This window comes from Salvelinus namaycush, chromosome 9 (genome assembly GCF_016432855.1).
Source record: "Salvelinus namaycush isolate Seneca chromosome 9, SaNama_1.0, whole genome shotgun sequence".
In the NCBI taxonomy this organism is placed as follows: Eukaryota; Metazoa; Chordata; class Actinopteri; order Salmoniformes; family Salmonidae; genus Salvelinus; species Salvelinus namaycush.
In genome coordinates this window covers 49,167,194-49,311,372 of record NC_052315.1, presented here as the reverse complement: position 1 = coordinate 49,311,372, position 144,179 = coordinate 49,167,194, and the positions used below count along the sequence as shown (strand labels likewise).

General features: G+C 42.6%; 1 protein-coding gene across 1 annotated transcript; it reads left to right on the top strand.

Moving 5' to 3' along the window:
• Positions 1 to 40,209: 40,209 nt before the first annotated feature.
• LOC120053304 (protein O-mannosyl-transferase TMTC3-like) lies at positions 40,210 to 105,201 on the top strand. Its single transcript, XM_039000436.1, has 12 exons — positions 40,210 to 41,274; positions 41,995 to 42,219; positions 50,249 to 50,345; positions 57,256 to 57,374; positions 59,307 to 59,476; positions 62,326 to 62,578; positions 77,624 to 77,772; positions 78,909 to 79,029; positions 82,112 to 82,223; positions 92,898 to 93,019; positions 99,712 to 99,865; positions 104,248 to 105,201. The coding sequence occupies exons 1-12, from the start codon at positions 41,266 to 41,268 to the stop codon at positions 105,048 to 105,050; spliced, it is 2,334 nt and encodes a 777-aa protein (XP_038856364.1). The 5' UTR covers positions 40,210 to 41,265; the 3' UTR covers positions 105,051 to 105,201.
• The last annotated feature ends 38,978 nt before the right edge of the window (positions 105,202 to 144,179 follow it).

The window sequence follows — 144,179 nt, the reverse complement described above, 5'->3', positions numbered from 1 at the left end:
GTCTATATAAGGTCCCACAGTTGACAGTGCATGTCAGAGCAAAACCTAAGCCATGAGGTCGAAGGAGTTGTCTGAGAGCTCCGAGACAGGATTGTGTCGTGTCACAGATCTGGAGAAGGGTACCAAAAATGTCTGCAGCATTGAAGGTACCCAAGAACACATTGGCCTCCATCATTCTTAAATGGAAGAAGTTTTGAACCACCAAGACTCTTCCTAGAGCTGGCCGACTGTCCAAAATGAGCAATAGGAGGGCCTTGGTCAGGGAGGTGACCAAGAACCAAATCGTAACTCTGACAGAGCTCCAGAGTTCCTCTGTGGAGATGGGAGAACATTCCAGAAGGACAACCATCTCTGCAGCACTCCACCAATCAGGCCTTTGTGGTAGAGTGGCCAGACGGAAGCTACTCCTCAGTTAAAGGCACATGACTGCCTGCTTGGAGTTTGCTAAAAGGCACCTAAATGACTCAAAAGGCACCTAAATGTCCTGAATGCCAAGCGTCACGTCTGGAGGAAACCTGGCACCATCCCTACGGTGAAGCATGGTGGTGGCTGCTGTGGGGATGTTTTTCAGCGGCAGCGACAGGGAGACTAGTCAGGGTCGAGGGAAACATGAACGGAGCAAAGTACAGAGAGATCCTTGATGAAAATCTGCTCCAGAGCACTCAGGACCTCAGATTGGGGCGAAGGTTCACCTTCTAACAGGACAACGACCCTAAGCACACAGCCAAGACAACGCATGAGTGGCTTCGGGACGATGTCCTTGAGTGGCCCAGCTGGAGCCCGGACTTGAACTCGATCGAACATCTCTGGAGAGACCTGAAAATAGCTGTGCAGTGACGCTCCCCATCCAACCTGACAGAGCTAAAGAGGATCTGCTGAGAAGAATGGGAGAAACTCCCCAAATACAGGTGTGCCAAGCTTGTAGCAACATATCCAAGAAGATTCGAGGCTGTAATCGCTGCCAAAGGTGCTTCAACAAAGTACTGAGTAAAGGGTCTGAATACTTATAGAAATGTGATATTTCAGTTTTTTTTTTTTTGATACATTTGCAAACATTTTAAAACCCTGTTTTTGCTTTGTCATTATGGGGTATTGATTGTAGATTGATTAAGAAAAAAACGATTTAATCCATTTTAGAATAAGGCCGTAATGTAACAAAACGGGGAAAAAGTCAAGGGGTGTGAATACTTTCCTAATGCACTCTATATGTGAATCATGCTAGCCAGGTAGTTTTACATGTAAAAAAAAGACCTAAAACAAATGTTGTTATGAAACGTAAATCAAATCATATGTATTTCTATAGCCCTTCTTACATCAGCTGATATCTCAAAGTGCTGTACAGAAACCCAGCCTAAAACCCCAAACAGCAAGCAATGCAGGTGTAGAAGCACGGTGGCTAGGAAAAACTCCCTAGAAAGGCCAAAACCTAGGAAGAAACCTAGAGAGGAACCAGGCTATGAGGGGTGGCCAGTCCTCTTCTGGCTGTGCCGGGTGGAGATCATAACAGAACATGGCCAAGATGTTCAAATGTTCATAAATGACCAGCATGGTCAAATAATAATAATCACAGTAATTGTCGAGGGTGCAAAAAGTTAGCACCTCAGGAGTAAATGTCAGTTGGCTTTTCATAGCCGATCATTGAGAGTATCTCTACCGCTCCTGCTGTCTCTAGAGAGTTGAAAACAGCAGGTCTGGGACAGGTAGCACGTCCGGTGAACAGGTCTGGGTTCCATAGCCGCAGGCAGAACAGTTGAAACTGGAGCAGCAGCACGGCCAGGTGGACTGGGGACAGCAAGGAGTCATCATGCCAGGTAGTCCTGAGGCATGGTCCTAGGGCTCAGGTCCCCCGAGTGAGAGAAAGAAAGAGAGAAAGAGAGAGCATACTTAAATTCACATAGGACACCGGATAAGACAGGAGAAGTACTCCAGATATAACAGACTGACCCTAGCCCTCTGACACATAAACTACTGCAGCATAAATACTGGAGGCTGAGACAGGAGGGATCAGGAGACACTGTGGCCCCATCCGATGATACCCCCGGACAGGGCCAAACAAGCAGGATATAACCCAACCCACTTTGCCAAAGCACAGCCCCCACACCACTAGAGGGATATCTTCAACCACCAACTTACCATCCTGAGACAAAGCCGAGTATAGCCCACAAAGATCTCCGCCACGGCACAACCCAAGGGGGGGCGCCAACCCGGACAGGAAGATCACGTCAGTGACTCAACCCACTCAAGTGACGCACCCCTCCTAGGGACGGCATTGAAGAGCACCAGTAAGCCAGTGACTCAGCCCCTGTAATAGAGTTAGAGGCAGAGAATCCCAGTGGAGAGAGGGGATTAGATGGCAAACGTTAGCCAGAAATTATTCATGGGTAGCTAGCTAGCAAAAAAATCAATAAAAAATCAGTTAGCCTGCGGTCTATGCACACTTCTGTGAATATTCCAGGCAGTTAAACATGCCCAAATGAATACGATAAGTATGTATTAACGTATCAAGATCAAATATTGTGGTCAGGCAACATATGAAATGTGAGGGGCAACTTTTCATTCCGGTGTCAGAGTAAATGTTGTTAATATCACTTCAGCTCAAAACCAGCCGCCATTGTTTACAATAAATGTTTTGTCCTTTTTTTACATGGTTGCTTCATATATTACGTCAACAATCCTGGGTACATTTCAGTTGAAGATTCAGGGCTTGACTTGATCTTTTTTAGCCACTTGTCCTTCGGACGGATTTTTTACTTGTTCAAAGTCACCTGCCCAAAAAAATCAAAACTGGTCTGGAACACCATGGACCAAAAAGGTGAATGAAAATTGTGTTGTATGATGCAAGGAACCACTTCACAAAAAATAACATTCATTATTTTCGCTGGTATGGACAATGGAAAGCTGTCTCTGCTCCCATGTATTATTATTAGGCTACTGTATAAAACACCCTCCATCTGGAGAGCTACTGGGTGTGCAGGCTTTTTTACGTCGTCTGTTCGAGTAGGGCTGGAGCAAAAGCCTGCACACCCAGTAGCTCTCCTGGACGAGGGTTGGTCACCCTGCAACATTACAATTACAACCAAATACTATTTATGTCTTTATAAAATAATTCCCTCATTCAATGAACCAGGGATCCAATGGCTAAGGTGGGAGAGGTAACTAACTACGATGTTTTTCTATTTGTCAGGTTAAAATATTCAGTGTTCAGAGGAGATCTTGACAGCATCTGAGTTACTTGTCAATTAGGCTATTCTAAGAATATTTTTTAACTTTGTCAGAATTACATGGCCAGTATTGAATAGAGGAGAATCCATGTCAATTTTGAGAGTTTGAGAGACGGTTTTACAACCTAAGTATGCAGCATTGGTTTTATCAACTGTATGTTGGCTGGCCATACACTCGTGCCGGTGGAAAGTTATTTTAGGACATAGCTAAATAGTTAACTAGCGAGATAACCAGCCAAACTACACAATATGTTTTGAATTGGCCATCTAGTTAGTCTGTCTGTAACGCTTTGGGTGTAGTGGGTGCGAAGTCAGGCGCAGGAAGCAGAGTTCAGTAGTAGTGCTAATTTAATGCACTAAAAACGGCAAACATAAGCCACCCCACAAAACACAGGGCGCACACAAAACAAATGCCCCAAAACCAGGGACTGAAACGGTCCAGCAAAACCCACGAAACAAGAATACATCAAACGTGCACCCTAGTTACACAAAACAATCCTGCACAAATAGCAGGCGGGCCTGCTGGGTAATATAGCCCAACTAATAAACCAAACACAAAACAGGTGAAACCAATTAACAGAAAAGGGGAAAAAAGGATCAGTGGCAGCTAGTAGGCCGGTGACGACGACCGCCGAGCGCCACCCGAACAGGAAGGGGAGCCACCTTCATTAGGAATCGGGACACTGTCATTATTTGACCTGCTGTGCAAATGTCTCTCTCTCTCTCGCTCCTCTGGCATGGGCCACTGGCACACACCATGACTTTACCAGAATTTTCATTGCTGACCAAAAATGTACTATAACTAGACAAATAGCTCACTACCCATTATTATCGACAAATGTGCAAACTCGACTCGCTTTGAACTCCAAAACGCATCTTGCAACTGGATGATTGAAAGACCGCTGGTGGCTGTCAGTGCAGGCCTACAATAGTTATACTCTGATGCGCTCTGCAGAAATTGGGAGGACAGTGAGCATCACATTGCATCCGGAGGGCAATTTGATCCAATTATGATCCAATGATGATTGGAGTAACCAATTTTTAAAATGTAACTAGGCAAGTCAGTTAGGAACAAATTCTTATTTACAATGACAGCCTAGCAAAAGGCAAAAGGCCTCATGGGGACGGGGACGGGGGCCTGGGATTAAAATAATTAAATAAATACAATATAAATATAGGACAAAACACACATCACAACAAGAGAGACAACACAACACTACATAAAGAGAGACCTAAGAAAACAACATAGCATGGTAGCAACACAACATAACAACAACATGGTAGCAGCACAAAACATGGTACAAACATTATTGGGCACAGACAACAGCACAAAGGTCAAGAAGGTAGAGACAACAATACATCACACAAAGTCTTTCTTTGAATGAAGAGATTGAGATAAAACTGTCCGGTTTGAGTGTTTGTTGCAGCTCGTTCCAGTCGCTAGCTGCAGCGAACTGAAAAGAGGAGCAACCCAGGAATCTGTGTGCTTTGGTGACCTTTAACAGAATGTAACTGGCAGAACGGGTGTTGTATGTGGAGGATGAGGGCTGCAGTAGATATCTCAGATAGGGGGAAGTGAGGCCTAAGAGGGTTTTATAAATAAGCTAATTGTTTGATATTTTGATTTTTGCGCACATGCCTCCTTGCCTCCCAACAAGCCTATGTGTGTGTTAAACACAAATGCCTCTGAAGCAAGAGATCCAATTCTCCTGTAAAAAGTACATTTAATTTGATCAGACTGACTAACCCATGTCATCATGATTTTGTCTGTGTCACAAATGGCACCCTATTCCCATATAGGGCTCTGGTCAACAGCAGTGCACTTTATAGAGAATAGGGTGCCATTTGGGACATAACCGTTGTCCTAGCATGGCAGGATTTGGAGAACATGCATTGACTGAAGCAACCAGTACTAGTATTTAGTCCATCTGGAGCACTGTGTTTTTAGGGCTGGATAAAACTAAACCATCTGAGTATCAAATACATGAAGAGACAACAAGAATTGTATGTTCTCCTCTTGTTCCTATTATGACTGATTCTCTAAGTCAAGGGGCACTCCAAAGCGATCCCAAACCAGAACTGGAGAGAAATGAAATGTACGTATTTATTGCTGTGAGGTAGGCCATGTTTTAAGCCTGCAAGAGTAAACAGATTCATAAATTCACTGAAGACAAATGTAACCAAATGAAATTACTCCATTCACATTTCTAATGGCCAAAATGGGTCAATATGTGTGTATATGTTTATTCAATTTCTGTGTGTCTCTCTGTCGGTCTGTGCAAAGTGTCTGTCTATCTGTCTGAAGTGTGTGTTTTCTCATCTCACAATGTGTTGCTGTACGCTGTCCTCCTCAAGGGTACAGATAATTTTCTCTTGCTCGGCCACCAGGCTCCTCAGGTATCTGATTTCCTCTCTCTGGACCTCCAGCTCCTGGACTCGCCTCACTTCATGCAGATGAGCCTCCTCCATCTTCTTGTGCCACTCATTCACCTGAGAACATTCATAAAGAAAACATGAGGAAAAACATATTTTTCCATGGAAGACAATGGACTGGAGTTTGGTGAAGAGGAATTGTTCCAGTACTGAGCTAATGAAAACCAAGAGGACTATAGTGTTTGGAACAGTCCGTCCATGCCCACCCACCTTCTGAGCTCCCTTCACATCCTTCAGCATCGCTATGAGCTCCTCTAACCCTCTCAGCCTCAACACCAGCTCCTGTGCCTTCCCCTCTGCCCTCATCCTGCGCGGTCCCTCTATCCCCCTGCAGGCAGGCACACCATGGTCTGAGAGAACTTCTAATGCTGGGCTAAGGGCAGGGCGCTGGCAATCTGCCTGCGGAGAGACTGGATGGTCTGTCGGAGATGCCTGGCTCGGTTCCGGCCCTCCTGGCGAGCATGGTTCAGCGATTTCTTGCGGGCGTCCAGTTTCTGCTCTGTGCGAAGTTTGTAGGCCTCCAGCTTCTGTATCCGGGTGGCGGTTGCCTCTAGTTTCCCTACAGTGGCTGATTCGCTGAGCTGCAGAGCTACGATGTGCTGGTGGAGCTTGGTAATCAAGGCCCTCTCGTCTGACTGGGACTGGGTAAGCAAAGCAAAACAGAGCAGAAGGGAAATGTTAGCATTAGCAACAAGGCTAGTAGTAAGATATATTTGAGTGACACGGTAGCTAGCTATTTGAACTATGCACAATAAATACCCAGTCATAGCACTCTAATCTAGCCTCACTCACAACTGTTTCTTTTGAAAAGCCATGGTATAATTGTTCAACTTTGTCAACTACTGAAAATAAGAAAATGTATCATCTCTTGAGGTTGAGTTCTTTGAATAGATTGAGGATGAGTTAGATGACTGGGATTAAATAGGGTTGAATAGTGTCCGGGTTGGGCTGTCTTACCTGGTAGTCGAGGACTTGTCTCCTCAGAGCCTCCACCTCCTCTCTGGACTGTCGTTTTGCCTCCATGGTTGACACCTGCATCTTAGCCACGTCAGACAACTCCCTCAACCTTGATACAGCATGGGGTTAGCATCTTATCCCATTCACGGCTGACATTATAAAACGCAAGCTTACCGGGCAGTAGTAGTAAAGCTTACTAAATCAAGGATGCGATCAGGGCAACATATATTTTGGCTAGGGCATTAGGTCAGTTTCTCTAATCAGAATCACATTCTTGTAATTAGAACTAGATCACAGGAGGATATATCACAGATTACAAATGAGTGGATGTAGTACGTACTTTGAGGCCTCCACTCGAAGTTTGACCTCAGCCTTCTCCAGCTGGGTGACCCTGGAGCAGTCGGCATCGCTGGCGTCTTTACATGAACAACATACTGTAGATCAGGCAGTAGGAAGCTCTCTCATCCATTTATATGCAGATGATACAGTCTTATAATCAGCTGGTCCCTCCCTGGATATTGTGTTAAATGCTCTACAACAAAGCTTTCTTAGTGTCCAACAAGCTTTCTCAACTCTTAACCTTGTTCTGATCACCTCCAAAACAAAGGTCATGTGGTAAGAAGAATGCCCCTCCTTCCACAGACGTTATTACTACCTCTGAGGGTTTAGAGCTTGAGGTAGTCACCTCATACAAGTACTTGGGAGTATGGCTTGACGGTGCACTGTCCTTCTCTCAGCACATATCAAAGCTGCAGGCTAGACAGTCGCACGTCATTTAATTATCAGCCATTTTTTCTGTTACTGCAAGTTAGTGCTAGTTTGACCACCAGAGGGCATATTTGAGAAGAATTTGATAGTCTTCCATATTGGCATTACCAGAGACGGGGAGGGCACGTGGGAGACCGGGGTTCAATTCCCAGATGGGGACGAATGAGTAGGCTGTCCTTGAAAATAAGAATTTGTTCTTAACTGATTCCATATGTGTTATTTCATAGTTGTGACGTCTTCACTATTATTCTACAATGTAGAAAATAGTACAAATAAAGAAAAATCCTGAAATGAGTAGGTGTGTTCAAACTTTTGACTGGTACTTCCTTAATTAATTTGATTAATATTATGGTGTTTTTATTCCATAAAAAACAAAAACCCTCTGGGTTTCTGTTAGGATGAAACGGAAAATATGGCGCTGTACAACGTGACGCTCATACATTTAGAGCGTTGTCAGATTGTCAGTTTGTAAATTCAGACTGTTTCGCCCTTAAATTGTAAGGTTGATTTGAGCGTTCTGGCCTTACAATGGCAGTCAGGCACCCAAGCTAACGTTGGCTAGCTTGCTAGCTACTTCCAGACACAAATGAGACCACTCTGACCATTTTACTCACCCTAGCAGAGATGGTTAGGCCGTTTTCGTGTTAACCAGAGCGATGGTGACTAACTTTGCTGCTGGAAACAATTTAATTACGTTTTTTTGCAGACGTTTACTGACACCGGCCATATTCAACAGGTGTTATGCGCTCATAAATTCATTATTCTGCACTCTGGTACTAAGACGAGAGTGCTCTGAAATCGGTGTAGATAGCCAGAGCGAATTTACGAAAGCACCAAAATGTCCATTGAGGACGCACAATGACTATACCATTTAGCTAAGCTAAGATTGACAGGAATAATCAAGTCAATAAACGTTGGGTAGTTAGATAGCCTATTGTTAATATACTGGCAAGTTCGATGTATAACTACATACGTTAGGTAGATAGCTAACATACCGGTACATACTGCTGTAATGAAATGCTATGTGGTTCGTAAGGAGAGCATAGCTAACAAATTGTCAGCCAACATAACGTGTAAGATAACTTATTTGAAAGTCATTACTTTATTACATTGAGTAGCAAGCTACTGCGAGGACGCGCTCTATCGACTCTGCAGCTTGAGCATGGTTTTGCTGCACATTCGATAGTGCGCTGGAATTCGGGCAAGAGGTTTGAGGGTTCAAAACCTGCTCCCTGCTTGTTTCATTTGAAGTCGTGCACAATTATCAGTTTACTATTTGGTTTATATTGCCCATTCATTGTCAGTTAGAGACACAGTAGTGCATTGGGACCCAAAAGCATAACTCTTCCTTGGTCATAGGGAAAACCTGGTCTGTGATAGGACAGGGTTTTTTCACACCAAGCTCGGCTATTAGACTATTCTTTAGTAAAGGTTGAATAGTCTATTGTTCTGCTATTAGCCCCCTTCCCCAACCTGCAACAAATGGATGTATTTTTATCAAGAGCAAAAACGTTTTTATTTTCAATCAAAAATAATTGTTCTGAAAGCAAAAACGAGGCTTCAAAGTTTAAAAAAAAGTTTGCAATCAAATATTTTGTAATAGAGCGCAAAACGTTATGCGTTTTATTCCCCCAAAATATTTAGAGAACAAAAATGTATTTGAAAACAAAGCTATCAACCGCCCTCCATTTTGGCCATTTTTCGAGTGTCAGTTTGGCTACAACCAATACTGTTCAGCCTTTCTCTCCGACACAAAGGAAGTTATAGTGGACACCTACGCAGGACTGTGTGATGATGGCATCTCAGGTAAGCAGCACTGGGCGTTCTTCCGTCCAACTTCTACATAGCTAGTAGTTAGCTCCTACGTTTCAGTGTCGGTTCATAACCTTGTACTATATTACATACATACATACCATAGAATGATAAATCATGCAATTATTATTTTCAAGCTAACCAAAAGCATTTAGCTACGAATGCCTGTACACACCATTTTCAGTTGAATTATTCTAACTTTCTTTCATGACAACTCATAAGCAGGCCATGTCCTATTTGTTTCATAGTGGATATATAATCAATATTCATGACAATGTGATGGTCAGTTTTTTTTGCAGAAGGATGAAAGAACACAATATGTCTGTCAGGGAATGTTATTCTGATATGTCCGATGAAGAGTTAGACCAGCAAGTCAGCGCCGTTAAGGCAAGGATGCCCCATGCGGGCTTTAGAATGGTTAAAGGAAGTCAGAGCAATGGGCCATTGTGTACAATGCAAAGAGTTGGGGAGTCTTGTTTCTAGTCTATTGCATAGTTACAATGTGTAATCATTGATGTCCCAGGAGCAGGAGTGGTAAACACTGTTGAAGTGTATAATTGTAATACATACATGCAGACACAGCATCATTCAAAGAATGGAGTTTGATACACCTGGCATTGGATATGACTAAAAAATAATGTCTCACAGAGATTCATACCTGAACCATATCTTTATTCGCCAAGGAAGAGTACATGATCAGTGAATATATTCAATGTACAGGCTACAATGTGGGGATCTCATGAGTGGTAATAACTACAGTACATGTATATAGGACTTGCATCCTTGGCACAATAAAGTTATTATATTCTACTCAAGCCAAAGGCTTCATTAATGCCATTCAGACTTGAAGTTGATTCAACAACTATGATAGCTGAGGTTCATAGATCGGTATGAATATTAGTTCAGAACCTAACGTTTTAGGGTCCATACACAGATCGGCTACATACTGTAGCTAGCTACACATCCATAGGCATACAGTTATTTTTATCCTCCACTACACAATAAGCAAGTAAATAGTTAGCTAGCTATGTTACTTCAGCTGCATTGCACGGCAAGCTTACACAATTGAACATTCAATTTGCAATAAATGCTTTAGCTAGCTAGATTGTTTACATCCACTGTTTCCCAAGATGACAGCCTGGTTTGCTGGTTTTCTCAGGAGTCCCTAAAACATTAAACACGAATTACAATGTCATACTCATGTCATTACATAAGCTAGCTAGCTGGCTAATGTTAGCTAGTCTGCTAAATAGCGATTTTTAGCTTGACTCGTTATGACGTTATAACTACTTACATTTGCTTCCCCTGTACTGTTTTGTCAGCCATCTTTGCTGAAGAAAGTCACCAGGGACGGGTGGGTCGCGTCAAATTCGTCATTGGCACCACTCGATATGATTGGTCAAATAAAAACCTTGTGACCCAAATGCATAATGAGTGCTTTAACTCCCCCTTGTGGTGGTCTGGAGCAATGAAGCCGTGATGCTGGGTACCTCTAAGTCCCTCAGTGTAAGCTCGCAACTTTTAAAGGAGGAACCATAGCAAGTTAAACTTAAGTGTCGTGTTACCGCAGAATTGTGCTTTTTTCATTGGGAAAAAAATAGACAATGCATAAGAAATATCTTGCTGCGTTTTGTAGAAGCAGATCTGAAATGCTTATTCTGCTCGGCATCAGACAAATTTTGTGCTCAGTTGCAGTTCTAAACTCAGATGACAATTCATGAATGCACATTCTATCACCAGACAGCGCTCTGTCTGATGTCTAGATACTTTTCTTGGTGTAGCCAGCCTATTTTTCTCCAGTAAAATAAAATATTAACTTAAAGCAAAACATTAGCAAATGTAGCTGGTTACATTCTTTCCATGCTAGGCCAACACTAGAAATATGATGGCCATGCATAATTTTAGCAAAAAATACCTTGCTTTTTTATTGTAAGCTCATTTACTTGTGTGGCTGCCATCCAAATAGCGTTGCACTTCTGGTGTCATCTGATGAAAAGTAAGCTTTTCTTCGGAATGTGTTGCACTTGTAACAAAGAAGCAGGAAGTCAGGAAATAGGTGCTGTCGGTGAGTTTAATAACAACGAACATAGTGACTACACGAATGAGAGTAGCATCTGAACATAAACACAGAAACAATAATGGGTGATAACAACGCAGTGCTAGAGAAAGGGGGAGGTGCCTAATGATGAGGTGCAGGTGTGCGTAAGGGAGAGCGGGAGTAGATGTTACAGTACCCCCCCCCCCCCCCCCCCCCCCTCCGCTACACCACACCAGCACTGGGCCATACCCCTCTTAGTCCACCAGGTACTGTAGCCAACCCCCACGACATCAGGAGTTCTTGAGGGATCTGACGGCATAGTCTGGGCTTCCCTCAATGTCCAGGGGAGGCGGAGGGGTGGCGTGGGGGAAGGCATCAGCCAGGGGATCAGGAACCACTGGCCTGAGGTGGGAAACATGAAAAGAGTCCACGGGGCAAGGGCCGGCTGGTACCCCAGGACACACTGAAACAGAGACAGCCCACTGGTGGAGTGACGAAGTGAGTACTGGGCGTACTCCGCCCAGGGAAGGAACCGGGCCATCTCTACCCCTGCCGGTCCTGACAGTGACTCCTCAGGAACCTCCCCAGCTCCTGGTTGGTCCTCTCCACCTGCCCGTTGGACTGAGGCCGGTACCTGGATGTGAGGCTGACCGTGACCCCCAGCTTCTCCATGAAGGCTCTCCATACCTTCGACATTAATTGGGGACCATGGTCAGAGATGATGTCTTCCGGAAGGCCATAGTGCCGGAAGACTTGCTGGAACAGTGCCTCAGAGACCTGGAGAGCAGTAGGGAGACCAGAGAGGGGGATAAAACGGCAGGATTTGGAGAATCAGACAGGGGAAGATCAGTAAACAAAATCTATGGACAAATGGGACCAAGTCCGCAGAGACACTAGGAGGGGAAGGAGTTTCCCTGCTGGAGCAGTCTCCTTATTCTTAGACTCGAACCTGGCCTGTATCTCCGATATGGCTGGTCCGAACAGTCTGGGGGGATCGATCTGGCCATTCAGGATCTTTCCCTTCTCCCTCTCAGACACCCTTGCGTTGTTCAGCCTGAGGGCTCTCTGGCTGACAGTCGCATGCGCCATGACCCTCCCAGAAGCTTCAGGGGTACACTTGACATGCTGACCCCACCGCTTGCATTGCAAAATATAACATAAATGTTATTCAATCATTGCACACACACTGCTGACACACGTCAACGAGCGTCTGTGTAGCCAGGGGCAAAAATAGAACTTGGTTCTATTTGTGACCCTTGATGTGCAGCAAGTCCCGCCGCTCCCATCTCCTCATTGGTTTTGAGGAGCATATACCCACGTGGGTGATTGAAAGATGAACTGACAACCACACTCCAGTCCAGTTGGTAGTGATAATGCACCTTAAGGTTGGTTGCCAACCGCCATATAAATTCCAAAGAAGAAGAAGACTGAAGGAGGAAAGATTACTAGAAACGAACTCGGTTACCCTTTTATCTGTGGATTAATTGTCGGCGTAGAGGACCTTGTGCATTTCAGGTAAAATAACAACCCAATGTTTATATCCCAGGACAAATTAGCTAGCAACAGCAAGCTAAATTGCCATAAATGCTTAATGCTTTTCAATCTGTCCCCAAATTAATATAGTTGGTTCAGAGTTTTTTGATATTTTAACCTGCGTGTCCTGATCACATGTGGGTGGACAAAATCAACATGCGTGCGAGCGGTCTGGTCAGCATGTGAGGGTCCGGGTGGTATGGTCGGCAATGTGACTTAGCTCCATTAGCTGCTCCTGGTCGACGGTGCCCATCCTGAGCTGCAGATCAGTAGATCCTCTCATATACGGACGCAGTGAAGCGATCATTGGGATGAATGAGCTTGGGGGCAGAGTAACAGGAGCTCAAGTCTTCGTGTCGAGGTGCTCAGCCAGGGAAGGCTCCACGGGAAGCGGGATGAGTCATCCCGACGACTTCATTCCATGAATATCCAAGTGGGGGTAGCCAGTCACAGGAGAAGGTGACTTGAGTGGCTCCACCCAGGAAGACTCCAACAACTCAAGACAGTCTGGGAAGTAGAATTGTAGATTTACTATGAGAAGAGATTCCATCCATCCTAATCTTCTTGGAAGGTGGGGGAGGTGTGAGATGCTCAACATCAAGTTTGGTGGCAGAGCGTCTGATTGCCTCGAAAAAGGGGATGTCAGTTATTGATTCCTGCCCTACCTCTTCAGTCTGGCTGGGTAGCACAAACTGAGCAGAAGGGAGAAATTCTTCAGGGTGTAATCCATCTCCTGGTCAGAGAGTGCGCTGCCTGATGCGGCAAGAGACATGCTGTTGTCCTCACTTCCGTATTTATTGGAATGAATGTCCGCCCCCCAGGAAAGATGGGGGTTCTCCGAATCAGCCTGAAGCGCAGGCGAGGGGATGCCTGAGTAGCTTCTCCCTTCTCTGGATACTTCCAATGTACTTCCCTCTACATCAAGGGACACCAGAGCCCAGCTGAGCGCAATGCACATAACTAGCGGGGTCGACGAGAGCCTCCATAGTGTTCAATGCTGAGGCAAGTAGTACAGAGCAGATGGAAATCCATCCGGGACATGTAATGTCCGCAATTGCACAGGGCACGCTTTGCTAGGCTTGCTCTGCTTTTTCTCCCCCTTCCCTGATGACTTGGTCGGTAAGCCTGTCGACATTTCAGATGAAAGCAAATGGAATTATCGGGGGGCTAGCTAGCTAGGTACTCCACGCACTGCTACTATGACGTGAAGTCGGGAGAGACACGGGGTAACGTGAGCTTGAGCCAGATAAGCAGAAACAGAAAGCTTTATTTACCAGGGTGGTGTGAACTTCTTTTGGCTGCAATCCCATTAACGGGATCGATATGACAACAGCCAGTGAAAGTGCAGGGCGCCAAATTCAAACAACAGAAATCTCATAATTAAAATTCCTCAAACATACATGTATCTCATACAATTTTAAAGGTAATCTTGTTGTTAATCCCACCAAAGTGTCCGATTTCAAATAGGCTTTTCAGCGAATGCACCACAAACGATTATGTTAGGTCACCACCAACTCAAAGAAAAATTCAGCCATTTTTCCAGCCAAAGAGAGGAGTCACAAAAAGCACAAATAGAGATAAAATGAATCACTAACCTTTGATGATCTTCATCAGATGACACTCATAGGACTTCATATTACACAATACATATATGTCTTGTTCGATTAAGTTCATATTTATATCCAAAAACCTCCGTTTACATTGGCGCCATGTTCAGAAATGCCTCCAAAATATCCGGAGAAATTGCAGAGCCACATCAAATAACAGAAATACTCATCATAAACTTTGATGAAAGATACATGTTTTACATAGAATTAAAGATACACTTGTTCTTAATGCAACCGCTGTGTCAGATTTCAAAAAGCTTTACGGCAAAACACAATATTCAATAATCTGAAAACAGTGTTCAGCCACAAAAGCAAGCCATACAGTTACCCGCCCAAATTGTGCAGTCAACAAAACTCATAAAAAGCATTATAAATCTTCACTTACCTTTGCTGATCTTCGTCGGAATTTACTCCCAGGACTCCCACTTCCACAAGAAATGTTCGTTTTTTTCGGTAATGTCCATCATTTATGTCCAAATAGCTATTTTTGTCACGTGTTTGGTATACAAATCAAACGTCAGGGAAGCGCGTTCACTAAAACCTGACGAAATGTCCAAAAGTTCCGTAACAGTCCGTAGAAACATGTCAAACGATGTATTGAATCAATCTTTAGAATGTTTTTAACATAAATCTTGAATAACGTTCCAACTGGAGAATTACATTGACTTCAGATGAGCGATGGAACGGAGCTCCCTCTCATGTGAACGCGCATGGTCAAAGAATGGTCACCTCATGGCAGACCTGACTAATTCTCCTCTCATCCGGCCCCCCTTCACAGTAAAGTCATCAGACAAAGTTCTACAGACTGTTGACATCTAGTGGAAGCCGCAGGAAGTGCAAACTCATCCATATCTTGCTGTGATTTCAATAGGCTCTTGGTTGAAAATCTACCAGCCTCAGAATTTCCACTTCCTGTTTGGATTTTTCTCAGGTTTTTGCCTGCCAAATGAGTTCTGTTATACTCACAGACATAATTCAAACAGTTTTAGAAACGTCAGAGTGTTTTCTATCCAATACTAATAATACTATGCATATATTAGCAACTATGACTGAGGAGCAGGCCGTTTACTCTGGGCACCTCTGTGCACCTTTCATCCAAGCTACTCAATACTGCCCCTGCAGCCATAAGAAGTTATAAACAGATTTGGCCAAGGGGTCTGTGGAACAAGTTTAGAGGGTTCAATACTATACAATGTAATAGTATTAATCTCCAATATAGGCTACAACAGTGCCTGGGAAGCTCACAGGGATCCACAGTACTCCATCAATGATCCAATTTTCAACTCAATGTTTATTCTATTCCCTAAATATTTAGTTTCGAATGTAATTTAAAACTGCAACATTTTCTCTATGCCCAATGGGAAATGTGTATAATTGCAGGAAATTTGCTTTAAAACTCCAAAATGTTCTCTCTTTATTTAACACACTCTAAAGTCGGAGTTGTGTTCTGATTTTGAAGGCGTCCCTGATGAATTTGCTGTCACAAAAGGGGTCCCCGGCCCCCAAAATTTTGGGAACCCGTGTTTTAAGGGTTAGGGACCAGAATTCTGATGTCTCCTTCTGTCATCTAACCTTGCGTTTAATCTCCTCCTCATCTGCAGAACTGAAGGTTGGTGTTGATATCGGTTTGATGGATCTGGCGGGCTTGGCATCTTCCTCTAGCAATAAGCTGGTCATTGGGATCCCTATGATGGAGAAAAGTGGTGTTATCAGCACAAAAAAACAGGTATACTTAGTTAATTGGAGGATAAAACACTAATAACTACTAACAACTAGTACTTGTTATCAATACTTGCAAGGCATGCTGGCTAACCAACTCATATCTCCCTCCTATAGTTTTGTAGCAGGGAGCGGGTAGAGGGTATTTACCAGAGTTGTGGACTCGAGTCACATGACTTGGACTCGAGTCTGACTCCAGTCACAAATTTGATGAGTTGGGACTCGACTTGATATAAAATAATATAACGTGCGACTTAACTTGGACTTGGAGCCTCAAGACTCGGGACTCGACTTGAACTTATCTGGCCAGGTTTTGTAATGTTTTGTCAATCATTTTGTGGCACAGAGTCTTCGTGGATTACATTACAGGCAGTAGCCATTGCATCGCTCTTGCAAACCTGCAGCAGATTGGCTAGTGAAACGCATACTCAGCACTCTGACTGGACCAGCAATCAAAACAGGTCGGGTGGTAAACTGGCGAACAGATTGCTGATTTGCTGTACAGCTTCAGATAGGATCGCGCAAACGTCAAATTATAGGAAGAGGATTGCCATAGTAAATAAATATGTAGCTCCAAAATTGTTTGGTGATCATTAATTTTAACAGTTTACTTTGCAAGCTCATCACCAATGGGGCAACACTTACTAGCATAGGCCTACTGGTATTTGAATATATAACAACTGCTTCAAATGTATAATTTACTCATGAAGCTTGCATTTTGAATTTGTTTAAAATTAATTATTACTGTGGCGAAGACGCATCATACGCGGGGCTCTACAGTTGCGTTCGACAGTTTCAAGTTGGATATTCGATGGATATTCGCGCTTTCAAACCTCAATAGCTTTCAAACCACTTGAGCCACAGACTCCAAATAAGTGTCATGATGTTGGAAAAATTGCGCACAACATTGCACAGGTCTTATTTTCACGATTTGGACATTAATTCGCTTTCCAAAGCTAATAAACATGTGGAAATGTTGAATTAGTTAGGGAGCGTAAACAAAGTACAAACTTTTTTTACATTCAAATTTCAATAGCTCCTTGGTCATGTGACCTACTGACTTCAAACAAGGTTCAGAATGTCCACTGACTACCCTTCTATATTGCACACCCTTTAGTTTGTCCATTTTCATCTCACAAGATTTTACATGAATTTTTCCAAATGTAAAGTTTCAATAGCTCCTTGGTCGTGTGACCTAGTGACTTCAAACAAGGTTCAGAATGTCCACTCAGTGGGCCTACATATTGCACACCCTTTAGTTTGTCCATTTTTATCTCACATGGTTTTACATGAATTTTTCAAAATGTAGAATTTCAATAGCTCCTTGGTCATGTGACCTACTGACCTCAAAGAAGGTTCAGAATGTCCACTGACTATACCTTCATATTGCACACTCTGATGTTTGTCTACTTTCATCTCATGCTATTAGACTTAAATCTGTAAGCTTTGCAGGCCTTCATTTTACATGGGTGTTAAATATATTTTTTTAAGTCAACAAATGTTCCATCCTCGCAAGAAATAACTATCTTTCACATGGACACTGAAAAGATCCGCAAATGGCTGTACGTGGTATAGATCAAGGACAGGAGAGGTGTTCAAACAGAGGTGCTTAAAGGAAGGTGCACAGGTAGGCCTCATGAAAAACACTGTTTCATATGCTCTTTTTAACTTCTCAATAGGGGGTGCTGTTTGGACTTTGTAATAATTTCGTTCCCAAATTAAACTGCCTCGTACTCAATTCTTGCTCGTACAATATGCATATTATTATTACTATTGGATAGAAAACACTCTCTAGTTTCTAAAACCGTTTGAATTATATCTGTGAGCTAAACAGAACTCGAGTTAGAGCATTTTTCCTATGAGGATGTGAGAATGCAGAATTATGCAAGCTGTTCCCAGGTCAGTTTATTAATTTGCCTGTCTTCTATTGGTTGAGATGCACTGCATACGCCTTCCCCTGGATGTCAGCGAATAATGAGATTTGAAATGGAGTCTCTAGGCAGATCTGAGAGGTTATAAATAGCTTGGGAACGGAGGGTCCTGTCTTTGTTGACTTCGCTCTGACGCAGGAAGGACCTTGGCATGTCGTAGTAGAAAGCTCCGGTTATAGCTCTTAGATATATCCGGCTCTGTTTTTATTCGATATAGCTGTTAAAGACATCATAATGTTGTTATTTTAAACCGAGTTATATCAGTTTATGTCAGTATATTGCGATTTTCGGATATTTATTAGTGTTGCGTTCTAGGGAGTTGGTGATGTCTGGCCCACATGGCTAATGTTTACTGCTAATTGCAACGTTGAAGACTACATTCTACAACCGAGCAACGATTCTTTTGGACAAAGGACAACTTTCCCAAGATTCTGATGGAAGCGCGTCAAAAAGTAAGAACTATTTATGCTGTTAATTCGTTGTTCTGTTGAAAAATGTAAAATGCATAATCCGCCATTAATTTCCGTGCGGTCTCGCTTTAACGCACGCTGTATGTCGTAGTAACGTTAATTTTAAAAATGTGACACAGCGATTGCATTAAGAACTAATGTATCTTTCATTTGCTGTCCAACCTGTATTTTTTAGTCAAGTTTATGATTAGTTATCGATTAGAATAGGTGCCTCTCCCAAGATTTCTCCTGACATTTTCTTTGCAGCTTGGCTACTTTTCTCATTGTATAACCACGATTTGTGCCGCTAAATATGCACATTTTCGAACAAACTGTATATGTATTGTGTAATATGATGTTATAGGACTGTCATCTGAAGAATTCTGAGCAGGTCAGTGAAAAAAATTATATCTTTTGCTGGGTTATACGTTATCGCTATTTTTGGCTTGAATCAATGCTGTTGTGTGGTTTGCTATTGTGGTAAGTTAATATAATGCTATATTGTGTTTTCGCTGTAAAACACTTAAAAAATCTGAAATATTGGCTGGATTCACAAGATGTTTGTCTTTCATTTGCTGTACGCTGTGTATTTTTCAGAAATGTTTTATGATGAGTATTTAGGTAATTCACGTTGCTCTCTGTAGTTATTCTAGTCGCTTTGTTGAGAGTTGTGATGGTGGCTGCAATGGTAAACTATGATTTATACCTGAAATATGCACATTTTTCTAACAAAACATATGCTATACAATAAATATGTTATCAGACTGTCATCTGATGAAGTTGTTTCTTGGTTAGTGGCTATTTATATCTTTATTTGGTCGAATTTGTGATAGCTACCTATGCAGGGAAAAAATGGTGGAGTAAAAAAAGTGGTGTCTTTTGCTAATGTGGTTAGCTAATAGATTTACATATTGTGTCTTCCCTGTAAAACATTTTAAAAATCAGAAATGATGGCTGGATTCACAAGATGTGTATCTTTCATCTGGTGTCTTGGACTTGTGATTTAATGATATTTAGATGCTAGTATTTACTTGTGACGCTATGCGAGGCTATGCTTAGTCAGCTTTTTTACTGATGGGGGTGCTCCCGGATCCGGGATTGGGAGGAATTAGAGGTTAATCACAGTAATAGGCAGTGACTTGTCAGTCACAGTGAGCTTGATAACGTGAAAGAATCCTTTTCATAGCATCACTTTCATATACTGTACATTAAGACAAATCCTTCTACGTTGAGTATTAGAATGCAGTTTCCATAACCTGATAATGACTTGATATTTGAGTGCATTCACAACAAGCCACCTGCAGACAACTTACAAAATGCAATATTGCATTTGAGGGTTAGTTTTTCTGATGAAAATAGTTATTTGATGCATGGCCTACTATTTCTAACTGGGAAAATACATTCCTACGTCTTTTGTGAGTAAAATCCTTTTTCCAAAATTGATTTAGGTACATTTTTGTGAAGAGGTATGAGGGTTGTGATATGGGTCATTTAATAGCAAAATCATTTAAGGGATCAATACATTTCTATATTGCTTCCCCAGTATCTGCATGAACCATCAGGCCAAGTGTTTTTGGTTGACCTGCTGGACAGAAAGAGAAGGAGGAATCGGAACACGCTGCATTCAAATTCAGGTCTTAGTTCTTCCATTGTAATGGATCTAATGCATATTAGCATTTTACATACATTCATAAGTGTAATACCTTTTTATGACATACTGTGAAAAACTCTCTTGGCTGCTGGCTCTGTCACTTTCAGACATGCGCAGAGCAGACTTGAACCACAGGGGTTCTCTGTAAAGAGAGAGTAATCCAAAAGGCACAGACACACCCCTTGACTTTCAATTGGCACCGTTGACCTGTATGTATTCTCTCCTGATTGGCTCTGTGGTGCACAGTCTGGCAGTCTGACTAAAGTGGCAGAGGTATGAGGAGAGACATCCTACTTTGTATTTAAGGGAACAAATATTTCCTAACACTTTGGATCCTATTCTTGGACAGTTAGAAGACACAATGCATCAATGAATATTTATTACTAATTACTGTCCATGAGTAACCTCAACCTTGTGGGTCTATGAGTGTTTGGGCCAATAAAGTGCCAACTCAATTCTACCACTGACTAGTCTCTCACACCCCTATGAACGGGGAGCAATAGTTTTTAATCTAAACCAGCTCTTTTTTACTGTAGTACACTAACCCCTAATTGGAGCTCTTTTCTTGACACATAGTAGGAGTTTACCAGATAACAAGTCAAGAAGATCAAAAAGTAGATTATTCTGAGTGGTAAAATCATAGCTGAAAAATGCCTTTATGTATGTGTATACATTTTCCGCCAAGACAGAACTGCCAAAGGGGGTGGAGTTGCAATCTACTACTGAAGAGACAGCCTGCAGAGGTCTGTCATGCTATCCAGGTCTGTGCCCAAACAGATCGAGCTTCTACTTTTAAAAATCCACCTTTCCAGAAATAAGTCTCTCACTGTTGCCGCTTGTTACATACCCCCCTCTGCCCCCAGCTGCGCCCTGGACACCATATGTGAATGAATTGCCCCCCATTTATCTTCAGAGATTGTACTGTTAGGTGACCTAAACTGGGATATGCTTAACACCCCGGCTGTCCTACAATCTAAGCTAGATGCCCTCAATCTCGCCCAAATTATCATGGAACCTACCAGGTACAACCCCAAATCCGTAAACTCGGGCACCCTCATAGATATCATCTTGACCAACCTATCCTCTAAATACACCTCTGCTGTCTTCAACCAGGATCTCAGTGATCACTGCCTCACTGCCTGCGTCAGTGTTAGGAATTTTGTTAATAAATAATTAAAACAACTTCTAGCTTTAGATAAAACTATAACTAATTGAACTCTGCACGCCTGGTGAAAAGAGATTTGTGTTGTGGGTTATAAAATAAGCAGAAAGGGTCGTTAAACTATGGTTGAACTGACCCAACTTAGCCCTGAGATGTTTAGATAAGGCTGTGGGTAACTTTTTAGGTCTTCCAATATCTTGAGTTGTCTGCTAAAGTGGTAATAAATTATAGTGAGCCTTCAGGAGAATAGATTATATTGTGTGTCATGTGTGTGCGCTGGGAAGTTGGAATGAACTTTTGAACCTGTTTTCTATTTGTCAGGACAAGGAGATTTATTCTGTAACCTATGACGTCATATCTTGTATATAAACCTGTTGTTTATGGTCAAATGGTAGCGTGCTCCGAGAATAAATACTATTATCTAATTATAATAAGACTGTATCCTGTCTATTTTATGTTAATAAGTATCTTACAAATTCTTATAAATAGACAGATTGATTTTAATTAATGAGTACATTAGAGGAATTATTTAATTCCCTCAAAAGTCAGTAATGGGTCCGCGGTCAAACGACCACCCCTCATCACAGTCAAACGCTCCCTAAAACACTTCAGTGAGCAGGCCTTTCTAATCGACCTGGCCCGGGTGTCCTGTAAAGATATTGACCTCATTCCGTCAATAGAGGATGTCAGGATTTGGCCAGGATTGTTCAGGTTTTGGTCACTAGATGCCCCCATTGTGCTTTTTTGACCCTTTTGTTTTTCCCTTGTTCTAGTTATTATTTGCACCTGTGCCTCATTTCCCTTGAATGTATTTAAACCCTTAGTGTTCCTCAGTTCTTTGCTCTGTGTTTGAATGTTAGCACCCTGCCCCAGCCATGCTGTGAACATTTGTTTCTCCAGTTGGATTTTCTTGAGGTACTCTGGTTTTGTTCTTGTTTTCTTTTGAGGTTTGTTTTTTTCCCTGCTGTTCCTACCACTTTGTGGATTTTCCTTGTGTCTTGGAGGATATACATTTTTTCTCTTGGATTTACTTTTGACGTTGTGGATTTATATTTTTGCCTGAAGATCTTTTCCTTTTTACTTTATTAAATCACCGTCTCAAGTACTGCTGTGTCTGCCTCATCTTCTGGGTTCTGCCGACTATTAGTGGCTCAGTTTACTAAGTGACTGTTTCTCACACCGGAGACCCGAGTTCGTAACCGGGTCCTGACAGAGGATGCCTGGTTATTCTTAAAAGTGCTTTCCTCACCATCTTAAATAAGCATGCCCCATTCAAAAAAATTTGAACCAGGAACAGATATAACCCTTGGTTCACTCCAGACCTGACTGCCCTTGACCAGCACAAAAACATCCTGTGGCGTACTGCATTAGCATCGAATAGCCCCCGCGATATGCAACTTTTGAGGGAAGTTAGGAACCAATATACACAGGCAGTTAGGAAAGCAGCAAAGGCTAGCTTTTTCAAAAATAAATTTACATCCTGTAGCACAAACTCCAAAAAGTTCTGGGACACTGTAAAGTCCATGGAGAATAAGAGCACCTCCTCCCAGCTGCCCACTGCACTGAGGCTAGGAAACACTGTCACCACCGATAAATCTATGATTATCGAGAATTTCAAGAAGCATTTTTCTCCGGCTGGCCTTGCTTTCCACCTGGCTACCCCTACCCCGGTCAACAGCTCTGCACCCCCCACAGCAACTTGCCCAAGCCTCCCCCATTTCTCCTTCACCCAAATCCAGATAGCTGATGTTCTGAAAGAGCTGCAGAATCTGTACCCCTACAAATCAGCTGGGCTAGACAATCTGGACCCTCTCTTTCTAAAATTATCCGCCGCAATTGTTGCAACCCCTATTACTAGCCTGTTCAACCTCTCTTTCGTATCATCTGAGATCCCCAAAGATTGGAACGCTGCCGCGGTCATCCCCCTCTTCAAAGGGGGAGACACTCTTGACTCAAACTGTTACAGACCTATATCTATCCTACCCTGCCTTTCTAAGGTCTCCGAAAGCCAAGTTAACAAACAGATCACCGACCATTTCGAATCCCACCGTACCTTCTCCGCTATGCAATCTGGTTTCCGAGCTGGTCATGGGTGCACCTCAGCCACGCTCAAGGTCCTAAACAATATCATAATCGCCATCGACAAAAGACAATACTGTGCAGCCGTATCCATCGACCTGGCCAAGGCTTTCGAACTCTGTCAATCACCGCATTCTTATCGGCAGACTCAACAGCCTAGGTTTCTCAAATGACTGCCTCACCTGGTTCACCAACTACTTCTCAGATAGAGTTCAGTGTGTCAAATGGGAGGGCCTGTTGTCCGGACCTCTGGCAGTCTCTATGGAGGTGCCACAGGGTTCAATCCTCGGGCCGACTCTTTTTTCTGTATACATCAATGATGTCGCTCTTGCGGCTGGTGATTCTCTGATCCACCTCTACGCAAACGACACCATTCTGTATACTTCTGGCCCTTCTTTGGACACTGTGTTAACTAACCTCCAGACGAGCTTCAATGCCATACAACTCTCCTTCCGTGGCCTCCAACTGCTCTTAAATGCAAGTAAAACTAAATGCATGCTCTTCAACCGATCGCTGCCCGCATCTGCCCACCCGCCTAGCATCACTACTCTGGACGGTTCTGACTTAGAATATATGTACAACTACAAATACCTAGGTGTCTGGTTAGACTGTAAACTCTCCTTCCAGGCTCACATTAAGCATCTCCAATCCAAAATTAAATCTAGAATTGGCTTCCTATTTCGCAACAAAGCCTCCTTCACCCATGCTGCCAAACATACCCTCGTAAAACTGACTATCCTACTGATCCTTGACTTGGCGATGTCATTTACAAAATAGCCTCCAACACTCTACTCAGCAAATTGGATGCAGTTTATCACAGTGCCATCCATTTCGTCACCAAAGCCCCATACACTACTCACCACTGCGACCTGTATGCTCTCGTTGGCTGGCCCTCGCTTCATATTCGTCACCAAAACCACTGGCTTCAGGCCATCTATAAGTCCTTGCTAGGTAAAGCCCCACCTTATCTCAGCTCACTGGTCACCATAGCAGCACCCACCCGTAGCACGCGCTCCAGCAGGTATATTTCACTGGTCACCCCTATTCCTCTTTTGGCCGCCTATCCTTCCAGTTCTCTGCTGCCGATGACTGCAACGAATTTCAAAAATCACTGAAGCTGGAGACTCATATCTCCCTCACTATCTTTAAGCATCAGCTATCAGAGCAGCTTACAGATCATTGCACCTGTACGTAGCCCATCTGTAAATAGCCAAACCAACTACCTCATCCCCATATTGTTATTTATTTTATTTATATATTTTGCTCCTTTGCACCACAGTATCTCTTCTCTACTAGTATCTTCTGCACATCTCACTCCAGTGTTTATTTGCGAAATTGTAATTATTTCGCCACTACGGCCTATTTATTGCCTTACCTCCCTAATCTTACTTAATTTGCACACACTGTATATAGACTTTTGTATTGTGTTATTGATTGTACATTTGTTTATTCCATGTGTAACTCTGTGTTGTTGTTTGTATGACATTGCTTTGCTTTATCTTGGCCAGGTCGCAGTTATAAATGAGAACTTGTTCTCAACTGGCTTACCTGGTTGAATAAAGGTGAAATAAAAAATACTGTATGTGGGAATGTCTTATGGCCGTCCTACATGTAGTGTTGGTACATGGAGTACTCCTCAACTGCATATATCATAAATTGCAATTGCAAATAGAAGTATTATGTTCAACAACTGACATTTTCAGATATTATTTTGACACACACACTTTGGTGCTTACAATTCATTCTCTATTGTCATAGATTTGGTGTGCACTGTCATCTGTGATCTTTGTGATATGACTTTCTTTAAGCACGTACTGATGAAACTCTCACTTAATATTTTTTTCTTAAAGTCTACAAACGCTCTACAGTCGTGGCCAAAAGTTTTGAGAATGACACAAATATTAATTTCCACAAAATTTGCTGCTTCAGTGTCTTTATATCTTTTTGTCAGATGTAACAATGGAATACTGAAGTATAATTACAAGCATTTCATAAGTGTCAAAGGCATTTATTGACAATTACATGAAGTTGATGCAAAGAGTCAATATTTGCAGTGTTGACCCTTCTTTTTCAAGACCTCTGCAATCCGCCCTGGCATGCTGTCAATTAACTTCTGGGCCACATCCTGACTGATGGCAGCCCATTCTTGCATAATCAATGCTTGGAGTTTGTCAGAATTTGTGGGGTTTTGTTTGTCCACCCGCCTCTTGAGGATTGACCACAAGTTCTCGATGGGATTAAGGTCTGGGGAGTTTCCTGGCCATGGACCCAAAATATTGATGTTTTGTTCCCCGAGCCACTTAGTTATCACTTTTGCCTAATGGCAAGGTGCTCCATCATGCCTGAAAAGGCATTGTTCGTCACCAAACTGTTCCTGGATGGTTGGGAGAAGTTGCTCTCGGAGGATGTGTTGGTACCATTCTTTATTCATGGCTGTGTTCTTAGGCAAAATTGTGAGTGAGCCCACTCCCTTGGCTGAGAAGCAACCCCACACATGAATGGTCTCAGGATGCTTTACTGTTGGCATGACACAGGACTGATGGTAGCACTCACCTTGTCTTCTCCGGAAAAGCTTTTTTCTGGATGCCCCAAACAATCGGAAAGGGGATTCATCAGAGAAAATGACTTCACGCCAGTCCTCAGCAGTACAATCCCTGTACCTTTTGCAGAATATCAGTCTGTCCCTGATGTTTTTCCTGGAGAGAAGTGGCTTCTTTGCTGCCCTTCTTGACACCAGGCCATCCTCCAAAAGTCTTTGCCTCACTGTGCGTGCAAATGCACTCACACCTGCCTGCTGCCATTCCTGAGCAAGCTCTGTACTGGTGGTGCCTCGATCCCACAGCTGAATCAACTTTAGGAAACGGTCTTGGCGCTTGCTGGACTTTCTTGGGCGCCCTGAAGTCTTCTTCACAACAATTAAACTGCTCTCCTTGAAGTTCTTGATGAGCCGATAAATGGTTGATTTAGGTGTAATCTTACTGGCAGCAATATCCTTGCCTGTGAAGCCCTTTTTGTGCAAAGCAATGATGACGGCACGTGTTTCCTTGCAGGTAACCATGATTGACAGAGGAAGAACAATGATTCCAACCACCACCCTCCTTTTGAAGCTTCCAGTCGTTTTTTCGAACTCAATCAGCATGACAGAGTGATCTCCAGCCTTGTCCTCGTCAACACTCACACCTGGGTAAACGAGAGAATCACTGACATGATGTCAGGCTGGTCCTTTTGTGGCAGGGCTGAAATGCAGTGGAAATGTTTTTGGGGGATTCAGTTCATTTGCATGACAAAAGGGACTTTGCAATAATTTGATCACTCTTCATAACATTCTGGAGTATATGCAAATTGCTATCATACAAACTGAGGCAGCAGACTTTGTGAAAATTAATATTTGTATCATTCTCAAAACTTTTGGCCATGACTGTACATTTATTCACTCTGTGATAGGGTTGGATCCTATATGCTACTTTTATTGTCCTGTAAATGGTTCAGTGCCTATAATTTAGGCTGTGTGTAGAATGGGACATAAAGGAAATTACCTCTACTAATAAATTACTACTAGATTATAGTGATAAGGAAAACAGCTTACACATTTGGCTTGTGTATTCATTTGCCTATAACTAATCATAAATCCATTATTTTGACAAAAAAAGAGAATAATTCAAAATGAGAAGATCCTGCCATGGAAAAGACTGGGCGGACATAAAGTGTAAAGGAGGGGAAATAACTCACACCATGCAGAAGGACACCTTCAGCTGTGAGGTCTTTGTAATGCAGGTTTGATAGTTATATTTTCAATAATGAATGGTTAGCTGTTATGTGACAATTAGGTCAAAAACTCTATTTTATTTTTTGGTGTAAATGGCCAAGTAAGTTGCACAGAACTTCCCCAACATCCCCTCCCAAATTGATATGGAACCTTCAAAATCACATGGAGCAACTGCGAAAAGAAATGGCTGAGGATATACTAAAAATGTCTGGTATGTAATGACATTTATTTCAAAGTAAATGTAAATTCTTTATTTTTATGTAGTTGTGTGGGACAGCCATAGGAACGTGCCTAGGAATGAAGACAAAAGAGACACAAACTGGAAGTGCAGTCTGTTGTTGAAAATGTATGCTAAACCCCATCCACACTGAAGAGGCTCTGAAATGTACATCAACCAGGATAAAGAGAAAGTTAACACTGTGAAATGTTTCATACTTAATTGAAGTTAATGTCTGAAAAGATTAAAGGTCTACAATTTGTTTAATTTGTCAATATTACATTTTTATTCATTGATTTACTGGCCACCATTACTGTGGTTACATGTTCAGCATATATATTGGCCAGCAAACCCACTGCAGCCTACCTCACTAGCTTACTCTCCATCCCTGCTTTGGACAATTAATAGCATGACTCTCGTACTTTGCCCTTTTCCTTTATGGTTGACATTAACGAAGAAAGGAGATATTATCTGTCTCTCTCCTATTGTTAAATACTGTGGAAAAATAAAAAAACTGGGAAAATAAGTACTTAGAACTACCAATTATTGTAGATAAATATTAAAGAAAAGGGTAAACAACACTGGACTGAACCCCCTAATTGCCAAACTAATAATAATGTACAACAATATAGAAGATACCTGACTAGAGGTTGTGAAATATGTGTGTATATCCACTGTATGCTTCTTAGGTGTGTAATTGACATGACCAAGGAGCTATTGCAAATTTGAAACTATGAAAAATGTACGTTACACCGCATGATTTTACAGTACACAAACAAGAGTGTGCAATATAGAAGGGTAGTCAGCGGACATTAGATCACATGACCAAGGAGCTATTGAAATTTTACATTTGGAAAAAGGACAAACTAAAGGGTGTGCAATATGTAGGCCCACTGAGTGGACATTCTGAACCTTGTTTGAAGTCTCTAGGTCACATGACCAAGGAGCTATTGAAATTTTACATTTAGAAAAATTCATGTAAAATCATGTGAGATGAAAATGGACAAACTAAAGGGTGTGCAAATGCCATCGGGTTAGCTACAAACAGTTTTGAAAGTGTTAGGAGTAATGGTTAAAGAGCTATTGAAATTTGAAAAAAATTGATTTGTCACTATTGATTTGTCACTTTGATGATCCCTAACTGTTGTTGGTGGACGTAAGGAAAACTACAGGTGAATATCCGTTGAATATCCAACCTGAAACTGTCTTTACCTCGGTCCAGTGGAGAGTGCTATTTTTATCTTGCTGAAATGTTTGCTCTTGCGTTCACACGTTTAAATGCATAGGTCCTATGTGGTAAATCAATATTCCATCTAATACCACAACAATTGCTAGCGTTTCATCATTCCATACCCGTACCGTTTATTGCAACATGTAAACATTTGTTTCATAGCCCTACGATACATGTTCATTTAGCCAACCATTTCTTACCCTCTGCTTGTGACTGGTGAATCTTCTTCTGTGACTCAAAACTAAATTTGCCATGTTGAATCTGTGCGCTCAGGGTTTTAACCTTTACAAGCTGATGATAGCTAGCCTCTTTTTTATTGACATTACATGGCTGATTAGCTAGATAGCATTATGGGCTTCTGGCTAGCCTGTATCTAGTGGTTATTACATTTTGTAACAGAGCAATAGGTCTAGCTATGTACTTGGTTGAGACGAACATTAGTTTAGAAAATCATTGTTTGCTCCATGTATGTTTGGTGTGTAGTTAGTTGGTCTGCTCAAGTTGGCTAACTTTAGCTAGCTTCCTAATAATGTTTTGAGTAGAACAGTCTAGCTCTCTGTAGAATCAAGACAAGAGGGGATGAAGATTAGATGTGCTGTTGCTTCATCTGGCTGATGCAGTGCCCAGATGAGATGAGACTGCTACAGAGATAGAATCTGAGAGATCTCACCTTTAAAAAAAAAATCTTGATTGGCTAGCAAGACGTTAATTTTGAACCAATGCAACAATATTCATGTTATTGTCTTGTTCATGAGCTGCTTTTCCTGAAAACGTCTATCTGATATAGCTAGCTAGTTGTTGTTGTTCTAGTGTCCGTTAAATGTTACAGTCACAACATCATCATCGTGTAGTCATGCATCTGTAGACCAGCGAGGAGGAGAAAAGACTGCTCTGGGTGAGCTAGCTAGAACAACATCAAATAGCTAGCTAAAGTATCAGATAAATATTTCAAGGAAAAGCATGTGTAACAGTATAACTTTAAACCGTCCCCTCGCCCCGACCTCGGGCGCGAACCAGGGACCCTCTGCACACATCAACAACAGTCACCCACGAAGCGTCGTTACCCATCGCTCCACAAAAGCCACGGCCCTTGCAGAGCAAGGTGCAACACTACTTCTAGGTTTCAAAGCAAGTGACGTAACTGATTGAAACGCTAGTAGCGCGTACCCGCTAACTAGCTAGCCATTTCACATCCGTTACACTCACCCCCCTTTCAACCTCCTCCTTTTCCGCAGCAACCAGTGATCCGGGTCACGGCACCAATGTAACAGTATAACTTTAAACCGTCCCCTCGCCCCGACAAGGGAGCGAACCAGGGACCCTCTGCATACATCAACAACTGACACCCACGAAGCGTCGTTACCCATCGCTCCACAAAAGCCGCGGCCCTTGCAGAGCAAGGGGCAACACTACATCTAGGTTTCAGAGCAAGTGACGTAACTGATTGAAACGCTACTAGCGCGTACCCGCTAACTAGCTAGCCATTTCACATCCGTTACACATGGATAGATACTACCTGTAGTAATTGTATTATTTTAAACCATCTCATGCACATCTGTATCTTTGTTACATTCCATATTATATTTTAATATATTTGTACTGTATTGCTATCTGTCTCAAGTTATACAAATCAACAGCGTGAAGAATACTGAATTCTGTTTGAATTGTCAAGTGGACTGAATTCTCATTAAAATAATGTTGTACCTCTCTTTCAGATATGCTAAGCACACCTCTGCTAGCCACACAACCACTGCCTCAGAGTGGTTGGTTACGCTCCTTCCTGGCTGTGGTGGTCATAAAATTGTCAGACGGTTATTGTCATGCAAAAGACTACCGGTCCCACGGTAATTGACCGTTAATTAACATAAACTCCAGTCCTCCCTCCACTCATACAAGCCGCTGATGCACGCCTTTGGAACATCTACATTTAAAAAAGTATAATAAATCAATTTAATATACACCAGCACAATAAATCCATAATTTATTTTAATCAGGTCTAACGAAACATTATAATATGAAGAAAATGCATTTCAGAAGAACAGAATATGAGTTGGCCTACTGTATGTTATCCAGCTATGCTCCATGCCATAGGCTGTAGGCTTGTTCATTTAGCTGGCACGATACGCTTATAAGTGCCGTTCCATTATTTTATATTGTATGATTTTATAGTAAGGAGAATATAATTGATATTTTTCCTATTCCAAAGCAAGTGGCTATGTTGAGCGTAAAAGTGATAATTTGAAACACGATTTTGAATTATTTGTTAACGATACAAACCTTAGAATGTCTTAGAAATCACAACATATATGGCCTGCATGATGTGACTATAGGCTATTGATGATTTGAGAAAGTTGCAAAAAAAGCTTGCACTCTGTTCCTTGCCTCAGGCTGCACAGCTGTTCTCTCATCCTCAGTAGTGTGTATTCATGGCTGCCAAGGGATTTTCCTTCAATTCAGAAGAGGCTGAAAGGATCTCACCGGAGAAAGCATCTGAGTGAGTGAAACTGCACCCCTCTGTCTCTGTATGTGTAGGCCATCTATCTGATGCTGTCAGGTCAAAAAGAGTATGACATTGTTGCCGCCCATAGCATTGAATGCTAGGGAAGCCAGTGAGCATTTGGTCTCCCTAGATTTAAAAAAGTATACAATAATAGCCAGTCAACATTGAGCTAAACTGAGTGATCTCAACTGTGAATGGACCTGGTGCACCAAAGTGTTTAGGGAAGCCAGTTTGAATTTGGCTTCCCTCCAATCACATCATATCGAGAGCAATACGTCATTGAAAGAAACAACTTAAATTTTTGCATCTCGTTGTCCTGCGGTGGCTAGCTAGCTAAAATTGTCCCTTTACTAAATTAGCCGTGGATGGAGATTGGGATTTGGACTTGTGGTTTTACTTAATTCTCCGTACTGGCCAATGACTATAATGGCGATTCTGATCCAACCATAAATTCATACATTGTGTTCCTGGCCTGAGAGGATGGAGGTTCAATATGTAGCTAGGTGTAGAAGGCTAATATTGAAGAAGGCTAGCTAACGTTGGAAGTTAGGCTAGTGAGCAAGCATTTTAGCCAGGTAGCCTAGGACAACAAAAAATAAGTGTGTACTGTATACATCATTTCCGCAACATGAAAGAGAGGAGGATGGCATTGGCGGTTCTCTACAAGTAGGGTGAGTCAACATGTTTTTCCTACTTGCACAAACAGACACACACAGAAATCAGAACCATGGACAGCCACATCATATTTAGCTTACATTGAATGGACTAAATAGTTTTAGGTATCTTTTCGTTGTCACTGTATTAGACTAAGCATAGGTGATTTGATGATGGCGAAATGGTGCTGGAATAGTGGAGGCAGCCCCTGTTTTCTTTGTGACATGTGGTAACTCCGTGGTTCTAAATCAATAGTTGTTTAGTAGTCTGAAAATGTCAGAAACATTAACTTGCTTGACCATGCTGTAGGTCATGTAACGGTTTGTTGCTTTTGAACTTCACTGGACAGAGGTTGTTCTCTGGTTTTGTGATGAGACAAAAGGTGTGGTTGAATCTATTCTGCCACTGTGTCTTCTTATTGTCTCGGCCTTAGACCTATATATCACGGTCGCAAGGCAACTGAACTAACAGGTTGTAGAGCAAACAACACAAGTATTACAACACAGGGGTTGTAATATGGCTTTTTCCCCTGGCTTGGCTTCCCCAGTGATTTTACCTAAGCACCGCTACTGCTCATCAAGTGATCATATTTGTACAAATATATAAAGCCATATTACAACCCCTGTGTTGTAATAATTGTGTTGTTTGCTCTATAACCTGTTAGTTCAGTTGCCTTGCGACCGTGATATATAGGTCTAAGGCCGAGACAATAAGAAGACACAGTGGCAGAATAGATTCAACCACACCTTTGTCTCATCACAAAACCAGAGAACAACCTCTGTCCAGTGACTATTCTCAATTTAATCCTGTCTTTACTAATATGTAAAATGAGTTTCAAATGGCCTGTTATGAAATGGGCAGGAACAGGGCAGGGGGAAAAAGACATGTCATCCGTATGCACTCAAATAGCGATTGGAGGAATTTTTTATATTTTCAGAATTAATTGGGTGACAGATTACCTTTAGCTATTGTAAAGGGTTGCGTCAATCGAATCTGGTATCAGGATAAATGTGATGCAGAGTCACCGAATATACTATAAGTACTTTTATTAAACTCAAGCGATAAATGCAATTTTCGTATATACGGGTTCACTGTATCACCACGCAGGGTAAAGCAGAGAACTGACTTATTCATACAGAGTTCTTCTTATATACTTCTGACAGAGTTAGTTCCCGCTTCTGAGCTGGCCTGTCAGAGTAGAGGCTGAGCGAGGTCTAGACTCACTCAACCCATCGTTGGCGCACAGGCTGGTCCCAGCCCCCAGGCGCTCCTGTTGGCAGGTGTAGTTGTTGCTGGGCAGATTACCTTCTGGGCCCACACCCTGGATACAGTTATCACACATCTGGCTCCTGTTATTGTCTAACAAAAGACAGTTTGTTCTCACAACACTATGCTCTGTATGTCTCCCACAACTCATGATAACTGCCTACACCCAAGGTTAGCCACAGCCTTCCCACTAGTCACACCATATGTTGCAAAATGTTACTTCCAGCACACACACACACACACACCCATGATAGGCCAAGCATATTTTCAATCCTCACACTATACAAAATATCTCACCACCATGAGTTTCCATCTCCTCCTCTCTCCCGTTTATTCATTTTTCGAGCATGCAGAGGGGCTGTCAACAGTTTAGTGAAATATGTTTTGTTGCGAAAACATGTTACTATCGATGTTCCCGAACAGATTTCACTTGGTTTCCCAAATGAAACACTGGGTAGCTGCAGGAACAGGGTTGGAGAGCCCATGGCACACAGAGTTTGGGTGGATTATCACCTGTCGCTGGAACGTATGCACTTGGTGTCAGGAAGCAGGTGCAGAAGGTAAGTTTAATGATCAGAGAAGCAGATAAACAAAACAGGAGAAATGTACTGAACGTGAACAAAACCAATACTGCCTAATGACAGAGGCTACTGAGGGCTAAATAAAGGGAGAGTAATCAAGGTGATGATGAGGTCCAGGTGTGCGTAATGATGGAGCCAGGACCGGTGGTTAGTAGACCTGCAGTAGGCATGACAGTCGTGCAGTGAGAGCATGCTCCTTAAAAAGCTATGGTTGATGCATGGAGTGAAATAAGTGTTGTTATATTTATTTCTCAGCTGCTCATATGAAGCACAGCTCAGCTATAAAGCCGAAGTAGCCTATCCAGCATCTTTCCTGAGTGGGCGCGATGTTTATTGTGCACATGAATGTTCACAAGACTCATGAGGTAGAAGTTCTGTTTATTTAATTAAATGTATAGTTTCCTTTGTTCATATTTCCCGGGTTATGTCGGAGTTCTGTGTCCTATGTCTCTTTCATTCCGTTTCCATGTATGCATGGTGTTGAAATATCATTAAGATTCATTAAGTCTGATTAAGACGAATGTAACAAAGGATGTGGAAATCGGCTTTTACATTGTAGAACCAGTTTATTGATTGTATTTGCCAATTGGGTAATTGTATGGTTCTGGGGGCCAAGTGCTTATATTATGTAGGTCTACCTGTTTGAGCTGTTAAACAGATTTGATTTGGTTTCTCAAGGGGACGCTTTAGAGTCTTGCCCTCTCACCTGTGTCCGTTCAGATAGGACAGGTTAAGCCTGATACAGAGGCTATTCCTTTTGGGCTATTGCCCATATATCTTTGGTAAATCTACTTGTATATTTTGTATGATATGGCACATTCACCATTGGATCAACTAAACCTGTAAATAAATCTACACTCTTGAGCACTTCAACCTGCCTTGCCTTCTGCTGATTTCATGCCCTTACGACTGCTACAAGGTCCCTATTTTACAATTACATAGGCTAATCAAAATGTGTTGTAGACAAACTCATGAAAAGGGCTGTCTGGTAGACTCGATAAATAGACACAGATTTAGCACTTTGTGACATTGGCTGATGTAAAAAGGGCTCTATAAATACATTTGATTGATTTGTAGTTGAACAAGTCATTGCATGTTTGTTTTTTTACTTGACTTGCGACTCGACTCTACTTGCTCTTAGAATGCACAACTTGGACTTGACTCGAGTCTTGACAAGTTCTACTTGGGACTTGACTTGAAACTCGGACCTTGTGACTTGAGACTTGCTTGTGACTCGAATGATAGGTGACTTGGTCCCACCTCTGGTATTTACCTTTGTCCTTTACCATTCCTCTGATTTGTTTCTTCAGTTCAAGTATCTCCTCTTCCAGTTGTTCGATCTGTGGGGTCAAAAGGGGTCATGAAGGAAACAGGGCCACTGGCAGAGCTAAAGGTTTTGTACCAAATGTCACCCTATTCCCTATATAGTGCACTACTTTTGAACATTGCCCATAGTATAGTGCACTACTTTTGACCAGTGTCCATAGGGCTCGGGTCAAAAGTAGTGCACTATGTAGGGAATAGGGTGCCAATTGGGACACAAACTTGACATCCCTCCCATCTGAATTTACCTCTTTGGTGAGAACCTGGTTCTCTGCTTTGAACTGCCGCTGTTTCAGGGATTCGGTTTTTCTGAATTCCGTCAGATCCACTTCCTCTTGGGGCTCCAGACCTTATGAAAGAGGATGATGGATGAAAAACAGAAACTGAATGAAAGGATATCCACTCCAACAACAAAACTGTCTAGCTAATAAGGTCATTCACTAACTTTATGAAATATCTGCTCTCTCTGTTTTTGATTTCTTTGTTGTTTCTTGTTTCTTGTTCTTATTTTACATAACAAAATTCTGTCTGTAAAGTGGGTTGAGAACGTGAAAATAACTGTAAATGTGACTTAACGTTTGTTAATTTAAACGAGACTTTCCTTAAGATCTGCGTTGATTCTCATTTCCAGCTGGTTGATATCTGTGGTCATGGCCTCCGTCTCACGGTCTCACACTCTCATCTGATTCTTACATTCTTTGATCTCAGCGATGGCCACCTGCAGACCATCAGTGCTCTGCAGGACAGTAAAGAGAGCCTAGAAAGATCAGCCATGGCTTTCGAACTTTGTTCAATCTAGGATACAAGCTTTGACAGACCAGACATCTCGAAACGAAATCTGTTGCATGAGTCATGAGAATAACCACAGGGGTCGGGAGAATTGTTTTTTGATTCGTTTATAGGAACTTGGGTTTGTTGGAGAACCCTTAAGCGACTGGACGTGTGTGAAACTGGGCAGGCTGGGCAGACTTACAGACTGGTAGATTCTCATGTGGTTTAGGGTGTCCCTGGCGTCTGTCTCGGCTAGCTCGGCCACACGTTCTGCCTCCCGTGCTCTTGTCTCTGTGGCCTGCAGCTTAGCATTTAGCTTGTCCAGTTTCCTCTGCTGGATGGCTGATGGCAAGCCTGGGGATCATTATTTTTTGTTGACCTATGAGCTATTGCTAACAATGCTACATCAGAGTCTATGGCTACACTTATGCTAAAGAGCTCATGCTAATGTGCTAAATGGTTGTGCTTTTACAACAAGAGAATTTGACAAGCACCTCTGTCTTTCTTCAGGGGATTCTTGAGTTCCTCTGAGCAGAGCATTTCTCTCCATCTCCCCCGTATACTACTCCACTTGCTCTGTCAGCATCTTGATTTGATTGTCCCGCTCTTGCACAGCCTTGAAGACATTCAAAAACATTTTATTAGTTTGGATCGAGTAGGATGAACAGGCAGAGCAGAGCCAACGTTAATAGAAGGACAACCACAGAAGATCACAGCAGGTTGTGATTTGTGAACAATATTGTGTAATAAAATAGATGAGATATTGTGAAAGGAGATTAAAAAAAAAGCAGAGAGAGGTACGCAAAATAGGCAAGAAATATGGAGGACTGAGTAACTTACAACACACAGCTCATATATGACCTGGTCACGAGTCGGTGATGGAAGAGAAGTTCAAGTAAGGACAGGAGAAAAGAACAGATTGAACAGTAACGAAAGAAGAAGAGAATCTGCAGTGGAAATCACAGATGGAGATGGTGTAAATACAGTAATTCAACACACATTTCAAAGATTATCTTCCTTTAAACAAAAACCACATTGTTTGAAAAAAAGTGTGAAATAGTTGAAGACGGAAGTTTACATACACCTTAGCCAAATACATTTAAACCCAGTTTTTCACAATTCCTGACATTTAATCCCAGTAAATATTCCGTGTTTTAGGTCAGTTAGGATCACCACCTTATTTTAAGAATTGAAATGTCAGAATAATAGTAGAGAGAATGACTTATTTCAGCTTTTATTTCTTTCATCACATTCCCAGTGGGTCAGAAGCTTACATACACTCAATTAGTATTTGGTAGCATTGCCTTTAAATTGTTTAACTTGGATCAAACGTTTCAGCTAGCCTTCCACAAGCTTCCCACAATAAGTTGGGTGAATTTTGGCCCATTCCTCCTGACAGAGCTGGTGTAACGGAGTCAGGTTTGTAGGCCTCCTTGCTCGCACACGCTTTTTCAGTTCTGCACACAAATGTTCTATAAGATTGAGGTCAGGATTTTGTGATGGCCACTCCAATGCCTTGACTTTGTTGTCCTTAAGCCATTTTGCCACAACATGGGAAGTATGCTTGGGGTCATTGTCCAGTTGGAAGACTCATTTGTGACCAAGCTTTAACTTCCTGACTGATGTCTTGAGATGTTGCTTCAATATATCCACATCATTTTCCTTTGTCATGAGGCCATCTATTTTGTGATGTGCACCAGTCCCTTCTGCAGTAAAGCAACCCCACAACATGATGCTGCCACCCCCGTGCTTCACGGTTGGGATGGTGTTCTTTGGCTTGCAAGCCTCCCCTTTTTCCTCCATAACGATGGTCATTATGGCCAAACAGTTCTATTTCAGTTTCACCAGACCAGAGGACATTTCTCCAAAAAGTACAATCTTTGTCCCCATGTGCAGTTGCAAACCGTAGTCTGGCTTTTTTTATGGCGGTTTTGGAGCGGTCGCTTCTTCCTTGTTGAGCAGCCTTTCAGATTATGTCGATATAGGACTCGTTTTACTGTGGATATAGATACTTTTGTTGATTTTCTTCTCATTGCTCGTCTCTTCAACTGTTGGATGTCCTTCTCTCTGCGGTCCAGTCGAGCCTCCAGTGTGCGCATCTCGTCCCGCATGAAGCGCATGTCCTGCCCCCTGCCACTGCCTGACTTCTTAGCCATCTAGCCAGGAAACCAGGCGGACAACAAACTCTTAAGACTCCATCTGTTTACAACACTTCTAAATCTACACACTTTAACTACCAGGATCCTAACACAATATTATGTCTCCATTTGCTTATGTGAAAGTGCTTAAGAAATCACAGACCGGGGCAAATTTCTTGATCAGAAAACACAGAGATAAAACCACAACATACAGCAGCGTAGCAGAGAAGAATTAGCTAGCTCGCTCTAATCTCGTTAAGTACTATGAGTGACTTGACTATTGGCTGAGAGGTATACAAAGCCAGTTGAAGGAAACTGAGCAGCATGAGGTAAAATAACGTGTGGTCCAATTCAAACAAAACTGCTACCCAAAACCGGCAGTTTCGATTGAATATGGACTCTAATGCTTCACCATTTCATTTAATGACCACATTCACACCAAGCCTTACCTCAAACTCTTGTTCCCACTTTAACTCCTTGGCCTTCCACTTATTTTCTGTAAGATACAAAAGAGATACTGTTAAAGTATCTACTGTGGGCAATTCATTTCTAACAATACACTTAACGCTTAATTAACAACAATGCTTCTGTGCCAACATTATCAATGAGTTCAAATGCCATGGTAACCTCCACTTTCTTCCACTACAGAAAAATATACACCCCCCCTTTTGTACACTGTTGCTACTCGCTGTTTATTATCTATGCTGCCACTCGATTTGAACACATGTATGTTGTAAATCCACACACAAGCAGGTCATGTACACTATGTGATGCAAATATAATCAAACTATACTACATTACTTAAACCACACTGTGTCGAGCTTATTCTTCAAAGCAACTATGTAATGTATTCTACTGATATTAACACTGGATCTAATAATATTAGGAATGTAATTCAGCACAGCAATGTGAATAGATCAAAGAGATGTAGTGAGTTTGAATAATGCAGCTCTGGATCTGAATGGGTAATAATAGCATGGGACACCTTCAGAAGGCCCCGAGCGACTCGCAAGAGCTGAACTATTTTCTCTGGGCTTCCATCTTTCAGCTCCCGCTCCCATTGTTTGACCTGCAGAGAAATAGGGCACCACAGCTGTTCAGTGAAACACACGGTGAATTTGACATCAGGCAGAAACACATCAACAGTAATGCTTGGTGCAAAATGAAGTAAAACCCTGTGACCAGCAGTGTCTAGAGATCCAGTAACAAGCACTGCTTGGTCTTTTATATATGTTCCTGTCTCACTGGTAGTAGCAGAGAACAAAATTGCTTACACGTTTGTTTAGTCTACAAGCCAGGTGCTTGATCTTGGCCAGGGGAAATGGTAGGGGGGTGAAAATGAGGTGCGCAGAAGAGGATTAGTCTGTTTATGCATTTTGCAGACACAGGCAGTATGTGCTTTGGCGGAAGGCAGGGTAGTCCTTTGTTTGTTTACAGACAAATCAGTAGCAGAACCACTCATTTCAATGGTCATACATCCATATCAACACGGAAAACTAGATTGGACTATTTGATTGATACAGTATCAGATTAGAAGAGGATTTGGGGTGCAGGTATGTGCATTTTGGAACAGTACTGTAACTTTACCTGTAGAAACATTTGGTTAATTATATCTGCATCTCCACTCTCCTGCATTTGTTCTAGGTCAGAATCAATTACCCTACTCCAGTCAAGACGAGGAGGCATCTTGACAATTGTGTAGTTACAGCTAGCTAACAGGAACTGGGGAGCAAATAGATGGACAGACACATATTGTAAGCTTGGGTAATGCTGTAAAGGGACAACATAGAGCTGTGGCTATTATCCTTGCAATATGCATTTTAGTTGTAACTAGCTAGTTAACTAGGTTAGCTGACTACTGCACCTAACAACATGTTTGGCTTGTTTGCTGCTGATAGCAACTTGCTTCCAGACTTGCTAAACATTGCATTCTACATGTATATAAATTACTTATGCATACAACTGGGTTATTTTCATTTAAATCAATCTTCGTGTGAATCTTACCTTTTTTCATATACCTGCCACAACGTATTTGGCGAGCTTACTTGGTATTTTAGCTAAGCATACCACAGATTGGTCAAATGTGTTCTCATTGTTCTAACAGCTGCTCTAGTTGCTAAGTTACCACTGACAACAATCGTAAATTGATTTGCGCAACATGCTACTATGGCTGATAAAGTCGTTTCACCGTCGCAAAAGGCCAGCCAGTCATTTAGCCAGCTAGATAGCTTAGAGAGATTTTCAACACAAAACTGTTCATGATTTATACCAAGCAAAGTGTGTTCTCCTCTTTTTGATAGTGTCAGTACATATGGGACAACACGTTACAGCCACCGCTGTTTCTGAAATCAGTGCCCCTTTTTAGCTTAAACTTTGCCCCGGAAGTTTGGGGTTTTATTGGCTTGCTAGCGTTCAAATTGGAATGTCAATCGCCGAATACGTTAACGTTTGTTTCTAAATGTTTCTTGTAACAATGTTATATGTTAGGACATGTTACTGTAAACTATTTTCATCAGCAGTGGATAAACTAGACCATGAATCGTGAACAATCAAGTGGAAATGCAAGAGGCGATTAGGTTATCTTCAACAACAGTTAACGTTAGTTAGCTAAGTTAACGTTCGTGTGTTTGTAAAAGGCATACTTCGGGATTTTATCTACTTCCCCAGAGTTGGGTGAACTCTTGGATACCATTTGTATGCATCTGTGTCAAGTAAGGACGTTATAGGCAGTGTCGCTAACACAATGTCTAGAAGTAAGAGTGTGGGTATTTGTTAGCTAGCAGATACCCATAGACTTCCAGTCATTGCGCTAACGCTAGTTAACTTCCTTATTACTGCACGCAGAGATTTACAAAAGGTATCCACAAGTTCATCTGACTCTGTGGAAGTAGATAAAGTAAAAAGCCTAATTGCAAAAATCCTGACGTAACCCCAATGCTGCCTAGCTGGATGACAATGTTTTTAAAGTTACCAGCTAGCGTGACTGCAACTACAGGATCTTGTTCTCGGTTGATATAGTTGCCTAGCTAGCTAACTACATTGTTGCCTCTCAAGTTTTAATACGACATCCTCAATGCAATTGTCATAGTTTTTTTGCTAATATAATATTTCTGCATTGTATGGGTATTGATCATAGACCTACTCAGTGTAGCTGAAGGCATACATTGTTATGATGCCAGTCTTGTCACCTGACCTGGCAGCACCAAGCTGTGTCAGTGGCATCCTAGCAAATCTGGGCTGGGCACATTGTATTGTGTGAACCATGATATGATAATGAATAAAGATAACCTCTCTAGTCTAATTTCTTTCTTTTGACTGGACTGGTGTTGGGATGCTACTGGAACAGCCTATCCTGTGGCTTTGTGTTCGACGATGTCTCAGCCATTCTGGACAACAAGGACCTGTGGCCTGCCACCCCACTCTGCAACCTGTTCTTCAATGACTTCTGGGGCACACCCATGTCTGAGGTGATGAATCTATCATGAAATATCCTCGAGCTTGGGGAGGGAAGTGTTTGGTGCACAAGATTACACATGACATGTCATGCACCACGTCTTACTTTGTTTATGCTCCCCTTTCAAAACATGCAGATGATCAAGTGAAAAGGGATTATTTGAATCTCAGCTGTGAATAGTTCAAAGGTATTTTACACTGAAAAACATGTAAAGTGTTGGTCCCATGTTTCATGAGCTGAAAAAGATCCCAGAAATGTTTCATATGCACAAAAAAAGCTTATTTCTTTAAAATATTGTGCACAAATGTGTTTACATCCCTGTTAGTTAGAATTTATCCTTTGCCAAGATAATCCATCCACCTGAAAGGTGTGGCATATCAAGAAGCTGATTAAACAGCAGGAACATTACACAGGTGCACCTTGTACTAGGGACAAAAGGCCACTATAATGTGCCGTTTTGTCACATAACACAATGCCAAAGATGTCTCAAATTTTGAGGGAGAGTACAATTGGCATGCTGATTGTAACTCAGTAAAATCAATAAAATTGTTGCATGTTGCGTTTATATTTTTGTTCAGTATATGTTCAATTAATCAATGGCTGTGGTGTATATTGGTGAACTTTGATTCTTGGCATAATGATAGTCAGAGGAGGTTGATTTTTAGTTCCAACAAAATCACCTATATTCACAACAGCACTATTCTCCCTTCCATATTTCTGTTTCTTACCACAGGAGAGGAGCCATAAGTCCTACCAGCCCCTGACCGTGCTCACGTTCCGGCTGAACTACCTCTTCAGTGAGCTGAGTTCTGAATCCTACCACCTGCTCAACGTGGAGCTACATGCAGTGGTGTGTGTGCTCTTCCTGCGCATCTGTCGTCTCTTCCTGGATAAGACCTCCAGCCTAGTGGCGGCGGCGGCCCTGCTTTTTGCTGTGCACCCCATCCACACAGAGGCCGTAAGTCTGCTCGTATTGTAGGCAAACACAGATCTAGGATCAGATAAAACACTGCTGTTCGCTGTGGCAGCGGCTGTGCACTCCATCCACATGGAGGCTCTAAGTCTGCTCATAGTGTAGGCACAGATCTAGGAACTAACAAGCTGAATTAACTATCCCTAAATCCTTACCCCATCCATGCTCCCGAGTGGCACAGTGGTCTAAGGCAGCTTTCTGACATGAACTTAGCTGCTTCTGTTTAAATCTGTGGATTCTGATTGGCTACAAGCACAGGAATAGCTTAAATATGCTTTGTTCTTACAAGGCACACCCCCCCCCCCCCCCCCCGCCTAATGTTAAAAAAAATATATTATTATTTATTTAACTAGGCAAGTCACTTAAGAACAAATTCTTATTTACAATGACTGCCTACACCGGCCAAACCCGGACGATGCTGGGCCAATTGTGCGCCGCCCTATGGGACTCCCAATCACGGCCGGTTGTGATACAGCCTGGATTCGAACCATGGTGTCTGTAGTGACTCCTCTAGCACTGAGATTCAGTGCACTGCTGCACCATTTTTATTTTACGTTTATTTAACAAGGCAAGTCAGTTAAGAACAAATTCTTATTTTCAATGACGGCCTAGTCATCAGGGCCGTGTAGGCAGTGGGTTAACTGCCTTGTTCAGGGGCAGAACGACAGATTTGTAACTTGTCAGCTCGGGGATTCGAACTTGCAACCTTTCGGTTACTAACCCAACGCTCTAACCACTAGGCTACCCTGCCACCCGGCGACTAGCCGACCATAGCGACAGGGGTTGGCTTTCATTTGAGGAATAGCTTGACTGTCAAATCCATGTATTTGTTTGTGGCCAGCGACTTTTATACAGAGAGCGCTCCAAATGATCTGTGCCATTTGAGTATGAAAATGAGTCCTTCGACGGATAGGCGCGTATGATAAAAGCAATTGTACCAAACCAAATATATGAATCTGTTTTAAAGCAATCTATTCAGTATCATCTTGATGACTATATATCACCAATCTGAGGTAAAAAGAATGTGTAAGCTAATTCCATTCAATTTATGTGGTTAAAATGGAAGCTTATAATGTAGTTACACAAACTGTCCACATTAGCGCAATGTACAATATTTTAATAAATTCAGCAAAAAAAGAAACGTCTCTTTTCAGGACACTATCTTTCAAAGATAATTCGTAAAACTCCAAATAACTTCAGTTATTCATTGTAAAGGGTTTAAACACTGTTTCCCATGCTTGTTCAATGAACCATAAACAATGAATGAACATGCACCTGTGGAACAGTCGTTAAGACACTAACAGCTTACAGACGGTAGGCAATTAAGGTCACAGTTGTGAAAACTTAGGACACTAAAGAGGCCTTTCTACTGACTCTGATAAACACCAAAGGAAAGATGCCCAGGGTCCCTGCTCATCTGCGTGAACGTGCCTTAGGCATGCTGCAAGGAGGCATGAGGACTGCAGATGTGGCCAGGGCAATCAATTGCAATATCTGTACTGTGAGACGCCTAAGACAGCGGTACAGGGAGACAGGATGGACAGCTGATTGTCCTCGCAGTGGCAGACCACGTGTAACAACACCTGCACAGGATCTGTACATCCGAACATCACACCTGCTGGACAGGTACAGGATGGCAACAACAACTGCCAGAGTTACACCAGGAACGCATAATCCCTCCATCAGTGCTCAGACTGTCCGCAATAGGCTGAGAGAGGCTGGACTGAGGGCTTGTAGGCCTGTTGTAAGGCAGGTCCTCACCAGACATCACCGGCAACAACGTCGCCTATGGGCACAAACCCACCGTCGCTGGACCAGACAGGACTAGCAAAAAGTGCTCATCACTGGCCAGTTGTGGTTTTGTCTCACCAGGGGTGATGGTCGGATTTGCGTTTATCGTCGAAGGAATGAGCGTTACACCGAGGACTGTACTCTGGAGCGGGATCGTTCTGAGCTTGTTGTCATTGCAGGCAATCTCAACGCTGTGCGTTACAGGGAAGACATCCTCCTCCCTCATGTGGTACCCTTCCTGCAGGCTCATCCTGACATGACCCTCCAGCATGACAATGCCACCTGCCATACTGCTCGTTCTGTGCGTGATTTCCTACAAGACAGAAATGTCAGTGTTCTGCCATGGCCAGCGAAGAGTCCAGATCTCAATCCCGTTGAGCACGTCTGGGACCTGTTGGATTGAGGGTGAGGGCTAGGGCCATTCCCTCCAGAAATGGTGGAAGAGTGAGGTAACATCCTACAGCAAGAACTGGCAAATCTGTGAATTAATGGAAATATATGCAAATTAATATTAATACTATTTAAATGTATATGTTTTTTTGCATTGTATATATTTACCTTATCATAAGTAGACGTAATTGCAAATTATTAAATCCTTCCAATATATAAAAAACTATTTAATTATGAATTGAACTTTAATTAAATGAGTTGACTCTTCACATGGGATGATTTCACTGAACAACAAAAGAAAGGGAAAATTGAATGATCCCCAATGATCCATTGCATCTCTCAAAAATGTGTTTAACATACATCTGTAAAATGATTGTCTAGAAACTAAAGCTTTGGTTGTCTTCCTCTCAGGCTTCCATGTCTTCTCCCTGGACCTCCTCAATGTCCATCTCTTGAACATCAGACTCTGAGGCCTCATATTCACTGTCACTTTCCAACCTTGTTGAGGATGGCTTGTTGTCAGGCTCTAAAAGCCAAACATTTGCCCGGATGGCCACACATTTTTCAACCCTTGTATTGGTCAGCCTGTTGCGTGCTTTGGTGTGTGTGTTCCTAAACAAGGACCAGTTGCGCTCTGAGGCAGCTGATGTTGGTGGGATTTGGAGGGTGATGGAGGCAACAGGGGAAAGAGCCTCAGATTAACCAAGTCCCTTCCACCAGGTGGCTGATGAGATATGTTGGCACGACTGCCATATTGCATCTCTATCCCAAAGCCCTTGCTTGGAAGTGTACTTCGCCAGACTGCCAAGAACCTTGCCCTCATCCAGGCCAAGGTGGCGAGACATGGTAATAATGACACCATAGGCCTTATTGATCTCTGCACCAGACAGGATGCTCTTGCCAGCATACTTGGGGTCCAACATGTATATGGGTGTATGGGCTTCAGGCAGAAGTCTTCACGCTCTTTGATGTATTTCAGAACTGCAGTTTCCTCTGCTTGGAGCAACAGTGAAGTGGGCAGGGCAGTACGTATTTCTTCTCTTACATCTGTAAGCAGAATCTGAACATCAGACAGGATGGCATTGTCTCCCTCAATCCGTGCAATGGCTACTGCTACAGGTTTCAGGCTGCTTACCACTCTTTCCCAAAATACATCATCCAGGAGGATCCTCTTGAAGGGACTGTCTATATCGGCAGACTGTGATATGGCCATTTCTTGGAGAGACTCCTTCCCCTCCAGGAGTCTGTCAAACATGATGACAACACCACCCCAACGGGTGTTGCTGGGCAGCTTCAATGTGGTGCTCTTATTCTTCTCACTTTGCTTGGTAGAGATAGATTGCTGCTATAACTTGATGATCCTTCACATACCTAACCATTTCCTTGGCTCTCTTGTAGAGTGCATCCATTGTTTTCAGTGCCATGATGTCCTTGAGGAGCAGATGCAATGCATGAGCAGCACAGCCAATGGGTGTGATGTGAGGGTAGGACTCCTCCACTTTAGACCAAGCAGCCTTCATGTTCACAGTATTGTCTGTCACCAATGCTAATACCTTCTGTGGTCCAAGGTCATTGATGACTGCCTTCAGCTCATCTGCAATGTAGAGACCGGTGTGTCTGTTGTCCCTTGTGTCTGTGCTCTTGTAGAATACTGGTTGAGGGGTGGAGATGATGTAGTTAATTATTCCTTGACAACGAACATTCAACCACCCATCAGAGATGACTGCAATACAGTCTGCTTTCTCTATGATTTGCTTGACCTTCACTTGAACTCTGTTGAACTCTGATTCCAATAAATGAGTAGATAAAGCATGTCTGGTTGGAGGGGTGTATGCTGGGTGAATAACATTCTGAAATCTCTTCCAATACACATTACCTGTGAGCATCAGAAGTGACAACGTTCCTCCATTGAGTCAAAAAAACTTCTGATTCCAGGAGGACCATGAGCTGTTGCTATCGATAAGGTGTCTGATTCATCATTTTCACCTCGAATAGAAGTAGAGGGACGTTTGTCAGAGGTTGCTTGTTGTGAGCGCTGAGGGAACTTTATGCACTTGGCCAGATGATTCTGCATCTTTGTTGCATTCTTCACATATGATTTGGCACAGTATTTGCAAATGTACACAGCTTTTCCTTCTACATTAGCTGCAGTGAAATGTCTCCACACATCAGATAGTGCCCGTGGCATTTTCCTGTAAAGATTAGGAAAACATGAGTACAAAAATTAATAATATAATTCCATGTACAGATAAATAGTTAAGCCGTTAGATTAAACCGGGCGCTCTAGACTAGCAATCCCATAGTGTCTGTGCAGCAGCTTGAACGTTCAACATTGCTGCTATAATAGTTATACAGACCTGCATGCATTGGTGACATGGAAAGAATGGAATTCAATACAAGTTGGACATTGAGTTGGTTAATGTCCCTTTCAATGCCTGAATTGTTTGGAAATTAACTAAATTGAACTAATCTCAGTCATTACTATCTATCTCAACAACAACTTCTCTCATCTTGCCTTTGCTAACCCCCTTACCCCCAATTTGTACTTGTATTTCACCACATTCAACCGAGTTGCACCGGCAACCAGACAGGCCTTAGAAAAACGGAATGGAAGAATTGAAAACAAAAACAGAATAGTGAAACAAAGACAACATTCTGCCACTCTGGGAAAGGGAGTTGTAACGTTACACAGCTCTAGTGCTCCCTCACTCCCTCTCATCTTCCTCATGTCGTTTTCTCCTTCAGCTGAGTGCAGCCTCTCAATCGCTTGAAAGGACCGATTTCACAATTCACTAAGTAGCCCTTGGCCCGGCCAATGGCCTGCACGTTATCTTGGTCTGGAATCTCTCTCAACAGATCATTTGTTTTTCATTTGATACACTGAGCAATGAAGCTCCCCTTCCTGATAAACATGGACAAAGAGACCGTTGTGCATGCCTCTGTCTTTATTAGCATCTTAGAATGGCTTTCTTTCTGAATGTGTAGTTCAGAGTTTGTGTGCATCTGTGTCTGGTATCTGAACATATTCATAGTGAACATATTCAACTAGAACTTTGTTTGTGTGACATTGATAATCCTAAAGATGGAACTGAAAGATGCATGCTTTGAATAGTTTCGTTGGATTCAATAGTTGCAAGTGGTTGAGAGATGAAAATGCTGCATAACAGTGATGTCTTGTCAACATACAGTGGGGAGAACAAGTATTTGATACACTGCCGATTTTGCAGGTTTTCCTACTTACAAAGCATGTAGAGGTCTGTAATTTTTATCATAGGTACACTTCAACTGTGAGAGACGGAATCTAAAACAAAAATCCAGAAAATCACATTTGTATGATTTCTAAGTAATTCATTTGCATTTTATTGCATGACCTAAGTATTTGATCACCTACCAACCAGTAAGAATTCCGGCTCTCACAGACAAGCCCTCCTGTTCTCCACTCATTACCTGTATTAACTGCACCTGTTTGAACTCGTTACCTGTATAAAAGACACCTGTCCACATACTCAATCAAACAGACTCCAACCTCTCCACAATGGCCAAGACCAGAGAGCTGTGTAAGGACATCAGGGATAAAATTGTAGACCTGCACAAGTTCAAGATGACGGTCAATCACCCTCGGTCTGGGGCTCCATGCAAGATCTCACCTCGTGGGGCATCAATGATCATGAGGAAGGTGAGGGATCAGCCCAGAACTACACGGCAGGACCTGGTCAATGACCTGAAGAGAGCTGGGACCACAGTCTCAAAGAAAACCATTAGTAACACACTACGCCGTCATGGATTCAAATCCTGCAGCGCACGCAAGGTCCCCCTGCTCAAGCCAGCGCATGTCCAGGCCCGTCTGAAGTTTGCCAATGACCATCTGGATGATCCAGGAGAAGGTCATGTGGTCTGATGAGACAAAAATAGAGCTTTTTGGTCTAAACTCCACCTGCCGTGTTTGGAGGAAGAAGAAGGATGAGTACAACCCCAAGAACACCATCCCAACCGTGAAGCATGGAGGTGGAAACATCATTCTTTGGGGATGCTTTTCTGCAAAGGGGACAGGACGACTGCACCGTATTGAGGGGAGGATGGATGGGGCCATGTATCGCGAGATCTTGGCCAACAACCTCCTTCCCTCAGTAAGAGCATTGAAGATGGGTCGTGGCTGGGTCTTCCAGCATGACAACGACCCGAAACACACAGCCAGGGCAACTAAGGAGTGGCTCCGTAAGAAGCATCTCAAGGTCCTGGAGTGGCCTAGCCAGTCTCCAGACCTGAACCCAATAGAACATCTTTGGAGGGAGCTGAAAGTCCGTATTGCCCAGCGACAGCCCCGAAACCTGAAGGATCTGGAGAAGGTCTGTATGGAGGAGTGGGCCAAAATCCCTGCTGCAGTGTGTGCAAACCTGGTCAAGAACTACAGGAAATGTATGATCTCTGTAATTGCAAACAAAGGTTTCTGTACCAAATATTAGGTTCTGCTTTTCTGATGTATCAAATACTTATGTCATGCAATAAAATGCAAAGTAATTACTTAAAAATCATACAATATGATTTTCTGGATTTTTGTTTTAGATTCCGTCTCTCACAGTTGAAGTGTACCTATGATAAAATTATAGACCTCTACATGCTTTGTAAGTAGGAAAACCTGCAAAATCGGCAGTGTATCAAATACTTCTTCTCTCCACTGTATGTTGTTATAAGAGGCTGACTGTCACTTGCCTGGCTACACAAACTCCTTGCTTTGGCCAAATGCTACACCACACCCACAGACGTTAGTTTATTCTCCACAATGAATCTGGATCTGAGTACATGCCCTACGATTTCTAGATTGTAAATACGTTCTAGACCGTCTGACTGGTCCCAGAAATCGATGGGTTGGGCCAGAGCCAAAACACACGGGTAAAGCGACATTTTGAAAATTCGTCATTGGCTTTGATTCTCAGATTGGTTAGAGATGATCCAATTGCTGATGACTTTGTTTTGTACAACACCCTCATTTTGACGTCACCACGAAACCCTTCAGCATTTGCAGTCTCAGACTGAAGTACTGTATGTAGTGAACGATAGCGCATCGGAATAATTAAGTTTGAGTCGTCAGGCAAGACTGTCACAGTCTAGTGTTTAGCAATTGTGTATCAGTCTATGTGTTGTTCTTAGGACATCTATGCAGTAGAGGTTAGGTGTGTCAACCTCACCTGGGTCATGTTCAGTAAGGTTCTTATTCTTACTGGTCAAGTTCAGTTAATACCTCACTGTGTTTCAAAACATTTTCTCCCTACTGAACATGACACAGATTTGCTCTCCTCTTGGTTCAGGATTTACCAGCCACAGCTGCGTTTGTGAAAACAGGACATGTGCAGTTCCATGTACTTCCATAAGGTGGCAATCATCCTTCATATATTTCTATAAGTGGCCCCTGGCCGGCAGGAGCCAGTGTGAGTTACCTCTGTCTGCCTCCATGATTTAGTTCTAGGCTAGGTGGCGGGCATACTTTTCATTTATGGTCTTGTTGTTTTCAGTTGGGTGCATATTGTAGGTTTAGGTTAGCCTTTGTCATGGAGAATCAGGTTTCAGCCAATTTCAAGCATGCCTGGGAGACATGTTGAGAAGTGTGAACTCCAGAGAGACTGAGCAGGAAGTGTTTTAAAGGATGATTGATTGACGAGGGAACATCTTTGTGCCAGAAACGTTAACTTTGACCGTTTACTTTCAACATTGTGCCTATGACAGGTAATGGCTGTCATGGGGAAAGTGGAACTCTTCGATTCATTTATGAAAGAAGAACATATTTGTGCAAGAAATGTTGACTTTAAAAAATATATATTTTTGGTTCCTCTGGCAGGTGACTGGTGTTGTAGGAAGAGGGGAGCTCCTGTCCTCCATCTTCCTCCTGGCAGTGTTCCTGGCCTACATCAGATCTAAAGGAGCCGACCACTCCATCGGTGAGTCTACTCTAGCCCTCCACCAATATTGTCCCCCTGTTTGTTGTGTGCACACACGGGTTTGAGCATTCTGAGTGTCCGGTCAGCTCAATCAATTCACTGGAAAGAGAAGCTTGTTAAAGGCTGCGGGCGGTCATGTTGAGAAGTAGATAATGGCATTGTGCTGAGGAAAATGACAGTAGATGCCTGATTTGAAGGAAAGTCAGAAGGTAGATAATGACTCAGGGGTTTGATTTCTGAGCGGTGATGGTTATCACGAGAGAGGGATGAATGGGGAAGTGACTGACTGGTTTTCCCCCTTCTGATTTCAAGGAAATGAACATGTAACAACTCATTGTCACTATCTTATCTTACTAGTTACAGTTTTACCAAATTTTTACCAGCATGTCACATGTGCAACCAGAGAAAAAAAATTCCTAGACCACCTTTACTCCACACACAGAGATGCATACAAAGCTGCCCCCACCCTACCTTTTAGCAAATCTGACCATAATTATATTTTCCTGATTCCTGCTTACAAGCAAAAACTAAATCAGGAAGTACCAGTGACTCGCTCAATACGGAAGTGGTCAGATGACGGATGCTATACTACAGAACTGTTTTGCTAGCACAGACTGGAATATGTTCCGGGATTCATCCAATGGCTTTGAGGAGTACACCACCTCAGTCATCGGCTTCATCAGTAAGTGCATGAACGACGTCATCCCCACAGTGACTGTACGTACATATCCCAAAAAGAAGCCATGGATTACAGACAACATCCGCATCGAGCTAAAGGCTAGAGCTGCCGCTTTCAAGGAGCGGGAGACTAATCCAGATGCTTACAAGACATCCCGCTTTGCCCTCAGATGAACCATCAAACAAGCAAAGCGTCAATACAGGATTAAGATTGAATCCTACTACACCGGCTCTGACGCTTGTCGGATGTGGCAGGGCCTGAAAACTATTACAGATTACAAATGGAAACCCAGACGCGAGCTGCCTAGTGACGCTAGCCTACCAGACTACCTAAATGCCTTTTTATGCTCGCTTCGAGGCTTGCAACACTGAAGCATGCATGAGAACACCAGCTGTTCTGGATGACTGTATTATAACGCTCTCGGTAGCCGATATGAACTAAACCTTCAACCTTGACCTTCAATTAGCATTGACGAAGTCAGAATGGGCATGCTTACTCCACTGTTGTGACAGAATCAGTGGTGTTAGAATTAGGAATTAGAATAAGAATACTACACTGAACAAAAATGTAAACGCAACATGTAAAGTGTTTGTCCCATGTTTCATGAGCTGAAAAAAAAGATCCCAGAAATGTTCCATACGCACAAAATGTTCCATATGCTTGAAGCTTATCTCAAATTTTGTGCACATTTGTTTACATCCCTGCCAGTTTTGTTGAGCAGGCGTTTCAGTGCCATGACAGGGGGGATATCACGTCTGCTGCAGGCGCAGTTGATGAGCTTATTTCTCAAGTAATTTGTTCAAATGGAGCTAGCTAGTGTGTTCATGTTTCCAAGTTTCAAATATGTTCTCAAATGCCATTGAATTGGCAGCAGCGGTATGACGAGCATGCACTAACTACGATTTCCTCAGTACGAAATCCTCGATGGCCCACCGTGCTGTCAGACTCAGCATGCTCATGGGGAGATATCGCTGGTCCAAATGTCAGTCGTTAAGCTAATAACAGTGACGCTATGACTGTGTAACTCCGGTAGGGGTTATGAAAAATAGTTTTAAAAATAAATATAAAAGTGTGCTGGTGCTCGACCAGTCGGCGAAAGCCAACATCACCCACAACAGAGAATGGTTGATTGTCAAGGGCAATGAATTCCATTATCTTGGCGTTAATGGATTTCGCCTTTGAGTTGTCTCGCCGAAATGTCCTTACTCTTTCAAATGACTGCTCGATTTGTTGACTGCTCGGTCCAGACAGCAGACATTGTGGGCAGTTAGGAATGCTGTGTTGCACGTGTAGCGCAACATTTTACGTGGTGTCATTACGTCATCTACCTACGTTATATACAAAGATGTTCTCATCTATCTGTGTTGTTATATAGGTATGCACGTCAGCTTTGACATTGGTTTTGCACATCGGCGTTAAACTAGACATCGGGCCGATACCGATGTTGGCATTTTTAGCTAATATCGGCTGATTCCGGTATGTTCACCTATATCTCACCATGGTGATTTAGCCTCAGTAGGGCCAGTTTTAGAGAGGTTAATATAGTTGTTAGTTTATACAGCCTTTAACCAAATATACAATTCAATATTGTACCAGTAACTGCCAAAATAATGGAAACTCTTAAGTAAAGGAGGGATACAAAGTATTTTGAAAGCAAGTGCTTCCACACCGATGTGGTTCCAACGTTAATTAAGCAATTAACATCCCATCGTGCTTAGGGTCATGTATAAAAATGCTGGGCAGCCCATTATTTTGGCTACCATGGCTATGCCCCCGTAGGATGACAATGCCCCCATCCACGGGGCATGAGTGGTCACTGAATGGTTTGATGAGCATGAAAACAATGTAAACCATATGTCATGGCTGTCTCAGTCACCAGATCTCAACCCATTTGAACACTTATGGGAGATTCTGAAGTGGTGCCTGAGACTGCATTTTCCACCACCATCAACAAAACACCAAGTGATGGAATTTATTGTGGAAGAATGGTGTTGCATCCCTCCAATAGAGTTCCAGACACTTGTAGAATCTATGCCAAGGTGCATTGAAGCTGTTCTGGCTTGTAGTGGCCCAATGCCCTATTAAGACACTTTATGTTGGCAGTTATGTGTATGTTGTTATTCTTATACCAGACAAACTAGTTCTTAGGCTTTACCTTCCATCAAGCTCTCATTGCTTCAAACAGAACATACACTTCTGCAATTATTTGCATTTATTATGTCAAACAGTCAATCTGTCAAGTGAATTTGCATGCAAGGAACGAAAACGTAAGTAATTACCAGTGTTTTCCACAAGTACATAGAGTAGCCAGCCAAATAGAAGAAGTAGCTGTTCGGTGGGGCTTTTGCCAAATGAGCTCTGTTTTGGTGGCTTCTGGTACATTCTACTGCCTTGATTACATCTGAAATACACAGCAAAATTATTGAATACTTTATCGAGTTTACCTCCCAGATTAGAAACATTTGTAGTGGTATTGTGACATGACTTTACAATTTTAATTACTGAAAATGTATGAATTCAGTGTATTGTTAATAGTTTTGGATATTGTCTCGGTCTTTATGATCAGGACTATTAGGGGAAGTAATAGAACATTAAACACTTTTTAAGATTCAACCGGTCTTCTCTTGATTAATGTCATACAGTTTTACTGCACGATATGAATTGCCATAATAATGTTTGTCCTTCAAATAATGTGTTTTATTAAAACCGATAGGCTTTAGGCTACTTTGAAAAACAAGCATAGGCTACTTTGTAATTAACATTTAACTGAGAAGGTATTTGGGAAAGCCTTGCCTTCTACCAGAAGAATGTTTTCATTAGCAACATTGCTAACGGCTACACATGGTGTTAGACCCACGCGCGCACACACACACAGACGCACATTCTTGTTGTTTCCTCAGAAAGTAGCAGGAAATATGAATCACTGATGCATTTTGTTCGTGTCTTATGACAAACTTGGGCAAATTTAGTAATATTTGGTAACACTTTACTTGACACGCATTGTTCATAAAACGTTACAGCTGAAATAACCTGTCATAATATGGTCACAACACTGTCATGACCCATATATTTACACCTATTTGACATATGTGTTATTTTATGGCTGGTTATGACACCTACATAAGTGTCAACCCACAATTATTCAAATTATTTTTTTCCCTGACAAGAAGTTTCCTTTCGTTTGAAAGTGTGTTTCTTAAATCCTTTTTGTTGTTGTAATGAATTCTTTACAGTCATGTTTTTTTCATCATTATATTTTAAATAACTTGTAGAAAATATGCTTTATGACACTGTCATGAAGCGTTATGGGCGTCCTGTGTCACTTGGACTACGAAAATACACTTTATGACACTGTCAAGAAGCATTATGACCATCATAGGCCTATCTGACCTATATAACTATCACGTACATGCCCTTATCAGTCCAAAAGAGGGTGTCTTGTCCTGCTCCTGAAATCTGCTCCTGCATTCATCCCAGTCATCAGCAACAGAGCATTTGGGTAGGTGCATGTCCGACATCAATGTGTGCGCAATTGCAATGATCATTTAATATGATAAATAAAAAATATATATTTTTACAACATAGCCTATGTGTCAACAGTATGTTGATTGTGTAATGGACTGTTTTGCCACGTGGTAGGGTTTGTGGGTATTGACAGTCTCATATAGGTGCATAAACGGCCATAAAATAATGCAATACATTTGAAGTCGGAAGTTTACATACACTAACACCTTGCCCAAACCGGCTGCGCGTGTGCGCCATCGTGCGCTATCGTGCATACATGTATTTTGTCCCCCCACACCAAACGCGATCACGACACGCAGGTTAAAATGTCAAAACAAACTCTGAACCAATGACATTAATTTGGGGACAGGTCGAAAAGCATTAAACATGTATGGCAATTTAGCTAGTTAGCTTGCACTTGCTAGCCAACGTTAATTTGTCCTATTTAGCTAGCTTGCTGTTCCTAGCTAATTTGTCCTGGGATATAAACATTGAGTTGTTATTTTACCTGAAATGGACAAGGTCCTCTACTCCGACAAATTAATCCACATATAAAACGGCCAACCGAATCGTTTCTAGTCATCTCTCCTCCTCCCAGGCTTTTTCATCGTTTAAATTATATGGTGATCGCATCTAAACTTTCAATGTATTACCGACAAAACAGTTTTCGTCTTTCTATCACCCACGTGGGTATAACCAATGAGGAGATGGCACGTGGGTACCTGCTTCTATAAACCAATGAGGAGATGGCACGTGGGTACCTGCTTCTATAAACCAATGAGGAGATGGGAGAGGCAGGACTTGCAGCGCGATCTGCGTCAGAAATAGAAATCTATTTTAGCCCTTGGTGTCGCAGACGCTCGTTGGCGCGCGCAAGCAGTGTGGGTGCAATAATTGAATAACATGGGTTTCTAAATTTATTTTGCGACGCACGCGACGTGTTCGGTCTGGTCAGCATGTTAGGTTGGAGTCATTAAAACTCGTTTTTCAACCACCACAAATTTCTTGTTAACAAACTATAGTTTTGGCAAGTCGGTTAGCAAATCTACTTTGTGCTTGACATAAGTAATTTTCCCAACAATTGTTTACAGACGTCACACCGCTCAGGAAGGATACGCGTTCTGTCGCCTAGAGATGAACGTACTTTGGTGCGAAAGGTGCAAATCAATCCCAGAACAACAGCAAAGGACCTTGTGAAGATGCTGCCGGAAACAGGTACAAAAGTATCTATATCCACAGTTAAACGAGTCCTATATCGACATAACCTGAAAGGCCGCTCAGCAAGGAAGAAGCCACTGCTCCAAAACCGCCATAACTGCACATGGGGACAAAGATCATACTTTTTGGAGAAATGTCCTCTGGTCTGATGAAATACAAATAGAACTGTTTGGCCTTAATGACCATCGTTATGTTTGGAGGAAAAATGGGGTTGCTTGCAAGCCGAAGAACACCATCCCAACCGTGAAGCACGGGGGTGGCAGCATCATGTTGTGGGGGTGCTTTGCTGCAGGAGGGACTGGTGCACCTCACAAAATAGATGGCATCATGAGGAGGTAAAATTATGTGGATATATTGAAGCAACATCTCAAGACATCAGTCAGGAAGTTAAAGCTTGGTCGCAAATGGGTCTTCCAAATGGACAATGACCCCAAGCATACTTCCAAAGTTGTGGCAAAATGGCTTAAGGACAACAAAGCTCTGTCAGGAGGAATGGGCCAAAATTCACCCAGCTTATTGTGGGAAGCTTGTGGAAGGCTGCCTGAAACGTTTGACCCAAGTTAACCAATTTTTAAGGCAATGCTACCAAATACTAATTGAGTGTATGTAAACTTCTGAACCACTGGGAATGTGACGAATGAAATAAAAGCTGAAATAAATAATTCTCTACTATTATTCTGACATTTCACATTCTTAAAATAAGGTGGTGATCCTAACTGACCTAAGACGGGGATTTTTTTGGAGGATTAAATGTCAGGAATTGTGAAACTGAGTTTGTATGTATTTGGCTGAGGTGTATGTAAACTTCCGACTTCAACTGTATATGTTTCATTTAGTACCTTCACTTCGAAGTGCCTTTTCCACTGTGAATCTTGTCACTGTTACGTAACCAGGTGAATGTGTGAAACAACCTTCCCTTCGGGCGGCTCCTGAGGGCCTCGACCTAGAGCAAAGGTCGGCAAACCTGCTCCTGCGCCACTCCATGTTTTTGATTTAACAGAGCAGGAAGACCAGGTGTGTTGAATTTAGGCACACTGAACTGATCAATTAGCTCAGTTGGTCAGGTGTGGTGCCTAGTTGGAACAAAATCCTGTTGTAACTGCGGCCCTCCAGGAACAGGGTTGTCTACCCCTGACCTAGAGTATCATCTCAACCATTCTTCCTCATTACAAGCACCATCTAATACTTACTATTTTGATGGGATTTGATGGGGATTAATTCCAGGGGCCTTTAGATGAACACAATGTGGCTAATTTCACTATAAATTCCACTAAATCCAACTGACCGATTTTAGAATGGTTTCCAAGGCTCTTTAGTTTTGTTCTTGAGTGGATGTTCTGGCAACATGAAAATGACAGAAAGCCCTGCACACTGTGTACTGGGTCTTTCTGTTTGTGGGTACTCATTAACCCAGCACCTAAGTTTTATTAGGATATGATTGGGCATCTGACTATGACCTCTGGCAACATCCCATTCTCTAGGTTTCTCCTATTTTGACTTTCTCTCTTGTGTGGACGCTCATTGCTGTGACCGTGGTTTTGGTGGCTGCAGCCACATTATGCAAGGAGCAGGGAATCACAGTCATTGGCATCTGCTGTGTCCATGAGGTGTTTGTTGCACAAGGGGTAAGACACCGCGGGCCAGCACCGGTAACCTCACTCCACACTGCAACATGCTGTTAATCCAACCATCACACTGCACGGTCACGCCCTCACTCAAAACCCCAGTAATAGATTTGAGTTATGAGACTATTTTTTTTGTTGTTGAACTGGCTAGCTCCCATTTTTACCACAAAAGAGGTACTTGAGATGGAATGATGGTGAGCAGCTGTTTTGTCGGCTGTCCTTCCCCTAGATCAAAAATAGACAAATTAGTTACATGACACAAATCATCAGAGAGCCAAAGCCAGAGGCCTATAAAGTGTCCTAAATATAAAAGATTCTTGATTTATCTGGGTATACAGTGCATTCGGAAAGTATTCAGACCCATGACTTTTACCACATTTTGTTACGTTACAGCCTTATTCTGAAATTGATTCAATTAATGTTTTTCCTCATCAATCTACACACAATTGATTGATACAGCAAAACAGGTTTTTCGATTTTTTTTTTTACTAATGTATAAAAAAAAACAAACAGATAACTTCTTTACATAATTATTCTGACCCTTTGCTATGAGACTCAAAATTGACTTCAGGTGCATCCTGTTTCGACAACTTGATTGGAGTCCACCTATTGTAAATTCAATTGATTGGACATGATTTGGTCTATATAAGGTCCCACAGTTGACAGTGCATACCTCCGAGACAGGGTTGTGTCAAGGCACAGATCTGGGGAAGGGTCCCAAAAAATGTCTGAAACATTGAAGGTCCCTTAGAACACAGTGGCCTCCATCATTCTTAAATAGAAGGAGTTTGGAACCACCAAGACTCTTCCTAGAGCTGGCTGCCCGGCCAAACTGAGCAATTTGGGGAGAAGGGCCTTGGTCAGGGAGGTGACCAAGAACCCGATGGTCACTGACAGAGCTCCAGAGTTCCTCTGTAGAGATGGGTGAACCTTCCAGAAGGACAACCATCTCTGCAGCACTCCACCAATCAGGCCTTTGTGGTAGAGTGGCCAGACGGAAGCTACTCCTCAGTAAAAGGCATATGACAGCCTGCTTGGAGTTTGGGAAAAGGCACCTGAAGGACTCTGATCATGAGAAACAAGATTCTCTGGTCTGATGAATCCAGGATTGAAATATTTGTCCTGAATGCCAAGCGTCACGTGTGGAGGAAACCTGGCACCATCCCTACAGTGAAGCATGGTGGTGGCAGCATCATGCTGAAAGCTGAACGGAGCAAAGTATAGAGAGATCCATGATGAAAACCTGCTCCAGACTTGGGTGAAGGTTCACCTTCCAACAGGACAATGACCCTAAGCACACAGCCAAGAAAATGCAGGAGTGGCTTCGGGACAAGTCTCTGAATGTCCTTGAGTGGTCCAGCCAGAGCCCGGACTAGAACCCGATCTAACAACTCTGGAGAGACCTGAAAATGGCTGTGCAGCGACGCTCCCCACCCAATCTGACAGAGCTTGAGAGGATCTGCAGAGAATAATGTGAGAATTTCCTAAATACAGGTGTGCCAAGCTTGTAGCGCCATACCCAAGAAGATTTGAGGCTGTAATTGCTGTCAAAGGTGCTTCAACAAAGTCTGATTACTTATGTAAATGTGATATTTCAGTTTTTCTTTTTGCTAAAATTTCTAAAATCCTGTTTTTGCTTTGTCGTAATGGGGTGTTGTGTGTAGATTGATAGGAACAAAAACTATCTAATCCATTTTAGAATAAGGCTGTAACGTATCAAAATGTGGAAAAAGTCAAGGGGTCTGAATACTTTCCGAATGCACAGTTATTTATTAGTGTTTCTCAACCGGAGGTTGACTAGACTGGAATGAAAAAGCTAAAGTACACAAAACTGGCCTCACCCCATCATGATTCCCATTTTACAGATCAGTCAGTTAATTATTTCTCTCTCTCTTTCTCTCGTCTCTCCCCCCTCCCCCTCGTTTTTCTCAGTTCACACTACCCATGCTGCTGGACACCCTCCAGGTGCTGAGGGGTAAAGATGGTTTCCCCTATGCCGCCCTGCAGACACTCCTCAAGCTCGTAATCCTCATCATCAGCACCTTGCTGCTGGTCATCATCAGGGTACAGGTCATCCAATCACAGCTTCCCGTCTTTACCAGGTGGGTGGAGCCGTGGATGTGTTTCCGTGGCAAGATAAAATCATTTTTTCTATTGAAGCCATGACCCGGGAAATCTAGATTCTCTGTTCTGCTCATGGTAGCCCTGCCACTTGGAACAGTACATTGTCTGTTACCCAATCAATGAACATTGTTCGACCTTAAAAGTGTAGGCCTAGATACAGTGAGAAGCAGATCTTGTTTACATGATCGATTGAGAAACCAAATACATATTGGACCTGCATTTTCAAGGCAGCAAAATGTTTTCTTTGGGGTTTGAAGGGCTGTTGTTGCAGTTCCCGTGATAGCATGGAGCAGAAATACAGGCTCTTCGGATCACGGCTTCAAAGTGGTGAAACCAACAGCCACAAATCAAGTGGAAATGGAACACGAACAATGGCATAATTCACACATGGCATAAACTCATTTATATCAGATCTATTATCCATCATTTGATTGCGCAATTTTGTCTTAAAAACAAAATAAATTGCATTGCAGTGTGAACATAATTTCACCGGCATATTTAGTATAGTAATTACATCAGACCTAACAGGTTTGAGCTGTGCTTTGTGGTGGTGGAAAACATTCCTATGTCATGGCGCCAAAACATTGTTCTCCACATCTGGGAAAGTTACCAGAACCCCATTCCAGAACACCATGACCATAGAACAGGCCTGGCCTGGTTTTCACTTTTCCCAAATGGTTACCAGCGGTTACAACTGTCCAGTGTATTTTAAAAGGATACTGAGTACGAAGTGTTAACCACCCAGCTTTGGAGTAGTTAGGTGTATTTCCCTGTATTTGAGAGGAGCTAGCTACTGTACCTGGAAACTCCAAGCAATTGCACTAACAATAACCTGATGTCAATTATCTTCAAACTTCAAATGCAGAGACATAAATTGTATCCTTGCAGTATTTAATGTTAATATGCGTGGGGATTGGACCTTATCCTATGTCAGTGGTCGACTGTACATGAAACATGTCCTGCATAATGTAAAGGTTACAACATGTTACAAAGAGGTTACCGTCCAGTGTACATTAAACCATGTATGGGGTTGGGGTCCTATCCTATGTAATTGGTCATCTATGCAGTGAAATATGTCTTGTATTTCACAGCTTGAGAGGTTCGATGTGTGGGCAGTCACTGTGGCCCTGTGGAGAGAGAAGCGGAGCAGTTGTTAAAGGTATTGGGAAATAGAACCCGCATTGATGTTGCAGACATATTTTGGAAATCCAGGACTAGAAACTAAGTCCATGATCAGATTCTATAATTCCCCAATAGATTGTGAAATATAACTTTTTTATTTATTTTTTTACCCCATTTTTCTCCCCAATTTCGTGGTATCCAATTGTTAGTAGTTACTATCTTGTCTCATCGCTACAACTGCCGTACGGGCTCGGGAGAGACGAAGGTCGAAAGCCATGCGTCCTCCGAAACCCAACCAAGCCGCACTGCTTCTTAACACAGCGCGCATCCAACCCGGAAGCCAGCCGCACCAATGTGTCGGAGGAAACACCGTGCACCTGGCGACCTTGGTTAGCGTGCACTGCGCCCGGCCCGCCACAGGAGTCGCTGGTGCGCGATGAGACAAGGATATCCCTACCGGCCAAACCCTCCCTAACCCGGACGACGCTAGGCCAATTGTGCGTCCCGGGCGGCCGGCTGCGACAGAGCCTGGGCGCGAACCCAGAGTCTCTGGTGGCACAGCTAGCGCTGCGATGCAGTGCCCTAGACCACTGCGCCACCCGGGAGGCCCAACATTACATTTTTTATTAATCTCCAATCACAGACATAAACAACCTGATGGCATTTGATGGCATCATGCAGATAACATTCCTAAAGATTAGTTTCTATTAAAATTCTTCATCAATTAATCCACTGACAGTCTCTAGATTGTATCGCATAATTAGTGTTATCAGAAAAATAACCAGTTCCCAGACATAACAATGGTGCATATTTGGATAATCACTATATTTATGTGTGGGAGCTAGCAGTAATTGGTTTAACCCTTACAGATTACGTCTGAATGGTGCTCCTCAGAGCCATGGAGACTAAGGCCCCATCACAAATGGCACCCAATTCCCTATATAATGCACTACTTTTGACCAAAGCCCTATGGGCCCTGGTGAAAAGTAGTGCACTACATTGGGAATTGGGAGCCATTTGTGACACACTATAATGCTCATGGTCCTGAAGAATGTGGGTCATGAATGCCAGTCCATTCACAAAGTTATAAGGGAAAATGATAGATAGGTAGTGGAGGCTCCACAAAGATGACGGTAGCATACAGTATTTGTGCAAGGATGTTTCTTGAGTGCTAATAAGGGCTAAATTGGCACAAATTGGTTCTCAGAAAAAAACATATATTCTCAGTTACTCCTCTCGTCCACACCCTCCTGGTCTAGTCAAGCGTATGCCTCCACTCACCCTCTTTGTGCCTGTTCCACTCCCTTTCCAGGCAGGAACTCTCATTTCTATTCACCTGCCATTTGTCTTTCTCTATCACCTCCTCTGTCACCATGTTTGATAACCCAACTTTTTATTAATTGTCCACTCACCCTCTTTCTCTCTTCCCCTCTTTCACTCTCTTCCATTTACCATCCAAGTTTTATTAACCCAACTTGTCAAATATCCACTCACCCTCTTTCTGACTCTCTCTCTCTCCATGGTTCTCTCTCTCTTCTCTCTCTCTCTCCCTCCCTCCCTGCCTCCCCAGGTTTGACAACCCAGCGGGCGGTGAGCCTTACTCACCCCCTCTCCCCTTCACCTTCACCTTCCCCATTTTTTTGTCATTATGATTTTCGTTCACCCATTTTCTCTCTCCCTTTCGTTCTTTCTCCTCCCTCTCCAGGTTTGACAACCCTGCGGCAGTCAGCCCCACTCTGGCCAGGCAGCTGACTTTCAACTACCTGCTGCCAGTGAACGCCTGGCTCCTTCTCAACCCATCAGAGCTGTGCTGTGCCTGGACAATGGGGACCATTCGTCTGGTGGAGAGCCCTCTGGACCTGAGGAACCTTGCCACCCTGGCCTTCTACAGCCTCCTGGGCCTGCTGGCCTATCACAGCCTGCGCCACTCAAACTCCTCCGCCAAGACCGTCCTCATGGTGAGTGTAGTGAGAGTTTGTGGTTTGTTAAAACGTGTCAGTGCTTTAGTGGATCTGGCTGCCTTTTTGATTAGTTGTTGTGGTTTTGCCAGATCAGATGACATTTCTTTTTCTATTACTTTTCCACATTTCATTGTCCAATGTGCGTTTGGCAGCTGACATGGATATTCTTATGTGGTGCGGAAAGTTGTGGAATATTTCTGCATGTGTCGTTTGTTTTGTCTGCACTAGTATGGTTTGTTGTGTCTGACCTGAAGTTTGCCAGTTGTGACCTTTAATTGTTTGTGAACCTCATAACTATAGGCACGCCGAAGACATCAAACCATCAGTGTGGAATTCCCATATTGAAGCCAAACGTTTGACTCACTCTGCTTGTATAAAGTGAATGATGACCTCTTGATGTTGGGTTTCACTCGCCTCTGCTTAACACATAACCAACCCTGCTGTTTTTATCAAGTGAAGATGTGGCCCTGTTTCGAGACGATTCAAATTCTGTCCAACATACAACTAGAAACCTGGGATGTTGTTTTAATCTTTTGTCCCAACAGATAGCATTTCTCCGTATCCTCAGCCTGGCTCAGTACAACTAATGTTCTCTTCTGACCCTGCTTGGCAGATTTTGTGCATTGGAAAGTTCAGCAGTGTGGATGCCTGCCCTGAATCTACTACTGTATCCTCTGCCTGCCCATAGATAGAGGAAGAGAAATGGATGGGAGGAGTGTATATTGTGTAACAGAGTAACAGACCCATGACTTCTTTCTCCTCGCTGTTTTCTCTCTGTGACTCAATACGGGTCAGTGAACTTCCTCACAATGTTGCTTTTACCCTCCCTATGAGACAAAGACCACCACAAATGATCATTTATAATGTTAAAGGGCGACTGCACTTCTTGATTTGGCCTTATTTTTCATCAATGATCATTAAGAAATTCTAGCGGCTACGACTGACGGCAAACTACAATTGTCTTGGGGGTGTGGTTTGATGTTGGTGTTTCTTGGGTTTGTCTTTGCCATTCAATCACGACAAACAAGGCCGGTAATGAGTACAGTGAGGTAAGCTAAGGTAGTTTTGCTATGGAGAGAACAAAGTTTTAGTTTCAAAACTTAGTTTCAACGTTTCATCACGTCATGTCATGTTACTGTGGAAATGGTATCAACTGCGAGTTGAATGCCCGCTCTTGAGTCAGCTCAGCTGTCCTACAACACAATATTCTGTTTCGCTTTGTCTTGCCTCCTCTCTCTATATGTCCGCTGTTCGATCTTTCCCAGACCGCAAGGCTCATGGTTAGTCTTGTTTTTAGTGCTCTTTGCACTTGATATTGACGGTAAAAACACAACATCTCAACACAGAGGTTGAAACATTCAAAACCGATAGGCACTTCATCAACATCCTAATTGTCTTGCAATCTTGGGAGAAAATAGAATGTCTACGTTGCACAGTAATATCGCTATCACTAATAATTATCACAACGGGTGATTGCGTTGAGAATTCACTTCCTGGAACCGCTCATCTGTGCCCTGTTGGTCATCATTGTTAAAAGTGGGCATGTAAGTAATTCATACCCAACCCGCCAGTAAGTCGTGAAGAACCCACTTAAAAAACTCGGTTTTGGATGAGATTGACTTTATGACCGAAATGATCCTACTTTACACTTTGTAGTCTATTTTGACACTAGAATGAATGTTTCTGACTCATCGATGCCACGTAGGCTGCTTAAAACCAGATAAGTTGGTTGTAACTTCTAAGGGGCAGTTGACCTTTAAAGGAAAAAGCGGCCATATTGAACAGGTTGCTTAAGGATACGATGAGACTACATATAGGTCCGATTTGATTTAGCGATTATTACAAGAAATCCCCCATAGCCTACTCATTTTAGAGCAACAGGAAACATTATTGTTTTGGCTACATTGACGGAGTGTTGCTGTGCTTTCTTTAGGGTCTTCCAAATAAAACCACTTGAGTACACCACCCGTTGCCATTTATGGTTGTTTCCTTTAGATATAGAATGTTTGTCCTTACAGTAGTGCAAATTACATAAAATGCCAGTTTTTGTTAGAATCCAGGCTATAATTTACCTCAACACTTGAGGCGTCATGATAGTGTGGAACATCTGAGTAATTCTTAGCAGTCTGGAACTAGAACATTCATAATCGATCATTCCTAATTATAGGATTAGAACTGTTGAGTTCTCCATGATGGGCTGGGTTTCCAGAACCAGATTAATAGCCTACTGTTCAGTCCTGGACACTTTCGGTTGAGAATCTCCATTTGAAAGTGCTTTTTTTGTCCAGGAATAGACTTCATCTGGGTGTGGGGAAACCCCCTAGTCCTAAAAGTTGTGCAACTTGAATGAGCTGTTGTGTTGTTGGCCAGTGATGTTAGTAATCAACTGCCTTCCTCCCAGCGGTGTTGTAGATTGTAGTCTACTACCGACTGTTCGAATTGGATTTTTTTCCCCCAGTGATATTCAACAAATGTTCCAGATTTTCAAGCTTCTTTTGCAATGAGCAAATAATGTGTTTTTTGGTTACTACATGTTTCCATGTGTGTTATTTCATACCGTTGATGTCTTCACTATTTTTATTCAATGTAGAAAATAATTTAAAATGAAGAAAAACCCTGGATTGAGTAGGTGTGTCCAAACTTTTGACTGGTACTGTATGTATATACTGTACACTGTATATGAAATACATATTTGTTTAGATTTACTTTTCTAGGTGCGGAAGTAAAAGTGGGGTTGGGATTACTCACTAGGGTCTGTAGAATTTATACAGTGCTTTCCGAAAGTATTCACACCACTTGACTTTTTCCACATTTTCTTGTGTTACAGCCTGCATTTAAAATGTTTTTAAATTGAGATTTTGTTTCACTGGCCTACACACAATACCCCATCATTTTCAAAGTGGAATTATGTTTTTTGAAAAGTTTACAAATTAATTAAAAATGAGAAGCTGAAATGTCTTTAGTCAATAAGTATTCAACCCCTTTCTTATGGCAGGCCTAAATAAGTTCAGGAGTAAACATGTCCTTAAAAATTATCTGTAAGGTCCCTCAGTCGAATAGTGAATTTCAAACACAGATTCTACCACAGAGATCAGAGAGGTTTTCCAATGCCTTACAAAGAAGGGCACCTATTGGTGCATGGGTAAAACACATACATTGAATATCCCTTTGAGCATGGTGAAGTTATTAATTACACTTTGGATGGTGTATCAATACACACCAAGTCACTACAAAGATACAGGCGTCCTTCCTAACTCCGTTGCCGGAGAGGAAGGAAACCGCTCTGGGATTTCACCATGAGCCCAATGGTGACTTTAAAATAGTTACAGAGTTGAATGGCTTTGATAGGAGAAACAGAGGATGGATTAACAACATTGTAGTTTCTCCACAATACTAACCTAATTGACAGAGTGAAAAGAAGGAAGCCTGTACGAAATATAAAATATTCCAAAGCGTGCATCCTGTTTGCAATAAGGCACTAAAGTAAAACTGAAAAAATAAATGTCCTGAACACAAAGGATTATGTTTGGGGAAAATCCAACACAACACGGAGTACCACTCTTCATATTTTCAAGCATGATAGTGGCTGCATCATGTTATGGGTATGCTTGTCATCAGCTCCCTTTTTTTTGGATAAAATTAAACGGAATAGAGCTAAGCAGAGGCAAAATCCTAAAGGAAAATCTGGTTGAGTCTGCTTTCCAACAGACACTGGGATACAAATTCACCTTTCAGCAGGAAAATAACCTAAAACACAAGGCCAAATATATGCTGGAGTTGTTTACCAAAACTATATTGAATGTTTTTAATTGTGTGTAAACTGTTGAATTTTATTCTTTATTTAACATGCATCAGGTCTAGCATTTTGGCTAGACAAATCAAATACACGGTACAAATATGTAACTCAACATGCAACAATTTCAACGATTTTACTGAGTTACAGTTCATGATTGGGACTCCCATAGGGCGGCGCACTATTGGCCCAGCATCGTCCAGTTTTGACCGGTGTAGGCCGTCATTGTAAATAAGAATTTGTTCTTAACTGACTAGCCTAGTAAAATGAAGGTTAAATAAATAAAAAATGTGTGTGTATATATATATATATATATATATACTGCTCAAAAAAATAAAGGGAACACTTAAACAACACAATGTAACTCCAAGCCAATCACACTTCTGTGAAATCAAACTGTCCACTTAGGAAGCAACACTGATTGACAATAAATTTCACATGCTGTTGTGCAAATGGAATAGACAAAAGGTGGAAATTATAGACAATTAGCAAGACACCCCCAATAAAGGAGTGGTTCTGCAGGTGGGGACCACAGACCACTTCTCAGTTCCTATGCTTCCTGGCTGATGTTTTGGTCACTTTTGAATGCTGGCGGTGCTTTCACTCTAGTGGTAGCATGAGACGGAGTCTACAACCCACACAAGTGGCTCAGGTAGTGCAGCTCATCCAGGATGGCACATCAATGCGAGCTGTGGCAAAAAGGTTTGCTGTGTCTGTCAGCGTAGTGTCCAGAGCATGGAGGCGCTACCAGGAGACAGGCCAGTACATCAGGAGATGTGGAGGAGGCCGTAGGAGGGCAACAACCCAGCAGCAGGACCGCTACCTCCACCTTTGTGCAAGGAGGAGCACTGCCAGAGCCCTGCAAAATGACCTCCAGCAGGCCACAAATGTACACCTTAACCAAATACATTTAAACTCCGTTTTTCACAATTCCTGACATTTAATCTTAGTAAAAATTCCCTGTCTTAGGTCAGTTAGGATCAACCCTTTATTTTAAGAATGTGACATGTCAGAATAATAGTAAAGAGAAATGATTTATTTCAGTTTTTATTTCTTTCATCACATTCCCAGTGGGTCAGAAGTTTACATACACTCAATTAGTATTTGGTAGCATTGCCTTTAAATTGTTTAACTTGACTCCTGTGGCGGGCCGGGCGCAGTGCGCGCTAACCAAGGGGGCCAGGTGCACGGTGTTTCCTCCGACACATTGGTGCGGCTGGCTTCCGGGTTGGAGGCGCGCTGTGTTAAGAAGCAGTGCGTCTTGGTTGGGTTGTGCTTCGGAGGACGCATGGCTTTCGACCTTCGTCTCTCCCGAGCCCGTACGGGAGTTGTAGCGATGAGACAAGATAGTAATTACTAGCGATTGGATACCACGAAAATTGGGGAGAAAAGGTGAGAAAATTAAAAACTAATAATAATAATTGTTTAACTTGGGGCAAACGTTTCGGCTAACCTTCCACAAGCTTCCCACAATAAATTGGGTGAATTTTGGCCCATTCCTCCTGACAGAGCTGGTGTAACCGAGTCAGGTTTGTAGGCCTCCTTGCTCACATACACTTTTTCAGTTCTGCCCACAAATTTTCTATAGGATTGAGGTGAGGGTTTTGTGATGGCCACTCCAATACCTTGACTTTTTTGTCCTTTGTTGTCATTGTCCATTTGGAAGACCCATTTGCGACCAAGCTTTAACTTCCTGACTGATGTTTTGAGATGTTGCTTCAATATATACACAATTTTCCTCCCTCATAAGGCCATCTATTTTGTGAAGTGCACCAGTCTCTCCTGCAGCAAAGCACCCCCACAACATGATGCTGCCACCCCCGTGCTTCATGGTTGGGATGGTGTTCTTTGGCTTGCAAGCCTCCCCATTTTTCTTCCAAACATAACGATGGTCATTATGGCCAAACAGTTCTATTTTTGTTTCATCAGACCAGAGGACATTTCTCCAAAAAGTACGATCTTTGTCCCCATGTGCAGTTGCAAACCGTAGTCTTGACTTTTTTATGGTGGTTTTGGAGCAGTGGCTTCTTCCTTGCTGAGCGGTCTTTCAGGTTATGTCGATATAGGACTCGTTTTACTGTGGATATAGATACTTTTGTACCTGTTTCCTCCAGCATCTTCACAAGGTCCTCTGCTGTTGTTCTGGGATTGATTTGCACTTTTCGCACCAAAGTACGTTCATCTCTAGGAGACAGAACGCATCTCCTTCCTGAGCGGTATGACGGCTGCGTGGTCCCATGGTGTTTATACTTGCGTACTATCGTTTGTACAGATGAACGTGGCACCTTCAGGCATTTGGACAATGCTCCAAAGGATGAACCAGACTTGTCTACAATTTTCTTTCTGAGGTCTTGGCTGATTTCTTTAGATTTTCCTATGATTTCAAGCAAACAGGCACTGAGTTTGAAGGTAGGCCTTGAAATACATCCACAGGTACACCTCCAATTGACTCAAATTATGTCAATTAGCCTATCAGAAGCTTCTAAAGCCATGACATAATTTTCTGGAATTTTCCAAGCTGTTTAAAGGCACAGTCAATTTAGTGTATGTAAACTTCTGACACACTTGAATTGTGATACAGTGAAATAATCTGCCTGTAAACAATTGCTGGAAAAATGATTGTGTCATGCACAAAGTAGATGTCCAAACCAACTTGCCAAAACTATAGTTTGTTAACAAGAAATTTGTGGAGTGGTTGAAAAACGAGTTTTAATGACTCCAACCAAAGTGTATGTAAACTTCCCACTTCACCTGTATATATATATATATATTGACTGAATTCCATATATATATCTATATATATATATACATATATATGGAATTCAGTCAATTGAAATAAATGAATTAGTCCCTAATCTATGTATTTCACATGACTGGGCAGGGGGGCAGCTATTGGCACCTACTTGGGAGCCAGGCCCAGCCATTCAGTTTTTCTCCACAAAATGGCTTTATTACAGACAGAAATACTCATCAGTTTCGTCAGCTGTCTGGGTGGCTGGTCTCAGACGATCCCGCAGGTGAAGAAGCCAGATGTGGAGGTCCTGGGCTGACGTGGTTACATGTGGTCTGCGGTTCGGAGGCCGGTTAGACGTCCTGCCTAATTCTCTAAAACGACATTGGAGAGAATGGACCTGTGTATTGATCATGCTGTTTAATCAGCTTCTATCGCCACACCTGTCAGGTGGATGGATTATCTTGGCAAAGGAGAAATGCTCACTGACAGGGATATAAACAATTTTTTTGCACACAATCTGAGAGAAATAAGCTTTTTGTGCATATGAAACATTTCTGGGATCTTTTATTTCAGCTCATGAAACATGGGACCAACACTTTACATTGTTGTTTTTATATTTTTGTATAGTTTATACAGTACCATTCACAAGTTTGGACACACCTAATCATTCCAGGGTTTTTCTTTATTTCTACTATTTTCTACATTGTAGAATAATAGTGAAGACATCAAAACTATGAAATATGGAATCATGTAGAAACCAAAAAAGTATTCAACAAATCAAAATATATATATTTTAGATTCTTCAAAGTATCCATCCTTTCCCATGAAGACAGCTTTGCACACTATTGGCATTCTCTCAACCAGCTTCATGAGGTGGTCATCTGGAATGCATTTCAATAAACAGGTGTGCCTTGTTAAAAGTTAATTTGTGGACTTTCTTTACTTCTTAATGCGTTTGAGCCAATCAGTTGTGTTGTGACAAGGTAGGAGTGATATACAGAAGATAGCCGTATTTGGTAAAAGACCAAGTCCATATTATGGCAAGAACAGCTCAAATAAGCATAGAGAAACGACAGTCCATCATGACATGAAGGGCAGCCAATCCGGAAAATGTCAATAAAAAAAAAAAAAGTTTCTTCAAGTGCAGTCGCAAAAACCATCAAGCACTATGATGAAACTGGCTCTCATGAGGACCGTCACAGGAAAGGAAGACCCAGAGTTACCTCTGCTGCACAGGATAAATTCATAAGAGTTACTAGCCTCAGAAATTGCAGCCCAAATAAATGCTTCACAGAGTTCAAGTAACAGACACATCTCAACATTACCTGTTCAGAGGAGACTGCGTGAATCAGTCCTTCATGGTCGAATTGCTGCAAAGAAACCACTATTAAAGGACACCAATAATAAGAAGAGACTTGCTTGGGCCAAGAAACACGAGCAATGGACATTAGACTGGTGGAAATCTGTCCTTTGGTCTGATGAGTCTGTGAGATTTTTGGTTCCAACCGCTGTGTCTTTGTGACACACAGAGTAGATGGACGGATGATCTACGCATGTGTGGTTCCCACTGTGAACCATGGAGGAGGAGGTATGATGTTGCTTTGCTGGTGACACTGTCAATGATTTATTTAGAATTCAAGGCACACTTAACCAACATGGCTACCATAGCATTCTCGGCGATACGCCATCCCATCTGGTTTTCGGGGCCCATCCCATCTGTGTAAGGGCTATTTGACAGAAGGAGAGTGATGGAGTGCTGCATCAGATGACCTGGCCTCCACAACCACCCGACCTCCACCCAATTGAGATTGTTTGGGATGAATTGGACCACCGAGTGAACTGCTTCAAGACAGTTGGAAAAGCATTCCAGGTGAAGCTGGTTGAGAGAATGCCAAGAGTGTGCAAAGCTGTCATCAAGGCAAAGGGTGGCTACTTTGAATAATCTAAAATATATTTTGATTTGTTTAACACTTTTTTGGTTTCTTCATGAGTTCAAATGTGTTATTTCATAGTTTTGATGTCTTCACTATTATTCTACAATGTAGAAAATAGTAAAAATAAAGAAAAACCCTGGAATGAGTAGGTGTGTCCAAACTTTTGACAGGTACTCTGTATATATATATTTGAGGCAGTATTCTAGTAACATCATGATGCTGTAGGTTAGTGTTCACCAGCCCACTTATACCTATAGCCTATCAACGGTTATCATGGTGATTAACAGCGCTTTTCTTCAACCCACCCTGGTCGCAATGAATCTATGTTTCCATTTTGGACTTGGGTTTTTGGACTGAAAGTAGCAGGGTTATGGGTTCAGGTTTTTGTGATTGTGTGACATTTTCAAAATAAAAGTCCAACAACACTTCCTATGACCTATCTGTTTTTTTTATATATTAATACTCACCTGTTTTGTATTCTAGGGACTCTAGAGAGTAGACTGGACCCTGGTTTTATGGACACGAAGCCAATCGTTTTTCCTGAACAGTGCAATTTGTTTGTGCAGTACTACAAAAATACAGTAAGAGTTTTCTTAAACACTACATTTCAAAACTGCATCCTTGAACATTCTTACCAATAAATTAACAAAAATCATAGATTCAAAATAATGATTTATTTCATATTTTCATTCTATATTTTTTACATTTCTTACATGAATGTTATGTTGATTTATCTTACCATCCAGGTCTACACTTGGTCATTTTGTACATACGTACACTACCGTTCAAAAGTTTGGGGTCACTTAGAAATGTCCTTGTTTTTTGAAAGAAAAACTTTTTTTTGTCCATTTACAATAACACACATTGATCAGAAATACAATGTAGACATTGTTAATGTTATAAATGACTATTGTAGCTGGAAACGGCATATTTTTTATGGAATATCTACATAGGCAGACAGAGACCCATTATCAGCAATCATCACTTCTGTGTTCCAATGGCACGTTGTGTTAGCTAATCCAAGTTTATCATTTTAAAGGCTAATTGATCATTAGAAAACCCTTTTGCAATTATGTTAACACAGATGAAAACTGTTGTACTGATTTAAAGAAGCAATAAAACTGGCCTTCTTTAGACTAGTTGAGTATCTGGAGCATCAGCATTTGTGGGTTTGATTACAGGCTCAAAATGGCTAGAAACAAAGAACTTTCTTCTGAAACTCATCAGTCTATTGTTGTTCGGAGAAATGAAGGCTATTCCATGCGAGAAATTGCCAAGAAACTGAAGATCTCGTACAACGCTGTGTACTACTCCCTTCGCAGAACCGCGAAAACTGTCTCCCAAAAAACACCAGTCTCAACGTCAACAGTGACAAGGCGACTCCGGAATGCTGGCCTTCTAGGCATAGTTGCAAAGAAAAAGCCATCTCAGACTGGCCAATAAAAATAAAAGATTAAGATGGGCAAAAAAAACAGACACTGGACAGAGGAACTCTGCCTAGAAGGCCAGCATCCCAGAGTCGCCTCTTCACTGTTGACGTTGAGACTGGTGTTTTGAAGGGTACTATTTAATGAAGCTGCCAGTTGAGGACTTGTGAGGTGCCTGTTTCTCAAACTAGACACTCTAATGCACTTGTTCTCTTGCTCAGTTGTGCACCTGGGCCTGTATATTTTGGGATGTGACCACTGTCTGTTTTAATAAACTACAATGACCATAATCCATTGCGCCTGTTCTTTCCGGCTCAGAGAGTGAAAATAGTGTTTTTTTGGGTCGGATACACTTTTACGTCTGCAATGTTAGGTTAGATACACACAGACCACAGACTGCATGAGAGAGGAATGTACACAACACAATGATGAGAAGGATAGAGACAGTTTGTGAAAATATGCCTTATCTACATTGAAGAACTAGTCAATTAATTCGTCAGACAGCTTTCAGCATACTTAGGCAGGCTAGCCTAGCTAAATAGGATGAACAAAGACAGTACATTATGGGGAGAGTTACACAGAGTCGATGTTATAGTTGCTGGTTGGCTGCTACTGCCTGAGCAGAGATGATGATTACTTTAAGAAATTAAAAATAATAAACTTATCAAATAAAAACTAGGCAATTTACACATCTGAAATATTTTGTTATTTCATAGTAATTTCCTATTTTTTCAATTGTATAAATTGAAAATTGTATAGATATTTCAATTGTATAAATATTCCATCATAAATAATAAATACTAAATTAATGCATTTATTATGCTAAAATAGATCATAAGAAACCTCAGGACACGCAAATCGTAATCAGTCACAAAATGTGTTGATTGATCCAGAAGCACATAGACTATAAATACTAAAATAAGGTGATAGTGTATTTTCTGACTGTAAGAAAACAGTTGCCTACCCAGCTGGCCCGTCCAAACAACACCTAAACTATATTAAAACTAATTTCACATAATAATAATACTGTAGATATGGCTTAAAGATTAAATTGATAATAGTCTGATGGGTGACAATATTATCAATTGTCAAATAGAAAATGACGAGACTGATGGCCTGTGCAGCGTGCATTCCAGATGTTTTGATTGCTATACCCTATCAGAAAGAGCAGATTCCAAAGTTTTGAATCAACCTATTTTTGGCACACAAAAAACTGTACAAATTGTGCGGATGGTCTCAGTTTCAAAATATTACTTTTTCCTAGAATAACCGTGGCTCCATGAATTCCTCATGGGAGTAGGCGTCTGGTGACTATCAGCAATAGCCATTTGGGATATTCCACTATATTCGTACTATAAAATATGTGTTGACTGTGGTAGGACTGATGTCTGCTAAACGAACAAGTTGATTTCATTGCCATGGCGCAGCTACTAAGCTCAGATAAATACAACTCAAAATATGCCAATCGGTTCGCTTTAAATAAATTGCCTTGTATTATGTTTTTTTTTTTATGACCTTCCTAAACGAAATATGAATGGGTTTATTTGTGATTGTGTATATTAACACTAGAAAGGCGGAGTGTATCATGTCTCAAAACGAGTTTAAATGTTTAATTACTCTGCCATTTTTAAAGTAATGTCCCCCTTGTCCTTCGCTTTTCCTAAATAAGTCTATACAACACATTGTCATTGTTAGAATCTTAATATCGCAAACAGAACTGGAGTTATAACCAGTTTTAGGAGGGCATGTCATTTTTTTTTAATGATCTTCCCCAGCCTGCTCCGCTCCTTCTCCGATAGTTGAAATGAACGATGAGGGGAAATGGACGACGCATAATTATGTAATCACCAACTGGGAATGAAGAACAGGGCAGCCATTGCATTCAGGCCTATTCTATTAATCTATTCTAATTATAATCTCAAAACGTTGTACCCTATACCAGTCCACCAAATCCAAGCAGTTTCATTAGTCTACTCTAGGCCTACTTGGAGTAAGATACACAGTGAGCGTGCATCATTTACAATGGGACCAAGACGAATGGATGCACATGCTGTGTTAGCGTTGCTGCAAGATCTGAATAACAACGACTCGGATGGCGGAGAAGAAATAGATCATGACATCTATGATGATGATTATTCTGATTCATACTGAACCGCTTTCCATATCTGGGAAAGGAGCCATATCGGGCAGCGGATGAGCGAGCATGTTTCGGGTAATGCTTCGGATCAAATGGCACAGATGTACTAGCTGAAAGGCGGAACGTTCCGCTGGCCTGTTGCTGTGTTTTACAACATGCTTGACTTGGCTGCCATCAAGCAGTGCATGAACAACACCCAAGAGACCAGAAGAGACTTCATCATGAGTCTGGCACACAGGCTGCGTGAGAGACACATGAGGTCCAAGTAAAGATGCATTGTGTGCCAAATTGTGCACTGCTTTTCGGGGAGGAGAAGCTGCAAGGTAGGCAGATGCACTTAGAACAGAACCGGACAGCTAATTCAGCTGCAAGTGACTTGTTTGTGGGAAGTGTTGCATTCAAGTGAGTTAAAGGATAACAACTAAATGAGATCCAACTATTGCGTGAAGACGCACAGAATACTGTAAGCAGGAGCGAGGCCACAAATAATGTGTCTAATAACTGACAATAATACTATTTTTGACCGCTGTCATATCGACACTTATATTCATTATAATACCATGATTGCTTTTGTGCTGATTTTCACCGTTCACAAGCACGCTATACTGATATTTAGGCTACTGCTATTTTCTTCATTGACCGCGTGTCTTGCGGTTTGGGTATTTTCATTTGTTTTGTCATTATACACATAAGCTTTTACTGTGTTTCAATACACATGCTTTGTGTTTCATAGGTGGTTTTTCGTTTTTACATATAGCCCACAGTAACAAACTAATGAAACTGTTAAGTTCTTTCAAATACTTACATTTGGTAAGTATAACCTAACAACTTCATAAACACATCCAAATGACATTGGCAATGAGGCCAGGCTTTTCTAGTTAAATGGATTTATTAGACTGGTGGCTATTGGTACTCCTCAAGGCCCGGCTATTCTACTGTTAAATATGCATGTGGTAATTTTGACCGTCATGACGCTTTTGAGGATGAAATGCGCAAAGTTTTTGTCTGAAAGTACTGCTAAACCGGCTGGTTTAAGGTTTTTATTGAAATTAAAAGTGTTTAGGTTTTTTCTCTCCATTAGGTCAAAGGGCTTTTGATGGTATAGTGATGTAATGGCCGTTGAATGTTTTGGTAGACAGACACAATAAAGACTTATGATTGAACTAGTGTCACAACAAAGACCTAAATCTAAACAACGTGGTTGCCTTGTTCTCTCTTTCTTTCTCTCTCTCGGAGGACCTGAGCCCTAGGACCATACGTCAGGACTACCGGGCATGATGACTCCTTGCTGTCCCCAGTCCGCCTGGCCTTGCTGCTATTCCAGTTTCAACTGTTCTGCCTGTGGTTATGGAACCGCCACCTGTCCCAGACCTGCTGTTTTCAACTCTTAATGATCGGCTATGAAAAGCCAACTGAAAATTATTCATGATTATTATTTGACCATGCTTGTCACTTATGAACATTTTGAACATCTTGGTATTGTTCTGTTATAATCTCCACCCGGCACAGCCAGAAGAGGACTGGCCACCCCTCATAGCCTGGTTCCTCTCTAGGTTTCTTCCTAGGTTTTGGCCTTTCTAGGGAGTTTTTCCTAGCCACCGTGCTTCTACACCTGCATTGCTTGCTGTTTGGGGTTTTAGGCTGGGTTTCTGTACAGCACTTCGAGATATTAGCTGATGTACGAAGGGCTATATAAAATAAACTTGATTGATTGATCTATAAGCAGAATTAGCCTTACCTCAATTAGCCACGGAATCCCTAGTTTGAAGGCGACTGTTTTTCTGGAAGCTGTCGCTGCGCCATTTCTCCTTCATTTTCCCCCTTGTGTGCCAGCCAGCCCCATATCAATTCGAGTTGTACCAATGAGCTTCAGCCCCTCACCATTTGAGTGACGTCTAGCAAGAGGCACACACAGCAGAGCGAGAGAGAGCAATGCCGTGGTGCACATACTGTATCTGCACATATGTAACATGGTACTCAATTTTCAGGGACCACTTTTGGCTCGGGAGCGCTACTTTCAGAACTACTATCTAAAAAGTATACGAAAGGGATCTCTTTAATCTATCATGTAGATATGCTTACTGGTAATGCAAGGGAGAGTGCTCTACTGATATGGTGTGCAAACTGATAAGTAACTCCTCTAACATGCTTGTCTTGGTGTCCTCCGATCAACCTGAAATGGTCACTTATAACGAACTATAACATATAGTTGGGAAAACTCTATCTTGCCTTGTATGTATGATGTATTATGTAGACATGCTAACATGTAATGTAAAGTGTTCAACTGATATTGTGTGTACTGAGTATATGAGTCCAAACAGCTAAATCTATGAGTGTTCAAAACTCTTTCCATAACATAGACTGACGGTGAATCGAGGTGAAAGCTATGATCCCTTATACTATGCCACCTGTTAAATCCACTTCAATCAGTGTAGATGAAGGAGGCAGGTTAAATTATTATTTTTAAACCTTGAGACAATTGTAACATGGATTGCGTATGTGTGTCATTCAGAGGGTGAATGGGCAAGACAAAATATTTAAGTGCCTTTTGAACAGGCTATGGTAGTAGGTGTCAGGCGCACCGGTCTGAGTGTGTCAACAACTGCAACGCTGCTGGGTTTTTCACACTCAACAGTTTCCCGTGTGTATCAAGAATGGTCCACCAACCAAAGGACATCCAGCAATCTTGACACAAGTGTGGGAAGCATTGGAGTCAACATGGTCCAGCATCCCTGTGGAACACTTTTGACACCTTGTAGAGTCCATGCCCCGATGAATTGTCTCGGGTCAAAGGGGGGTGCAACTCAATATTAGGAAGGTGTTCCTAATGTTTTGTACACTGTGTATGTGAACCCATGCCTCTGTGCCAATGCACTCTTCCATTCAAAATGAGCATTTCAGTAATTCGCAGGATAAGTGTATTCAAGGAGGCTTATGTTCATCATGCCTTTCATTGTGTTCTTATTTGTATTTTGTTCCCTACTCCTCCCCCCCTCTTCCTTCCCCTTTTTCTCCAGGCCCTCTCTTTGATCATGCTCCCCTTCATCCCAGCCTCCAACCTCTTCTTCCCTGTGGGCTTTGTGGTGGCAGAAAGGGTGCTCTATGTCCACAGTATGGGATTCTGTGTTCTCGTGGCACATGGCTGCAGGATTGTCTCCCACAAAGGGTGAGTAGTACAGTAGTTAGCTTGGTCCCAGATCTGTTTGTGTTGTCTTTACAACAATGACCAAAGGAGCTGGCAAGACAGCACAAATACATCTGGGACCATTTGGAGTGAGTAAGTACCCTTCCAACACAAACTCCCATAGGGTGTAATGGGGTATTAAATGTCTCCAAAGCATAAAATAAGCACTTTAACAATGGACCACTCTCAAGGGCGGTATACCGGACACTGATAATAAACCTAGTCTTAGACTAAGAAGCACTTTCAATTATCCAAGACTAGGCTTAAAGACCCAAATGCAGCCGTTTTTATAACCATATCAAATCATTTCTGGGTAACAATGTAATAGTTGTCCATTTAAAATGGAGAGAATATCTCAACCAAGAATTTAGCTGCAACTGTCTGGGAGTGGTCTGAATGGGATGTTATTGGCAGAAGGTTTGGAGCCTTACTTTGTTATTAGTCTATACTGAGTACACAAAACATTAAGAACACCTGCTCTTTCCATGACATAGACTGACCAGGTGAAAGCTATGATACCTAATTGATGTTACTTGTAAAATCCACTTTAATCAGTGAAGGGAAGGAGACAAGTTAAAGAAGGTATATTCAGTGTATTAACCAATTGTCCGCCTGGTGATGACACCAGGCAAGCCGAAACTCCCACCCATGCAACCAGGCTGATTATAAGGTCCTTTGTAGATTCCAGCAACTATCAGGAAATAACACTGATCAAACGGTGGCCGCGATAACGCAGAATTTTGCATTTTTCACACCGAATAAAATCCAATTCATATGAAATATCTTGCTGCGTTTTGTAAACACAGCTCTAAAATGCTTCTTATTGTCATTTCTGCTCGGCAGGTTTTCGAAACTCACGCGACCCCTGTCAAATTTTGTCACACTTTTACAGTGTTAGTTTCGTCAGCTGTTGTACAATATGATACAAAACACAAGAAAAACTGACCTTTTAATCTGTGTCCAGGAAACTAGCCCTCAGTGTCTCTCTTCAGCCACAATGTCAAACAAAATTGTACGAACTAGACAGCATTATCAATTTGGGGGGTATTATTTGGGTGATATACAGTCTTTTAACAGAATCAAAATGTTTCTTTTTACTTTTTCCCTTTATTGACCAGACACATGAAGAAAATATCCTGGCTGGTGACCGGAGTGCTCCTCACCACACACACAGTCAAGACCTTCAACAGATACTGGGACTGGGAATCTGAATACACGCTTTTCACCTCTGCCCTGAAAGTATGCCATCCAGATCTCCTCATTCTTGGCCTAATTTACAATAAACTCTCCACGATTGTTATTTTCATCCGTTGTTCCTCCCAAATATATATATAAAAAAAATGTTTTAAGCTAAACACATTCAGTTGTATTTCTTTCTTTCTTTATATTCATGAGTCTGGGAGAGAACGTATAGTCCTATGCGATGCTGTTGGTTCATTGATTGTGCAGGGCAGCTTACAGTTAGCCTACAATTATAGTGAATTTGTATTTGATTTTGAATAGCCTAGTAATAGGGATTTTTTTTAAATATAATTGCGTAATTAATAAGGTGACACATTAGGCTACATTTAGTTACATAATATCTCACCACTGTGTATTTCCATCTCTTCGCCTTTCTTTAAGCACGCAGAGAGAGGAGCTGTCAACAGTTGAATGAAAGGTTTTGTTGTGAAAACATGTTACTTTCAATGTTCACGAACAGATTTCACTTGGTTTCCCAATTTAAGCACTAGGTAGCTGCAGGAACAGGGTTGGGAAGCCCATAGGGTACAGTTTGGGCGGTATATCACATGTCGCTCAGCGAGAGGCTGCATGCGCCTCAAACAGTGGTTGATGCATGGCGTGAAATAATCGGAGTAGCCTACCCGAACGAACAACATGCGGGAAAGCTGCTTCCATTCGCTCTTGAAGTGCATAGGCAGATGATCTCTTTTTAACATATTAGTCAAGATAATATTACATTGAGAATAGTCTGATGGGTGATAATACGATCACTTGATGAGAGAACAGTGTGTCGCCTGAGGTAAGGAACGGAGCCAAGCTTTTTTTTACGACCTTCTCAAATCATCAATAGCCCATAGTCGCATCATGCAGCCCAGATATGTTTTAATTTCTTAGACATTCTAAGGTTTGTATCATTAACAACTAAAGTTGCCAAATAACTATAAATCTAGCGTAGTGTATAGGACCTGTTTCAAATGATCACTTTTACGCTCAACATAGACGTCACATGCTCATTCGGTCCGGAGTGGGAAAAATATAATTTCTATTTTATTCAGATAAATTCAATTATATTCTTCTTAATATAAAATCATATAATATAAAATAATGACACGGGACTTATAAGCATATCTTGTCTGCTAAATGAACAAGCCTACAGCCTATGGCATGCCAGATAACATAGAGTAATAGGCCAACTCATGTTCTGTTAACCTGTCATCTGTAATCGTAATATGTTAATCTGTAAAATTGTATAGAATCAGCGTGATCCCCTCTGTCGAAGACGCTTGGACCTTCTTTTTTGATATTTTCAATGGTATTGTTAACAAACATGCCCCCATAAAGAAAATGAGAATTAAAAACAAGTTCAGCCTCTGGTTCGACCGTGATCTTGCAGAGTTACTTCATCTCAAGAATTGCATTTGGCGAAAGGCTCGGCACACGCATACTCAGGCTGACTAGCTCTCGTTCAGGCAAATGAGAAATAAGTGCACTCAGGCTATCCGGAAGGCCAAAGTTAGTTACTTTAAGGAGCCGTTCTCTCTCTGTGGGTCTAACCCCAGGAAGTTCTGGAAAATGGTTAAAGACCTGGAGAATAAACCCTCCTCCTCACAGCTGCCCATGTCCCTTAATGTTGATGAGGTGGTTGTTACTGACAAGAAGCACATGGCTGAGCTCTTTAATCACCACTTCATTATGTCAGGATTCCTATTTGACTCAGCCATGCCTCCCTGCCCACCCAACATTTCCTCATCTCCCACCCCTTCTAATGCGACTATCCCCGATGCTTCTCCCTTTTTTCCCTCCTGCCCCACTACAAAGTTTCTCCCTGCAGGTGGTCACTGATTCCGAGTTGCTAAAGGAGCTCCTTAAACTTGACCCCAAAAAAACATGTGGGTCAGATGGTTTAGATCCTTTCTTCTTTAAGGTTGCTGCCCCTATCATCCCCAAGCCTATCTCGGATCTTTTAACATGTCTCTCCTTTCTGGGGAGGTTCCCATTGCGTGGAAGGCAGCCACTGTTTATCCTTTATTTAAAGGGAGAGATCAAGCTGATCCTAAATGTTCTATTTTGCCCTGTTTATGAAAAGTGTTGGAAAAACGTGTCAATAATCAACTGACTGGCTTTCTTGATGTCTATAGTATTCTCCCTGGTATGCAATCTGGTTTCCGCTCAGGTTATGGATGTGTCACTGCAACCTTAAAGGTCCTCAATGATGTCACCATTGTCCTTGATTCTAAGCAATATTGTGCTGCTATTTTGATTAACTTGTTCAATGCTTTTGATACGGTAGACAATTCCATTCTTGTGGGCCGGCTAAGGAGTATTGGTGTCTCTGAGGGGTCTTTGGCCTGGTTTGCTAACTACCGCGCTCAAAGATTGCAGTGTATAAAATCCAAAAATCTGCTGTCTCAGCCACTGCCTGTCACCAAGGGAGTACCCCAAGGCTCAATCCTTGGCCCCATGCTCTTCTCAATTTACATCAACAACATAGCTCAGGCAGTAGGAAGCTCTCTCATCCATTTATATGCAGATGATACAGTCTTATACTCAGCTGGCCCCTCCCTGGATTTTGTGTTAAATGCTCTACAACAAAGCTTTCTTAGTGTCCAACAAGCTTTCTCGACCCTTAACCTTGTTCTGAACACCTCCAAAACAAAGGTCATGTAGTTTGGTAAGAAGAATGCCCCTCTTCCCACTGGTGTTATTACTACCTCTGAGGGTTTAGTACTGGTGAGCACTGTCCTTCTCTCAGCACATTTCAAAGCTGCAGGCTAAAGTTAAATCTAGACTTGGTTTCCTCTATCGTAATCGCTGCTCTTTCACCCCAGCTGCCGAACTAACCCTGATTCAGATGACCATCCGACCCCTGCTAGATTACAGAGACATAATTTGAGACCATCAGTGTTTTGCATGACAATAACTGGCTGACAAAATGTAATGACCGCCACAGCCCTAGACTAGAGTTCATCAATCTTCTTTGTAATACAATATAATTACAACATAAATACACAGTATATTGTAATTATATTGAGAAAGACAAAGAAATGGAGCATGTAATTATTTTTACTTTTCTTTTGATTGCCTTGTCTCCCCTCAGGTCAACAAGAACAATGCCACGCTATGGAACAATGTTGGCCATGCTCTGGAAAATCAAAACAATTACGAAAAAGCTCTGAGATATTTCCTCCAGGCCACCTGCGTCCAACCAGGTAAGACAGACTTATCGTCCTCCCATTATATTATTCTCTGCTGGACTTCAAAGCTATGGTAGAAGATGAAACGATGACAAGATACCATTGATTTTGATCAATATAATTGTGTCTGCTCAACAGTGTTATTGTGGCAAACATTGATGTATTGTGTGAAACGAGCCCTATTGGCTGAGCTCCTTCTCAAACTGTCTGTTTTCAATTGAATGACGCAAAAATTTACTAATCGATTATACTGCTACAGACAGAAGTTGCATTGACCATGGAAATAAGGGCTGTGTTCCCTATATAGTGCATTACTTTTGATATAGTCCAGGGCTCTTGGGACAGACCCAAGAATTATTGTTCAGTAAAGCCATTCAAATAAATCCATGTCTCCCAGATATTATTGCTGGCTGAGTAGAGATGTTCCAGACTCCTCCGGTCAGTTGGAGTGTGGAGAGAGCTGTTGGTGTATCTACACAACAAAAACACAATGCTTAAATGTTCACACTTAACATGTGTGATTGACCTTATCTCAACCAATTTATAGAACTCAAATTAGGGCTGAATGTCATACAGTCTCATTTAAAGTGGGGATTAACTGTCATGCAAGTTAACATATGTGTCATGCAAGTTAACATGTGTGACTGGGCTGACTCTCATAGAACACAGCATTTAGTGACAACGCCTTTCATGGAACTCAACACGTGTGACTATGTATAGGACATACAGGGTAACGGAGCTCATACAAGTTAGTGTGTGACATGGTTGACTTGTAGAACTTAACATTTCTGTCTGTCCTCATAGAAATTTTGTGACTGCAGGCAGGGGAAGCAAATTAATATACTGGTAGGCTAATCTAAAGTATAGTACTATGTAACCCTCCAGATATGCCTGTCCTTTACCAACATGGCTTGTGCATACAGGTCATGTCATGGAGCAGGAAACATGTACAGTCGCTAGTGAAAGTCTACACACCCCTTGCACAGTCTTCACATTTACTTGCCTTAAAATTGGATTAAATTAGATTTTTTTCCCTACTGATCTACACAACATACTCCACATTTTCAAAGTGAAAGAAAAATTGAATACATTTTCAACCAATAAAAAAAAAATTATAATAAAGATGCCTTGATTGCGTACAGTACCATGAAAAAGTTTTTGTACCCTTTCTAATTTTTTCTACTTTTGCATATTGTTTTCTACTGAATGTTACCAGATTTTCAACCAAAACCTAATATTAGATTAAGGGAACCTGAGTGAACAAATAACACATCAATTACATACTTATTTAACAAACAATGTTATGCAACACCCAATGCCCCTTTGTGAAAAAAGTAATTGCCACCTTACACTCAGCTGGTTGTGTCACCTTTAGCAGCAATGACTCCAACCAAACACTTACTGTAGTTGTTGATAAGTCTCTCACGTCACTGTGGAGAAATTTTGGCCCACTCTTCCATGCAGAACTGCTTTAACTCAGCAACGTTTTTGGGGTTTTCAAGCATGAATCAAATCAAATCAAATGTAGTCATATGCACCGAATACAACAGGTGTAGTAGACCTTACAGTGAAATACTTACTTACAAGCCCCTAATCAACAATGCAGTTAAAAATATGAGCAAGAATAAGAAATAAAAGTAACAAGTAATTTAAGAGCAGCAGTAAAATAACAATAGCGAGACTATACACAGTGGGGTACCGGTACAGAGTCAATGTGCGGGGGCACCGGTTAGTTGAGGTAATATGTACATGTAGGTTGAGTTATTAATGTGACGATGCATACTGTAGATAATAACAACAGAGAGTAGCATCAGTGTAAAAGATGGGGGGGGGGGGGGGCAATGCAAATAGTCTGGGTAGCGATTTGATTAGATGTTCAGGAGTCTTATGGCTTGGGGGTAGAAGCTGTTTAGAAGCCTCTTGGACCTAGACTTGGCACTCTGGTACCGCTTGCCGTGCGGTAGCAGAGAGAACAGTCTATGACTAGTGTGGCTGGAGTATTTTACATTTTTTAGGGCCTTCCTCTGACACCGGTATAAAGGTCCTGGATGGCAGGAAGCTTGGCCCCAGTGATGTACTGGGCCGTACACACTACCCTCTGCAGTGCCTTGCGGTCAGAGGCCGAGCAGTTGCCATACCAGGCAGTGATGCAACCGGTAAGGATGCTCTCGATGGTGCAGCTGTAGAATAGGTTTTGTCGTGCCCTCTTCACGACTTTCCCGGGAAAGCAATATATCATTCACGTTGGGCTCGTCGGCCTCGTTAAAGGAAAAAAAGGATTCTGCCAGTCCGTGGTGAGTAATCGCAGTTCTGATGTCCAGAAGTTAGAAAATCCGCAAGGGGGCAAATACTTTTTCACGGCACTGTATGTCTTCACACCCCAGAGTTAATACTTGACCTTAGGCAGCCATTACAGATGTGAATCATTTTAAATAAGATTCTACTAACTTTGCACAACTCTTAGGTCAACTTACAGTGAATTCAGAAATCATTCATACCCCTTGACTTATTCCACATTTTGTTGTTACAGCCTGAATTCAAACGTGATTAAATATGTTTTTCTCACCCATCTACACACAATACCCCATAATGACAAAGTGAAAACATGTTTTTAGAAATGCAGAAATATCTAATTTGCGTAAGTATTCACACCCTTGAGTTAATATATGTTAGAATCACCGTTGGCAGCGAATACAGCTGTGAGTCTAAAGGCTTTGCACACCTGGATTGTACAATATTTGCACATTCTTTTAAAAAGTATTCATGCTCTGTCAAGTTGGTTGTTGATCATTGGTTAGACAGCCATTTTCAAGTTTTGCCATAGATTTTCAAGCAAACTTAAGTTAAAACTCTAACTAGGCCACTCAGGAACATTCAATGTCGTCTTGGTAAGCAACTCCAGTGTATATTTGGCCTTGTGTTTTACGTTATTTTCCTGCTGAAAGGTGAATTTGTCTCCCAGTGTCTGTTGGAAAGCAGACTGAACCAGATTTTCCTCTAGGATTTTGCCTGTGCTTAGCTCTATTCCATTTATTTTTATCCCCCAAAAAACTCTTAGTCCTTGCCGATGACAAGCATACTGTCACGTTCCTGACCTGTTTTCTGTGTTTTGGTATGTGTTTATTGGTCAGGGCGTGAGTTTGGGTGGGTAGTCTATGTTATGTGTTGTCTATGTTGGGTTAATGGGTTGCCTGGTATGGCTCTCAATTAGAGGCAGGTGGTTTTCATTTCCTCTAATTGAGAGTCATATTAAGGTAGGTGTTTTCACACTGTTTGTTTGTGGGTGGTTGTCTTCCGTGTCAGTACATGTTACCACACGGGACTGTTTCGGTTTGTCTGTTCCTGTTCGTGTGTTCTTCGTTTCATGTAAGTTCGTAAGTTTAGGTCTGTTTAGTTCGTTTTGTTATTTTGTATTTCTAAAGTGTGATTTCGTGTTTCGTCGTTTTTGTTTAATAAATCATTATGAATTCACACCCCGCTGCACTTTGGTCCAATCCTTGCTACTCCTCTTCGGATGAAGAGAAGGAGGAAGCCCGTTACACATACCCATAACATGATGCAGCCACCACCATGCTTGAAAATATGAAGAGTAGTACTCAATAACGTGTTGTGTTGGATTTGCCACAAACATAACGCTTTGTATTCAGGACATATAGTTAATTTGTTTGCCACATTTTTGCAGTTTTACTCTAGTGCCTTGTTGCAAACAGGATGCATATTTTTGAATATTTTGTATTCTGTACAAGCTTGCTTCTTTTCACTCTGTCAATTACGTTAGTATTGTGGCGTAACTACAATGTTGTTGATCCATCCTCTGTTTTCTCATATTACAGTTAATAAACTCTGTAACTGTTTTACAGTCACCATTGGCTTCATGGTGAAATCCCTGAGTGGTTGGTTTCCTTCCTCTCCGGCAACTGTGTTAGGAAAGACGGCTGTGTCTTTGTAGTGATTGGGTGTATTGATACAGTACACCATCCAAAGTGTAATTAATAACTTTACCATGCTCAAAGGGATATCTAATGTCTGCTTTTGAATTTTTGGACACATCTACCGATAGGTGCCCTTTGACTCATTGGAAAACCTCCCTGGTCTTTGTGGTTGAATCTGTGTTTGAAATTCACTGCTTGACTGAGGGACCTATGTGGGGTACAGAGATGAGGTAGTCATTAAAAAATCAAGTTAAACACTATTATTGCACACAGAGTGAGTCCATGTAATGTAATATGTGATTTGATTTTTATTCTTTATTTAACTAGGCAAGTCAGTTCAGAACAAATTCTTATTTTCAATGACAGCCTAGGAACAGTAGGTTAAGTGCCTTGTTCAGTGGCAGAAAGACAGATTTTTAACTTGTCAGCTCGGGGATTCGATCTAGCAACCTTCCGGTTTCTGGCCCAACGATCTAACCACTAGGCAAACTGCCGCCCCAGAGGATGGGTCATCCGGACGTGTCATCTGATGCAGCACTCGATCACTCTCCTTCTTGGTCAAATAGCCCTTACACAGCCTGGAGATGTGTTGGGTCATTGTACTGTTGAAAAACAAATGATAGTCCCACTAAGCGCAAACCAGATGGGATATCGTTGCAAAATGCTGTGGTAAGTGTGCCTTGAAGGTGGGCTGATCCCTCACCTTCCTCATGATCATTAATGCCCCACGAGGTGAGATCTTGCATGGAGCCCCAGACCAAGGGTGATTGACCGTCATCTTGAACTTCTTCCATTTTCTAATAATTGCGCCAACAGTTGTTGCCTTCTCACCAAGCTGCTTGCCTATTGTCCTGTAGCCCATCCCAGCCTTGTGCAGGTCTACAATTTTATCCCTGATGTCCTTACACAGCTCTCTGGTCTTGGCCATTGTGGAGAGGTTGGAGTCTGTTTGATTGAGTATGTGGACAGGTGTCTTTTATAGAGGTAACGAGTTCAAACAGGTGCAGTTAATACAGGTAATGAGTGGAGAACAGGAGGGCTTCTTAAAGAAAAACTAACAGGTCTGTGAGAGCCGGAATTCTTACTGGTTGGTAGGTGATCAAATACTTATGTCATGCAATAAAATGCAAATTAATTACTTAAAAATCATACAAATGTGATTTTCTGGATTTTTGTTTTAGATTCCGTCTCTCATAGTTGAAGTGTACCTATGATAAAAATTACAGACCTCTACATGCTTTGTAAGTAGGAAAACCTGCAAAATCGGCAGTGTATCACATACTTGTTCTCCCTACTTGTCACAGTTGCGTGTATAAGTGGCAGGGAAGTCAGGCGCAGGAGAGTCAAATAGAGTGTAGAATGGAGTTTTTTAATTATAGTCCCAGTAATCTGCTCCATAACACTCATAGGAAAACATAAAACAAATATGGGTACGATGACCCGTCGCACACCTATACACAATAAACACAACACTTGACAAATAACAATCTCTGACAAAGACATGAGGGGAAACAGAGGGTTAAATACACAATAGGTAATGGATGGGATTGAAAACAGGTGTGTGGGAAGACAAGACAAAACCAATGGAAAATGAAAAATGGATCGATGATGGCTAGAAGACCGGTGACGTCGACCGCCGAACACCGCCCGAACAAGGAGAGGCAACGACTTCGGCAGAAGTCGTGACATTACCCCCCCCCTGACGCGCGGCTCCAGCTGCGCGTCGACACCGGCCTCGGGGACGACCCGGAGGGCGAGGTGCAGGGCGATCCAGATGGAGGCGGTGGAATTCTTTTAACATGGAAGGATCTAAAACGTCCTCCACCGGAACCCAGCATCTCTCCTCCGGCCCGTACCCCTCCCAGTCCACGAGGTACTGAAGGCCCCTCGCCCGACGTCTCGAATCCAAAATGGATCGAACAGAATACGCCGGGACCCCCTCGATGTCTAGAGGAGGTGGAGGAACTTCACGCACTTCAGCCTCCTGGAGCGGGCCAGCCACCACCGGCCTGAGGAGAGACACATGGAACGAGGGGTTAATACGGTAATTAGTGGGCAGTTGTAACCTATAACATACCTCGTTCACTCTCCTCAGGACTTTAAACGGCCCCACAAACCGCGGACCCAGCTTCCGGCAGAGCAGGCGGAGGGGCAGGTTTCGGGTCGAGAGCCAGACCCTGTCCCCTGGTGCGAACACCGGGGCCTCACTGCGGCGACGGTCTGCGCCAATTTTTTGGCGCCTTATGGCACGCTGAAGGTGGACGTGGGCTGCCTCCCAGGTTTCCTCAGCGTGCCGAAACCAATTGTCCACCGCAGGAGCCTCGGTCTGACTCTGATGCCAAGGAGCCAGAACCGGCTGATACCCTAATACACATTGAAAAGGAGTAAGGTTAGTGGAGGAGTGACGTAGCGAGTTCTGGGCCATCTCTGCCCAGGGCACGAACTTCGCCCACTCCCCCGGCCGGTCCTGGCAATAGGACCGCAGAAACCTGCCCACATCCTGGTTAACTCTCTCCACCTGCCCATTACTCTCGGGGTGAAAACCTGAGGTAAGACTAACCGAGATCCCCAGACGTTCCATGAACGCCTTCCAGACCCTTGATGTGAACTGGGGACCCCGATCAGACACTATATCCTCAGGCACCCCATAGTGCCGGAAAACGTGTGTAAACAGGGCCTCTGCAGTTTGTAAGGCCGTAGGGAGACCGGGCAAAGGGAGGAGACGACAGGACTTCGAAAACCGATCCACAACGACCAAGATCGTGGTGTAACCCTGTGAAGGTGGAAGCTCAGTCAAAAAATCCACCGACAGGTGCGACCACGGCCGTTGAGGAACAGGTAAAGGTTGAAGCTTACCTCTAGGCAGGTGTCTAGGAGCCTTGCACTGGGCGCACACCGAGCAGGAGGAAACATAAATCCTCACGTCCTTAGCTAAAGTGGGCCACCAGTACCTCCCATCAAGACAGCGCATCGTCCGACCTATCCCAGGATGACCAGAGGAGGGTGACGTGTGAGCCCAATAGATCAATCGGTCGCGGACAGCAGACGGAACGTACAGACGACCAGCTGGACACTCAGGAGGAGAGGACTCTGCACGTGACGCCCGCTCAATGTCCGCGTCCAGCTCCCACACTACTGGCGCCACCAAACACGAAGCTGGGAGTATGGGAGTGGGATCCATGGACCGCTCCTCTGTGTCATACAGCCGAGACAATGCGTCTGCCTTGACGTTCTGGGAGCCTGGTCTGTAAGTAAGAGTAAACACAAAACGAGTGAAAAACATGGCCCACCTTGCCTGGCGAGGATTCATTCTCTTCGCCTGCCGGATGTACTCCAGATTGCGGTGGTCAGTCCAGATGAGAAAAGGGTGTTTAGCCCCCTCAAGCCAGTGCCTCCACACCTTCAAGGCTTCTACGACAGCTAACAGCTCTCGGTCCCCCACATCATAGTTTCGCTCCGCCGGGCTGAGCTTCTTCGAAAAGAAAGCACAGGGACGAAGCTTCAGTGGCACACCCGAACGCTGAGAGAGCACTGCTCCTATCCCAGCTTCGGATGCGTCCACCTCTACCATGAATGGCAAAGAGGGATCCGGATGAGCCAACACAGGCGCCGAGGTAAACAGAGTCTTCAGGTGTCCAAAAGCCCTGTTCGCCTCAGCCGACCACTGCAAGCGCACCGGGCCCCCCTTTAGCAGTGAGGTAATGGGAGCCGCAACCTGACCAACACCCCGGATAAATCTCCGGTAGTAATTGGCAAACCCCAAAAAGCGCTGCACCTCCTTTACCGTGGTTGGAGTCGGCCAATTACGCACGGCTGTAATGCGGTCGCTCTCCATTTCCACTCCTGAAGTGGAAATCCGATGCCCTAGGAAGGAGATGGATTGTTGGAAGAACAAGCATTTCTCAGCCTTGACATATAGATCATGCTCCAACAGGCGACCAAGCACCCTGCGCACCAGGGACACATGCTCGGCGCGTGTAGTGGAGTATATCAGAATATCATCTATATACACCACTACACCCTGCCCGTGCAGGTCCCTGAAGATCTCATCTACAAATGATTGGAAGACTGATGGAGCATTCATCAACCCATATGGCATGACCAGGTACTCATAATGACCTGAGGTGGTGCTAAATGCCGTCTTCCACTCATCACCCTTCCGAATACGCACCAGATTATACGCACTCCTGAGATCCAATTTTGTGAAGAAGCGTGCCCCGCGCATTGACTCCATAACTGTATTTATCAGAGGTAGCGGGTAACTATATTTCACCGTGATTTTATTGAGACCTCGATAATCAATGCACGGGCGTAAACCGCCATCCTTCTTCTTCACAAAAAAGAAACTCGAAGAGGCGGGTGAAATGGATGGCTGAATGAACCCCTGACGCAGGGATTCAGAGATATATGTATCCATAGCCACCGTCTCCGCTTGCGACAGGGGATACACGTGACTCCTGGGATATGCAGCGTCTACCAGGAGATCTATCGCACAATCGCCCTGTCGATGGGGTGGTAATTGAGTCGCCTTCTTTTTACAGAAGGCGAGAGCCAAATCGGCATATTCTGGAGGAATGTGCACGGTGGAGACCTGGTCTGGACTTTCCACCGTAGTAGCACCAACGGAAACCCCTAAACACCTACCTGAGCACTCTCGCGACCACCCCGTGAGAGCCCTCTGTGACCAAGAAACAGTGGGGTTATGACACGCTAACCAGGGTAGACCTAGCACCACAGAATACGCAGGGGAATCAATAAGAAAAAGACTAATCTTCTCCTTGTGACCCTCCTGCGTTATCATATACAACGGTGCGGTGACCTCCCTGATAAAACCTGACCCTAATGGTCGACTATCTAAGGCATGAATAGGGAAAGGCATATCCACAGACACAATAGGGATCCCTAAACTATGAGCTAAATTTTTATTAATGAAATTTCCAGCCGCGCCTGAATCTACTAGCGCCTTATACTGGGAATGCAGGGAAAAATCCGGAAAAGTGACAGAGACAAACATAAGTGCAACAGAGGGCTCTGGATGAGAATGGTGCCTACTCACCTGGGGTGATGCCAGAGTGCCCTGCCTGCCTTCTCTATTCCCAGAGGAACCAACCCGGCACCGACCAGCAGTGTGATCTCTGCGACCATAGATGGTGCTCGAGCGGGAACCCCCTCCGGTCTCCCGGCGCACCGTCCCTCCCAATTCCATTGGTTCGGGAGAGAGGGTGCGGGAGGATGGAACAACCAGACCCCGATCTAGACGTCCACGAGTAGCCAGCATGTTGTCCAGCCTGATGGACATGTCCACCAGCTGGTCGAAGTTGAGTGTGGTGTCTCTACAGGCCAGCTCCCGACGGACGTCCTCGCGTAGGCTACAACGGTAATGGTCGATCAGGGCCCTGTCGCTCCATCCAGCGCCGGCAGCCAAGGTCCTAAACTCCAAAGCAAACTCCTGGGCACTCCTCGTCTCCTGCCTCAGATGATAGAGGAGCTCACCCGCCGTTTTTCCTTCGGGAGGATGGTCGAATACTCTCCTGAAATAAAGGGTGAACTCCTCAAAATGGTCCAACGCCGCATTCTCCTCTCTACACACAGCGCTGGCCCACTCCCGTGCTTTCCCGGTGAGGCATGAGACGAGGGCGGAACTCTTCTCCCGGTCGGATGGTACTGGGGAGACCGTGGCCAGATATAAGTTCAGTTTAAGGAGGAAACCCTGGCAGCCGGCAGTATCTCCGTTGTAACCCGTGGGTAGGGGTAAACGGATTTTGTTAGGTTCAGGTGGGGAAAACGCGTTAAAGGTAAATCCCAGTTGTGGCAGTGGAGGCGCTGGAGAAACTCCCTGTCTCTCCCAGCGATCCATATTCTGGACAATGCGATCCATGACGGCGCTCAAACAGTCAATCTCCTTCGCTTGTTCCATAACGCGCTTTTCCACCTCCATGGGCGTCGTGTCCTCTCCTGCTGACTTCATATATAAAGGTCAGAGATTCTGTCACAGTTGCGTGTATAAGTGGCAGGGAAGTCAGGCGCATGAGAGTCAAATAGAGTGTAGAATGGAGTTTTTTAATTATAGTCCCAGTAATCTGCTCCATAACACTCATAGGAAAACATAAAACAAATATGGGTACGATGACCCGTCGCACACCTATACACAATAAACACAACACTTGACAAATAACAATCTCTGACAAAGACATGAGGGGAAACAGAGGGTTAAATACACAATAGGTAATGGATGGGATTGAAAACAGGTGTGTGGGAAGACAAGACAAAACCAATGGAAAATGAAAAATGGATCGATGATGGCTAGAAGACCGGTGACGTCGACCGCCGAACACCGCCCGAACAAGGAGAGGCAACGACTTCGACAGAAGTCGTGACACTACTGTATATATATGGAGTCAAATATCGAAATAATATTGTCTAAGAATAATGTTGTGATACTTAACTGTATAGATTTGTTTCTCCATCACTACACTGTTGTAGAGCTGTGTATTGTGTGGTCCTATTGAAAAGTTGCATCCCAAAAGTAGTGCCCTATATTGGAAATAGGGTGGCAATTGGCACACATACAATGTTTCTCTAAACTCCCTCAGATTAGCCCAGTTCAGATATACTGTCCAGCCAAACCGCCACCTGACCTGACTGCATGGGCATGTACAGTACTACTAATCCCTAAACCCCATTCAGGCTTGATATCCTTGCCAAGTTGTTGTCATAGCTAAACCCATGTGCATTGTCATGTGGCATGTCCCTGCAGATGACATTGGAGCCCATATGAATGTGGGCTCCGATGTGACCTACAATGTGACCTACAAAAACTTGAACAAGTCCAAGGAGGCTGAGGAAGCCTACCTGGTTGCCAAATCCCTCATGCCACAGGTACTGTATGTCACAAGGCCAACAATGCCTCAGCACCCAGGTGTATATAAGAGGGAAAACTTCAGTTGTTTGTTTTTCACAACGTTTCACCTTAAGAATAGTGTCTCATTGTTCATTGTGCCAGGCTTTTAGACAAAATCCCTCTACGTGTTAATTAAGTTGTGTTTTCTATGTGTTGTCAGCTGCATTCACACATTTTTTTGAACCTTTTATTTATCCAGGCAGTCAAGTATGAACAAGGTATTTTTTACAATGATGTCCTGGCACCTGGTTTAATCTCTACACATGACAGATCATTGATCAACAGGACAATCTTAAAGGAGCACCTGAGGCCTCCTGCCTTTTGAAATCAACTCAAAAAAAAAAATGGTCACATGCTTTGTAAACAACAGGTGTGAACTAACAGTGAATTACTTATAGGACTTTCCCAACAATGCAGAGAGAAAGTAAGTAGAGAAATAATAGAAAAGTAAAACACGTAATAATAGATACACAATATACAAGGGATACCAATACCGAATCGATGTGCAGGGGTACGAGGTGATTAGGTAGATATGTACATATAACTATGAATAAAGTGACAGACAGTAAACAGTAGCAGCAGCGTATGTGATGAGTCAAAAAAGTTAGTGCAAAAAGGGTCAATGCCGATAGTCCGGGTAGCTATTTGGTTAACTACAGTATTTAACTATTTAGCGGTCTTATGGCTTGGGGGTAGAAGCTGCTCAGGATCCTGTTGGTTCCAGACTTGGTGCATCGGCACCACTTGCCGTGTGGTAGCAGAGAGAACAGTCTATGACTTGGGGCACTGAAGTCTTTGACAATCTTTAGGGCCTTCCTCTGACACCGCCTGGTATAGAGGTCCTGGATGGTAGGGAGCTTGGCCCCAGTGATGTAGTATGCCGTCCGCACGACCATCTGTAGAGGCTTGCGGTCGGATGCCAAGTACTTGCCAAATCAAGCTGTGATACAGACAGTCAAGATGCTCTCAATGGTGCAGTTGTTGAACTTTTTGAGGATCTGAGGGCCCATACCAAATAATGTAAGCCTCCTGAGGGGGAAGAGGCATTGTCCTGCCCTCTGCATGACTGTGTTGGTGTGTTTGGACCATGATAGATCCTTAGTGATGCGGACACCAAGGAACTTGAAACTGTTGACCTTCTCCGCTACAGCCCCTTCAATGTAAATGGGAGCCTGCTCGGCCATCCATTTCCTGTAGTCCATGATCAGCTCCTTTGTCTTACTGACATTGAGGGACAAGTTGTTGTCCTGGCACCACACTGCCAGGTCTCTGACCTCCCTATAGGCTGTCTCATCGTTGTTGGTGATCAGGCCTACCACCCTTGTGTCGTTGGGAAACGTATTGATGGTGTTGGAGACACGAACAGGGAGTACAGGAGGGGACTAATCACGCACCCCTGAGGGGCCCCCGTGTTGAGGGTCAGCGCGGCGGATGTTGTTGCCTACCCTCACCACCTGGGGGCGTCGCATCAGGAAGTCCATGATCCAGTTGCAGAGGGAGGTGTTCAGTCTCAGGGTCTTTAGCTTAGTGATGAGCTTGGAGGGCACTATGGTGTTGAATGCTGAGCTGTGGTCAATGAACAGTATTCTCACATAGATGTTAGTTTTGTCCAAGTGGGAAAGGGCAGTGTGGATTGCAATAGAGACTGCGTCATCTGTGGATCTGTTGGAGCGGGGTCTGGGATAATGGTGTTGATGTGAGTGAGCCATGACCAGCCGTTCAAAGTATTTCATGGCTACAGATGTGAGTGCTACAGGGCGTAGTAGGATTCCTTCTTAGTCCTGTATTGATGCTTTTCCTGTTTGATGGTTCGTCGAAGGGCATAGCGGGATTTATTATAAGCGTCCGGGTTAGAGTCCCGCTCCTTGAAAGCGGCATCTCTAGCCTTGAACTCAGTGCGGATGTTGCTTGTAATCCATGGCTTCTACTTAGGATATGTACGTACAGTCACTGTGGGGGCGTCGTCGTCTGCACTTATTAATGAAGCCAGTGACTGATGTGGTGAACTCCTCAATGCCATCTGATGAATCCCAGAACATATCCCAGTCTGTGCTAGTGAAACATTCCTGTAGCTTAGCATCCGCTTTATCAGAACATTTCCGTATTGAACGGTACTTCCTGTTAGAATTTTTTTTCTTGTAAGTAGGAATCAGGAGGATAGAGTTATGGTCAGATTTGCCAAATGGAGGGTGATGGAGAGCTTTGTATACGTCTCTGTGTGTGGAGTAAAGGTGGTGTATAGTTTTTTCGCCTCTCGTTGCACAGGTGACATGCTGGTAGAAATGAGGTAAGATAGATTTCTTCTGCCTCTGGGTGAGCCTTTTCTTGTTTGCTTATGGCCTTACACAGCTTGTTGAGTGCGGTCTTAGTGCCAGCATAGGTTTGTAGTGGTAAATATAGATAAACTATTTCGGTAAATAGTGTGATCTACAGCCCTCAAACTCAACTACATTTTTTCATTGTTCATCTCTAATCAGGGACTGATTTAGACCTGTGTCACGAGGTGTGTGGAATTAATTATCAGGTAGAACAGAGAACATACAGGCTCCGGACCTCGTAGGGTAAGAGTTGAGTACCCCTGATCTACAGTTTATCATCAGGCGAGCAGAACCTTGAGGCTTCCTTAATATTAGAGGTTGCGCACCAGCTGTTGTTAACAAGGACACACACCACCCTCTTGGGCATAACTAACCGACATTTTGGTTAATCGCTCAGCACTATTCTCCAGTGAATGTGCATTCCCAATAGAACAGTGGGTAGAGGCGGATTATTTACTCTCCGCTGTAGTTTTATCAGGGTACCCGCACATCGGCCTCTATATCGCCATCTTTCTCTTCTGAGTGTCGGGGATTAGTGCCTGGTCCGGGGTGAGCAGTATGTCCTCTGCGGCTGACTCATTGAAGTAGAAATCTTCATCCAAATTAAGGTTAGTGATCGCTGTTCTGATGTCCAGAAGCTCTTTTCGGTCATAGGAAACGATGGTGGAAACATTATGTACAAAAAAAGTTAAGATTAGCGGGGGGGGGGGGACACAAAATAGCAGAATGGGCCAGGAGCCCTTAAAACAGACGTTATACATTCCAGCGCCATTCTTTGGCATGAATTTAAATATTTAATAGTCATTAAATCATGCTTAGCTGTCTAATGCTAATCAGTGCAACTCATTCACCTCTAGTCTGTTATGATGAAGAGATTTTGATGATGGAGGTCAATGAAGGCCATGCCTCTTATCTGACTTCTTACCCAAACCAAAATGTTGTTTTTTTCCCTCACTTTTTGTGGGCTCGATGCGCAGTTTCTCTAGAGATAAATCAGATCATGCCCGAACTGTGCAATGTAAGTAGGGAGTTGTAGTTTCCAACAGGCCAATATTCTACAAAATTAAGTGCAGCTTCAATTACCATAATCTCTCAGGAATTACGTCAACTAAAGGGGCACTTCTTCACTCTTGACATATCATTGATCATCATTTAAATGTTAAAGGTCTCCTGAAGACTTGTCTTTGTACAAACCATTGGCATTAATTGATCATTTAATAGTCAGTTTAATAGTCTGAGGTGATGCTCAGCTGTCTAATGCTTAGAAATACAGCTCCGTCGCCTCAGTTCTGATGAGGTTATGTTTTTAGAGGTCAATGGGAGGCCAGCCTGATTTCCTACCCCAATCCCTCAAAGTTGGTTTATCTCAGGAATCAAGGAAATGGCAGTGCCTAAGCCTGGCCTAGTGGTTGCGCTGCAGACTTTAGACTACATCTCTACTGTCGGTCTCTCTCTGTAACTGCCCAGTTTTCACTATTCTATTGTTCATAAAATACAAAACCGAGTTCTGTGATCCAATCTCCTTGTTAAAAACATAATGAAATAGCATTTGAAATCCCTACAAACATGACTGGCATGTGAAAATCCTTTGGTCATTATTGTAGGTAAGCGTTGATGTGGTGTTTCTTTGTCATTTATGGGTGACAGTTCCCTCAATTCATCCACCCCAAACTTCCAAGAAAAACAACTTCTGGACTATAGCCTATTTGAATTTGAAGGGCCTGACTGTACTTCCCATGCGAGGGGTCAGCTTTGAAACAAATGACGATTTATTGAATAAGCAGCGGGGCTGATTTCTTCAATTTTATCATCACGAAACGGAACAGGCGAGGCCTTGTCTGAGCTTTTAAAGAGATTTTTCAGCTGAAGCATGCAAGCGGCTATGGCCATCATGTATCGACGACCGATGCTGAAAGGACTGAACAGGATTTCCGCGTGGGGCCCAATGATAATCGCTTTGATACACTACACTTATTTTGATCATGCCTCTTTTATTCACTGGTTTTCCAAACGAGTTAACTCTCTATATCCAGATTTCCGCTTATGTCCAGGAATCCAACGACTGACAACCCCATGGCATGAAACGGACGACATGGTGCTTTAGTACGTGTTTTATACGGTTCTGTGAGCCTGTCGATGGAGGAAGTCCCTGCCTCAGTCTCATGTTCTCATAATGTATTTGAAAAACTGCGTAAACTCTGATTCGATAAATTGGTTTAGAAAACATTAAAGAAACAGATATTATTTCCCTCTGGCTGTATGTGTATGACTGTGGGATTATATATACACATTTTATCTTTTTCTTCCAAGAAAATCCCACTGTGAAAAAATCCCACTCATGTTGGCCATGCCAGAAGCATATTGCCCACATCAGAGGCTGTCGGTGGCTTTGAAATTAGATTGATATGCTAGTTTTCCTGCTCAGTCATTATTAGGCCTCCAAGAAAGTAACGTGTTGTCTCTTCTGTTGATTGCTTTGTAATTTTAAGGCCATGCCGAAACGTCGGTACAGATGTAGGATCTTAATTTGAGCCAGTTTGCTACAGCAGGAATATAATTCTGCAGCAACAGGAAATGTGAATAATTATGTGGATTATAATTAATGGACATTTTTCTTTAGGGCAAATCAAGTCTGACACTTTAAAGTGGAAATTACAAACTTTAGAAACCTTTTTAAGCCTTGAATACACTACAAGTTTGCATTTCCTGCTATGCTATCTCTCAAATTAAGATCCTAAATCTCATGAAAAGTGATGTTAGTGTAACAGTTAAGAACGTACCGTAAGCTCACTCCACAGCTAGCTTGAAAAGTCAAAGGTGGAGCCATCCAATTGGTACCATTTGGGTGGCTCAACAAGTTAGAACGTTATCAAGGAGGGAGGTCACTTGCGTTGCGAAGCAGAGGATCACTGGTTCGAGCCCAGGATCGGGCAGTCGGGCCAGTGGAGGAAGCTAAGCAGCAGCACACTGACCCGGGTAACAGTGGTGCCATGACCCGGATGTGCAGTTGTGCTCAGCTTGACGGCTTGGATCTCTGTGGGGTGAGTGTAACAGAGTTAAGAACGTACCATAAGCTCACTACATTCTCTACGTCATGGGTTCTCAAACCTTTTGGGGCCGGGGGACCCCCTGTGATGGCAAGTTAATCAAGAACCCCACAACTCGAGTGAGATAGAAATAGCATACAATGAGTTTTACTATGACTGGCAGTGCATGGCCGGACAAACCAAGTATTGGGCCCTGGGAAGGAACATCTTTTGTTGTCAAATTGACTGGGGCAATTTCTACAGGTTTGACGCTTGCCCCAGTTAATTTGACAACAAGAGATGCCTTTTGTTGACAATATACAGTGGGGCAAAAAAAGTATTTAGTCAGCAGTATTGTATCAAAGCAGTATCAAAGTATTGAGATAAACATTTATTATTGACCAAATACTTATTTTCCACCATAATTTGCAAATAAATTCATAAAAAATCCTACAATGTGATTTTCTGGATTTTTCCCCCTCATTTTGTCTGTCATAGTTGAAGTGTACCTATGATGAAAATTACAGGCCTCTCTCATCTTTTTAAGTGGGAGAACTTGCACAATTGGTGGCTGACTAAATACTTTTTTGCCCCACTGTAAGAAGGCTGCACCATTCAAGTGCATTTTTGTGTGTGCCCAATATTCTTTGGGTGGGATAACATATTGTGAAACGTCATTACACTATTAGTGCAGATATATTAAGGACATTGTCTGAAATTACAATGCAAAAATATGACATATACCTCCTTTAAAGGGATACTTTGGGATTTTGGCAATGAGGCCCTTTATCTATTTCCCCAGAGTCAGATGAACACGTCAATACCATTTGTATGTCCGTGTCCAGTATGAAGGAAGATAAATGGCCTCATTGCCAAAATTCTGAATTATCACTTTAATGAATGAATTACATATATTTCTACATTTATTACATTGTATTATTTAACACCCTTTAAATGTATTCCATGGATCCCTCAGCCAAAATGTGTTTAATCTGTTAGTAATGTTAATTTAAAAAATGTAATGTAAAAAATATATATATATTTTTAGATCTGGCCACAGACCCAGAGGTCTGAGGACCCAACTTTGAGAACTCCTGCTCTACGTTCTCTGGTCGTTATAGTTCACCTGGAATAGCAAACTAGTGTCCAGTACCCCTAACCTGTCAGAACAAAGTTAATAATAAACCAAAACAACTGCAAGCATATAATATAGTGTGATCTAATATCTTTCATGTGGAATAAGCGTCATGGATCAGTTACTGATCAATCGTCAACAAATTATAGATAAGGACTAGTTTATTATGTTGCCCTTCAAGATCATTCCAGGGAAGAAGGGTGGCGCCCAACCACCTGAACGTGTACATTAACCTGGCAAACCTGATCCGTACCAACGACTCACGTCTGGAGGAGGCTGACCAACTCCACAGACAGGCCATCAGCATGAGGCCTGACTTCAAGCAAGCCTACATCAGCATGCAAGGCCCCTTTACTAACATCCTACATCAGTAGGCAAGGTGGTTAGTTTACACCATATATCAGAATAATGATGTTGAACAAGGCTGTTGACTTTCTCTTAACATCCTTCATCAGAAGTCTATTTAGTGTATTTACTACCTCCATCAGGGTATGATGTACAATTTATATCATAACTGTTTACTTACAACCTTGAGCCTACTGATATTTGAATGGATACCATATACGTCAGTAGGCACTCCTTCATCAGAAGTTGAATTAATTAATTTACAACATACGTAAGCAGTCAATTACATTAATTCATCTCAGCGAAGGGTCAATTGACTGCTTACGTAGGTTGTAAATGACTAATTAGACTTAAATGAATCAATTACATAAGCAGTCATTCTAGGACTTCGGCGGTCATGACATTTTGTCAGCCAGTTATTGTTATGCGATTGACTGCCGGTCTCATGGTAATTGACCGTTAATGAACATAAACATGATTAGCATCTCCAGGCCTCCACACTTACAAGCCGCTGATGCACGCCTTTGGAACATCTACATTTAAAAAAGTATAATAAATCAATTTAATATACACCATCACAATAAATCAATTTCTTTTTGGCAGGTCCGAACAAACATGATATGAAGAAAATGTATTACAGAAAAAACAAATAGGAGTCATGCCATAGACTTAAGTTTACTTCATTTATCAGACAAGATATGCTTATGAGTCCCATGCCATTATTTTATATTGTATGATTTTATTGTAAAAAAATATATTATTGAACTTAGCTGAATAAAATGGAAAGGATATTTTTCCCATTCCGGAGCGAGTGCGAATATGAAGTGGCTATGTTGAGCGTAAAAGTGATAATTTGAAACAGGTCCTATACGCTAGATTTAGAGTTATTTGGCAATTTTTGTTGTGAATGATACAAACCTTAGAATGTCTTCGAAATCAAAACATATATGAGCTGCATGATGCGACTATAGGCTATTGACTATTTGAAAAGTAGCACACAAAAGAAGCTTGCGCTCTGTTACTTACCTCAGGCGACACACGCTGTTCTCTAATCAAGTGATCATATTTTCAACCATCAGACTATTCCCAATTTAATCTTTACTCATATGTCAACAAAAAAAAGAATAATGAAAATGTTCCATTATCAAACGGGTAGGAAAAGGAGCAGGGGAATCATCCCTATGCACTCAAATAGTGAATGGAGACCGCTTTCCCACAGTTTAAATCATGCTGGCTAGGCTACTCCGGTTTTATAGAAATATCTTTAGTAGCAGTTGGAATCCTCCACTTTTTGGTGGAAACGATCAAAACTCTGCTTTCACCTGGGATTGCATATAGAAATGTCTGGGTTTATAGGAATAGTTCCACTTCACGCATCAACCACTGTTAGATGAGTATGCAGCCACTCGCTGCGCGACAGGTGATTTTCCACCCAAACTCTGTATGCTATGGGCTCTTCAACCCTGTTCCTGCAGCTACCCAGTGCTTAATTTGGGAAACCAAGTGAAATCTTTTCGGGAACATCGATAGTATCATGTTTTCACGACAAAACATATTTAATTAAACTGTTGACAGCCCCTATCTCTGCGCGCTTGAGAAATGGATGAAGGAGAGAGAGGGGGAGATGGAAACGCACAGTGGTGAGATATTATGTAGCTAAATGTAATGTTAGCTTATTAATTCTATAATTTTTTTTAAAATGCCCTAATACTAGGCTATTCAAAATAAAATACAAATTCACTATAATTGTAGGCGAACTCTGTAAGCCGCCCTGTATTGCCTAAGCCTATACGTTCTCTCCCAGACTTGTGGATAGAAAGTAACAATACATAACAGTCCACACTCAAAGGCGATTACGTAAATCGTTTTATTTTTTTATGCCGTGCGTAATAGCCTGCCGTGCGGTAGGCTATTAGGCTATGTATTGTATAATGGCACAATCATTATTTGAATTCAGGTTTTGGGGAGGGGGGGCTTGGGCTCATATATAGGCCTATGCGTATACATAAGCTCTAATATGCATAGGGTTGTTCTACATGCAACGTCTTAAATGCTTTGAATAAATCATCATCTTAGAAAACTCTGTCCATTTTGTTGTTTGGCTTTCAAACAACATCCACAATGACCACGTTTTCCACTCAGTTTCAACCTGTTGTTGAACTTCTTTCTTCATATTGATCATCACATTGAGGTCAAACATGTTTGACTAACGCTGAGTTTTAAAGGCATAATACTGTTTTGATGATGAGTGTTTGATGTGAGTTTCGATTCCATTTGCATTGATGTCAGAGTGGTCAGAGGGACAATAGAGCATTGAGTGTCAGGCCATTAGCGACCTGACGTCGTTAGCAAGTTAGGTACTAACAACACATGTCCAGAGTGCATAAAAGGAGATTACTGTGACGACTCACATGGAATTTGACTGCAGTCATGACTCATGACTGCCGGTGTGGCGGTAATATATATGGTCACCGTAACAGCCCTAATTCTACACCAACATAAGGTATTTTGTTTACATCCTTCATCAAAGCCATTAATCGGCTATGTAACACAGTTGGCTGGTCAGACTACTTGTCTGGTCAGACTACTTGTCAACTGTACAGTCTACCATATCACAGTGACAGTGTGTTCATCAAAAGCCAGTTATTGACTGCTCTAACACAGCTGACCAAGCTGACTGCTTGGGCTCCCGAGTGGCGCAGTGGTCTAAGACACTGCATCTCAGTGCTAGAGGCATCACTACAGACACCGTGTTATGAATCCAGGCTGTATGACAACTGGCCGTTGCTGGGAGTCCCTTAGGGCGGCGCACAATTGGCCCAGCATCGTCCGGGTTTGACTGACTTGCCTAGTTAAATAAAGGTTCATTAAAATAAAATAAAAAATATTCACTATACAGTCTGCTCTACATCATAGCATGTACGTAAAGGAGAAAGGAAGCGAGAAACAGATTATCATTAAAGGCCCAGTGGGGTCAAAAACATGATTTCCCTGTGTTTTATAGATATTTCCACACTGATGTTGTAATACTACTGTGAAATTCTGAAAATGATGATGATGCCATTTTAGTGTAAGAAATGAGTTAGACCAATAAGAAAGAGAGTTCTAACCTCTCTGCCAATAACAGCTAGTTTTCAATTCCCCCCCCTCCCCACTCAGACCACTCCCAGACAGTCCTAGCTAAATTCTTGCATGAGAAATTGCTCTTTTCTAAGAGGCTAGTTTTGTTTATTTTTGAAAACAATCACAATTTTTACCCAGTAATGATTTGATATTGAGATCAAAACGGCTGCATTGGCCCTTTAACCTGTTGAGGACAGAGGGCGCTGTTTTCACTTTGGGGGAAAATCGTGCCCAATTTAAACGGCCTCGTACTCAATTCTTGCTCGTACAATATGCATATTATTATTACTATTGGATAGAAAACACTCTCTAGTTTCTAAAACCGTTTGAATTATATCTGTGAGTAAAACAGAACTCCTTTTGCAGCAAACTTCCTGATAGGAAGTGGAAAATCTGAAATCGATGCACTGTTCTAGGGCCTGCCTATTAATGTCTTTGATATTTATTAGTATAGATTTTTTTTTTTTTATAAATGCACCTTAACCCTACCCACTAGGTGTGTGTGTGTCGGCACTCCCCTGGCTCTGCCCGGATCACTCACGGTTCGCTGCAGCTGTAAAATGACAGATTAATTTAGGATCTCTTGGTGTTATTGTTAATATCAGTGTTCTGATAATGCTGTCACTCACCACCAATGTTTTTGTTCTGGCTCCCTGTATTCTTTGTGCTCTTTCTCTCTTTTGGTATTACTCTCATTCTGTTCACAGAGGCCCAACTGTTGATTCAATTGTAGGTGTGAGTTTTTGACTTAGTGCCAAAGGACTCTTGCTGGCACCCTACGGGGTTGTTGGTCAGAGGCAGTGCGCGGCTGCACGTACACCAAGCATAGTTTACAGGCACAGGGCACATAGAATAAGTTAATAAAAAAATTGAAAACTCTTGGCACACTCTTCAGATGCAGGCACCGATAGATGTAATTCAACGTCATGGTGAAACATTGGGCAGTATAAATTGTGTGTACATTTTATTGAATGTCATTCCTATCATACAGTTTTTGCTACACAATCTGCACCTGTGACTTGCTGAGTGTGCGTGCCCCACCTTTACCCACTAACCAGTATAGTGATTGTGCCATGAGAACACGTTTTTTAACAAATCACACCTACCTCCAACAAAATAAACAATGACTGTTGTTGTTGTTATGCCCTAACCATTATGTGTGTGTGTGCATGTGTGTGTGCATTTTTCTCTGTCTGTGTGTGTTTTCCAGGTGAACCCAGGTTCCGTCCGGAGGCCAACCGTCTTTACCTGACCTCCAGACGATGCCAACGGCTACTTCAACCTGGGGATGCTTGCCATGGACGCCAACAAGAATGCTGCAGCCGAGCGCTGGATGAGGGAGGCCATCCGTCTACAGACGGGCTTCCGCAGCGCCCTCTTCAACCTGGCCCTGCTCTACTCGCAGTCTCAACAGGAGGTGGATGCCCTGCCTGTATTAGACGAGCTGCTGCACCACCACCCAGACTATGTTAAAGGTTTGATTCTCATGGGGGATATCCTGATGAACCACAAGAAGGACATCCAGGGTGCCAAGATCTGCTTCCAGAGGATCCTCCGTATGGACCCCACCAACGTGCAAGGGAAACACAACCTGTGTGTGGTCTACTTCGAGGAGCGAGACCTGCCGAGAGCGGAGCGCTGCCTGGAGGAAACGCTGGCCCTGGCACCCAACGAGGAGTACGTACGCTGCCACCTGGGCGCCGTGCGCGGCAAGATGGAGGCCATGTCTGCCCCGCTGAGCCCAGCTTCAGCAGAGGGCGCAGCTACGCTAGCCAAGGCGGAGGAAAAGAAGCTGGGTAAGGAGGAGGAAGGGAGTGGAGCCACCGACAGCGATAGGGTTGGGGAGGGTACCGGGAATAAGAAGAATGCACGGAAATCCTCCTCGGCAAAAAGCTTTCGAGGTGGTGGCGACAGCCAATCAGAGCATCTGGACGGCAGCCAGGCTGACAAACAGCTGAGGACTAAGAGCAAATCCAGAAAAGAGATGAAAGATATAGAGAAGAAACGGGCAACCGCCTTGAAGAGACTGGAGGAGATTGACTTCATTTTATGCGGTGATTAACCTTGCTGTTATTTACCGCAGTGCAGGACACATTTATGTAGAGCTATTAACAGCTCCTGAATCACAGGTGTGATACGTCCTAAATTGCACCCTATAATAACATATACAAAACATTAAGAACACCTGCTCTTTCCATGACATAGACTGGCCAGGTGAATCAAGTTGAAAGCTATGCTCCCTTATTGATGTCACTTATTAAATCCACTTCAGTCAGTCTAAATGAATGGGAGGAGAGAGGGGCAAAAAAAATTTAAGCCTTGAGACAATTGAGGGTGAATGGGCAAGACAACATATTTAAGTGCCTTTGAACGGGGTATGGTAGTAGGTGCCAGGTGCACCGGTTTGTGTCAAGAACTGCAACGCTGCTGGGTTTTTCATTCTTAACAGTTTCCCGTGTGTATTAAGACAAAAGGAGGGGTGGATCTCAATATTAGGAAGTTGTCCTTAATCGGGCGGCGGGTAACCTAGAGTGTTGGATTAGTAACCGAAAGGTTGCAAGATCGAATCCCCGAGCTGACAAGGTAAAAAATTGTCGCTCTGCCCCTGAACAAGGCAGTTCCTAGGCCCACTGTTCCTATGCCATCATTGAAAATAAGAATTTGTTCTTAACTGACTTGCCTAGTTAAATAAAAGGTAAAATAAAAATAATAATGTTTTGTACACTCAGTGTATATAGTGCACTACTTTTGACCAGGACCCATAGGTTAGAAGCCCATAGTAGTGAATAGGGTGGCATTTCGGACACTGCCACAAACTCGGCTGGTTTTAAGAAACAAAACCCCTCCTCACTTCATCATGTGTGGTTTAACTCATTTTATAATTTTTTATCATGTTTAAGGGCTACCCTACCTGCTGTGTCCCATAATTTTAACACCATTGCGAGAATTAAAAAAGGGAAATTGTGGTTTGTTTGTTCTCTGAACAGCACGAGAAAGGAAAAGCACAATGCGATTAGTCATAGTCTATTTAATCTCCACTACAGATGCATAACCCTGTGTGTTGCTTCTTCTGAATGTCATTTTTATCATATCCTAATTTATGCTGGTTTGTTTTGATGTTGATATGTTTACTAGATAAGTTGTTCATCACTGGATTTCTTTGTGTGTGACTCACTCTGTGCGTAGCCAGGTATTGTTTTTAAAATAGGAATGATTGTATCACGAACAATGAAAGGAAATGACGTAATGGACACTACAAGGCCCACTTCAGGCAGACAGGATCTCTGTATGTTGTATGCATCTCCAAATAACCCATTACTACAGCTGCTGCGCCAGCATATTATATTACACTACATTTCACCCCATTGACTATTTTCACTTATTGATCTCACCCTTTCCTGTTTTTCACGTCGTCAGTGTTACTCTCCTCATAGCACAGCCCTTATCTCATAGTGCTTCCATGGAGCTGTTTGTCTCATATTCAGTTCATGTCTGTCCAACCCCCCCCCCCCCCCCCCCCCCCATGCACATACAACCTGATCCACCACCAGACAGATATATTGTTTTCTGCTGTCAGTCTTCACTCTTCACATATCATAACATCTCTGATTGCAACAATACCAGGCAGTTTTGGCGTGAGGATTGTGCCACATGCTCCTCCTCACCCCTCTCCCTCCCATGTTCTCCCTCAGGCTGTGCCATGTGTTTAAAAAAAAAATCATTTACACAAGATGCTTCCTCTCTCTTGAGGGAGGATTTCACAGCACAGTTATTGTGCAGAACAGTTCCTCTTTTTAATTTAGTATTTCTCCCACTGCAGCTCAGCTCATTGACCATGTTCTCGTTTTTCTCTCTATCTCTCTGTTGGAGTTTCTCCGTCTGTCTTCCTTCTCTCCTTATGATGTTTGATGCTATCTTGATTGTTTTCAACCTGTCATTCTCTCAAAACACTAATGTTGTGGTTGAGTTACCTGGAATGGAACTGTTTTTGTTTGATGACGCGTGACGAAAGAGGATAATGTGACCTGTCAGAAGCCTATGATTAGCTAAGTGAAACAAAAACTCGCCTGTCATTGTTTTGCCTCTCTTTAACCCCTTATTTAACCCCTCGGTGTTCCATGATTGTTTTGTATCCTGGTGATTAGTTGCAGACCGCTACTGTGCAGTGTCAATCTGTTCCTTTTTCCTCTTCGCACTCACTGAAAGTTGGTGTGTCCATCTGTTCGCACTCACTGTCAGTCACGATTACCCTAATGGAAGATCTGCTGATATATTAAATTAAAAAACATTGTCAGTGTGATATGATGGTTGGCCTGAGGCCTCATATGAAACATGACTCTCCTAGCAGTCTCAACATGATCATGCATTACTTATCATTGAGCTCCTAAAACACTACATATTGTGCATGTCCAGATGCTTCTATAGTCCAGTATTTATTGGCTTATTTATTACATGCACTGTGAGCTCTCAGTACTGTCAGTGTTTGCCACTTAAAATATATGGTACGTTATTTAGCATAGCTATCTTTTATCATGCAAGACGAGTGCTCTGAAAGTGTTACAATTGTAATCAATCAAGAATATTGAAATGCCTTGAAAGAACCGTCTCGCCTGTAATGATATCAGATTTGTAGAGAGCACATGAATCAGCCACTAAAATAACCACCTAATATTTCAATTCTATTCAAGCACCATATCTATCACTTTTGTCATAGGCAAATATGTTCACCTGCAATGTAATTGATCAATTATTTTATTTTAATCGCTTTTGTATGGTGACCAAAAAACACTGTTTTTTTATGTATTTTTAAAACTATATCCCTTTTTTCTAATATGAGCCCTGATATTGACTTGGCTCCTGGATGCTTGATGGTGGTGGGGATTCCAGGTTGTGGTTTCCAAATAAAGGCTGTTTACTTTATGACTGCTTTTCACTTCTACATGTTATTTTTCTGTATGTCTTACAGCTAACATCTAGTCTCCCTTGGCAGACCGGTTGCCTTCCACATTAAAAGTGTTCCGGTATACCTAGGTCTGGGATTTCTGAGACTAGCTCCCAACAGTAGGGGCGATATACATTTGAAGTCGGAAGTTTACATACACCTTAGCCAAATACATTTTAACTCAGATTTTCACAATTCCTGACATTTAATCCTAGTAAAAATGCCCTGTCTTAGGTCAGTTAGGATCATTATTTATTTCAGCTTTTATTTCTTTCATCACATTCCCAGTGGGTTAGAAGTTTACATACACTCAATTAGTATTTGGTAGCATTGCCTTTAAATTGTTTAACTCGGGTCAAACATTTCGGGTAGCCTTCCACAAGCTTCCCACAATAAGTTGGGTGAACTTTGGCCCATTCCTCCTGACAGAGCTGGTGTAACTGTCAGGTTAGTAGGCCACCTTGCACGCACATGCTTTTTCAGTTCTGCCACAAATTTTCTATGGGATTGAAGTCAGGGCTTTGTGATGGCCACTCCAACACCTTGAGTTCGTTGTCCTTAAGCCATTTTGCCACAACTTTGGAACTATGCTTGGGGTCATTGTCCATTTGGAAGACCCATTTGCGACCAAGCTTTAACTTCCTGACTGATGTCTTGAGATGTTGCTTCAATCTATCCACATAATTTGCATGGCCTCATAATGCCATCTATTTTGTGAAGTGCACCAGTCCCTCCTGCAGCAAAGCACCCCCACAACATGATGCTGCCACCACCGTGCTTCACGGTTGGGATGGTGTTCTTCAGCTTGCAAGCCTCCCCCTTTTCCTCCAAACATAACGATGGTCATTATGGCCAAACAGTTCTATTTTTGTTTCATCAGACCAGAGGAGATTTCTCCAAAAAGTACGATCTTTGTCCCCATGTGCAGTTGCAAACCGTAGTCTGGCTTTTTATATGGTGGTTTTGGAGCAGTGTCTTCTTCCTTGCCGAGCGGCCTTTCAGGTTATGTTGATATTGAACTCGTTTAACTGTGGATATAGATACTTTTGTACCTCTTTCCTCCAGCATCTTTACAATGTCCTTTGCCTTTGTTCTGGGATTGATTTGTACTTTTCGCACCAAAGTACGTTCATCTCTAGGAGACAGAACGCGTCTCCTTCTTGAGCGGTATGATGGCTGCGTGGTCCCATGGTGTTTATACTTGCGTACTATTGTTTGTACAGATGAACGTGGTACCTTCAGGCATTTGGAAATTGCTCCCAAGAATGAACCAGACTTGTGGACGTCTGCAATGTTTTTTCTGAGGTCTTGGCTGATTTCTTTTGATTTTCCTATGATGTCAAGCAAAGAGGCACTGCGTTTGAAGGTAGGCCTTGAAATACATCCACAGGTACACCTCCAATTGACTCAAATGATGTCAATTAGCCTATCAGAAGCTTCTAAAGCCATGACATAATTTTCTCTAATTTTCCAAGCTGTTAAAAGGCACAGTCAACTCAGTGTATGTAATCTTGTGACCCACTGGAATTGTGATACACTGAAATAATCTGTCTGTAAAAAATTGTTGAAAAAAATGACTTGTGTCATGCACAAAGTAGATGTCCTAACCGACTTGCCAAAACTATATTTTGTTAACAAGAAATTTGTGGAGTGTTTGAAAAACGAGTTTTAATGACTCCAACCTGAGTGTATGTCAACTTCTGACTTCAAATGTATGGTCAGAGGTCCTACAAATGGTAGGTGTTTGTTTTGATGGCCACATTACACCAGTGGTTGCACCAGGGAATTTTCACTTTGTCTAGCTAGAAAGGGGTGGCTTGGTCATTGAGTAGGGGTGGTTGCAATCTATGGTTGCAATCTATTAAGCATGCATCTAGTAATACATTATTTCTTGGGTGTGCTAAACATTCTTGAGGGAGCTTCAGCACCTAGCAAGTCTCTCTGAAGTTGCCCATGCATTACGTAGGCCTGGTCCAGAAACTACTCCTAGCCCTCACTCCTAGCACCAGCCCCTAGGCACTGTATGTAGATCTGAATGGGTATAAGTGATATGGTATCAGCTCAACTTTGCCCTCTGATCTAAGCATTGCTTTCATAAGGGGGAGGTAAGGGGAAAGTACACACAAAGATTAAAGATCAAATTAAATCAATATTTTATAAGATATTAAGGAAGGTTAGATAAAACTTGATTACATGCTCAGGCTCCGACTTGATTAGGATGGGAGCAGTGAGGTAACACAGCACATTGTTGTACTCTTGATCCTTACTGTTTGGCTCAGTTTCAAACCCACTTTCTCTTGAGTCTAGTCCCCCCTACTCACTCCATAAGATGCATTCCTGGCAGGGTTGGGTAGGTTACTTTCTAAATGTAATCCATTAGTTACTACTTACCTGTCAAATTGTAATCCATTACATAACTTTTAGCTTATCCAAACTCAGTAATGTAATCTGATTACTTGCAGTTACTTTTTGATTACTTTCCCCTTAAGAGCATTAGAAGAAGACAAAAAAGGATCCATCAAACGCATTTGGTCTGTCATCATAGTGGTCTCGGAATTGTGGTGTGCCTTTTTTCAATGCTGAATTGAATGTCATTGAGAAAACATAAAGGTGTCAATGTATTTTTGCCGCAAACATCCTTTCTTAATTTAAAAGTAATCCAAGAAGTAATCATCTAGTTTTTCCAAAGTATCTAACCTGATTACAATATTCTTGCTGGTAATGTTACAATTTTTATTTATTTTTTGTAGTCAGATTACATGTAACTGAATATATGGTTGTGTTTCAGATAATTTTCTGCCTGATAGAATTGAAAAGTAAATAGGGTCATTTTGGAGTTGCTTTTGTTGTAAATAAGAATAGAATATGTTTCTTAACACTTCTACATTAATGTGGATGCTGCCATGATTACGGATAATGAAAAAGTTAGACTCACAAATATCATACCACCCCAGACATGGTAACCTCTCACCATTACAATAAAAGGGGAGGTTAGCATTTTTCGGGGGTATGATATTTATGCGTCTCCAACTTTCTCACACATCATTATTCACAAATAATAAATATTGTAAAATAAAATAAATATGTAAGTCTGCACTTTAAACACATAGTCATTGTACTCCAGTACTTTGGATTTGAAATGATACAAAGTCAAAACAACAAAAAATTATTATTGGCGAGAACAGCTCAAATAAGCAAAGAGTAATGACAGTCCATCATTACTTAAAGACATGCAGGTCAGTCAATGCGGAAAATGTGAAGAACTTTGAAAGTTTCTTCAAGTGCAGTCGCAAAAACCATCAAGCGCTATGATGAAACTGGCTCTCATGAGGACCGCCACAGAAAAGGAAGACCCAGAGTTACCTCTGCTGCAGAGGATAAGTTTATTAGAGTTAGCAGCCTCAGTTCAAGTAACAGACACATCTCAACATCAACTGTTCAAAGGAGACTGTGTAAATCAGGCCTTCATGGTCAAATTGCTGCAAAGAAACCACTACTAAAGGACCCCAATAAAAATAAGAGACTTGCTTGGACCAAGAAACACGAGCAATGGACATTAGACTGGTGGAAATCTATTCTTTGTTCTGATGAGTACAAATTTGAGATTTTTGGTTCCAACCACTGTGTCTTTGTGAGACAGAGTAGGTGAACGGATGATCTCTGCATGTGTGGTTCCCACCGTGAAGCATGGAAGAGGAGGTGTGATGGTGTTGGGATGCTTTGCTGGTGACACTGTCAGTGATTTATTTAGAATTCAAGGCACACTTGACCTTAGTGGGACTATCATTTGTTTTTCAACAGGGCAATGACCTCTACCACACCTCCAGGCTGTGTAAGGGCTATTTGACCAAGAAGCAGAGTGATGTAGTGCTGCATCAGATGACCTCAAAATCAAAGTTTATTTGTCACATGCGCCGAATACAACAGGTGTAGACCTTACAGTGAAATGCTTACTTACAGGCTCTAACCAATAGTGCAAAAAGGTATTAGGTGAACAATAGGTAAGTAAAGAAATAAAACAGTAAAAAGACTATATATAGTAGGCTATATATAGTAGCGAGGCTATACAAGTAGCGAGGCTACATACAGACACCGGTTAGTCAGACTGATTGAGGTCGTAGATGTATGTAGATATGGTTAAAGTGACTATGCATATATGATAAACAGAGAGTAGCAGTAGTGTAAAAGAGGGGTTGGCGAGTGGTGGGTGGCGGGACACAATGCAGATAGCCCGGTTAGCCAATGTGCGGGAGCACTGGTTGGTGGCCCAATTGAGCTAGTATGTACATGCATGTATCGTTAAAGTGACTATGCATATGTGATAAACAGAGAGTAGCAGCAGTGTAAAAAGAGGGGTTGGGGGGGCACACAATGCAAGTAGTCCGGGCCTCCACAATCACCCGACCTCAACCCAATTGAGATGGTTTGGGATGAGTTGGACCGCAGAGTGAAGGAAAAGCAGACAACAAGTGATTAGCATATGTGGGAACTCCTTCAAGACTGTTGGAAAAGCATTTCAGGTGAAGCTGGTTGAAAGAATGCCAAGAGTGTGAAACGCTGTCATCAAGGCAAAGGGTGGCTACTTTGAAGAATATATAATATCCATTTTGATTTGTTGAAACATTTTTGGGTTACTACATGATTCCATATGTGTTATTTCATAGTTTTGATGTCTTCACTATTATTCTACAATGTAGAAAATAGTAAAAATAGAGAAAAACCCTTGAATGAGTAGGTGTGTCTAAACTTTTGACTGGTACTGTATATATACACGCACGCACATACATACACACACAAGTTTTAAACTTCATGTCTTAAAGTAACGATGGACTGTCGTTTCTCTTTGTTTATTAGAGCTGTTCTTGCCATATTATGGACTTGGTTTTTTACCAAATAGGGATATCTTCTGTATACCACCCCTACCTTGTCACAACACAATTGATTGACACAAACGCATTAAGAAGGAAAGAAATTCTCAAATTAACTTTTAACAATGCCCAACGGTTAATTGAAATGCATTCCAGGTGACTACCTCATTAAGCTGGTTGAGAGAATGCCAAGACTGTGCAAAGCTGTCATCAAGGCAAAGGGTGGCTACTTTGAAGAATCTCAAATATAAAATATATTTAGATTTGTTTAACACTTTTTTGGTTACTGCATGATTCCATATGTGTTATTTTATCGTTTTGATGTCTTCAGTATTATTATACAATGTAGAAAATAGTCCAAATAAGAAAAACCCTGGAATGAGTAGGTGTGTCAAAACTTTTGACTGGTACTGTATACTCCCTTTTTCAGGACCCTGTCTTTCAAAGATAATTCGTAAAAATCCAAATAACTTCACAGATCTTCACTGTAAAGGGTTTAAACACTGTTTCCCATGCTTGTTCAATGAACCATAAACAATTAATGAACATGCACCTGTGTGACGGTCGTTAAGATACTAACAGCTTAGGCAATTAAGGTAACAGTTATGAAAACTTAGAACACTAAAGAGGCCTTTCTACTAACTCTGAAAAACATCAAAAGAAAGATGCCCAGGATCCCTGCTCATCTGCGTGAACGTGCCTTAGGCAAGCTGCAAGGAGGCATGAGGACTGCAGATGTGGCCAGGGCAATAAATTGCAATGTCCGTACTGTAAGACGCCTAAGACAGCGCTCAGGGAGACAGGACAGACAGCTGATCGTCCTCGCAGTGGCAGACCACGTGTAACACCTGCACAGGATCGGTACATCCGAACATCCCACCTGCAGGACAGGTACAGGATGGCAACAACAACTGCCCGAGTTACATGTCTGTGGAACTTGTTCAGTTTATGTCTCAGTTGTTGAATCTTTTTATGTTCATACAAATATTTACACATGTTAAGGTTGTTGAAAATTAACACAGTTGACAGTGAAAGGACATTTCTTTTTTTGCTGAGTTTATATATACACACATACAAACCATTATGAAGACCTGCTCTTTCCATGACATAGACTGACCAGGTGAATCCAGGTGAAAGCTATGATCCCTTATTGATGTCACTTGTTAAATCCACTTCAATCAGTGTAGATGAAGGAGGGAGACAGGTTAAAGAAGGATTTGTAAGCCTTGAGACAATTGAGACATGGATTGTGTATGTGTGCCATTCAGAGGGTGAATGGGCAAGACAACATTTTTCAGTGCCTTTTAACGGGGTATGGTAGTAGGTGCTGGGTTCATCAGTTTGCAGTGGTGGAAAGAGTACCTAATTGTCATACTTGAGTAAAAGTAAAGATACCTTAATAGAAAATTACTCATTTAAAAGTGAAAGTCACCCATTAAAATGCTACTTGAGTAAAAGTCTAAAAGAATGTGGTTTTAATTATACTGAATTTATCGATAGTGAATGTATAAATCATTTCAAATTCTCTATATTAAGCAAACCAGACGGCCCCATTTTCTTGTTTTTTATTTACGGAGAGCCAGTAGCACACTCCAAAACTCAGACATAATTTACAAATTAAGCATTTGTAGGGGAAATGTTTTTGTGTCAAGAACTGGTTTGTTTCCACCAACCAGCCAACTTGCCACAAGCGTGGGAAGCATTGGAGTCAAAAATGGGCCAGCATCCCAGTGGAACGCTTACGACACCTTGCCCATGACCCGACGAATTGAGGTTGTTCTGATCACTGTGATCTACAGATCTTCGATCAGCACTCATACTTTGAAACCTTTCATAAATACAGGCCCTGGTTTCTGGGGTAAATCTTGAATCAACAGGACCCCGAACAACTTCTACCCCCAAACCATAAGATTCTTAAAATAGTTAACCAAATAGCTACTGTACTGTACATATATACCTCAATTACCTCGTAGCCCTGCACATAGACCCAGTACTGGTACCCTGTGTATATAGCCAAGTTATCGTTACTCATTATGTATTTATTCCTCGTATATTTATTTTTTATATCAAAAAATGTCTCTCTGCATTGTTGGGAAGGGCCCATAAGTAAGCCTTTCACTGGTAGTCCACACCTCTTGTTTACGAAGCATGTCACAAATAACATTAGATTTGTTTTGAAAGTCAAACACCCTGTAACTGTTTCAACATTGTCTTTTCTCTCCTCGTGTGAAGGAGGTTGTTTGCATGCTTGAAGGATGTGGTTAAAAGACTGTTCTGATTTCATAGATGGCTAATGATCTCTACGATGTCATTCTATTTACTTGTGCTCTACTGTGATTTCATGGGTAACGGTTCTTTGTTGAATCTTCTCTTCCTTACGTTCTACTGTTATTTAAAGTCTGCCTCTAGGCCAGATTTGTATGAATGTCAGACATTCTGATCAGAATTGAAAAAGGAAATGAGCCCAGCATGCAATGGGACGATGTATCATTAGTGTTTGTGTGCATGCGTGCATGTGTGTGCATGCATGCGTGTGCTCCCTTGTGCACGTGCGTGCTCGCATGTGTGTGCTTTCCTGAGTGTGTGTATCTATGTTTACGTCTGTGTGTGTGTGTTTACAGCCGTACGTAGCCTAAGTGTGCGTGTGTATAGCTGACTGCCAAAGGAGCAACAGTCCGGATGGCCTAAAATAATGCTAAGATTCCGAGGAGAGATTGTCATCGTTCTGACATTTTGATCACAGCACTATAATGTGATTACATTCATGTGAGCGGACCATCTATATTGTTATTGAATTATAGGCTCAATGAGTCTCTTGTTGTCATCCTACCTTATTAGCTTTTAAATGCCCATCTGCACATTCTTGAGCCAGTCCATGCCCCTAAGACATCCAGCTAAGATACAGACCTATGATAATACATATAACGGAAGACTGTACTGTCTGCTGTGGCTCTTTCTTACGTACTGTACTTCCTCCTTTAAGACGTAATATTTCAACCTGACTTTTTAGAGTTATTAGAGACAAATTGATCCAATTTGTTTGGCTCACTATGAGACAGAATGACGCTGCCTTTGCCTCTGCCCTTGCTGTGAACTCTTCCTTTATAAGCTTGGATATTGTACAGAAATACATAAGTTAGTTGGTGAGTTTCATATGGCACCCCATTCAACCCGGGCCCATAGGGCTCTGGTCAAAAGAAGTGCACTATGTAGGGCATAGGGTGCCATTTGGGATACAGTAGGTTTGTGCCAACCCTCAGTGAGTGGTTGCAAATCCCAAGCAGAGTTCTGATTAATTTCACTTGCTCCCCAGTGATGCACAAGTAAATTAATATATTTGAATGCAGCTAGTATAAGTAGATACATGATAGCATCACAGTACAACTCAAGTGAAATGAGCGATGTAGGCTGCTCAATTATCTTGATGACAGAGGTTGATAGGAGACAATCAATCTCTCTACATTGTACTGTTTCATGTGTGCTTGTTGTAAGCCTCTTGGGAGTTGGGCATCTCCGGCGCGGCCCACGCTTGGATTGCGTCCTACCTGACAGGTCGCTCCTACCAGGTGGCGTGGCGAGAATCTGTCTCCGCACCACGTGCTCTCACCACTGGTGTCCCCCAGGGCTCTGTTCTAGGCCCTCTCCTATTCTCGCTATACACCAAGTCACTTGGCTCTGTCATATCCTCACATGGTCTCTCCTATCATTGCTATGCAGACGACACACAATTAATCTTCTCCTTTCCCCCTTCTGATAACCAGGTGGCGAATCGCATCTCTGCATGTCTGGCAGACATATCAGTGTGGATGACGGATCACCACCTCAAGCTGAACCTCGGCAAGACGGAGCTGCTCTTCCTCCCGGGGAAGGACTGCCCGTTCCATGATCTCGCCATCACGGTTGACAACTCCATTGTGTCCTCCTCCCAGAGTGCTAAGAACCTTGGCGTGATCCTGGACAACACCCTGTCGTTCTCAACTAACATCAAGGCGGTGACCCGTTCCTGTAGGTTCATGCTCTACAACATTCGCAGAGTACGACCCTGCCTCACACAGGAAGCGGCGCAGGTCCTAATCCAGGCACTTGTCATCTCCCGTCTGGATTACTGCAACTCGCTGTTGGCTGGGCTCCCTGCCTGTGCCATTAAACCCCTACAACTCATCCAGAACGCCGCAGCCCGTCTGGTGTTCAACCTTCCCAAGTTCTCTCACGTCACCCCGCTCCTCCGCTCTCTCCACTGGCTTCCAGTTGAAGCTCGCATCCGCTACAAGACCATGGTGCTTGCCTACGGAGCTGTGAGGGGAACGGCACCTCCGTACCTTCAGGCTCTGATCAGGCCCTACACCCAAACAAGGGCACTGCGTTCATCCACCTCTGGCCTGCTCGCCTCCCTACCTCTGAGGAAGTACAGTTCCCGCTCAGCCCAGTCAAAACTGTTCGCTGCTCTGGCACCCCAATGGTGGAACAAACTCCCTCACGACGCCAGGTCAGCGGAGTCAATCACCACCTTCCGGAGACACCTGAAACCCCACCTCTTTAAGGAATACCTAGGAATAGATAAAGTAATCCTTCTAACCCCCCCCCCCCCCCTTAAAAGAGTTAGATGCACTATTGTAAAGTGGTTGTTCCACTGGATATCATAAGGTGAATGCACCAATTTGTAAGTCGCTCTGGATAAGAGCGTCTGCTAAATGACTTAAATGTAAATGTAAATGTAAAATCAAAAACACATTATAGTTCACTGTGAGTAGAATCTTAACTTTTGAAAAGCACACAACTTTTTTGCAAAGCTAAACATAAGCGACGCTTGCTTTCATCTCCGGTGCATTTCAGTTCAAACTAAAATCTATTTAACTAAAAATAGCATTTTGCTCTTTTGCTATCCCAGTGGTAAATAATAGAATGGTTTCATACTTGCTGTAGATTCAAATAATAAACTCAGCAAAAAAAGAAACGTCCTCTCACTATCAACTGCGTTTATTTTCAGCAAACGTAACATGTGTAAACATTTGTATGAACATAAGATTCAAAAACTGAAGTTCCACAGACATGTGACTAACAGAAATGGAAGAATGTGTCCCTGAACAAAGGGGGGGGGGGGTCAAAATCAAAAGTAACAGTCAGTATCTGGTGTGGCCACCAGCTGCATTAAGTACTGCAGTGTATCTCCTCTTCATGGACTGCACCAGATTTGCCAGTTCTTGCTGTGAGATGTTACCCCACTCTTCCACCAAGACACCTGCAAGTTCCCGGACATTTCTGGGGGGAATGGCTCTAGCCCTCACCCTCCGATCCAACAGGTCCCAGACGTGCTCAATGAGATTGAGATCCGGGCTCTTCGCTGGCCATGGCAGAACACTGACATTCCTGTCTTGCAGGAAATCACGCACAGAACGAGCAGTATGGCTGGTGGCATTGTCATGCTGGAGGGTCACGTCAGGATGAGCCTGCAGGAAGGGTACCACATGTAACGCACAGCGTTGAGATTGCCTGCAATGACAACAAGCTCAGTCCGATGATGCTGTGACACACCGCCCCAGACCATGACGGACCCTCCACCTCCAAATCGATCCCGCTCCAGAGTACAGGCCTTGGTGTAACGCTCATTCCTTCGAAGATAAACACAAATCTGACCATCACCCCTGGTGAGACAAAACCGCGACTCGTCAGTGAAGAGCACTTTTTGCCAGTCCTGTCTGGTCCAGCGACGGTGGGTTTGTGCCCATAGGCGACATTGTTGCCGGTAATGTCTGGTGAGGACCTGTCTTGCATCAGGCCTACAAGCCCTCAGTCCAGCCTCTCTCAGCCTATTGTGGACAGTCTGAGCACTGATGGAGGGATTGTGCATTCCAGGTTTAACTCGGGCAGTTGTTGTTGCCATCCTGTACCTGTCCCGCAGGTGTGATGTTCGGATGTACCGATCCTGTGCAGGTGTTGTTACACGTGGTCTGCCTCTGCGAGGACGATCAGCTGTCCGTTCTGTCTCCCTGTAGTGCTGTCTTAGGCGTCTCACAGTACGGACATTGCAATTTATTGCCCTGGTCACATCTGCAGTCCTCATGCCTCCTTGCAGCATGCAGGCACGTTCACGCAAATGAGCAGGGACCCTGGGCATCTTTCTTTTGGTGTTTTTCAGAGTTAGTAGAAAGCCCTCTTTAGTGTTCTAAGTTTTCATAACTGTGACCTTAATTGCCTACCGTCTGTAAGCTGTTAGTGTCTTAATGACCGTTCCACAGGTGCATGTTCATTAATTGTTTATGGTTCATTGAACAAGCATGGGAAACAGTGTTTAAACCCTTTACAATGAAGATCTGTGAAGTTATTTGTATTTTTACGAATTATCTTTGAAAGACAGGGTCCTGAAAAAGGGACGTTTCTTTTTTTGCTGCGTTTTTTGGTCAAAACATTACCTACTTTGCTGCATTGAGGTCCTAAACATAGAGGAGGAAATACATTTGGAAAAATGTCATTTCAGGCATCATAATAAAGCATGATCTATTTAATTTCAAGTTATGTTCATTGACTTGAATTTGAAATTGTCTGCTTTAGTTTTTGATGTTGCTTTGGAATCACAAGATATATGTTTTGAACCCTGGGTCACAGAAAATTCATGTAGATGTTTAAACAGAATTTATCACATGATATTTTCATCAATGTCTCAGGATATTATAGACAATGGTTTTGGCTTGAATGAGTGCAAGATATTTAACAATCTTTTCCCACCATTTTAACAATTTATTTTGAATGTAGATTTTTGGTTTTGGATGTAGATGTTTTTGTATTGAAAACTGAATATGTTTGGAAACAACGTCGATGTTGAGCTTTATCATGACATTTTATTTTCAGTAACAGAGTTCATTATAATGAGTTTCCATTGGGTCCCATCTATCAAAACAGCCACCCATTTCATGTCTGTAAAGGTGCTTAGTCGGGCTTGGCATGAGGCTGCAGGTTCAACCCGTCTCTCAGTCTCACAGGTATAATGATTATTTAACACCTATTAAACCAACTTATTGCTAATAGGCAACTTTTTAAAACTAAAAGTTCTTCAAAACTCAGGCCTTAGAACTCAAGCCTATTGCATTTTTATTAGCCTGTTTGATTTGATTTTGTATGGATCGTTTAGCTCACAAAACCCATGACTCGTAAACAGAGTCCTTTTGGAAATATCAAAACGCTAACAAAAGAGGTGTGGCGGAAGCTTAATGTTGCTACGTTCTTGAATTAGAGCACTGTGTGCTGGCCATGGACTAATTCCTCCGTGTTGCATGGGAAAGGGTATATTTAGCCAAGTGGTCTCTGGCATTGTTCAGTAAACAGAAAAATAAAAGTCATTGGCAGCAGAACAATTGTGGGAATTCACGGTTCTTGAAGTCAGAGGCCTGCCCTTGGTTCAAGTGTTTAGGACACCGAATAAAGGCTGTGTCCCAAATGGCCCCCTATTGTCTATATAGTCCCCCTGTGGGCCGTGGTCAAAGGTAGTGCACTACATAGGGAATAGGGTGCCAACTGGGGCAGGCAGGTTATCTCAAAGGCTACTGGTTAAAATGCCACATTTAGAACTGCTATAAATCTTTGTATGTGTGACAACCACTGCTCTAGGCTAGGGCAATATTCAGCCCAAACGTCATGGTTAGAAACAAGATTTATGCTTGGCTCGGTCAAATGTGCAGTACTGAGACCCTCACTTGACACTGGAATGTTTCTCATAGGCTACTAACATCTGGAGGAGAAATTACAGTGTACTGTAGTAATCCCCCAGGGTGTCTCTCTCTCTCTCTCTCTCTCTCTCTCTCTCTTTTGTGCTCTCACGCTCTCTCGTTTTCCCTCTCTCCCTTTCTCTCTCTTGTGCTCAGTCCCCCTTGCCTCCTCCCATTTTAACCTCTCCCTCTCAAACTCTGCCACTCCCTCTCTCCTTCCACTCCCTTTCCCTCTTGCATGGGTCAAACACAGGGTTGGTTTGCTTCCTCGGTCAAGTGGAACCCCACAGTGATGCTGCATGTGAACGTCAATGGGAAGCAACCCACCACTTGCTGTGACCAAATCTATGATTTCGCTCAAATCTCAATTGAGGACGACCCTTAACTGGGCTGCTGTTTGTCTGATCGGCCATGACCTAGAAAATTCCTCTTCCACTTTGATATATTTTTCACGGACAATGGTTTCAAACATTGAAGCTCTTGGGAATGACGCGGGCCTGCCCTGAGCACTTAGTTCTGTGAGGAGTTCCAGTGATCATATGGGTGGCTGCTGGTTTGAGGGGAGTCAGTGAGTTGAAAATATGGGTGGCTGTTTTTTTAGGACATTGAGTTGAGGACAGGAAGTTCGTGAGGACACTAATAATAATATTTTTTTTTACATTTGTACAGCGCTTTTCATTTTAAAAGAATAATCTCAAAGTACATAAAATAAAAGATAAACAAGAAAATGTGTTTAATATACAGCCAAATATATTAGCACCCTTGCACTTTTCTTAAATAATTCCCTATTTCTCCTTAAATACATTGATATTGGACAAAAAAGGTTCTCCACTTGTTATTGGATTTTCAACAATGCAGAACCAATTGTTATTGGCGAAACTTAAAAACAAAATTATTGGCAACACAAAAGCTAGTACTTAGTACAATCTAAGGTCAAGATTGCTGCAGACCAATGCTTCTTCAAATCAAATGAAATTGTATTGGTCACATACACATGGTTAGCAGATGTTAATGCGAGTGTAGCAAAATGCTTGTGCTTCTAGTTCCGACTATGCAGTAATATCTAACAAGTAATCTAACAAATTCACAACTACCCTATACACACAAATACACACAAATGTAAAGAGATGAATAAAATATGTACATATAAATATATGGATGAGCGATGGCATGCAGAATAGGCAAGATGCAGTAGATGGTATAGAATACAGTATATACAGTCATGGCCAAAAGTTTTGAGAATGACACAAATATTAATTTTCACAAAGTCTGCTGCCTCAGTGTCTTTAGATATTTTGTCAGATGTTACTATGGAATACTGAAGTATAATTACAAGCATTTCATAAGTGTCAAAGGCTTTTATTGACAATTACATGAAGTTGATGAAGAGTCAATATTTGCAGTGTTGACCCTTCTTTTTCAAGACCTCTGCAATCCGCCCTGGCATGCTGTCAATTAACTTCTGGGCCACATCCTGACTGATGGCAGCCCATTCTTGCATAATCAATGCTTGGAGTTTCTCAGAATTTGTGGGTTTTTGTTTGTCCACCAGCCTCTTTAGGACTGACCACAAGTTGTCAATGGGATTAAGGTCTGGGGAGTTTCCTGGCCATGGACCCAAAATATCGATGTTTTGTTCCCCGAGCCACTTAGTTATCACTTTTGCCTTAGGGCAAGGTGCTCCATCATGCTGGAAAAGGCATTGTTCGTCACCAAACTGTTCCTGGATGGTTGGGAGAAGTTGCTCTCGGAGGATGTGTTTGTACCATTCTTTATTCATGGCTGTGTTCTTAGGCAAAATTGTGAGTGAGCCCACTCCCTTGGCTGAGAAGCAACCCCACACATGAATGGTCTCAGGATGCTTTACTGTTGGCATGACACAGGACTGATGGTAGCGCTCACCTTGTCTTCTCCGGACAATCTTTTTTCCGGATGCCCCAAACAATCGGAAAGGGGATTTATCAGAGAAAATGACTTTACCCCAGTCCTCAGCAGTTCCAATCCCTGTACCTTTTGCAGAATATCAGTCTGTCCCTGATGTTTTTCCTGGAGAGAAGTGGCTTCTTTGTTGCCCTTCTTGACACCAGGCCATCCTCCAAAAGTCTTCGCATCACTGTGCGTGCAGATGCACTCACACCTGCCTGCTGCCATTCCTGAGCAAGCTCTGTACTGGTGGTGCCCCGATCCCGCAGCTGAATCAACTTTAGGAAACGGTCTTGGTGCTTGCTGGTGTAACGGGTGTCCTCCTCCTCTTCGGAAGAAGAGGAGGAGTAGGGATTGGACCAAAGCGCAGCGTGATAATTTGACATAATGAAGTTTATTAAAGTAAAAACGAAAACCGAAAACACTTCAACAAACTACAAAATAACAAACGAACGTAGACAGACCTGAACTATGAGAACTTACATAACACGAAGAACGCACGAACAGGTACAGACTACAACAAACGAACGAACGAACAAACCGAAACAGTCCCGTGTGGTGCAACCTACACAGACACGGAAGACAATCACCCACAAACAAACAGTGTGAACAGCCTACCTTTATATGGTTCTCAATCAGAGGAAACGTCAAACACCTGTCCCTGATTGAGAACCATATAAGGCTAATTACCATATAAGGCTAAGTACTGGTGGTACTGGACTGGAGCGGGGAGGTGGCGCCGGAAATACCGGACCGTGCAGGCGTACTGGCTCCCTTGAGCACTGAGCCTGCCCAACCTTACCTGGTTGTATGCTCCCCGTCGCCCGACCAGTGCGGGGAGGTGGAATAACCCGCACCGGGCTATGTAGGCGAACCGGGGACACCATGCGTAAGGCTGGTGCCATGTAAGCCGGCCTGAGGAGACGTACTGGTGGCCAGATATGTAGGGCCGGCTTCATGACATCCGGCTCAATACTCAATCTAGCCCTGCCAGTGCGGGGAGGTGGAATAACCCGCACCGGGCTATGCACACGTACAGGAGACACCATGCGCTCTACTGCGTAACACGGTGTCTGCCCGTACTCTCGCTCTCCACGGTAAGTACAGGGAGTAGGCGCAGGTCACCTGGGTTGATCGCCCAGCTGTCGATCTCCTCCCACGTAGTGTAGCCCAGATCCTTCTCCTGCTTCCGAGCTAGCTCCTCGAAACGCCGCCTCTCTGCTTTCGCTGCCTCCAGCTCAGCTTTGGGGCGGCGATATTCTCCTGGTTGAGCCCAGGGTCCCTTTCCGTCCAATATTTCCTCCCAAGTCCACGAGTCCCGGTTCTTTGGCCGCTGTTGCTGGTTCCTCTCACGCTGCTTGATCCATGGTTGGTGGGTGATTCTGTAACGGGTGTCCTCCTCCTCTTCGGAAGAAGAGGAGGAGTAGGGATTGGACCAAAGCGCAGCGTGATAATTTGACATAATGAAGTTTATTAAAGTAAAAACGAAAAACGAAAACACTTCAACAAACTACAAAATAACAAACGAACGTAGACAGACCTGAACTATGAGAACTTACATAACACGAAGAACGCACAAACAGGTACAGACTACAACAAACGAACGAACGAACAAACCGAAACAGTCCCGTGTGGTGCAACCTACACAGACACGGAAGACAATCACCCACAAACAAACAGTGTGAACAGCCTACCTTTATATGGTTCTCAATCAGAGGAAACGTCAAACACCTGTCCCTGATTGAGAACCATATAAGGCTAATTACCACTAACCTAAACATAGAAACACAAAACATAGAATGCCCACCCCAACTCACGCCCTGACCAACTAAACACATACAAAATTAACAGAAAACAGGTCAGGAACGTGACAGCTGGACTTTCTTGGGCGCCCTGAAGCCTTCTTCACAACAATTGAACCGCTCTCCTTGAAGTTGTTGATGATCCGATAAATGGTTGATTTAGGTGTAATCTTACTGGCAGCAATATCCTTGCCTGTGAAGCCCTTTTTGTGCAAAGCAATGGTGACGGCACGTGTTTCCTTGCAGGTAACCATGGTTGACAGAGGAAGAACAATGATTCCAAGCACCACCCTCCTTTTGAAGCTTCCAGTCTGATATTCGAACTCAATCAGCATGACAGAGTGATCTCCAGCCTTGTCCTCGTCAACACTCACACCTGTGTTAACGAGAGAATCACTGACATGATGTCAGCTGGTCCTTTTGTGGCAGGGCTGAAATGCAATGGAAATGTTTTTTGGGGGATTCAGTTCATTTGCATGGCAAAGAGGGACTTTGCAATTAATTACAATTCATCTGATCACTCTTCATAACATTCTGGAGTATCTGCAAATTGCCATCATTCAAACTGAGGCAGCAGACTTTGTGAAAATGTATATTTGGGTCATTCTCAAAACTTTTGACCACGACTGTACATATGAGATGAGTAATGTAGGATATGTAAACATTGTTATTTAAAGTGACTAGTGATACCTTTATACCTTTATACATGATACCTTTATTAAGTATCCATTTATTTAAGTGGCCATTTATTTGAGTCTGTATGTTGGCAGCAGCCTCTCTATGTTAGTGATGGCTGGTTAACAGTCTCATGACCTTGAGATAGAAGCTGTAGCCGTCAATGAGCATACTACACCTTTCTACTGGCAAGTTGGCCCACTCTTCAGCTGCAAACTGCTCCAATTATTCAATGTTTGAGGGGTGCCTTTGACCAACTGCTGTTTTCAAATCTTGCCATAGGTTTTCGATGGGATTCAGATCTGTACATTGCTGGCCACTCCAGAACAGCCAGCATCTGTTATTAAACCATTCCTGGGTGTTTTTTATGTGTGTTTGGAGTCGTTGTCCTTCTGCTGAAGAGTGGGCCAAGTTGCTAGTAAAAATGTGCTGCAAGCCTAGTCATGGCTACACAAATCATTTGTCTGCAGTTACATTGGCCTAAGGCTGTTCAACCAAGTAAAATACTATCATTAAAAACAACAAGCAAAGTATAGGAGAAAAGTAGCTCAGCTGATAGAGATAAGTCTTAATGCCTGCTTTAAAAGCCCAACAGTTTGAGCTGCCCTGAGATTGTCAGGAAGGGAATTCCAAAGGTTCGGTGCGTGGCTAAGTTGAAGATAAAATGCTAAGACAAGACGATTATAATATCCCATAACTCGTTGCATAAGTAAGGAGGAATTCTAAACAAAGGGACCAGCTATGCTACTAAGCAACGGAGCTGGTCCCATGAATCTGTTAATTTTCAAAAGCTTGCACATGGAATTATTTGGTTGTCCTGACCTGGGTATCTTCAACCTAGGTGTGTGGGAGGAAAAGACCTCGCCGCACTTCCAGCCTGGCTGTAGTTGTTGCATTGTTGTGTAGATTGCATTCTAGTTGACACCTGATGGACACAGTTAGCTAGAGAACTCTACAAGTTATTTAGGTCATAGATTGTTTCTTGCTTACCATATACCAATTTACAGACAATTCCAAGGTTGACCTTTTCCACCTAAAGTCATATTTTCACCATGCTTCTATATAAAAATATGACATTACACTGGTCTATGTTATGGGCAGATATGAGCTTGGATATTTCTTTGCAAAAAGTGACAGTACACTAGTCTATGTTATTGACAGCTATCAGCTGCAAGGTCCATTATCTTTGACCTGATTTCCACACACAGACACCTGTTTCCGTGGAGATACAGATCTAATCTAACCCCCATGGGGTTTATCTGCTTTAAGAGAGATTGGCACGGCACCACTGCATTATTAAAAGAGGGGGTTATGTCCATCTCTTTTATGTAACCCCTGCAAGCCAAATTACTGTCTTCCCTCACATCAAGAACACCCTCTCCCAATCTGTTGCCCCTCTATCCACCACGAAGATTTCAACATGTCAGAAAACGCAAAACCCTCAGATCAACCGCACCGAACCAGACTCTCGGAATATTCTAGACTTATTAAGGCCAAACTAAAAAACTAGGTTCTGAGTAGCGGTAATTATGTGAAAGAAATATAATGAAGAATTCCCACAAGGGAATACAATTATAAGCAGATCCATTCTTGATAAAGATCTGTGGCTAAAAGGAAGAATCGTGTAAAGGAGGGGATTTGCAATGTAATGACAAAGATGATTATTCAAACTCTTAATTGAGCTGAAAATGTTGCACTCAACTTACTCTTGAAGCACTGCGACAAAGTAAATAACCACACCATGTGGTTCATCACAAAATACACATCCCTGGTCCCAAGTGTCCCGCTATAGGGAATAGTGCTGATCCCACATAAGAGCTCTCTGTTGTGTATGTGGTCTTCATGCACTCTTAACTTTACACACTAAAAGCCTTTTGTGTACTTAACATTACACACTCACTCTTCATGTGCTCTACTTTTAGCCAGCCAGTGTGTCGACTCTGTGGGCTCTAACTTTCCAGACTACACACTTGTGTATGCTACTGTAACTTTAGAACACACCTCAACTCTAATGTGGGATATGGTCATTCTGATATCACGGGATGAAAGTCTGTATAATTACATGCAACAAGATGCAAAATATGTGCAGTCCATAACAAGACAATGGTACTGGTAGAATATATAAAAAGTAAACACGACACATTTTATAACCTTACTCAGTCGTAACATTAATATGCTTTATGCTTGCTTGCTTGCTTGTGTAAATTGTGTTAAAGCGCTTAGTTGCCATTTTTTGACATCTGTTATAATGTTTTTATTACTGCACTGGCTGGCAAGCTGATGGTTTGGAGGCAAATGTACGCTATGCTGCTTCTTTTCTTACAAATTACAAATTTTACTGCTGCACCAATCAGGATAAAAACAGTCTGGAAATGCTTATGTTTCCATATGTTAGATATAGGGTTACAGTGGGTTTATAAATCTGTTTAGCTGGGTATCATTGCAAATTAAATTATTTATGGAATCAACAGAAAATTGCGGATTTTGTATTGCTGCACGGTGCATTTTGCGATTGTACGCAAAGTGAAAAACAAAATCATGGTGTACATCTGCAGCTCAGAGCAGATTGGATACTCAACAGGATTTATTCCTGACACATCTGTGACATCAGTATGCCTAAATTCAGGGCGGCAGGTAGCCTAGTGGTTAGAGCGTTGGACTAGTAACCGAAAGGTTGCTAGATTGAATCCCCGAGCTGACAAGGTCAAAATCTGTTGTTCTGCGCCTGAACAAGGCAGTTAACCCACTGTTCCTAGGCCATCATTGAAAATAAGAATTTGTTCTTAACTGACTTACCTAGTTAAATAAAGGTAAAATAAAATTTTAAAACTAAAGTTAGAGAGGAGGAATCTTACCCTCTAAAAGCCCTCAAAGATAAAAAAAAAAAAATAGCAACAAATTGTATTTTTTACAGCCTTGTATCAGTGTAGAAATAGAGCAGTTAGATCTGTTAGGATCAGACGTTGTGGGACCAACAAATTACCCCAGATGAAACCTAATTTCAACGTTTTTCCTTAAAAAAAGAATGTATAATGTAAGATGCCAGTTTCAATATGTAACCCAGGGTTTCCCGAACTTCGTCCTGGGCACTCTCACTACATAGCTGACAGGAAAAATTAATGGTACATGTTCTGATGGATGATATATGATATATTACCATACATGGATGGAACTACATTTACCTTGAGTTGATGGGAGACTTAAGTCTTAAAAAGATGTGGAGTATTGAAGGATGGGATGGGATGGGATGGAGAATGTCAAGGGAGAGGACAGAATAAGAGAGAGAATGAAAATGACATTCTCGGACAGCCTTCCACACTGGTGTGTGTGACTGTGTGTGATTATTTTGACTTGCTTCCCCAGATGGCATAGTGTCAAAATTGACCACGAAGTGTAAATAGGATAATTTTGGTCAGTCTCATCTAAAACAGAGTTTGGAACATCCGTGCGTCACAATGGGTAATTGAAGGTTGGGTTTTGATGATGTCCATTTGCCCACTATCCAATTGCATAGACAGTGAAACAGACCTGCCCAGCAGCTCCAACTTTGTTAACACAACACATTTGCTTACACAAGATAACTCAACGCACATTTTTCTACTTGAGAAATACTGCACCAAACACCATCATCCCAGAAACCCTAGACCCACTCCAATTTGCATACCGCCCCAACAAATCCACAGATGATGCAGTCTCTATTGTAATAACAATAGTGGGGCTATATACAGGTGGCACCGGTACAGAGTCAATGTGCGGGGGCACCGGTTAGTTGAGGTAGTATGTACATGAAGTACATGTACATGAACTGACGCGTCACTTCCTCTTGAACTTGCAGACATGTTGCTGTGCGTTTTGTTGCTGTGCGTTTTGTTGCCAACCTTACTTTGCTAGCTGACAACTTTACGTTTTTTTTCTTTTTACTTTTTAATTACCGTTTATATTTTTAGTTTTTCCATCACAACTTTTTTCCCTCATTCAATTTTTTCACTCCGGACGCTTTATCTGGACATGGTTCGTCAGCACTTTCAACAGCCGAAGCTAAGTAGTAACATTAACATTATGTCTTCTAATTGCAGTCGCTGTACTCATAATATACAGGAGAATGATCGCCTTACGGCGAGGATAGCTGTGCTGCAAGCCCAGCTTCAGACGCAATCGTTAGGCAAGGGTAATTTCAGTGTAGGAAAGGATGAAACAGCGTCTGTGCCACCAGTAAGTACAGATAGTAGGATAAACCCCCCCCCGCACAGTCCCCGCAGCCGGACAACTTTCTCATGGCTTCTGGAGGGAAATGCTGTAGGAATGCTCAACTGGTGTCGCTCATTCAGCCGACAGAAACTTTCAACCGGTTTTCCCCATTAAGTAGCGAGTCGGAGTCTGAGGCCGAGTCTTCTCTTGTCTCTACTCCTCCCGTTACGGGGTCTGAGACGCCGAAGGCTCCCACCATTAGCTCTGACAAATTGAAAACCCTAGTCATTGGCGACTCCATTACCCGCAGTATTAGACTTAAAACGAATCACCCAGCGATCATACACTGTTTACCAGGGGGCAGGGCTACCGACGTTAAGGCTAATCTGAAGATGGTGCCAGCTAAAGCTAAAACTGGCGAGTGTAGAGAGTATAGAGATATTGTTATCCACGTCGGCACCAACGATGTTAGGATGAAACAGTCAGAGGTCACCAAGCGCAACATAGCTTCAGCGTGTAAATCAGCTAGAAAGATGTGTCGGCATCGAGTAATTTTCTCTGGCCCCCTCCCAGTTAGGGGGAGTGACGAGCTCTACAGCAGAGTCTCACAACTCAATCGCTGGTTGAAAACTGTTTTCTGCCCCTCCCAAAATATATAATTTGTAGATAATTGGCCCTCTTTCTGGGACTCACCCACAGACAGGACCAAGCCTGGCCTGTTGAGGAGTGACCGACTCCATCCTAGCTGGAGGGGTGCTCTCATCTTATCTACCAACATAGACAGGGCTCTAACTCCTCTAGCTCCACAATGAAATAGGGTGCAGGCCAGACAGCAGGCTGTTAGCCAACCTGCCAGCTTAGTGGAGTCTGCCACTAGCACAGTCAGTGTAGTCAGCTCAGCTATCCCCATTGAGACTGTGTCTGTGCCTCGACCTAGGTTGGGCAAAACTAAACATGGCGGTGTTCGCCTTAGCAATCTCATTAGGATAAAGACCTCCTCCATTCCTGCCATTATTGAAAGAGATCGTGATACCTCACATCTCAAAATAGGGTTACTTAATGTTAGATCCCTCACTTCAAAGGCAGTTATAGTCAATGAACTAATCACTGATCATAATCTTGATGTGATTGGCCTGACTGAAACATGGCTTAAGCCTGATGAATTTACTGTGTTAAATGAGGCCTCACCTCCTGGTTACACTAGTGACCATATCCCCCGTGCATCCCGCAAAGGCGGAGGTGTTGCTAACATTCACGATAGCAACTTTCAATTTACAAAAAAAAAAATGACGTTTTCGTCTTTTGAGCTTCTAGTCATGAAATCTATGCAGCCTACTCAATCACTTTTTATAGCGACTGTTTACAGGCCTCCTGGGCCATATACAGCGTTCCTCACTGAGTTCCCTGAATTCCTATCGGACCTTGTAGTCATAGCAGGTAATATTCTAATTTTTGGTGATTTTAATATTCATATGGAAAAGTCACAGACCCACTCCAAAAGGCTTTCGGAGCCATCATCGACTCAGTGGGTTTTGTCCAACATGTCTCTGGACCTACTCACTGCCACAGTCATACTCTGGACCTAGTTTTGTCCCATGGAATAAATGTTGTAGATTTTAATGTTTTTCCTCATAATCCTGGACTATCGGACCACCATTTTATTACGTTTGCAATCGCAACAAATAATCTGCTCAGACCCCAACCAAGGAGCATCAAAAGTCGTGCTATAAATTCTCAGACAACACAAAAATTCCTTGATGCCCTTCCAGACTCCTTCTGCCTACCCAAGGACGTCAGAGGACAAAAATCTGTTAACCACCTAACTGAGGAACTCAATTTAACCTTGCGCAATACCCTAGATGCAGTTGCACCCCTAAAAACGAAAAACATTTGTCATAAGAAACTAGCTCCCTGGTATACAGAAAATACCCGAGCTCTGAAGCAAGCTTCCAGAAAATTGGAACGGAAATGGCGCCACACCAAACTGGAAGTCTTCCGACTAGCTTGGAAAGACAGTACCGTGCAGTATCGAAGAGCCCTCACTGCTGCTCGATCATCCTACTTTTCCAACTTAATTGAGGAAAATAAGAACAATCCAAAATTTATTTTTGATACTGTTGCAAAGCTAACTAAAAAGCAGCATTCCCCAAGAGAGGATGGCTTTCACTTCAGCAGTAATACAATTCATGAACTTCTTTGAGGAAAAGAGCATGATCATTAGAAAGCAAATTACGGACTCCTCTTTAAATCTGCGTATTCCTCCAGGGCTTAGCTGTCCTGGATCTGCACAGCTCTGCCAGGGCCTGGGATCGGGAGAGACACTTAAGTGTTTTAGTACTATATCTCTTGACACAATGATGAAAATAATCATGGCCTCTAAACCTTCAAGCTGCATACTGGATCCTATTCCAACTAAACTACTGAAAGAGCTGCTTCATGCGCTTGGCCCTCCTATGTTGAACATAATAAACGGCTCTCTATCCACCGGATGTGTACCAAACTCACTAAAAGTGGCAGTAATAAAGCCTCTCTTGAAAAAGCCAAACCTTGACCCAGAAAATATAAAAAACTATCGGCCTATATCGAATCTTCCATTCCTCTCAAAATTTTTAGAAAAAGCTGTTGCGCAGCAACTCACTGACTTCCTGAAGACAAACAATGTATACGAAATGCTTCAGTCTGGTTTTAGACCCCATCATAGCACTGAGACTGCACTTTTGAAGGTGGTAAATGCCCTTTTAATGGCGTCAGACCGAGGCTCTGCATCTGTCCTCGTGCTACTAGACCTTAGTGCTGCCTTTGACACCATCGATCACCACATTCTTTTGGAGAGACTGGAAACCCAAATTGGTCTACACGGACAAGTTCTGGCATGGTTTTGATCTTATCTGTCGGAAAGATATGTTTGTCTCTGTGAATGGTTTGTCCTCTGACAAATCAACTGTACATTTCGGTGTTCCTCAAGGTTCCGTTTTAGGACCACTATTGTTTTCACTATATATTTTACCTCTTGGGGATGTCATTCGAAAACATAATGTTAACTTTCACTGCTATGCGGATGACACACAGCTGTACATTTCAATGAAACATGGTGAAGCCCCAAAATTGCCCTCGCTAGAAGCCTGTGTTTCAGACATAAGGAAGTGGATGGCTGAAAACGTTCTACTTTTAAACTCGGACAAAACAGAGATGCTTGTTCTAGGTCCCAAGAAACAAAGAGATCTTCTGTTAAATCTGACAATTAATCTTGATGGTTGTAAAGTCGTCTCAAATAAAACTGTGAAGGACCTCGGCGTTACTCTGGACCCTGATCTCTCTTTTGATGAACATATCAAGACTGTTTCAAGGACAGCTTTTTTCCATCTACGTAACATTGCAAAAATCAGAAATTTTCTGTCCAAAAATGATGCAGAAAAATTTATCCATGCATTTGTTACTTCTAGGTTAGACTACTGCAATGCTCTACTTTCCGGCTACCCGGATAAAGCACTAAATAAACTTCAGTTAGTGCTAAATACGGCTGCTAGAATCCTGACTAGAACCAAGAAATTTGATCATATTACTCCAGTGCTAGCTTACCTTTCAAGGTTTTACTGTTAACCTATAAAGCGTTACATGGGCTTGCTCCTACCTATCTTTCCGAGTTGGTCCTGCCGTACATACCTACACGTATGCTACGGTCACAAGACGCAGGCCTCCTAACTGTCCCTAGAATTTCTAAGCAAACAGCTGGAGGCAGGGCTTTCTCCTATAGAGCTCCATTTTTATGGAATGGTCTGCCTACCCATGTGAGAGACGCAGACTCGGTCTCAACCTTTAAGTCTTTACTGAAGACTCATCTCTTCAGTGGATCATATGATTGAGTGTAGTCTGGCCCAGGAGTGTGAAGGTGAACGGAAAGGCTCTGGAGCAACGAACCGCCCTTGCTGTCTCTGCCTGGCCGGTTCCCCTCTCTCCACTGGGATTCTCTGCCTCTAACCCTATTACAGGGGCTGAGTCACTGGCTTACTGGTGCTCTTTCATGCCGTCCCTAGGAGGGGTGCGTCACTTGAGTGGGTTGAGTTACTGACGTGATCTTCCTGTCTGGGTTGGCGCCCCCCCTTGGTTTGTGCTGTGGTGGAGATCTTTGTGGGCTGTACTCGGCCTTGTCTCAGGATTGTAAGTTGGTGGTTGAAGATATCCCTCGTGGTGTGGGGCCTGTGCTTTGGCAAAGTGGATGGGGTTATATCCTTCCTGTTTGGCCCTGTCCGGGGGTATCATCGGATGGGGCCACAGTGTCTCCTGACCCCTCCTGTCTCAGCCTCCAGTATTTATGCTGCAGTAGTTTATGTGTCGGGGGGCTAGGGTCAGTTGGTTATATCTGGAGTACTTCTCCTGTCTTATCCAGTGTCCTGTGTGAATTTAAGTATGCTCTCTCTAATTCTCTCCTTCTCTCTTTCTTTCTCTCTCTCGGAGGACCTGAGCCCTAGGACCATGCGTCAGGACTACCGGGCATGATGACTCCTTGCTGTCCCCAGTCCACCTGGCCTTGCTGCTGTTCCAGTTTCAACTGTTCTGCCTGCGGTTATGGAACCCTGACCTGTCCACCGGACGTGCTACCTGTCCCAGACCTGCTGTTTTCAACTCTTAATGATCGGCTATGAAAAGCCAACTGACATTTATTCCTGATTATTATTTGACCATGCTTGTCATTTATTAACATTTTGAACATCTTGGCCATGTTCTGTTATAATCTCCACCCGGCACAGCCAGAAGAGGACTGGCCACCCCTCATAGCCTGGTTCCTCTCTAGGTTTCTTCCTAGGTTTTGGCCTTTCTAGGGAGTTTTTCCTAGCCACCGTGCTTCTACACCTGCATTGCTTGCTGTTTGGGGTTTTAGGCTGGGTTTCTGTACAGCACTTCGAGATATTAGCTGATGTACGAAGGGCTATATAAAATAAACTTGATTTGATTTGATTTGATGAAGGTAGAGTTAAATAAAGTGACTATGCATAGATGACAACAGAGAGTGGCAGTGGTGTGGGGGGGGGGGGGGGGGGCTGTGAATAGTCTGGGTAGCCATTTGACTAGATGTTCAGGTGTCTTATGGCTTGGGGGTAGAAGCTGTTTAGAAGCCTCTTGGACCTACACTTGGCGCACCGGTACCGCTTGCCATGTGGTAGCAGAGAGAACAGTAGCATTCTCACACAGATGTTCCTTTTGTCCAAGTGGGAAAGGACAGTGTGGAATGCAATAGAGATTGCTTCATCTGTGGATCTGTTTGGGCGGTATGCAAATTGGAGTGGGTCTAGGGTTTCTGGGATAATGGTGTTGATGTGAGCCATTACCAACCTTTCAAAGCACTTCATGGCTACGGATGTGAGTGCTACGCGTCTGTAGTCATTTAGGCATGTTGACTTTATGTTCTTGGGCACAGGGACTATGCTGGTCTGCTTGAAACATGTTGGTATTACAGACTCAATCAGGGACATGTTGAAAATGTCAGTGTAGACACCTGCCAGTTGGTCAGCACATGCTCGGAGCACATGTCCTGGTAATCCGTGTGGTCCCACAGCCTTGTGTATGTTGACCTGTTTAAAGGTCTTACTCACGTCGGCTACGAAGAGCGTGATCAAACAGTCATCCGGAACAGCTGATGCTCTCATGCATGCCTCAGTGTTGCTTGCCTCGAAGCGAAAATAGAAGTGATTTAGCTCGTTTGGTAGGCTCGTGTCACTGGGCAGCTCGCGGCTGTGCTTCCCTTTGTAGTCTGTAATAGTTTGCAAGCCCTGCCACATAAGACGAGTGTCGGTCCCGGTGTAGTATGATTCAGTCTTAGCCCTGTATTGACACTTTGCCTGTTTGATGGATCGTCGCAGGGCATAGCAGGATTTCTTGTAAACTTCCGGGTTAGAGTCCCGCACCTTGAAAGCGGCAGCTCTGCCCTTTAGCTCAGTGCGAATGTTGCCTGTAATACAAGGCTTCTGGTTGGGGTATGTACGTACAGTCACGGTGGGGATGACGTCCTCGATGCACTTATTAATAAAGCTAGTGACTAATGTGGTGTACTCCTCAATGCCATCGGAAGAATCCCGGAACATGTTCCAGTCTGTGATAGCAAAACAGTCCTGTAGTTTAGCATCTGCTTCATCTGACCACTTTTTTATAGACCGAGTCACTGGTGCTTCCTGGTTTCATTTTTGCTTGTAAGCAGGAATCAGGAGGATAGAGTTGTGGTCGGATTCACCAAATGGAGGGCGAGGAAGAGCTTTGTACGTGTCTCTGTGTGTGGAGTACAGGTGATCTAGAATTCTTTTCCCTCTGGTTGCACATTTAACATGTTGATGGAAATTTGGTAGAACTGATTTAAGTTTCCCTGCATTAAAGTCTCCGGCCACTAGGAGCACTGCCTCTGGGTGAGTGGTTTCCTGTTTGCTTATTTCCTTATACAGCTATACAGAGTGCGGTCTTAGTGCCAGCATCTGTCTGTGGTGGTAAATAAACAGCCACGAAAAGTATAGCTGAAAACTCTCTAGGCAAGTAGTGTGGCCTGCAATTTATCACAATATACTCTACTTCAGGCGAGCAAAATCTAGAGACTTCCTTGGATTTCGTGCACCAGCTGTTGTTTACAAATATGCATAGACCGCCCCCCCTCGTCTTACCGGAGTGTGCTGTTCTATCTTGCCAGTGCAGCGTGTATCCCGGTGGCTGAATATCCATGTCGTCATTCAGCCACGATTCCGTGAAACATAGGATATTACAGTTTTTCATGTCCCTTTGGTAGGTTATTTGTGATCGTACCTCGTCTAGTTTATTGTCCAATGATTGCACGTTGGCGAGTAGTACTGATAGTAACGGCAGTTTTTCCGGGTCCTGACCAGGTATCCGGCTCTTACCCACTCGTCGCCTGATCCTCACAAGGCACCCCGATCTCTTTCCGCGAAATCTCTGTTTCTTTCTCCAGCGAATGACAGGGATGAAGGCCTGTTCGTGTGTTTGGGGTATATCCTTCCTGTCCGATTCATTAAAGAAAAATTATTCATCCAATTCGAGGTGAGTAATCCCTGTTCTGATTAATTAAGCTCTTTTCGGGTCATAAGAGACAGTAGCAGCAACATTATGTACGAAATAAGTTACAAACAAAATATCACGGTTGGTTAAGAGACAATAAAATGGCAGCCATCCCCTCCGGCACCATCTTCAGAAGAATTCTCTGATATTCTATATTAAGAGTAATCTATTCAAATATACATCTTGTACATAAAAAATCAAATATACAGTGGGGAGAACAAGTATTTGATACACTGCCGATTTTGCAGGTTTTCCTACTTACAAAGCATGTAGAGGTCTGTCATTTTTTATCATAGGTACACTTCAACTGTGAGAGATGGAATCTAAAACAAAAATCCAGAAAATCACATTGTATGATTTTTAAGTAAATAATTTGCATTTTATTGCATGACATAAGTATTTGATCACCTACCAACCAGTAAGAATTCCGGCTCTCACAGACAAGCCCTCCTGTTCTCCACTCATTACCTGTATTAACTGCACCTGTTTGAACTCGTTACCTGTATAAAAGACACCTGTCCACATACTCAATCAAACAGACTCCAACCTCTCCACAATGGCCAAGACCAGAGAGCTGTGTAAGGACATCAGGGCTAAAATTGTAGACCTGCACAAGGCTGGGATGGGCTACAGGACAATAGGCAAGCAGCTTGGTGAGAAGGCAACAACTGTTGGCTCAATTAATAGAAAATGGAAGAAGTTCAAGATGACGGTCATCACCCTCGGTCTGGGGCTCCATGCAAGATCTCACCTCGTGGGCATCAATGATCATGAGGAAGGTGGGGGATCAGCCCAGAACTACACGGCAGGACCTGGTCAATGACCTGAAGAGAGCTGGGACCACAGTCTCAAAGAAAACCATTAGTAATACACTACGCCGTCATGGATTAAAATCCTGCAGCGCACGCAAGGTCCCCCTGCTCAAGCCAGCGCATGTCCAGGCCCGTCTGAAGTTTGCCAATGACCATCTGGATGATCCAGAGGAGGAATGGGAGAAGGTCATGTGGTCTGATGAGACAAAAATAGAGCTTTTTGGTCTAAACTCCACTCGCCGTGTTTGGAGGAAGAAGAAGGATGAGTACAACCCCAAGAGCACCATCCCAACCGTGAAGCATGGAGGTGGAAACATTCTTTGGGGATGCTTTTCTGCAAAGGGGACAGGACGACTGCACCGTATTGAGGGGTGGATGGATGGGGCCATGTATCGCGAGATCTTAGGTTGGCTCACAATGGTAGTATTGCAGGCGAACTTGGAGTCAACAAAACGTATGACCTTATTTTGCGTAACTTCTTCTGGTCTGAAACAGGATGTTGTGGCTTACTGTAAATCCTGTCGCGACAAACCTTTCAGCTGGGTTCTGGTGGACTGTGTTTGCCCAAAGCCAAGAGTGGTAACCAGTTCCTCTTAACCATCACGTGTGTTGCCACTTGTTTCCCTGAGGCCATTCCACAGAAAATCACAGCTCCCACTATTGTTAAGGCCCTGGTGAAATTATTTTCAACGTTTGGACTTCCGCAGGTGCAGTTGGTATAACCCATGTTGAGAGCTTACTGCTTTGAGTTTGAAAAAAACTGTGATGAAGGGGTCCCTCTTGTGCAGCACGGGAGGTTGTTCAGAAATCTCTCGCTTTTAGCCAGAATGAACTCATGTTTGGACATCATGTCAGAGGTCCTCTGAGTTTGCTGAGAGAGAGGTTGCTGCAGGGCGATTTCTTAAAAACAGGACCAAGTCTGTTGAAGCACGTTAGCCTTTTCCGATACACATTGCACCACGCCTATGAGTTTTCCAGTGAGAATCTGGAGAGGGTGCAAACGAAAATGAAAGTTTGGTACGATAGGAAGGCCCGAATCCGCACTTTCGATGTCGGTGACCAAGTCTTGGTTTTGTTGCTCGTTCTGGGGTCACTGTTGCAGGCTCGCAGTTCAGGCCCTTACCTCATAGTGAAAAAAAATTGATAATCTGGATTACATCATCGCCAGACCGGAGCGCAGGGAAAAAAAACCTGGCTATGTCATGTCAACATGTTGAAATCATACTTCACCTGCTTGGATCGGGCGACAAAGTCAGTGGAAACCGGTAGTGATGTTGTGCTTGTGGCCACTGCTGTCTCTGCTGACTATATATAGTCTTCCTCAAGAGTACGAGGAAAGCCCAATACACCCTGTGCTGGTTAGACGTTTGAGTAACTACGAGATTCTAGAAAACGTTGATGTCTTTTTGGCACACTTGTCTCTGTAGGAAAAAAGTGAGATTATTGCATTGCTTTTAGAATATCAGAGCTTCTTCTCAGATGTGCCAAGTTAGACAAATGTACTAGAGCATGACATTGACCTTGGGGACTCATGAGAGGAAAGTTACTATGTACAGTCGTATGAAAAAGTTTGGGCACCCCTGACAATTTCCATGATTTCCATTTATAAATAATTTCATTTTGATCTATCAAATAACTGATGGACACAGTCATATTTCAGTAGTGAAATGAGGTTTATTGGATTAACAGAAAATGTGCAATATGCATCAAAACAAAATTAGACAGGTGCATAAATTTGGGCACCCCAATAGAAAAATCACATCAATATTTAGTAGAGCCTCCTTTTGCTAAAATAACAGCCTCTAGACGCTTCCCATAGCCTCTAATGAGTTTCTGGATTCTGGATGAAGGTATTTTGGACCATTCCTCCTTACAAAACATCTCCAGTTCAGTTAGGTTTGATGGTTGCCGAGCATGGACAGCCCGCTTCAAATCATCCCACAGATTCTCAATGATATTCAGGTCTGGGGACTGGGATGGCCATTCCAGAACATTGTACTTGTTCCTCTGCATAAATGCCCGGGTAGATTTTGAGCAGTGTTTTCGGTCGTTGTCTTGTTTAAATATCCAGCGCCGGCGTAACTTCAACTTTGTGACTGATTCTTCAACATTATTCCCAAGAATCTGCTGATATTGAGTGGAATCCATGCGACCCCCAACTTTAACAAGATTCCCAGTACCGGCACTGGCCACACAGCCCCACAACATGATGGAACCCCCACCAAATTTTACTGTGGGCAAGTGTTTTTCTTGGAACGCTGTGTTCTTTTGCCGCCATGCATAACGTCCCTTGTTATGACCAAATAACTCAATCTTTGTTTCATCAGTCCACAGCACCTTATTCCAAAATGAAGCTGGCTTGTCCAAATGTGCGTTTGCATACCTCAAGTGACTCTGTTTGTGGCGTGTGTGCAGAAAAGGCTTCTTCCGCATCACTCTCCCATACAGCTTCTCCTTGTGCAAAGTGCGCTGAATTGTTGACCGATGCACAGTGACACCATCTGCAGCAAGATGATGTTGTAGGTCTTTGGAGGTGGTCTGTGGGCTGTTTTTGACCGTTCTCACCATCCTTCGCCTTTGCCTCTCCGATATTTTACTTAGCCTGCCACTTCTGGCCTTAACAAGAACTGTGCCTGTGGTCTTCCATTTCCTCACTATGTTCCTCACAGTGGACACCGACAGCTTAAATCTCTGCGATAGCTTTTTGTAGCCTTCCTCTAAACCATAATGTTGAACAATCTTTGGTTTCAGGTCATTTGAGAGTTGTTTTGAGGCCCCCATGTTGCCACTCTTCAGAGGAGAGTCAAAGAGAACAACAACTTGCAATTGGCCACCTTAAATACCTTTTCTCATGATTGAATGCACTTGAAGTTCAAGGCTTAATGAGCTCACCAAACCAATTGTGTGTTCCAATTAATCAGTGCTAAGTAGTTACAGGTATTCAAATCAACAGAATGACAAGGGTGCCCACATTTTTGCATAGCTTATTTTTCACATCTGATTTAATTTCATACAACTTAATATTGCTACACTAAAAATCTTTGTCTGGACAATACTCCAGTACTCAGCTTTTATTAGAAAATGAATGGCATGCCACTGTGATCATTTTCTGTGACGACAGAGTAAATTATTATGCAGCCTCAGAGGGGTGCCCAAACTTTTTCATACAACTGTATATTGCAAGAGTTTCCTCTTGAAATCAGACATGTCTCTGGTAAGGACAACTTGTTTGCTGATCTCTCGGGTGGGCAATCAATGATCCACCCACACAGACAGTGTAGTGAAGAAGGTGCAACAGCGCCTTTTCAACCTCAGGAGGCTGAAGAAATTTGTCTTGTCACCTAAAACCCTCACAAACTTTTACAGATGCACCATATTGAGAGCATCCTGTCGGCTGTTTCACCGCCTGGTACGGCAACTGCACCGCCCTCAAATGCAAGGCTCTCCAGAGGGTGGTGCGGTCTGCACAACGCATCACCGGGGGTAAACTACCTGCCCTCCAGGACACCTACAGCACCCGATGTCCCAGGAAGTCCAAAAAGATCATCAAGGACAACAACCACCCGAGCCACTGCCTGTTCACCCCGCTACCATCCAAAAGGTGAGGTCAGTACAGGTGCATCAAAGCTCTGCCCGAGAGACTGAAAAACAGCTTCTATCTCAATGCCGTCAGACTGTTAACCTTTTGTCAATAGGGGGAGCAGTTAGCATTTATTTTTTCTGGGTGTCGCCAAATTAAACTGCCTCGTGCTCAATTCTTGCTCGTACAATATGCATATTATAAATTCTATTGGATAGAAAACACTCTCTAGTTTCATAAACCGTTGGAATTATGTCTGTGGGTGACCCAGAACTCTTTCTACAGCGAAATCCATGACAGATAGTGCGAAGGTCTGAGAGCGAAGCTCTGGTTTCAGATCAGTTTTTAAGGTCTGTGTGTATCCTATGGAACGACATGAACTGCACCCGCCTTCCCCTGGATGTCAGTAACCAATGAGAAGTGGAATGGGCTTTCTGCGTAGCTCTCAGAGGTTATAAAAGGCCAAGGAGTGAGGGTAGCCCCCCTTTCGACTCTGGCCATTACGCAGAAGAGGACCTCGGGATGCCATTTTCAAAGGCTCGGTTATCAACGTGAAATGTATCCGTCTGTAATTTAATTCGATATAGGAGTTAGAAACATCATAACGTAGTTAATTTAAACCGTTTTATAGCAATTTATATCCGTTTAGTGCGATTTTGAGGAATTTCTATGTGATGCTCTTTGAAGCTTTGGGCACGTTTCGGGGTCCCGGTCGAACGTTAGTGGGCATTTCGACGGACAGAGGACATCTTTCGACCAAAAGAAGATTAGACCCAAGAAAGGATACATTGCCCAAGAATCTGATGGAAAATCACCTCATAGTAAGAAATATTTAATATGATAAATCGTTGTTCTGTCGAAATATTTTAAACGCATATTCCGCCATTTTGTTTGCTATAGCTTCGCTTGGCGAACCCTGTATTGCACAGTAAGGATAATTTTAGAAATGTAAATCAGCGATTGCATTAAGAACTAATTTGTCTTTCGATTCCTGTCAACCCTGTATTTTTTAGTCAAGTATATGATTAGCTTTCGATTAAACTAGATCACTATGAAAGATGGTGTCCGACATGTTGAGGCTTGATTTGCTACTATTTTCATTGTATAACCACGTTTTTTTATGGCTAAATATGCACATTTTCGAACAAACAATATATGTATGTTGTAATATGATGTTACAGGAGTGTCATCGGAAGAATTCTGAAAAGGTTAGTGAAAAAATGTATATCTTTTGGCGATGATAACGATATCGCTCCCTTTGGCTTGAATTCATGCTGGGGTGACGTTTGCACATGTGGTATGCTAACTTATCGATTTATTGTGTTTTCGCTGTAAAACGCTTAGAAAATCTGAAATATTGTCTGAAATCACAAGATCTGTGTCTTTCCATTGCTATGCTTTGTCTATTTTTATGAAATGTTTTATGATGAGTAAATTGGTCATACACGTTGCTCTCTGTAGTAATTCTAGTCGCTTTGTTGAGATTTGTGATGGTGGCTGCAATGGCAAACTATGATTTATACCTGAAATATGCACATTTTTCTAACAAAACCTATCCTATACCATAAATATGTTATCAGACTGTCATCTGATGAGGTTTTTTCTTGGTTAGTGGCTATCAATATCTTAGTTTAGCCGAATTGGTGATAGCTACTGGTGTTGAGAAAAAATGGTGGACAAAGAAAAAGGGTGTCTTTTGCTAACATGGTTAGCTAATAGATTTACATATTTTGTCTTCCCTGTAAAACATTTTAAAAATCTGAAATGGTGACTTTATTCACAAGATCTGTATCTTTCATTTGGTGTCTTGGACTTGTGATTTAATGATATTTAGATGCTACTATTTAAATGTGACGCTATGCTAGTGATGCTAATCAGTGTGGGGGGGTGGGGGGTGATCCCGGATCCGGGTTTCTGAGGCAGTAAAAGTTAAACAGCCATCACTAACAGTGAGGCTGCTGCCTACATACAGACTCAAATCATTGACCACTTTAATAAATGGATCACTAGTCACTTTAAACAATGCCACTTTAATAATGTGTACATATCTTACTTTACTCATCTCATATGTATATACTATATTTTATACCATTTGTTGCATCTTGCTTATGCCGCTCGGTCATCACTCATCCATATATTTATATTTACATATTCCTATTCCATCCCTTTACATTTGTGTGTAAGGTAGTTGCTGTGGAACTGTTAGACTGCTTGTTAGATATTACTGACATGTCTGAACTAGAAGCAAAAGCATTTTGCTACTCTCGCATTAACATCTGCTAACGATGTGTATGTGACCAATAAAATGTGATTTGATTTGAGCTTTGAGAGCACTATGGTGTTGAACGCTGAGCTGTAGTCAATGAACAGCATTCTCAACTAGATGTTATTTTTGTCCAGGTGGGAAAGGGCAGTGTTGAGTGCAATAGAGATAGTCATCTGTGGATCTGTTGGGGCGGAATGCAAATTGGATTAGGTCTAGGGTTTCTGGGATGATGATGTTGATGTGAGCCATGACCAACCTTTCAAAGCACTTCATGGCTACAGATGTGAGTGCTATGAGTCGGTAGTAATTTAGGCAGGTGCCACCCATGCGTCAATTTAGGGATGGTGCCAGGTTTCCTCCAGATATGACGTTCAGGCCAAAGAGTTCAATCTTGGTTTCATCAGACCAAATAATCTTGTTTCTTTAGGTGCCTTTTGGCAAACTCCACGCAAGCTGTCATGTGCCCTTTACTGAGGAGTGGCTTCTGTCTGGCCACTCTACCATAAAGGCCTGATTGGTGGAGTGCTGCAGAGATGGTTGGCCTTCTGGAAGGTTCTCCCATCTCCACAGAGGAGCTCTGTCAGATTGACCATTGGGTACTTGGTCACCTCCCTAACCAAGGTCCTTCTTCCCCGATTGCTCAGTTTGGCCGGGCGGCCAGCTCTAGAAAGAGTCTTGGTGGTTCCAAACTTCTTCCATTAAAGAATGATGGAGGTCACTGTGTTCTTGGCGATCTTCAATGCTGCAGAAATGTTTTAGTACCCTTCTCCAGATCTGTGCCTTGACACAATCTTGTCCCGGAGCTCTATGGACAACTCCTTTGACCTCATGTCTTGGTTTTTGCTCTGACATGCACTTTCAACTGTGGGACCTTATATAGACAAGTTTGTGTTTTTCCTGATCATGTCCAATCAATTGAATTTACCACAGGTGAGCTCCAAGTTGTAGAAACATCTCAAGGATGATCAATGGAAATAGGATGCACCTGAGCTCAAATTTGAGTCTGAATACTTATGTAAATAAGGTATTTCAGTTTTTATTTGTATTGTTTGGGGCAAAAATGTATAAAGACCTGTTTTCGCTTTGTCATTATTGTGTGTAGATTCGTGAGGAAAAAATTATATTTAATACATTTTAGAATAAGGCTGCAATGTAAAACAAAATATGGTTAAAGTCAAGGGGTCTGAATACTTTCTGAAAGCACTGTATAAAGCATGCAAGATCTGTCTCATTGGACTATGTACCTCTTTAAAAATCAATAAAGATATGAAAGAAGGTCATTCGGTTCTCCGTTAAGATAAAGTATGAAGAGTGCACATTTTTACAAGGAGAATCTTGTATTTGTAACTATGATTCAATTTCAGAATTCAAGGTTGCGTTAG

Excerpts from the sequence above, each read along its gene's own strand:
- LOC120053304 (XM_039000436.1), top strand. Across the intron at positions 42,220-50,248 it reads ACCCCATCCACACAGAGGCC|GTGACTGGTGTTGTAGGAAG; the intron begins GTAAGTCTGCTC and ends TTCCTCTGGCAG. Across the intron at positions 93,020-99,711 it reads CCAAATCCCTCATGCCACAG|GGAAGAAGGGTGGCGCCCAA; the intron begins GTACTGTATGTC and ends AGATCATTCCAG.